Here is a 144,179-nt window from a genome sequence, read left to right as displayed (position 1 = left end):
GTGACCGGAAACGTCATCCTCCTTTTTGTCGAAACCAAGTAAACAATGATCAATTCACCGGGGCCGAGGTTATTCATGAGCAACCGAGAAAATTTATTCATATTCAGGTAAAACCCTACGCGACTCGTAATCACCAAGAGCTACGCCGATGTTAGACGTAAACATTTCAAATTCCACGTGGGAAACCGCGTCACGTTAAGAGTCGCACCTTGGAAAGGTGCAAACCGTTTCGGGAAAACGTAGGAAGCCAAATCCGCGATATTTTGATCCTTTAAATTCTTGGGGTGTTTTGGACCCGTCGCTAGCCGTTTAGACTTTTCCGACTCATTTGGGGTCTCCGTTTATCCTACATTCGATGTATCAACTCAAAGACGTGTTTTGCGAAACGAGAACTTGTTATCTCCTTTGATGAACTCACTATCGACGATAACCCTCACTTCCTAGGAGGACCGGTTGAAACCATAAATCGTGAAGCCAAACCTTAAAACAACATATGATCCCGACCGTCAAAACCCGTGGAAATACTCAAGGACGTACCTTCACTTATTCGTAGAATTTACAACGCAAGATCTCGAGTAAGATTCAACAACTACTACTTCCAACTAAATTTCGGGACGAAATTTCTTTTGAGGTGTGGATAATGTAACATCCCGCGTTTTTCCGTTAAATTTAATTTTAACACCGTCTTTTTTTTTTTTTTTTAAAACATAATCTTTCGTATTTAAATTAATAGTTTCCGTGAGTAACGTTCATTATATTTCCGCTATTTAATTTTTACATCACCCGTTTACTCGAGCGTTTTAAAAATATTCGATCGGTTAAATCCCGCACCCGCTTTGAAACTCGAGGGACCGGAGTTGCCAAATGGGCAAACTAGTTGACTAGGTCAACTAGTCAACCCATTTCACCACCATTCAATCCCTCCATCTCTCTCTCTTTCTTTCTTTTTTTCTCTCAAGGACACAAACATAATTCATCATCTAAATTCGGATCGGGAAGCAAACTTCAAAACAAATTACATATTCGTGATCCTCTCATCATCCTCTTCGATTTGGTACCAATTTCATCCATTTTGGGTAACATTTCTAAAACTCTAGATTTCTTTAAATTCGTGTTTTTGACTTGAAATTGTGTTAGTTAGTGTCTATGGCTCGTGTCTAGCATGAATATATGATTTACTTGCTCGATTCGTTGTTTTGAGTAACTAGTTTGAACATTTGAAATGGGTTAGCTTAATCCTTGATTTTGGATGAGTTAATGTTGTTAGATTGTTAAAGTGCATGTTTTAATTGTGTTACTAGTATCACTAGCTTCGTTTTGATGCGTAGGTTGATTTAGGAAACTTCAAAAACATGAATATTGATTTTTGCGGATTTTAGTTAGGGTTTGATAGACTTAAAACGAGCTTTTGATGTTTCGAATGCCATGAAATGTTATTAGTAAGTGTTTAGTTGTAATGTATGCTTCATTACCTTCAAAACGGCATATCGTAGGTGTAAATTGGATTCCCGAATCATAAAATACGTTTTACGAACTTGAAACTTTGAAAATAAACCTTTCTTGATCAATTGACGAGTTTTCGGTTATTGTAAATGATGTTTTTGATTAATGATATGTGGTTAGTTGTATTCCTTGTCGAAATAGCTTTCCGATGATATAAAATACATGTTCTAATTGTTTGCGGATCATAAAATGTGATTGTTTGTGTTTTGGTTCGTGCATACTTTGAAAACTGACCAGAATTCTCTGGCCAGGTAGTGGCGCGGCGCGCCACATCCCCGCGCGGCGCGCAGAATCGCCTGGCCAGATTCTGCTCACTTTGGCGCATTTCACGCGAAATGTTTGACTAGCTATCGACCTCCGATTCACATGAAACTTGTTCTAATATGCTTATATATGAATAAAAACCTCAGAAAAATAGTTCGGGACCGAACCCGAACGTGTTGACTTTTTCGTTGACTTTGACCAAGTTTGACTTTTAGTCAAACTTAACCAAACTTTTATACAATCATTCTAACATGCTTTTATACTTGTTTCTTGTATGAAACTTGACAACGTGATTCACATGCTATACTTAATTGAGTCGTAACGAGCCATAGGACTAATTGAACACATTTCACCCGACCTTGTGTCGTAACCGGTTAATTGATACAACTTACTTGTTTAGGTCAAGGCTAAGCAACTTTCATGCATACGTTACTTTGTGAAGTACTTTTATACTCGTGCACTCGAGGTGAGATCATAGTCCCACCTTTTCAACAACTTTTTATACTTTAAATTGTGGGCTGAGAAACATATACTTTGTTACATTTTGTACTACTTACTTTTATACTTTGAACACAAGTACAAGGAAAACAAACATTCCACAGCGAGTTAGAACAAAAATCCTCAATTCGATTATCATTAGTTACACTTGCAGGGTGTAAGCGAGAACTTATATTGTGTGGCCATACGGGTTTGACAAACCCTCATTACGGACGGTTCGCTACCGTCTACGGATGAAATATATTTTCGGGAAACAGTGTATGTTCTAACACTATTGTGATGGGGTTCTATGGAAGGAAACGTTAAGTCTTGATAATTGGGTGCTCGCGAACCAACTTTTGGAATGCAACTTTTGGATGATCAATTTATGGAAATACTAAATCTTGTGGTTCAAAATATAACTTTTACTAATACACCTATGATTTCACCAACGTTTTTGCGTTGACAGTTTTCTATATGTTTCTCAGGTTCATACTTGGCTATTTGATACATGCTTCCGCGTACACTCATACTTGCTTGGGGTCAAGCATACATGCATACACTCTGATTATTTGCTTGGAGTCAAGATACATACATACATACGCTAGTGATAGCACCTTTGGATTTAAACTTTTGTTTACATACTTACGCTAATTATAGCAACTGTGTTTTTCAACTCACATTATGTCGCAAGTTATTTCATTTATACTTTATGACTTTTGTAAACTTAGACTTGTTGTCGAACGGTTTTGTAAACTAAACTTGCAAGTCTTGTACGTTTCAAATGAATGCGACATAATTTTGGTCAAACGAGTCTCATATAGGGACTATGACCACGCAACGGGACCTAAGTAGTCGGTGCCGTCAATGACGATTTTGACGGGTCGCTACACACACCACTTTTTGATCCATCTATACTTAATTACCACTTTTACCCTTAATTATACTTGCAATAATAATATAAGTTCAACTCCCTGGATTAATCTAGGGGTATAACTGTAAGTTTATTAGATAAAAGTGTACATGGATCAAAAATTGGTATGTGAGGATCACCTCCCTAAAATTATATCCAATCTAATCTTAAACATGTTTCTCTCTATTATCTCACACACTTCTGTTGTTTGACGAACTTGCGGGCATAGCCCAACGGTTCTCTCCATGTACTTTGTGTCATGGGATAGGTAGAGGTCATGAGTTCGATCCTTAGGGATGACATGATTTTCTTTAAAACAATTGAACGCCAATAATGATGGTATATATTGACCCTATAGGAGGTTTTACCTGATTTGTTCACGGACCTCTACCCAGAAACATTGCCCGAATGGATGTGTTCCCGGGTACCGTCGATCGGATTCGGGTTTTCGCCCGAACGTGTGTTATACGTGCAAATGATTAGGGTCTTTGAAATAAATGATCTACTAATGCCAAAAAATCGCCGTTCAAAAAAAAAAAAACTTCTGTTGTTTGACAGGACCACCTGTGCTAGTCCTTTTTCCCTTGTGGCCGTTAGCTTTTGGACTGTTGGTGTTATGTTCTTAGGAGCTTGGGTGTTGCTGTCATTTCTTTGGTTCTTCAGGGTGCTTTATATAACTTTGGCTATTTAGGGTTCAAGTATAAATGGCAGGCTTTGGTTCTACACAACACATACAACATCTGCTTCTTCTCATCATCTTCTTCAAATCATATCTTCATCTACTGTTACACTCAAAACATTATTATCACTATCATCTCCATCGTATCTGGGAGATTATTGATTGTGTTCGATTATATTACATCGACTATTGTATATGCTATCAATTTTGGCACTTGGTTGTAATCTTGGTACTCGATTCTGTTTTTGATTAATAAAGTTTGGTCTGATTTATGATATTTATCACTTTTCTTTTGCGCGATCAAGAAAATGATGAAGTGTTTGAGGATTCGGGTGGTCTGGTTGGTGGCCTGCCTCCTTTGGGAGGTCAGGAGTTCGACCTCCGTTGGTTATATATTAACCCACAATTTCATCTCTGCCATGAAGTTCCACCCATGGCACCTTTCACACATTGCGTTGGGGAGGTAACGGGGAGGGGGTTTTACCGTCATGCCCCGTATGGGATTTGTGCGGGTTTTCTCGTGGGCACGCAGTTGGGAGTGGGTATAACTGTGTAGGAGATGAACGCGTGGGTGGTTAAGTCCCCCTTGGGTGATCTTAACAGCCGTCCAAAAAAAAAAAAAAAAAAAAAATGGGTGTTGGGAGATGATTTCCTTGTGAGGTACAAGACTGACTCTAGTGTAAGATGATCGCGGGATCTTCTTCTGGTTTTTTCGACTCCGTTATATATAAAGGACTTTGAGGGGCAGAAACTTTGAGGCCAAGTTGATCAATGTCAAGCCAAAAGATAAGTGGAATCGGATGAAGAAGGTTCACGGGTTGATTTGAGGGAATTCAACATCGATGACATTTTATATATTATTACTTGAGTAGAGTTTCTTATGGCGGTTAGTTTAATTTAGATCTCTTTTTCTTGTCGTGGTTATGGTTTGGGTTATTATTCTATTTTGGTCTAGTTGCATTGGTTGTTTCAGTTTTGTTTGGGTTATTCGGGCTTTAGTTAGGTCGGTTGTTTTGTTTAGGCTGAGCTTCTTCTTTTTTCCCGTTTGTTTTTAGATCTTCAAGATATGTTTCCTGATTATTATTTGGCTCTTGTTTATTTGGAAGAAAAAGAATAAGGACAAAATTTAAAGGAATTAACTTGATAATGGGGATCAATGATTAGATAAACAGATAATTATATAAATCGATGCATGACTTTTGATTGCTAATGGATAACAAAGAGTGGAATCTTTCTGCCCAAATTCAGTTTCTCCTAATTGTTTCACTCTTTTACTACTTGGATTATAACCGCAACTTACAGGAATAATCCTACTACGAGAACTACATACACACATGAAATCGCAACATAAGCATTATACCTAGCAATTCTACCCCAAAACGCCCATCGACCTTCAAGTCTCTCCAATTTAATCGCAACAATGGCGGCTACACCGCAGTAGAAAACACAAGCAATGTCAACGATCGGCACGTATGGTTTGTAGACAGGCTTGGTGTAATCTTTACGCGTTATCTTTACCACCAAGATGAACAATAAAAATAGCGTGTTTGAAGTAGTAATGAAACGCGTCATCCTTCTTAAGCGCTCACCGACCCTAAAAAAACAAATAAGTAATATATATGTAAATAAACTTAGTTTGTTAGTAACTTAGTAAAGAAAAATTTATTTTATTAATATAAATTATATTGTGACTAACGGATCGCCATCGCCTTGTGGTGGTGGCAGAGGATGGGCCGGTGTGGGTTGCGTTACATCGGTATTCTCCATTTCTTCTACCTGTATATAGATGGATGAAGAAAAATGATTTTGTGTTAATTAATGTAATTGAACTAAAAACTACAAAAATCAATATTATATGTAAACACAACATTTAATATGGCAAAGTGTATGGAACTGAGAAAAACACACACACTGACACACGCACACAACTTTGATAATCACAAAATGTTGAAAAAGATCTCTTGCTTGTATTTTAGTTTCGGTTCTTATAGTGAATAAAGTAAGTATGTGGAACCTAGAAACTAGTAAAAACGTACATGTCAATCAAAATTCACAAAGTGAAAATAAGGCAATGTTACCTATGTATAGTGGCTAATGTTAAAATACAAAATTAGACATAAAAAACTAGTGTTGCTAAATTAGCAAGAAAATGTAGATCGAGTTTGTTTAAAGAGTAATAAACTCAAAAATGCGAATAACCTATGATGTTTAAAAAAATATTAAGTCAAAAAACATTCACAATGAGAAAAAGAAAGCTAATACCGTTAAAACAGATATAGTTTTTAAGTTTACGTTTAACAAAAAATCAATAACAAACAAGATGTTGAAAAAACAGAGATAGTACCGTTGAAACAGAGATGATTGTGGTTGTGAGGGTGAAGAGTGAAGAGGGATTCAAAGTTCAAAAACTCATACGAGGAGAAAACTAAGTTTAGAGTCATGAATTATAATATCACGTAAAATAGAAATAAAGTAGTAGTCAACAGATTCTGAAAAAGGCTAACACAGGATGCTATTTTGGAAAGGTAATTAAACTTGTGAAGATTTTGCATTGATATCTACTGTATGAAAAATCATTTTTGATCTTTGTTAAAGATAGGGGAATCCGGTTACCTGGTTGAACGCAAAGGGACTATGATACGAGCCCATGTGTCTATAGAAGCCCAAGTCCAGAGGCCCATTCGTGCTTAAAAGATTTTGGCCAGCTAGAATGATTAAAGGCCCAGCTATTATTATTTCCACTCCAGCATATTAGGTTGCACAATAAAGAGTTTGATTGCACGTTTACCGACTCGAATAGGTCGTTATCATTGGAGTTAGCGGTTGACTTAAATATACAATAGATATTTATTAACGCACTTAATCCAGTGGATATAGATATGGATGAATTAACTGAAACTAAATGAATATGGATTGATGAACTGAAACTAAATGATTATGGATACTGAGAAACAAAAATTAAATGGATATGAATATAGACGCGACATCATCCGATCCACATTTGATCTATTCATATCCCTAGTTGCATGTTATTTTTCGCTTATTTATCATTTTTAAACTAAAGATAAGTCAAATGTTTCAAACATATAAAAACAGGTTATTTATTTACAAAGAAACTTTAAATATTAATAAACGTACCTTGTTAAGTTTTTGTCAAAACAAATGTTGTAACTAATAAACGTAAGATATCATAATACTCCTTTTAGACGAATTGGATTTGAAATCCTAACGGAATAACTACTTTCGAGTTTTCATGCTCTTTTTGTTAATCAAACGGATGAGTTTTTTCGGTTTTAAGTTATTTGGGGACAACAAGTCACTAGACATATGTCGTTTAAATGAGTTATCATGTTTTTTATGTCATTTTGGAATGTGTTACTAATGAGATTTTCTTTTTGTTAACTAACGTTACAATTTCAAAATCATGGAATCATTTTGATTTATTGATTTAATTTAAAAGTGATTTCCTAGGTTGTAGTATACAATCTACCACCCTAATCTACTACTCTTCCATCTTTATAGTCTAATATTTATTTTTGAGTTGTTCTAAATTAATATTTCACTTTCATAAATAGATAAAAATAATAAAGTGAATTTTCTTTATACTCTTAACTTCTGCATATAAGATTTAAAAATAGGTAAAAAGAAAGTGGTAAACTGTAATGTAAAGAAAAAGTACATGTGACTTCACGCAGATTTAAAACCCATGAAAATTTGATTATAACATTTTCATGGCGTTCACCCTTTTTTTTAACCTACTTATTGGCAGGAGGTCCATTCGGAAACAATCTCTCTATTCATATAACATTGAGAGGGAGACTTTCTCTACTTCTGGGGTGTTTCACTCTTAGTGGAAATATGACTTCTCTTTATTCTAGGATAGGGGAAAGATTGTCTACATCTCACCCCTCCCACTTGTGTGGGAATGGATTTTGTTGTTGTTGTTGAGAAAATATTAAAAGATTGATGGTACAACTTGTTTTCTTTATAGGAAATAAAATAGGTGTATAAAACACATGTTTTTGCGCTTACATATATGTATAAAGCTTATCGAGCTCAAACAATCTTACAATCAGGACAAAGCAAATATGAATATTACAAGGATGCAACATACAAACGGTGATAATTATCATCCAGATTGTGACTTGTAAAAGTTAAATTTTAGTAAACAGTTAATATGATTATAAAATTTGATTGTTACAACATACCTCTTTAGCTCTATTTGTTCTTTGTTGCAATAATCTTAAGATGATATGTTTCTACGAGTGGTTAACTCGTGAACAGTCAAAAGTCAATACAAAATGCATGTCGGTTAACATCATGGTTTGAAGTAAGCAATCTCAAGAACACCCGGTAGACCATCTTAAAGCCGGTACTAAAGAAACACTATAACAGCAGATTCAACGTGCATTAGTAAATGTGACAATTTCAACCCACTTATGAGTGGGTCAAATGAGGTTATGTTTGATCTATAACACCCAACAGGCCAAATGACCGCCTTTTTACATAGAATCTCCTAAATCATTTTACCATAATAATTAGCTTATTTTTATGAATAACTGATTCACTAACTATATGTAAAAATGTAAGAAATTAGTGTTATGGGTCAATCAACCTAATCCCGTTTCAACCTGCACCAAACAATAAACAATTTTTGACTGGAATCTATTACCCAAACAGCTCCATTTAGACACCACTACAAATTTAGGCCGTACATCTTTTCTACCTGTTTACACACCTATACCCGTCAGTAAGGAGCGTCTGTATTGCACATCAGTTAACTACCAAGTAGCTGCCTGAATATCAGTATACGAGGGCAAAGAGCTATAAGACCAAGAATAACGTCTTACTTAACTATTTCGATATCGATGGCATTCCACCTTGGATGGCAGGTAGTCAGGGGATCAAGGTTTGCTTCAACATATATGCAAATGGCATACTTAATGTCTCAGCTGAGGTGACATCGACTGGTCATAAAAAAAGTATAAGAATTGCTAGCAATGGAGATTCATTGATGGATTTATTAAAAAGGTTGCTAAAAAGGGAAAAGGAATCTTCAAATTAGGAATACTGTTAGTTTTTGCATAATATTTTTAAAACAATGGTAGTATCAGGTACTGCTTTATTATTAGTACAAGCATGTTAATATGAATCACAAGTTCATAAAAGTATGCCACATAGTAGAGATAAGAGATCAACGGTTTACAGTAACTTGATTTCATTATTTGGTTTCAACTTTAAGTATGCCAATAATATGTCAATCTTGTAACTATCTATATATGAATCACAACTTCATAGACTAGAATAACTTTGGCCCATTCGATGAAAGTGTTTAAGTTCCACCTCTGATTGCAGAGCTTCCAACTCGTTTACCACTTTGACTATATTGGCAATAAGTCTATCGGCTAGGGTACGACTGAAATCTTCACGAATCACAACTCTAAGAACCGAGATATGTTGTGCATTTGGTGGCATGGTGTATGCAGGTATGATCCATCCAAATCTTCGTATAGACTTTGATATATCGAACACACTGTATCTAGAATCGTCTTTAAGAGAAATAGCAAATAAAGGGACCCCAATCTCTTTGGAGATTATATCAAACCACCCTATCTTTTCTAACCCTTCTTTAAGCACCATTGCGTTTTTGTTACAGTTCTCCATGACTCTCTTATAGCCCTGATTAATCAATGATAGCATCAACCGAAAGTGAGGACAGGGGCGGCAACCGGGGTCAGCTGCCCCCCAAAGATCGAATTTTATCTGTTTATTTATATGTTAAAGTTTGACTTTTTGTCCATGTTTTTTTTATTTTCTTTTTTCTCAAATATTCAACGTTTTGATCCCATTGAAAGAAATTCCTAGATCGGCCACTGCCTATGTTATGATTGATAATTACGGTAATCTCATTCGGCTAATAAACACATTCACTTATAAAATACTGTAGTTTATTTTACTTGTGTATATTTTCTGGTGCAGAAATATTACCTCAAAGCCGAGCCGTATGAACTGATAGTACTGTGCAATTATCTGGCTCGACCCTGCGTTCATGTTAATGAAGCCAATAAGTGTATTTATACATTTTTAATTCAAAAAACCGCTAGTTTGAATTATATTTAGTGTATTTATACGTTTTTAGTTTTACCTTTTGAGAAGTTGAGAGTCAAGGTAGGCTGATCAGATCCCTGATAGTTTATGTGAAACGCAAGCTCATCGGGCAAGTCCTCCTTCGTCCTCCACACAACCCAACCAACCCCAGGATACACGAGCCCATATTTGTGACCACTCACATTAATGCTCTTCACGAGTGGTAAACGAAAATCCCATTCAAGATCTGGGTACAAAAAAGGGGCAACAAATCCTCCACTCGCAGCATCAACATGAATAGGAGTGTCCCATCCGGTTTGTTTGTTTTTTGCTAATAAAAGATCGTTAAGGAGCTTAACGTCTTCAAACTCTCCTGTCATCGTTGTACCAAAAATCGAAGCAACACAAATTGTGTTCTCGTCAACCATTTTTACTGCCTTCATAGGATCCATTACATAGAAGCCTTCTATCACATTTACTACTTTCAAGTCAACCTCAAAGTATCTTGCAAATTTCTTCCAACAAACCTGTGAAATGCATGTCAAATCGATCAAAATTCCGAGTCTAATGAGCCGAGATTCAAAAAACACAAAGTGTAATCAAACCTGCACATTAGATCCAGTAACAATGTTAGGTTTATCACAAGTTTTTCCTTGTGATTTTCTTTTGGCTTGCCATTTCCGTTTGAAAGCGAGGCATGCAAGCATTATAGCCTCTGATGATCCCACCGTACTCACACCAACACCATTATCATCATCTCCAATGGAAGCATGGAACAGATGTGCAATCATGTTTACGCAACGATTCTGAAGTGTTAAGCAACACAAGTATTTGAAGTATAGATTAATAGATTGCCGCATCAGGCTCCTTAATTAGCAATTTTGGATCTTATAAACAATTAATTTTCAAACAATACAAGGCCTGGACATACCCACGGCCAAACAACAAAAACACATACAACAAGTAGAAACAAATTCTCTTATAAACAATTAGAAACTACACTTTGGGTGATATGCAACATGTTCAACGTACTATTTTTTCCCACATATACTCATTTCGTCCTAAATCTATCGTCCTGTTTTGACTGTGAAGGTTTTATTCTTTCAACTTTGTCTTTTAATATTTTTAACGATATAACGTTCATCAAACATTATGTAATACATAAAAAATAATTTAAAGTTAAAGTTGAAAAAAAAATGATTACTAAAGTCAAAACATTACAATAGACTTGTGAAGGAGGAATCTAATTGGCTAATTTGACCCACTATCATAAACTAAATTGCCCAAAATGAAAAGAGTTATACCCCTAGGTAGATTGATTCCGTAATAGACATTCGGCCATCTAAATCTCCCAATCTATTGCTAAATATGTCAAAATTGTGATATCCCTCCCTTATTTTTATGAAAAGAAAAAACAAAAATAAGTTTCACAAGTACAATAAATAAATGCCCTTTAACATTTCTTGGTTGTATAAGGATCGGGCTGGCCCATTAACATTTCTATTGGGCTGGCCCATTAACATTTCTATTTCTTTATCCATTAAGAAAAAACTCAAATTCATACTCCATAAAACATATGTACACATTGCTAGTGTGTTAAACTATATATTGACTCACTAAGTATAAGATATATAGACAAGATAGATGATCGAGACCTGAAGTTCAGTAGTTACCGGATACGCATCCATTTCAACATAGTTTTTATTTATAGAGGACATGATAATCTTATCGCACTCGGGCTCCATCCATGCGGTAAGAAATGAGTTTAAATTTAATCTTGGATTACCATCGAGCATTAGCTCATCAGTGACCATCTGATATGCTGTATCCTTCGGCATAGATTGATTAGGCATCTTAAACCAAGAGTTAATATTTAATATTAATATTAATATTAATATTAATATTAATATTAATATTAATATTATATATATTATGGGATAAGAAAGGTACTATTTAGAGAATGCATTTTAAAATAACGCGTGTAAACAATTTTTTTATTTAATTTCTGTCTTGAGAAAACGAAAGTAGAGTACCTTGGAGGAGATGTGCGAACATATTTTGAGGTGAAAGTTGAATGCGAATCTTGATTGACATCAACCTTCTTACTGCTGATCATCGTTTAATTTCTCCCACCCCCAGTTGACTGTGGCTTGTCAACGTTCCATATCGTTCACATTCGACTAACAATATATATGTAAATCTTTGAACGTCCTTCGAATTAAATAGAGATTCATGTCATGTATGGCAGATTTTGATTGAAACGGAAAACCTTATAAAATAATCGAAACCATCTACCACCGAGGCATTTGCCTGAGTGGTATCGCGGTGGTGTTTAACACCCTCGCCGGGTAAGAGGTCCAGGGTTCGAACCTGGCTTCTGAATGACCAAATTAAACATGGACTGAAATAGGCTCCATTGAGGTCAGCCCAAACGGAAGGTTTTACCGACCCGATCCGGGACTAAGGTCCGGCCCGCCTGCCCCTCGGGATGGTTTAAGGGTTCGGATCCCTGTGATCGTGGTTCGGGTTTCCTGCCCGAACGCGTGTGTGTGTGCAAATGATGACTAGGCTTCGGTCCGGACTGATGCAATCTTGCCGTTCAAAAAAAAAAAAAAATAAATAAATAAAATAGAAACCATCTATTTGGGGCAAGTTGCTGCAACTAAGATTATTGGGAAAGTAAATATAACGTGAAACTCAAATTAAAATAACATATCGTTAAAATCTTGAATCTTGATAAGCTTAATATATCGCTGACAGCTTATGCCCCGTTTGTTTTTAACAAGAAAAGTTACTGAAGTTGTTTGTTTTTTAGACCTGTCTCGGTTAAAAGAATTCAAATATGTATAAATTTTCTTTCAACTTTACTATTAATTGATCTTTAATTACAGCAAATTTTGTAGTAATATCTATTATCAAACGATTATTCAATGTATAATATAAATAATATTATCATTTTTCACAGTTATCATTATCCGTTCAAATGAGTAAACTTAATATAAGATCTCTTTATTAGAAGATGGACGCAAATTTTCATATATTTTCATAAATTAAAATTCAATAACAGTAACATGTCATTGATTCTTGATACGCGCGTACCTTAATATATTAGAACACTGGGAGTGATGACTGAGGTCACTTGGCATGTCAGGCCTGACTTCCTGAGTCAGAAAAAGTGGGGAGTGGTGACATCTGTCAGTTGGACATGTCAGTTTATATTTTTATTATTATTTTTATGATTTTAAATATAACATAAATGAATATAATTATAAAAATTAACATAAATAGAAATAACTTCCATTAAAATAAAAATAAAACATTACAATTCCTAAAAAAAGATTAAAATTCCTAAATAAAAAAACATTACAATTTCTATTTATTAAGAACAAATACGAAACGATTCAATTTCCACTTCGAAGCTTGGCCCGAATCGCCGCTTTCTTCGCTTGAAGAACCAATGCATCTTCTTCATCCATTCCCGCGATAGACATTTGTAGTATTTTCAAATCAAAGTAACTAGTCATTGAATCAAAAGTGCCGCTTGCACTTTCATCAAACGAGAATCTTGCGGAAGCGGCGGAGCTCGAAGACGTCTTTTGTGATTTTGATTTTCTTGATTTTCCAGGAGGTCGTGGTGTTGCATCCTCCCCATATAGCTCCGCATTTGGATTCTCTTCCGGTTCTTCCGGTTCCTCATCAAGATCACAATCATCCAAACTAATACAATCACGTTTGGTTGTTTTAAGTGGAGTCGGGTTGTTCCACTTTTGCTTGTCTTTTAGAAATTCCCAAACTAGGTAATTGTTAAACTTCTTAAACGTCTCCACCTTGTATTGTGCATCACAACGTTCCTTGAAATTGACATCACCATCGCCACTACGTGGAACTCGTTTGAGACGACTCACGATTCCACCATACTTTCTGCAACATTCATTCATTTTTGTTCATTTGGAGGTCAACATATCCTTTGTTCTTTTGTAAGGTGGACCCCTAGAATGGTGCTCATTCATAACCACGTTCCAAAACGAAGATGACTTTTGATCAATGCCTTGGTTTGAATCTTCAGAAGCCGCAATCCACGATTGAGCTAAACGTAGCTCATCTTCAGGTTCCCACAAGTACTCAGTTCGTCTTCTAGGTTGAGACGAATCGACCGCAACTTCTTTTCCTTTAGCCTTTGCTCTCGACTTGCATTTTGGTGCTTGTGATGTTTGTTGTGTTTGTTGAACTTGTGTTTGTTGTGTTTGTGAAACTTGTGATTGTTGTTGTTGTTGTTGTTTTTGTCACACCATTGCATTTGCTCGGGAGACATTTGTGGAAATGATTGTTGTGAAATGGCAAAATTTGAAAACCCGAGATTAGCCTCACCACCACCACTAGCTGAACCTTGAGCCGATCCAGGTGAATAGGGTGAGAGTAGACTCCATTGTGGATGATAATATTGGTTATTCGACATTTTTTTTTGTTAATGAGTTTTGTGTTTGTGTTTGTGTTGTATATATATAGAAAGTAAAAAAGGAAAAAAAAAAAACACAAAAAGCCCCCAACGGCTATGTATCCGTTGTATATATATATATATATATATATATATATATATAATTTTTTTTTATTCAACGTTTACATTTTCATCCGTCGCGTAGGCGACTGTCACAAGGGGGATGCAGGAAAGTGACGGGGTGAGGGAGTGGGGTGACGTGCGACGAGGTTGAGGACGAGGTTGGGGACGGGTTCCACTCCCACTGCTCTTACTCCTACAACTTCCATCTCTAGTTGTTCGTAAGACCGCTCCTTACGGCCCGTGGTTTTGCCCTATGCCTCTGATGATGAAAAATGACGAATATGTCCCTGATGATCGAAAACTTTACGGGGCGTGATATTTGGGCAATGCGTCTAGCATGTTAACAACGGCAACAATAACGTTAGTCAAGGTGACGTGTGTGATGACCCGAGAATTTCCGACCAAATTTAAACTTAATATTTATCTGATTTCGATACGATAAGCAAAGTATGTAATGTTGAGTCTAGAAAATATTGGAACGATGTTCATATATTCAATTGACCTTCGACTGTTCTCGACGATTCACGAACAACTAATTGTAAATAGATACATATATATTTAAATATATATATATATATATATATATATAATAATTTGAAATATTATTTGAAATAATATATGATTTAATGGTGGGAAATAATTATGTAGAATAATATGCGATTTAATGAAAACTACTATTACAAAATATATATGTATATAAATATGTATATAAATAGTACTTGTAAATATATAAAATAATATTAAATCTATTTGTTTAAAAATATATATTTATGTGATAAAACTTGTTATTTAAAACTGATTATATATAGAGAGAGAGTAAATGGAAAATGGATGATTTCGAACTTAATTGGCAAACGTCAGTAACACTTGGTTGATGTTTTATTAGTTTTAATATAGATATTATACATGTTCATGAAGGATTGATATAAAAGTTAGACTGTAAATCGATTACGAAGATGTTAGATTTGTTAAAAATATTATTACCTTTTTAAGTTTAAATATTAGTACTCCGTACATATAAAATAGAACAGAAAATAAATAATTATCGAACCTTTTTGATCAGGATTCAAACAGTTAATGAGTGAAATAATTAAAAATATTTAATCTAAAAATTTGAGAATTTTAGGGACACTTTTATACGTTAACTGTTTAGCAATGTACATGATATGGTCATCCGGGATAAACTGTCGGTAGTATACAACAAAATAAATATCACGAGATTTATCCAGGATAATGTTTTTGGATTCAAACCAACTTTGAATTATATAAATAATATTATATTACTATTATTATTAATACTTTAACAAATATAATTACATGTACATATAGAAGATCACATTTACATACTCAATCATCCAACACTTCTCTTCTTTAACTAACATAATCGAGGTTCAATCACCCACAACCGGATCCACCATCACCTCGCATCACCTTGCACCATCGGGAACCTTCACCATCTTCAACCATCACCTTCTTGAACAAAACCTTCATTTACCCGCCATCATTCAACAATCACTTACACGACCACCACCATCTTTCACGGCATCATACGAGCACCATTTATTGTTTTTGTTCTCCTCTTCGTGAACTACATCACCCCCTTGAATCACCACCATAGCACGACCATCACCACATGCTATATTGTTATCCTTACTATATTTCTGTGTTCCATCGAAAAGACCAAACCGCCTGTTTTGACTATTTTGTTCTATTCTAATTACCATCCATCTACGATCATCATCAAACAACCACGCCCATCATTTTTTTTTTATTTTTCGTGAAACCCTATCAAACATCCTCACTGTTGCTACTAATTTCTATTTTTGTTCCAGGCAGTCGAAACCACCACCACTTAATCGTTACACTACTGCAAATCAATTTGTAATTCGCTGTGATGGTTGCTGTAACTATCTGTTTCTGTTTCAGTGTCCGATCATTGGACACAACCATCATGAACCACCATTAATGTACCGGTTTGCCCCACCATTATTGATGGCTAATTTTAAACCGCCATCTATTCTTTTCTATTTTAATGTATGCGTCTGTTTAAACTGTCAAGCAACACCATTATATTTTTTTTCTTCGATGTTGCTCCTTTGCTTCCCTTCTATGTTCCTGCTATAATAATTAATGATGATATACAGTGAAGTTGAGGATAAGCAACTGTATGACGATGATGATGGCTGCGACTATTAAAAAATGGGAGTCGTATATGGCTGCTACAATTTGATTAACCCTATTACGTTCCCTTTATTAACCAAACTCTTTTCACTTATATTGTTGGGCTTGATTAGTTGTTTGGGCCGTTATACACAGCTTTTCTGTTTAGTCCAAAAGCCCACATAAACTAAGAATGTTGGTGTTGAATCGTGAAAGGTGATACGCAAGTGAGATTATGATTGATGATATACTTGATAATACTGGTTAAATATTTTTGGGTTAGGAGATATGATAGAAAAGTAGAATTGGAGGAATGGTTTGGTGGTTGTTTGTATTAATGAGAGGTCGCGAGTTCAATTCCAGGCTGGGGCAAATATTTTTCTTTTTCACCTATGAGGTAGTTATTCTACTTTTATCATTATTACTATTACTGAATTATTATTATTATTAATATTATCATTTTTTTACTTATTATTATTAGTAGTAAATCGTTTATATCAAAACTATCATTTTTAAATAAATAAATATTTTGTACATAAAACATACTTATTACATATACTACAATTATATTAATATTCCATATAACTATATATATAAATCATAATAACATTTCTTATATAAAAACTTACATACAACAAATTAGATATTTTTAATATAATACTAAATATATATTAATATAGCTATATTAATCTCCTTAAATAGATATACAAAGTTAGTATATATAACATATAATTTAAAATATAAAATAAAGTATATGTTTTATGGAATCTAGAATAAATCTTATATAACTGCAATATATATATATATATATATATATATATATATATATATATATATATATATATATATATATATATATATATATATAAATAATATGCATTAATAAATGAAATTATGATATTTCTATTATATTTCTTAATAGAAACATGATTGATATAGGTTCGTGAATCCGAGGCCAAACCCTACACATGTTCAAAGTTGTCATATGTATTTTTACTACAAAATACAGTATTGTGAGTTTCATTTGCACCCTTTTACTCTTTACGTTTTTGGGCTGAGAATACATGCAAATGCTTTATTAACTGTTTTACAATATTTATATGCGTGAGTTTCATTACTCCCTTTTTAAATGCTTTTGCAATATATATTTTTGGGACTGAGAATACATGCGCTGCTTTTATAACCGTTTTACGAAATAGACACAAGTAATCGAAACTACATTCTATGGTTGAATTATTAAATCGAATATGCCCCTTTTTATTTAGTCTGGTAATCTAAGAATTAGGGAACAGACACCCTAATTGACGCGAATCCTAAAGATAGATCTATCGAGCCCAACAAGCCCCATCCAAATAACCGGATGCTTTAGTACTTCGAAATTTATATCATGTCTGAAGGAGGATCCCGGAATGATGGGGATATTCTTATATGCATATTGTGAATGTCGGTTACCAGGTGTTCAATCCATATGAATGATATTTTTGTCTCTATGCATGGGACGTATGTTTATGAGAAATGGAAATATGAAATCTTGTGGTCTATTAAAATCATGAAATGATTATTTATGTTAAACTAATGAACTCACCAACCTTTTGGTTGATACTTTAAAGCATGCTTATTCTCAGGTACGAAAGAAATCTTCCGCTGTGCATTTTCTCATCTTAGAGATATTACTTGGAGTCATTCATGACATATTTCAAAAGACGTAGCATTCGAGTCGTTGAGTTCATCAAGATTATTATTAAGTCATTTATAGTAAGATATATTATGAAATGGTATGCATGTCGTCAACTTTAGATGTAATGAAAGATTGTCTTTTCAAAACGAATGCAATGTTTGTAAAATGTATCATATAGAGGTCAAGTACCTCGCGATGTAATCAACTGTTGTGAATCGTTTATAATCGATATGGACTTTGTCCGGATGGATTAGGACGGGTCCTGACAGTGTGACGCAATGTTATCGGCTGGAGAAAAATAGTCGTTTAAGGCTAACGGCATTAAGTTTATTTTTTATTTTTAAGGCTAACGGCTTTATTTTTATTTTATTTTTATTTTCAATTTTCAATTGTTTTATAAATCTATATTAAACTATAAATATAATTATATTTTATACAATTTCACTCACAACAAAAAACACAGTCACTCAAAAACATCTTGATATTTTTATCTTTTACATCATAAAATATTATGAAAACATATGACATTCGTTTGCGTCTTATTCTGACGAAGGATAAATTCATGCACTATTACGTGAAAAGACAAGTAGTTGATCTTGAGGAGCAACGTATCTCACGACATCGTACATACCTCTGAGAGAATGAGAAGTGGTTGCGCAACAATTATGGGATGATTATTTTTCAGAGACGTCAAAGTATCCGCCGAACCTTTTAAAAAGGTGGTTTCGTATGCGTTGTCAATTATTTCCTGTGTCGCACAAGGTATATATAACAACACTATTGGATCTCTTCCCAAGTATTTTAGATTATATAAGGAAAGTATGCATGCAACGTGTGATGACCCGGAAAATTCTGATCAAATTTAAACTTAATCTTGTATGATTAACGTTTCCGACACAATAAGCAAAGTCTATGAAGTTGAATCTCAAAATTTTAAACTATTCAATTGTTCTCAACGATTCGCGAACAATTATATGTAAATAGATACATATACTATAACTTGAAAACGTAGCAAAGTGTTGAGTATATGATACTGTGCGTTAAACTTATTGGTTTGATTATCTGATTGATATATTTAACTACGGAGTTAAAAGATAATGCCAAACGATTGAATTAAAAGATATTTATTAAGTCTCTTAATGATTATGATATTGTTACGGGTCTCTGTTGTGAGGACCACACTGATTTGAGAAATTATTCCCTTTTAACGGTATTCAGAATAAATGATAAAGTGTTTGTTTAAATAACGTAATTTGGACACATACAATAATTAGAATATTAATTGTTAAGAATTAATTATATGAATAACTTGCGATATGTATTTTAAAACGTGTTTATAAATATTGAGAATAGATGTTAACTTGGTTATGAAACGTTTGATAAATATTATTATATTAATAAATAACGAGACAATGATTTATAGAAGTAAATGACCAAAACACTCGAAAGATTAAGATATACTTTGAGTGGTATAGTTTATGGATAATTTAAGGCTATATTTTGACAAAGGTACGAGTCACAAAATGTAAATTGCGAGTTTTCTAAGCTTACGAAAATGCGTTCGAGAAACCGGAACCGGGGCATAAGTCGAGTGACAACGTACGAGACATCGGAACGAAAATTACAAGTCAACTATGCACGAGAATATAATATAATATATAATTAATTAATATAAATTATATATATTATATATTAATAAATAAATATGTCGACAAACAAGAAAACAAAAAATATGTGAGCTGGATCTGACGGCCATGCGATCGCATGGGAAATAGGCATAAAACCCATGCAAGTGCATGAGCTCATGCAAGTGCATGAGATTTGCACTAAAATCCCATGCACTTGCATGGGGTACTTTTTCAGGCCAAGTCCTATAAATTGATCGATTTCAGTTCTGTTTTCCTCACACTCTTTTAATATTACTCCGTAAGTATTTATTTATATTATTATTATTATTATTATTATTATTATTATTATTATTATTATTATTATTATTATTATTATTATTATTATTATTATTATTATTATTATTATTATTAAGATTAATATTATTATTAATCTTATTATTATTAGTATTATTAATTAGTATTATACATAAAGTACTACGACGAGGTTATGAGCGTGTCACCTTCAAAATGGGTTTTCGAGCGGGATAGAGCTAGGGAAATTATGGATTATAACTATGGAGGTTTTGGGTAATATTCGCAAGTCGAACCTAGTGTTTATCATCTCTGTTGCGTCTACGTACTTTTCTGAAATATTGAATCACAATATTGATACGTAAGCATTTATATTTTATCTTTTATAAATTAATAGTGTATACATGTCTAGTGCTCGAGTATATATATTTATACATGTTTGTATGCTAAATTTCTTCGTTAAACAGTTTATAATAAATCACGAATTAAATACATATATTACTGGTAAAAGGTATATGATATACATGTTTTTGGAAAGCTGGCGAAAAATCAATAACTTTTCATTTAGATATCGAATAGTTTCGATGAACGGATTAAAAGATATGATCAACTGAATTATGATGGACGTTAATTGAAATTGCTTTTGAATCTGCAATTAATATTTAAACAACTTGTTTATAAGAATTATAAATTGGATTTTTGAATATTACCAACCGAGTAAATGAATCCTTATATAAGGTATATCTCGTCTTGTTGAACTATTGTCAAAATTGACTTTTTAAAACGACTTTGGATAACTTTTGTATGTCAATCTTGAGCATTAGGATTATGATACACGATGACCTGACCTAGCTTGATAGACATTTATTGACCAACATATGTTCTCTAGGTTGAGATCTACGATTATTTGATATTCCGAGTTTCGGTCACATTACGATGAACAACTTTATGTGCTGCTAAGGTGAGTTTCATATGATCCCTTTTTAATTGCTTTTGCAATATATTTTTGGGCTGAGAATACATGCAAATGATTTATTAACTGATTTACAATATTTATATGCGTGAGTTTCATTGATCCCTTTTTAATTGCTTTTGCAATATATTTTTGGGCTGAGAATACATGCAATTTATTTTAAACGCAATGGATACAAGTACATACTTAATTCTACGCTGAGTTTAAACCGAAAATCCCCTAGCTTTGGTAACTAGTAACTGTCAGTACATAGGATGTGGACTGGTGGGCGCGAATAACAGTATATGGATCCATAGGGCTTGACATCCCCGTCCGAGCTAGAGCACTAGCCTTTTAACGGACGTGTGTTATTTGAGTTTAGGACACGTTGGTTTGCGTGTATTAAAACGAATGGGGTATTTATCATTATAACATTAAAGTTTAGTTACCAGGGTGCTCTGTTATGTAGAATCTATTGATAAATGTTTCTAGATGAAACAACTGAAATCTTGTGATCCACTTTTATATACAGATTATGCGAAACACTAAAACTATGAACTCACCAACCTTTGTGTTGACACTTGTTAGCATGTTTTTTCTCAGGTTACTAGAAGTCTTCTGTTGTTTGCTTACATGTTATACAAGCTATGTGCATGGAGTCTTGCATGCTTTATTCAAGAAAACGTTGCATTCACAAAACCATCATCATGTATCTATTTTGACTGCATTGTCAACGGAAGTATTATTGTAAACTATTATTTACGGTGATTGTCTATATGTAGAAATCATCAGATGTCGAAAACCTTGAAATTTAATATTCATTTATGGTATGCCTTTTCAAAAGAATGCAATGTTTACAAAACGTATCATATAGAGGTCAAATACCTCGCAATGAAATCAATGAATGACGTGTTCGTCCATATGGATTTGGAGCGATCGTCATAGTTAGTATCAGAGCATTGGTCCTAGTGAACCAGTTCTTGCATTAGTGTGTCTAACTGATAGTTGTTAGGATACATTCGTAAGTCTGGACTTCGACTGTGTCTGCATGTCAAAAGTTTGCTTATCACTTCTTGTCGGAAATTACCTGTCTATCATCTTAAGTCTAAACGTGTATTATTGCATTAATTGCATAGATAGTGTATAGACGAAATTCATATCTTAGCATATCTGTTACTGTAAACTTTTCCTGACAGCTTTTGAAAGTTCCTCCGTAATTTGCGGATCCCTTGTACTATATATAAGTATTCTATGTAATTAGAATATCATCCGATATCCAAAAATCATTTCATATCAAAAATCTTTTATCTAATCGTGTAAGATGAATTCCGCATCTAGTTCAAATTCCTCAGATTCCGACAGCAATTCCGATATGGATCTCCATTCGAGCTCTGAAAGTAGTGTGACCGGAATGGATTAACCAATTAGCCATCATCTATTCTGGATGAATTGGGGATGGGTTCGTAGCCTCCTTAATCATTGGAGACAAGAAGAAGGTGATCCCTTCCATCCACCACATTGCCCTCTAGGCGATGAACCTGAAGCACTCACCGGCGAACCTGTTCGTAATACCATTTTCTCTCTCATTTCCAGAGTTTCTCGTCATGACTATATACTATCTCGAATTTCAGATCTTATTTACTCGATCGTCCGAACCACCGATCATCCCGGTATAATAGAAGAAGTCAACGAGCTTCGTGCTCGGGTAGTGGCTTTGGAGAATATGGTGCGAAGGTTACAAACACCAGCAGCAGCACCAGCAGCATAACCGGTACCACCATCATCAACACCAACAATATCATTACCACCACCAACAATCACATCCGCATTCCACACCTCAACATTACAAACTGTACTTCGGATATCAACATCATACTCACCATAGGTACCAAGGAGTACCAACAACAATAAACGATGAAGTATTGATTCATAACTTCATCGGAGAAATATTATATGGTGATTATGTAATCTCTAAAATCTTAGAGATTATTTATCCTAGTTCTAATCATAAATCAGATGAGTAGAGAGGAGAATAGAAACTCCGATAGGAATGGTGCGTAAGGTACAAGCTAGACTTGTTTTACCAACAACATCAATAGTACCCTTAGCCTCACCAGCACAGTCAGTGCTGTCGACATCGCCTCTAACATCACAAGCTCCGTCAGTTCAAGAAAGCACTGTAGACATCATTACGAGTCAACAACGAGTATATTGTATCAATGAGTTATGAAGTATTAACTCAATTCCTCTAAAGAATTTATATGTATATCTTATATATAAATTTTAAAACCATCATAAATCTTTTCGTACTAAGCTATTATGTATGAATTGAAAAAGGGTAAATACTACTCGGTTAATTCATATTACTAATATGCTATGATGTACATCCTTTGTTAACGACTTAACCATCGTTAACTACAATCTCTGTTTCAACTCAATGAATTTCATTTCATAATAAACCAGGTGTATTATTCAATTACATAATTGATTTTACATTTTCATTTTCAATGTACTCGAAACTATCCAGAAAACATCATCTATGCCTTGTAAGGTTCAGAAAAATTCCACGAGCACCAACATCCTTCACCAAGGAATATCAATAAGAATAGATAATGAAGTATTGATTTCATTAGTAAAATACTCCGCGAAGATTATGTAATCTCTAATGTTTTAGAGATTAATCATTTCTAAGTCAAGCCGAAAATCAAATGAGCTTAATCTGATATTAACTCATTAAATCTGTATTACATCTGAAGAAAAATATACATACATGTATTTTCATAATGACGGTAATAAAAATTCTTTTGTACAAAGTATTAATTGTGAAATCTTTAACGGGTAGGTAATACTCAGGAAATATATAAGTTCACAATTAATATGTTATACTGTACATTCTTCAACTTTGATTCAAAAATTATTAACAATGCTCACAATGATATACAATCGTTTTCATACAAATTCGATTACATATTCTGATATTGACGGATCAGAATCCAAGTCATAACTCTGAACCGGTAACATCATTCTTAGATCTCTACATCTTTCAAAGCTATACTTTGATTTCAAAACTGTGCAAGATCCTTTAGCGTTGTTTTTACCGAAAATAATATTGCAATCCTTTTCAAATTATCTAGTTTTACCACACTTTCAACCAGTAAACTTTTCAGATTAGCCTTATTATAACCTTGACATATACGTTCTTGTTACTGGGGAACCTTTCATGTTCCACCACATTAGCAGTAAATTTACCAACAACTTCATTGATCTTTGACCTTTCGAAAAATCCTTATACTCATTGAAACCCTATCATGTACTCATCCACGTCTTGTAACGGTAATTGCCATACCAACTACCGGAAATTAGCAATCAGTATTTCAAATTTCGCAGCAATTCTACGCCAACAGTTATATATATACATATAATGTCTATCTTCTAGACTTACATACTCAGAATGTGAAGTTTCTGAAAAACACCCCAAACTACGAAACTAGTTCTCTGAAATTGGAACAACGCTGATGAAGCAGCAAAAACTGTAAACGACCTTAACAGTCAAAAGTTTGATGATAAAGAATAGTATGGTGGTAAAGCTGAGAAAAAGAGAAGATTTGGAACTGGAAAACGGATTGAGCAAAGTATGAAGGAGGCTGTGGATAAATCACAAAGACTGAACCTGCCTTCAAAGAATCCAAATGATTCAGTGTCTGCTAAAATCCTTAGAAAATACCTTACTCCTTACTCCAAAACCTTTGCGGACAATATTCTTCATCATCATCATCATTATCTTAAATATTCTAAGATATCAACGTATCTTTCATTATAAATATCCTCAATATTTCTGAAGATATTTTGTAACTATTCTTATCTGAAATCATTCATCTCTTCATGCTATCTGTGTTATATCATAAAAGAAACTATTTTAGTTTCTAAAATCTGAAAATTCAAAAAAAATGAATATTTTGAAGTAGTGTTGGGAACTGAAGCATGAATTAGTATAATATAATGACACTTGATCAACGTGATTATATTACAGTAAGTCATGCTGAGTTTCTAATGAAACGTGATAAAGGTTCACAGATCTCACCCTCATCATGAACCATGTTACATAACTCTTTCATTCTATATACTCTCTAAATATATCAAGAAAATATATTTCTTGATGATTCGGTCTTTTCCAGATATTCTGGTAATTTAACAAATCAAGATCGTGCCATTACAATTTCTTTCTTAGAACATTAACTATGTTCATTCCAAAATCCATACCTACGAATTTTAGACCATTATTCGCTTGACTTAAGGTCGGGAAGAGAAATCGAAAGCATAGAGCTCTGAAATATAAAGGAGAATATAAGCCCAATAACAACCCTGAAAATTTACAAACCGTGTATATCAATACGTATTGCAACGTAAAGATACGGGAAAATTAATAACACTATAACCCCAAGATAAAAGTAAAAGTAAATAAAATCCTCCGGTGGTAAATGAAAGAGAAGGATGACAGATATGAAGGTTAGGAGTATATCAAGAATCAGAACTGGATGAAGCATTTCACAATCTTTTGAAAGTATGAAATAAGGGAGAAGATTATAGGAGTGGTGAAAATAAATGAAATGGAAGAGGTCAATTTATAGCGAAATATCAGACATAGCAATCGAGGCTGATTACGCATTTAATCAAAGAAAATCTTAATTTCCTTAAATTTCGAAGAATCAAATCTTATTTAGATTATGAAGATTTTCTATTCCTTAAATTCCGGAAATCAATCGTTACTACGTCAAGAGATAAGACGCATCTCTATTCTCCATTTCATTCTATTACAATAATTTCCCTCGTACGCTTCGCGTAATCAGATTGTTTTATCCATATTATTCAGCGGTGATAAAACTCTATTTATCGACTCATATTCTTCATGAAAACATTTTTATTGTTAGCCATGACGACCTCACTCAAATTTCGGGACGAAATTTCTTTAACGGGTAGGTACTGTGATGACCCGGAAAATTCTGATCAAATTTAAACTTAATCTTGTATGATTAACGTTTCCGACACGATAAGCAAAGTCTATGAAGTTGAATCTCAAAATTTTGAACTATTCAATTGTTCTCAACGATTCGCGAACAATTATATGTAAATAGATACATATACTATAACTTGAAAACGTAGCAAAGTGTTGAGTATATGATACTGTGCATTAAACTTATTGGTTTGATTATCTGATTGATATATTTAACTACGGAGTTAAAAGATAATGCCAAACGATTGAATTAAAAGATATTTATTAAGTCTCTTAATGATTATGATATTGTTACGGGTCTCTGTTGTGAGGACCACACTGATTTGAGAAATTATTCCTTTTTAACGGTATTCGGAATAAATGATAAAGTGTTTGTTTAAATAACATAATTTAGACACATACAATAATTAGAATATTAATTGTTAAGAATTAATTATATGAATAACTTGCGATATGTATTTTAAAACGTGTTTATAAATATTGAGAATAGATATTAACTTGGTTATGAAACGTTTGATAAATATTATTATATTAATAAATAACGAGACAATGATTTATAGAAGTAAATGACCAAAACACTCGAAAGATTAAGATATACTTTGAGTGGTATAGTTTATGGATAATTTAAGGCTATATTTTGACAAAGGTACGAGTCACAAAACGTAAATTGCGAGTTTTCTAAGCGTACGAAAAATGCGTTCGAGAAATCGGAACCGGGGCATAAGTCGAGTGACAACGTACGAGACATCGGAACGAAAATTACAAGTCAACTATGCACGAGAATATAATATAATATATAATTAATTAATATAAATTATATATCTTATATATTAATAAATAAATATGTCGACAAACAAGAAAACAAAAAATATGTGAGCTGGATCTGACGGCCATGCGATCGCATGGGAAATAGGCATAAAACCCATGCAAGTGCATGAGCTCATGCAAGTGCATGAGATTTGCACTAAAATCCCATTCACTCGCATGGGGTACTTTTTCAGGCCAAGTCCTATAAATTGATCGATTTCAGTTCTGTTTTCCTCACACTCTTTTAATATTACTCCGTAAGTATTTATTTATATTATTTATATTATTATTATTATTATTATTATTATTATTAAGATTAATATTATTATTAATCTTATTATTATTAGTATTATTAATTAGTATTATACATAAAGTACTACGACGAGGTTATGAGCGTGTCACCTTCAAAATGGGTTTTCGAGCGGGATAGAGCTAGGGAAATTATGGGTTATAACTATGGAGGTTTTGGGTAATATTCGCAAGTCGAACCTAGTGTTTATCATCTCTGTTGCGTCTACGTACTTTTCTGAAATATTGAATCACAATATTGATACGTAAGCATTTATATTTTATCTTTTATAAATTAATAGTGTATACATGTCTAGTGCTCGAGTATATATATTTATACATGTTTGTATGCTAAATTTCTTCGTTAAACAGTTTATAATAAATCACGAATTAAATACATATATTACTGGTAAAAGGTATATGATATACATGTTTTTGGAAAGCTGGCGAAAAATCAATAACTTTTCATTTAGATATCGAATAGTTTCGATGAACGGATTAAAAGATATGATCAACTGAATTATGATGGACGTTAATTGAAATTGCTTTTGAATCTGCAATTAATATTTAAACAACTTGTTTATAAAAATTATAAATTGGATTTTTGAATATTACCAACCGAGTAAATGAATCCTTATATAAGGTATATCTCGTCTTGTTGAACTATTGTCAAAATTGACTTTTTAAAACGACTTTGGATAACTTTTGTATGTCAATCTCGAGCATTAGGATTATGATACACGATGACCTGACCTAGCTTGATAGACATTTATTGACCAACATATGTTCTCTAGGTTGAGATCTACGATTATTTGATATTCCGAGTTTCGGTCACATTACGATGAACAACTTTATGTGCTGCTAAGGTGAGTTTCATATGATCCCTTTTTAATTGCTTTTGCAATATATTTTTGGGCTGAGAATACATGTAAATGCTTTATTAACTGATTTACAATATTTATATGCGTGAGTTTCATTGATCCCTTTTTAATTGCTTTTGCAATATATTTTTGGGCTGAGAATACATGCAATTTATTTTAAACGCAATGGATACAAGTACATACTTAATTCTACGCTGAGTTTAAACCGAAAATCCCCTAGCTTTGGTAACTAGTAACTGCCAGTACATAGGATGTGGACTGGTGGGCGCGAATAACAGTATATGGATCCATAGGGCTTGACATCTCCGTCCGAGCTAGAGCACTAGCCTTTTAACGGACGTGTGTTATTTGAGTTTAGGACACGTTGGTTTGCGTGTATTAAAACAAATGGAGTATTTATCATTATAACATTAAAGTTTAGTTACCAGGGTGCTCTGTTATGTAGAATCTATTGATAAATGTTTCTGGATGAAACAACTGAAATCTTGTGATCCACTTTTATATACAGATTATGCGAAACACTAAAACTATGAACTCACCAACCTTTGTGTTGACACTTGTTAGCATGTTTTTTCTCAGGTTACTAGAAGTCTTCCGCTGTTTGCTTACATGTTATACAAGCTATGTGCATGGAGTCTTGCATGCTTTATTCAAGAAAACGTTGCATTCACAAAACCATCATCATGTATCTATTTTGACTGCATTGTCAACGGAAGTATTATTGTAAACTATTATTTACGGTGATTGTCTATATGTAGAAATCATCAGATGTCGAAAACCTTGGAATTTAATATTCATTTATGGTATGCCTTTTCAAAAGAATGCAATGTTTACAAAACGTATCATATAGAGGTCAAATACCTCGCAATGAAATCAATGAATGCCGTGTTCGTCCATATGGATTTGGAGCGATCGTCACACAACGGGTCGACAATCTTTGACAATATTACAAACGTTTATATTCTCCCAATGCCAGTTAGCTTATGAGACATCTGCAATATTATTTATTTCCATAAAACTATACATGAATGAACCATCTTTGGTAAATTGTTTGTCATTGACCTATACTGTAGTGAGTATTTAAGAGAATAAAATTCACAAGATATTGAACGTTTATATAGTAAACATGGGAAAAAATATGATTTTAAGGGGATGTTGAAAAATATTGATTGTACGCATTGAGAGTGGAGTAATTATCTTGTTGCATTGTCAATACATTAGGGTGATCTAAAGAAACCTGTCATCATGCTTGAAGTAGTTGCTACGTAGGATATGTGTATCTGACATGCATGTATTTGTAGGAATGCCCGATTCTAATAATAATATAAATGTTTTAAATGAATCACTTGTGTTCAATTCATTTAAGAAAAGAATTGTTCCACCTACACAATTTGATGTAAATGGTTATCACTACACGAAAAGGTATTTTTGAGCGGACAGTATATACTCCAATTGGGATACGCTAATAAAAGCGTATACATCTCTTATTATGAGGCACGAGCAAAATTTACTAGATTTCAAGAGAAAGAGTACAGAAGGATATTGAAAGGACATTTAGGGTATTGCAAAGTAGAATTTTAGTTGTAATGACTGCTTCACGTTCTTTGAGTGTCAGCAAGATACGAAGAGCTTTGTACACTTACGCGATATTGCATAATATGATACAAGAAAAGTGCAGTCGTAGAAGAACTTTGGTGGTTTATCAATGAGTCTACATAGTGTAAAGGTAATCTTTTTTCACATTCACTTCATCACTTATCATGTTGAAGTTAAAAATTATCATACCAAAGTAAGCTTGAAGGAATATTGTACGCGATTTTCCTTTCACATGTTGGCCATGAGAGAGATCGGTGTGGAGTCTCCAGAGGGTCGGTTCTAACCTTTTTTTAAGGAATATTGTTCTATCACGCAAGAGATATATTCTAAGTGATGCAGACATGATTAAGTAATTTTGCGGACATAAAAATAAACAGTCTTTAGTATTCAGTATCCAATGTTGTGCCTCTGGTAGCCTTCACTCTGTGCTGGCCAAACAGTTAACCTAAAGTACACTGGGTTCATTTCGGTGCGAAGGTTTGCGACGAGTTTCCTCCTAACGTGTGTGTGAGTAGCAAATGAGAGTATTCGATTCCGAGATTGCCGTTCAGAAAAAAAACCAAAAAAGTATTAAGTAAAACTATAAAGAAAAAAAGGAAAAAATAGTAATGTGTAACGTATAATGATAGAATTCAGTTTTTTCCGTGAATCAAGCCCCCGAGCGCGAGACCTGGTACCAGGTGAATTGCGCATTATGCGCACCCTCTAGTCACACTCCCTTTTTGAACAATTTGGCATAGCCAAGGATGGAACCCGGGTGGTGTGCTTCATTGGGATACTCGGTGGTCACTCAGGCAAGCCTGCGTGGTTGCAAAATTGTTTATTAGAGAAAATTTACAATATTTGCATCAACTTAAATTGTTTATTTATTCACTACTTTTTCAAATTGATGCATAGTTTCAAAATTGAAATTTAATAATATTTCCAAACAAATTACAGCTATCGTTGTTTAAGACTTGGTTGTACCTTATACGAGCAATATATAGTAACTAGTAATTAGGCCATATTGGGCCATGGCCCAATCCTGCTAATGTTTTTACCGAAAGCACTTTTAAAAGAAAGACAACAACCAAAAAAAAAAAAAACTACAGGAAGAAATTGCTGACGCCATGCTGACGTCAGCATGACGTCAGCCGGGTACTATTCCTACCCGTCGACTGATATACTTATTTGGAAATGAATGAAGGCCCCATTTTAAATCTGTTATACTTTTCTTTTGGATTAATCATAATCATGATAAAATCATTAAACTTTTATCTTTGCGTAAACCTTTTTCGTAAATTATTATATACGACTAATTATATATAACACTTTTCACAAATTTGATTCGAGTGATTAAATTCCTTTAAAAGTTTTTACTTGGTTTTAAAATTGTTTTCACTTGTAAAATCTTCTTTAGCAAATTTTTTTTTTATTTTTTTCAACGACCGTTAGAGTTGCTAGACAGTTAGAGTTACTGATGGGCCCAAACGCGATGTCAAAACTCATTCACCTGATCATTTTCTTTGTCTAACTATTAAAGTCCTACCGCTCATCGGGAAAAAACACCACGACAGATTCATACTGTACAAAAATGAGAGAAATTGTACACATACAAGCAGACCAATGCGTCAATCAAATCAGTACAAAATTCTGAGAAGTAATCGACGAAGAACAAGGAATCGTACACATACAAGCATACCAATGTATCACGTGTAGTTTTTATGGATCTTGAACCGGATAATATGGATAGTATTAGATCCCGCCCGAATGGTTAGATTTTAAAGGATTTGATCCGTACTTTATTCATTCAATCAAATGCCTATTTATACAACCTAGTACATAATCTATACAAGGAAGTTGTCTAACCAACTTTGCACTATACTAGGAAAATATTTGACAGCTAACAATAACAATATATACACATATATACAGCCAAACTAATTGATTTGCTTGTTAGGATTGAGTTGACTTTGGTTATGTTGCCTTATATTCCCCCTCGGTCGAAGCGTTCGTGTCGTGAATGCAAAGACTGTTCCGAAACTCTTCAATTAAGATACACGGCAGTCCCTCTGTAAAAATATCAGCAATTTGAAAACGAGTATGAACATGTAATACCCGAACTTGTCCACGTGCGACTTTTTCATGTACAAAATGAATGTCTAACTCGATGTGTTTCGTACGTTGATGTTGAACCGGATTACTCGATAAGTAAATAGCGCTGACATTGTCACAAAAGACAAGTGTGGCGTGACGAATAGGGCTATGGAGTTCGAGCAATAAGTTTCTTAACCAACATGTTTCTGCCACTACATTGGCAACACCTCGGTATTCCGCTTTGGCACTAGATCTAGAAACAATAGCCTGACGTTTCGATGACCAAGATATCAAATTGTGGCCTAAATAAACACAGTAACCAGATGTAGAGCGACGAGTGTCTGGACAACCTGCCCAGTCGGCATCGGTGTAAGATATGAGAGAAGAGGATGCATTCTTTGAGATGTGTAGCCCAAGAGGGAGTGTTCCTTTAATGTAACGAATAATTCGGTTTAAGGCAAGCATGTGTGCCTCATGAGGTGAATGCATGTGTAGACAGACTTGTTGCACAGCATAGGAAATGTCAGGATGTGTAAAGGTCAAGTATTGTAAAGCGCCGGCCAAACTACGATAGTGCGTTGGTTTGGAGTAAGGTTTGTCCATCAAAGCACTTTGTTTTCCAAGAGTATCGATGGGAGTGCTTACGGGGTTGCAATGGACTAGGTCAGCTCTTTCAATTATGTCACGTGCATAAACTTGTTGATCAAGAAACAAACCCTTGGAGTTACGTGTAACGGAATTACGAAGAAACGAGCTTAGGAGACCCAAATACTTCATAGCGAATTCGTGAGCCAAGGATTTTATCAGTTTTCTGAAGAAGAGGTTGCAAGGATGATGTCATCAACATAAAGTAATAAATATGCAATATCGTTACCTTGGTGATATACGAAGAGTGAGTGATCGCATTTGCTATGAATAAAACCAAGAGTAGCAACATAATCGGCAAACCTTTGGTACCATGCGCGTGGAGCTTGTTTCAAACCATAAAGAGACTTTTTGAGTAAACATACATGATTCGGACGGGTAGTGTCACGAAAACCCATAGGCTGATACATATAAGCTGTCTCATTAAAGAACCATGTAAAAAGGCGTTCTTGACATCAAGCTGATGTATAGGCCATGCTTTAGAAATGGCAATGCTAAGAACCGTATGAATAGTAGCCGGTTTAACCACCGGACTAAAAGTCTCATGACAGTCGACACCTATTTGTTGTGCGCGACCATCCCCAACCAAATGCGCCTTATAACGTTCAAAACTGCCATCAAATTTTGTTTTATGGCGAAAAATCCACGTAGAGCGAATGACATGCATATGTGGTTGGCGAGGGACAAGAACCCATGTTTTATTATCAACTAACGCATTGTATTCGTTGGTCATAGCATGGTGTCAATTAGGGTCGGTCAATGCAAGTTTAGGATTAGAAGGGAGAGGTGAAAGTGAAGTTGAGACAGATAGATTAAATGGGATTCGTGGTTTGAATATACCTTCCATGCCTCGTGTGGTCATGGTTCTGATGGGAATTTCAGGTTAAAGGATAGGTGAGGGAGTAGGACTGGGATTGTCAGTAGGAGTATTAATGTTTAAAGAAGGAGATGTAGGCTGTGAGGGAGAGGGCCCAGAGTTAGTGGGCTGAGTATTGAGTGTAGGTGAGGTAGGAGCTGTTTTAGATGTGGGCTGAGTTGGAATGGGCTCGTTTACGAGAGGCCCAGATTGGGGAGACAGATAAAAAAGAGGATTAATAGAATCGGTGAGAAATTTATATGTATCTTTGTGATTTTCGTGGGTTTTTCTGAAAGGAAAAGAGATTTCATCGAATAGTACATGTCGAGAAATAATTATTTTTCTATTAGTTATATCATAGCATTTGTAGCCGCGATGGTTGGCGGGAAAACCGAGAAACACGCATGGGGTGGATCGAGGTTGAAGTTTGTTAATTTTTGTTGATGGAATGAGTGGATAACAGAGACATCCAAAGACGTGTAAGTGATCATAGGTGGGGTTACGAGAATATAGGAGTTGTGTTGGAGACATGTTGTTGATGACTTTGTTTGGTAGGATGTTGAGTAAGTATGTGGCGTGTTCGAGAGCGTGAGGCCAGAATTGGGGTGGAACACATGAGTGAGATAGAAGGGTACGAATAATGTTATTAATAGCGCAAATTTTGCGCTCAGCTTTTCCATTTTGAGAGGAGGTGTAAGGACAAGAGAAACGAAACACCATACCGTTGTTGGCGCAAAATTGATGAAATTGTGTGTTATTGTATTCGGTTCCGTTATCGCATTGGAAGGATTTTATTTGAATGCCAAATTGTGTTTGAACATATTTGTGAAAGTTAAGAAAGATTTGGTAAACTTGGGATTTATGAGATAACGGGAAAGTCCATAAGAAATTGGTCTTGTCATCAAGAATAAGCATATAATATCGATGATCATTAGTGCTAAGAATTGGAGAGGTCCATAAATCACTATGAACGATATCAAATGGTGCATAAGTAATATTGTGAGATGCAAAAAATGGTAAACGTACATGTTTCCCAAAAACACAAGATTGACAAATATTTGTTTTATTACTAGAATTACAAGAAATGTAATTTTTATTGCTAAGAGATTTAAGAACATTAGCGCCCGAATCTCCTAGTCGATTGTGCCATAAATCTAAATGGTTGATAAATGAACGCAGCAACGATGGATGAAAAGGATAGAGATCACCGGTGCTATTACACCGTAGTATTGGGGTCCCCTTCGGAAATTCCTTCAAAGTAAAATCAAAAGGATCAAATTCAATAGATATACGATTGTCAATAGAGAAACCACGAACAGAGATTAAATTTTTAATTAAATGATGTGAGTGTAGGACGTTATTTAAGTGTAATTGGCGGGTGGCAGGTGAGGGTAAAAGAGTATGACCATAACCCTGGATTGGCAGTCCGTGATTACCTATAATAATACGTTTAGCACATGTTGTTGGATAATAAAACAAAAATTTACCTTGATTTGGAGTCATATGAGACGTAGCGCCCGTATCAAAGTACCAATTATCGTCAAGCGGATTTAGAGTCATCGTGTGCATTGTGGACTCAATGTCAGTGGGCTGAGGTTCAACTGAATGTGCATAATTCGAGCTGGGCCGAGGGCCCAATAAACTGGGCTGACTGTTTCCTTGAGATGGGCGTGGCCATGGATTAGTGGGAAAAGGGCAAGGTGGATTGGCCCAATTATTATTTGACCAGGCCCAAGGTCCATAATACCATGGTTGTGGTGGTGTGGATCCACCTGAATAATACACGGATGAACTTGACCCAGATGAGTGTCTACCTCGTCCCCTGTTCCCAAAATTGCTTCGATTACGATTGTCATTACCCCTATAATTACCTCTACCACGTTGATTGAAGGAGCGACTGGACTGATTGTTGGTGGAAGATTGATTTGGTGAAGCGGTGGATGAAATCAGTGCTGCAGCGGCGGTAGAGGCTGCCTGAGTTGCAAGCTTTTCTTTTTGAGATTCTTCAAGGAGAAGTATCGATCGAGCTTCGTAAAAGGAGGGTAATCTTTCACGATGAGAGATGATCGATTGAAGACTGGAATAGTTATCATCGAGTCCGGTGATGAGTTGCAAAACGAGGCAGTCTTCTTCAATAGCAGGTCCCACGTTGCCTAATTGATCTGTAATGATTTTCAATTCTTGACAGTATGAAGATGCGTCTGGAAAATCATCAATTCGAGTGTTTGCGAATTGATGGGAAAGATGAACTACACGTGAGTTTTTATTATCGTGAAACATACCCTTTAGTCGTTCCCAAGCTTGTTGTGCAGTCGATTGAGGCTTGAAAACGGTGTGAAGGAGATCATGTGATATTGTACCATAGATCCATTGGAGAACAATGGCATCAAGTCGGTCCCAATTGGCAGGACGTGTGGCTGGAGGTGTATCAGGAGACATATTGATGATAGAGGAAGAAGAATCATTAGCATTTGGGATGATATGATCAAGAACTTCGTAAGCACGACAATGAATTTCAAAGAGTCCAGCCCAGAATTCGTATTGGCTTTTCTCCATGGTTAAGGTAATAGGTATGAAGTTCTTGATATTGTTAACTGTTATTGCAGGATGTATTTTTGATGTATCAGACATCTTTGGTATTTTGTTTTGAGAGAATAGAATTGCAGAAAGAGGGATGTTTGTAGGTTGATAGGAGAAGGTTAAGCTGCTGATACCATAAAGGATTTGATCCGTGCTTTATTCATTCAATCAAATGCCTATTTATACAACCTAGTACGTAATCTATACAAGGAAGTTGCCTAACCAACTTTGCACTATAGTAGGAAAATATTTGACAGCTAACAATAACAATATATACACGTATATACAGCCAAACTAATTGATTTGCTTGTTAGGATTGAGTTGACTTTGGTTGTGTTGCCTTATAGATTTTTAGACCCGATAACTTTGTGTTTGGTTAATCAGGGGCTGGTAATAACTGGGTTAAAGGTCATTACACGGAAGGTGCTGAGTTAATTGATCATGTTCTTGATGTTGTTCGTAAAAAAGCCGAGAATTCAGATTCACTTCGTACTTGCTAATTTTTTTAATTTATATTTTCAATTTATATAATCTTTTTGTGAATTTTGGTTATGGTTGTGATCTAGATCTCATGGTACCTAAATTTGTTTTGTAAAAAGTTTCCGGCTTTAACAATCTTTTCAACTGTCTATGTGATATGGGTTTACACGTTTAGAATACCACGTGGCTCATTTTAAGCATATGGAAACTGAATACTTTAAATTATACTCCGTAGTGTATATATATACACTATATATGAAATTACATAATTGTCCATAATTCTCCAAATTTAACAACTTGTTATGATAAAGACATAAAGTGGATGACAAACTATGTTCATGATCACGGGTGTATTATTATTTCACCTAACTGCACAGTAAAATTTATAGTATAAATATAGGATCGAATGTAATGAGTTTTTGCACCATTCACTTCAATAAGATTTATTACTCTCTCCTTTCTCTTTAATATCAGTAGTCCATAACCAAGAGTCAGATCACTAAAGGTAGTTATAAACTTTTTAAATTATAACACGTTATCAGCATGAATATCTCAACATTTATACTAAATATGGTTGGCCCTGCCACCTAACTAATATATGGTAGGTTATACCACCTAAATGATATATGGTCGACACTGTTGCCTAATTTACATTTATGTTATCTAACATTTATTTATGTATACTAACATTTACAGTTATGTTCACTAACATTTATATTTATGTTATATATGGTCGGTTATACCGCCTGAATTATATTTCTGTAATCTAACTCTTATTAACTTCACTAACATTTATATTTATGTTATCTAACATTTATGATTACTTATGCAATTAATCATTATTTATTTCATGCATACTAATGTTTATTTTTATTTGAGCCTTCGGGGTCACACACATATACACCGAGACGTCAAATAAAATATATATATGATGTATATATATTACTCAAGTAACAAAATAGTAAATCGAAATTAATTCATTTACTATTCATATGAATAGTAAATGAAACTAAATTAATTAATTTACTATTCACATGAAAGTGACATGATAGAAATTATTAATTATAAGTTACATAACATACCCCTAAAGTATTTGAAAAATACGACTTTTTAAATACATAAGATTTTCAAAATCAACAAGTTGATAAATTGATCTCATATATATACTCCGTATTTTTTTGAAAGATTTTGTCTTTTGTTTTTTTTTTCTTTACGTATGATATAAAAAAAAAAAATCTTGTCCTTTATATTACTCATACGCGTTTTGATATAGTGACTTTATTCGTTAACGTCAACTAACGACGTTACAACAGTCATATATACATAACGATTGTTAACGTCAACTGACGACGTTACAACAACTATATTTTTCAAATATAAATTAAACATCCCCGTTTTCATATTTTCACAAATCAATCTTCATTTTCTCAAATTACTACTCTCAAATTTTTTTTTAAAAAAAAGATGATTAGCTCAAGGATGATTTTTCCTACTGTATTGGTCATAATAGCTATCATCCTTGTTGCTTGTACACCACTAGATGAACCTATATTTTATCCTTCCCTTATGGTTTTATTATTTGTAATCATACCATTATTCCTTTGTTTGCTACTTATGAATCTAAACTAATTCTAATTTCATGTTGTTATTTGTCTATGAAAAAAATTGATTATGATTATGATTTATGTTGTTCATCTTTCTGAAAATAGAAAATGTCAAACTTATCAAAGCTTGAGTTTGATGCCTTAGACGTATCGGGAACAAACTACACATCATGGGTTATGGACGTAGAAATAAATCTTGGATCATTGGGTATTCTAGAAACTTTAAAAGAAAACAATACTTGTTCCGATCAAGATAAATTAAAATCAATTGCTTTTATTCGCAAACATATTGATACCACCTTAAAACATATGTTTCTCACTATCAAAGATCCACATGTTTTATGGGAAAGTATCAAGAGTAGATTCGATAATCAAAAGGAAATATTACTCCCAGCTGCGAGGGAAGAATGGAGAAATCTAAGGTTCCAAGATTTCAAAAAGGTAAGTGAATACAGCTCGGCCATGTTCAAGATCCATTCAAAGCTTCAATTCTGTGGTCAAGAAATAAGTGATGCTGATATGATGGAGAAAACTTTCTCCACAATGCATTCTGCAAACATAACTGTGCAAGAAAATTTAAGATTGCAGAATTATAAAACTTTTTCCAAACTTCAAACTTATCTCTTAGTTGCAGAAGTTAATAAAGAATTACTGATGAAAAATCAAGAATCTCGTCCTACCGGTGCGCTAGCATTTCCTGAAGCTAATGCTATTAATAATAATAATAATAAAAGAAGAAATGCACATGGACGAAGGCGTGGACAAGGTCGTAGCCATATTGGCCAAAACCATCATCATGGAAATTACCATAACAATAATAAAAATCATAACTATGTTCGAAATCACCCTTACGGTAATGGTCGTGGTGGTGGTCGTGGTCGTGGTGGTCGTGGACAAAGAAATAATAATCCACAAAATTATAAAATTCAAACACCATACAATCCCACAAATCACAATGTTGAAGAAGGCTCTTCAAAGAATGTTGAAGATTCTTGTTACCGATGTGGTAAAATTGGCCACTGGTCTAAAAACTGCCGAACAAATCAACATTCTGTTAATCGGTATCAAGAATCCCTAAAGGGAAAAGGAAAAGAAGCAAATCTTGTGGATGACCTTGATACAAAAATCACTGAGCCAACTTGTGACTACTTTAATGAATAAATTTCTAATATCTATATATATAGATATCCTATTATATGTTCTCGTTAAATAAATGGTTGTAGATTTTCAATCTACACCATATCTAGTTTACTACATATTTCCTTATTATGTGCTATTGTTTGTAACATGTTTTGAATGTAATATATTGATGAATTATGTACTCATTATTTGTTTCTCATATTTTTTTTGAAGTTCACGATGTATACTGCTGGAGTAAGAAATCAGTCAAATGGTGGAGATATTTATATTGCAGACAGTGGTGCTACTCACACCATACTCAAATCTAAAAAATATTTCACAGACTTGAAAGCAACAGAAGGAACTATACATACTATATCAGGTCCTGTGGACTTAATAAAAGGAATGGGAAAGGCAAAATTCATGTTACCAAATGGTACGAATTTTATGATAAATAATGCCTTATTTTCTCCCATGTCAAAGAGAAATTTGTTAAGTTTCTCTGACATATACCAAAATGGATATGATTATCAGTCAGTGACAACAGAAAATGAAAAATATTTAAGTATCACTGATAAGAATCGTGTAATTGAAAAACTACCAAGACTTCATTCTGGTTTACATTATACACATATAAATGTACCTGAAGTAAATGTGGTAGTTAAAGAAAAATCATGTGATCCTATAATGATCAGTTTGTGGCATGAGAGATTAGGCCACCCAGGATCAACAATGATGAAAAGAATAATACAAAATACACATGGACATCCATTGGCGGATCAAAGGATCCCTCACGATGCACTTATCCCATGTACATCATGCTCACTTGGAAAGTTGATAATAAGACCATCACCTCTTAAGGTTGAAAAAGAATCACCAATGTTTCTTGAAAGAATTCAAGGTGATATATGTGGACCAATTCATCCACCATGTGGACCATTTAGATATTTTATGGTTCTAATAGACGTATCTAGTAGATGGTCTCATGTTTGTCTATTATCAAGTCGAAATATGGCATTTGCAAAATTTCTTGCTCAAATTATTAAATTGAGAGCACATTTCCCTGATTATACTATTAAAAGGGTGAGACTAGATAATGCCGGTGAGTTTACGTCTCAAGCATTTAATAATTTTTGCATGTCTATTGGGATTATTGTTGAACATCCCGTTGCCCATGTGCATACACAAAATGGTTTAGCTGAATCATTAATTAAACTATTGCAGCTAATAGCTAGACCATTGATAATGCGAACAAAACTCCCAATATATGTATGGGGCCATGCAATTTTGCATGCTGCATCATTGATTCGCATTAGACCAAGCGCAAGTCATACATATTCTCCCTTGCAACTTGCTTTTGGCCATCAGCCAAATATTTTCCACCTTAGAACATTTGGTTGTGCGGTTTATGTCCCTATCGCACCACCACAACGTACTAAAATGGGTCCTCAAAGAAGGATGGGAATATATGTTGGATATGAAACATCTTCAATAATAAGATATATTGAACCCATGACGGGTGATGTTTTTACAGCACGTTTTGCTAATTGTCAATTTAATGAAACATTATTCCCTAGATTAGGGGGAGAAATAAAAAATAAAGAAAATGATGTTTCATGGTGTGAACCTCAATTAATGTATCTTGATCCTCGCACAAAAGAATACGAGACCGAAGTTCAAAAAATAATGCATATGCAAGAACTTGCGAATAAATTGCCCGATGCATTTACAGATACAAAAAGGGTGACTAAATCATATATACCAGCAGCAAATGCTCCAGCTCGAATTGAAATTCCAAAAACTGGCAACAACGTCATTCTTGAGTCTTTGCCACGCCAGAAACGTGGGAGATCAATTGGTTCCAAAGACAAAAATCCTCGAAAAAGAAAATCAGCTGATAATGAGGTAAAAGAAAGTGTTCAAGAAGAACTACAAATCAATACTCCTTCTGCAGAGGAGATTGATGATGTCAATACGGAATTTTCAATCAATTATGCACATTCAAAAATATTATGGAACCGAAATGAAATGAAAAATCTTGATGAGATATTTTCATATAATGTTGCATATGACATCATGAATGATGATGATGATCCAGAACCAAAATCTGTCATGGAATGTCAAAATAGACATGATTGGGATCATTGAAAAGGAGCAATACGAGCTGAATTTGAATCGCTCAATAAAAGAAAATTTTTCGGATCTATCATTCTCACACCTAAAGATGTGTGCGAAAAAGAAATGAGAAAAATGAAGTTACAAGGTATAAAGCTAGACTTGTAGCTCAAGGTTTTTCTCAAAGACCAGGAATTGATTATGAGGAAACTTATTCTCCTGTTATGGATGCAATTACTTTTAGATACTTAATCAGCCTGGCAGTTTCTAAAAATTTAGAAATGCATCTCATGGATGTTGTGACTGCTTATCTTTATGGATCACTTGATAGTGATATATATATGAAGATACCTGAAGGATTTAAGGTATCAGAAGCAACCAATGCAAAACCCAAAGAAATGTACTCAATCAAGTTACAAAGGTCTTTATATGGGTTGAATCAATCGGGTCGCATGTGGTATAAACGATTAAGTGATTACTTGATAAGCAAATGGTATACTAATAATCTTATTTGCCCATGTGTTTTCATTAAGAAAACAACATCCGGATATGTGATCATAGCTGTTTATGTTGATGATCTTAATATCATAGGTACAAATAAAGAGATCCATGAAGCCATTCAACTTCTAAAGAAAGAATTTGAAATGAAAGATCTCGGAAAAACCAAATATTGCCTTGGTTTACAAATTGAACATATGCCTAATGGTTTACTTGTACATCAAACAACATATACTGAAAAGATTTTAAAACTTTTTAATATGGACAAGGCAAAACCATTAAGTACTCCTATGGTTGTTAGATCACTTAATGTTGACACTGATCCATTTCGTCCCTGTGAAGATCATGAAGATATCCTGGGACCAGAAGTACCATATCTTAGTGCAATTGGAGCTCTTATGTATCTTACAAATTGTACAAGACCTGACATTTCTTTTGCAGTTAATTTGCTGGCAAGATTCAGCTCAGCTCCTACCAAAAGACACTGGAATGGGATCAAACACATATTTCGATACCTTCGATGAACTACTGATTTAGGATTATTTTATTCTAACAATTCAAAACAAAATTTAGTTGGTTATGCAGATGCGGGTTATTTATCTGATCCACATAAAGCCAAATCTCAAACTGGATATGTATTCCTAAATGGCGGTACCACAATATCATGGCGTTCTTAAAAACAAACACTTGTTGCAACATCATCAAATCATGCTGAAGTGATTGCATTACATGAAGCTACTCGGGAATGTTTTTGGTTGAGATCAATGACACAACTCATTACTGATTCTTGTGGACTAGAACGCGATAAAAGCCCAACAACTATCTATGAAGATAATGCAGCTTGCATAGCACAGATGAAAGAAGTGTATATCAAAAGTGACCGAACGAAACACATACCTCCTAGATTCTTCTCTTACACTCAAGATCTCATCAAAGACAACCAGATTGAAATGAGACATGTTCAATCTAGCAAAAACTCTGCTGATCTTTTCACCAAAGCACTTCCAACTGCTATTTTCAGAACGCATGTTCACAATATTGGCATGAGGCATGTTCAAAACATGTGACGACTCAACGATGTCTACTTGAGGGGGAGTCAACTCTATGCTGCACTCTTTTTCCCTTGGCTAAAGTTTTTATCCCACTGGGTTTTTCTTTAGCAAGATTTTTAACGAGGCAGTACTAAGTTGCTCTTTAATAATTTGTCATCCAAGGGGGAGTGTTATGATAAAAACATAAAGTGGATGACAAACTATGTTCATGATCACGGGTGTATTATTATTTCACCTAACTGCACAGTAAAATTTATAGTATAAATATAGGATCGAATGTAATGAGTTTTTGCACCATTCACTTCAATAAGATTTATTACTCTCTCCTTTCTCTTTAATATCAGTAGTCCATAACCAAGAGTCAGACCACAGAGACTACCGGTAAAACTTTTAGAAGATAGGAACAACAATATAATCTTAAATAAATCACGTGAATAAACGATATAATTAACTCTAAATAAAACAATAGAAACCCAACAATAACTAAATTAAAAAGTACATATACTTGCATTAATTCTTAGAACCTAGAAAAAGCTTACAATAATTCTACATTTGAAGAAAAACTTTAAACTTCATGAGTGTTATCACAATCATAAGACTTGGTGTTACTTTCAACACTATAGACGCCCACATGGTAGTCTTTAGCTAGCCTCTTGATGTATGTTACGGACAAAAGATAGGAACCAACTGGTGCAAGTTTCACATTTCACAATAACATGTGACGACAGCGTACGTGGTCGTGCAGTTGTCAATAATAGGAGATAACGTCACCGTGCAATTGTAAATAATATGTGACTGAATGACCATTTCATTTTTTGCCAGAGGCATACTCGGAGCACAGGTTATCCTCTCACCTACATAAAAAGTTCATCGACAATCGACAATCAAGTTAATTTGTTGCGATATATAAAAAAATGATTAAGTATACCTTTGCAAATATAATATTATACAGTAATTATCATATACAGTACATTAATATGAAAATTTAAAATGAATATTAGAATGTAATAAATCATATAATATATTCTTTGTCAACAAGTGAGAATGCTCGCTCAATTGGCCTTAGACCCTTTGCACCCTGGCACCCTGCACACCCTATACACCCAGAAGCTTTGTAAACTCGGGGATCCAGCTGGACCTCAATCACCTACGGAGTATTTGACTTTGGAGTACGTCCCTTTAAGTTTAGGCCTTTCTAATTTTGTTTTGCAAAAAGAACTAACCAATAAAATAAGCAGCAATGTCAGGTTGAGTTTGTTCATGATTTTATTGATCATTTATTTACAGTACAAAACAAAATGCATGTGACAGGGGGAGCTCCGTGTTTCCAGGGAGGGTACCGGGTGTGTAGGTTGTGAAAGGTGTCCGAGGGCAACAAGGGGTACAAAGCCAATTAGGAGAGCACTTCCACATGACAAAGGGCGGGTGGCGCATGCAGTTTGGCGATGGCGTTCGGTAATGGTACTAATGATGGTGGCATTTTAGTGGATGGTAGTGGAAGAGATTATTAAGAAAGAAAATGAGAAACAAGTCGACTACTTACTGGAAAAGATGGAAGTTATTCACCAATCACCATTCTAGTCTAGTGGGGTATTTAAAAGAAAAAGATTACTAGCTGTATGTATTTTTCCATTTCTTTTACAGTAGCTCCTACAGCTACGTATAGTAAAAAAATTTATTTCTAGTCGAGTCCTTCAAGAATCAAGATGGTGACTAGACATTGAATTACAGTATGCATGTACACCCTCTTAGTCACATGTGACATGAAGATTTGACGTTTCACTTTTATTTTTTCGATTTATTACTGTAACACGGAGTACTACTAGTTTTTTTGTTTTGTTTTATACTCCTTTTAACTTCTACTCTTAATACGTTAACAAATTTATTTAATAAATAATTTTATCTAAATAATACGGAGTACGTATACAACAAACAATTCTGATGTGATTAAAGTTGGAAGACCAAAGTGATAAAGTCGTCGTATTTTCTAAATTTCTAAAACTAACGAAATGCATTCTAACTTGATATAATTAGAAAATAATTTTTTTTTTCAAACATAGTTCTTACGAATATGTTTAATTAATTAATACTTGAAAAAGTAATTGTACATTGGTTATAAATATAATATTTATTATAATTTATTATTCTTATTTATTTATGAAAATAAATAATTAAGTTGAGACAATTAAAATAGTGGATAATAAATATATAAAAGAATTTAGTACATGAAAATGTTTTTTTTTTTTTTTTTTAAACGGCGAAGAAGATGTATATAAATAATCAATAACTTCATCAAAACGATGAAAGTTATCTACCAAAAAGTACAATGGAACAAAAGGAAAAAACGAAATACAACATAAGTGCAATACTAGAAACAAAAGAACTATTGACAAAGTAGATACGGGTTTTGCTCCCAAACGTGTGCTTGAAGTCCATATACGAGCTTAAGATTAGAAGCCCAAAGAAACGCTTTAAGTTTAATATTCCGAACCACGATTGAACGACAAGTGAATTTCTTGTTGACAACAATATCGTTCCTTGATATCCAAATGGCCCATATAGTCGTCGGCCCGATCAATTTCCAAAATCTCGAAGCCTTTATGCCCATTCCATAGAACCAATCGAAAGAAAAATCTACAATGGAGCCCGGAATGACCAAACGAATGTTCCACCATCTAAATAAATCCATCCATATAGCCGACGACCATTTGCAATGAAGAAGTAAATGATCAACACCTTCAACATTGTTCATACACCAAATACATAAAATGGATTGATTAGGAGGCAAAATGTGTCTTCTTGATAATACCTCTTTGACGAGAATGCACTTTTTAATCGCAAGCCAATGGAAAATCATAACTTTGGAAGGAACATTATTACCCCAAACAACCTTAGGCCACACGGGATACGAAACATTGCTCGATTGAATCATAATGCGAACGGAATCCGCAACAGAGAAAGAGTCTGAGCATGCAGCAGCCCACTTAACCGAGTCAGGAACAGAAACAGTCAGCTTGAAACGCGATAAAAGAGCAGACAATTGACGAACTTTTAAAACGTTGAAAGATGATAAAGGTAGGGATAAGTTGAAGTCCCACCCCACCTGTTGTTCACGCATATCCAGGGGGTAACGAAATGATTTAACACATGCGGTTTTTTGGACACAAACAAAGAACAAAGATGGGAATTCATCTTTTATAATAAGCCCATCGACCCAAGTGTCGTACCAAAATAAAAAGCTTGACCCATCACCTAATACCCAATTCCAAACATTAGGGCCAACAATGCAATGAGCGGAATCAATACCTTGGAGGTTTATCAAGTCTTTCCAAATGGGAGAAATTTGAGAAGTGCTCAAAGACGAGACATTATTCATTAATTTACCACGAAAGGAAGGACCGAAAGAAGAAGCAGCGATGGCCTTCCATAAACAATGCTTATTTGAATTCAAACGAACCCACCATTTAGCTAGCATAGCTAAGTTTTTAATCCGAAGGGGAGTTATGCCTAATCCTCCCAAATCTTTAGGTAAACACACCGCTTCCCATTTTCACTAAACATGTTTTCTTTTTGAGACAATCGCCACCCCAAAGAAAGTTTCTTCTATACCTTTCAAGTTGTTTTAACACGGAAGAAGGAGCTTTGTAAATGGACATGTAATGAAGAGGTGTGACGACCCGAAAATTTTTGACCAAATTTAAACTTAATCTTTATATGTTTCCGACACGATAAGCAAAGTCTGTAATATTGATTCTCAAAATTTTTGAACTAATGTTATATATTCAGTTAACCTTTGACTATTGACCGACGATTCACGAACATCTATTTGTAAATAGATATATATATATATATATATACACACACACACACACACACCACACACACAATAAGTTGGAATATTAAGTATTCATAAATAACTTGCAATGCGTATTTGAAAACTGATTTATGTATATTAAATAAAGATATATACATATATATAATTTCAAGTTATTTAGTAAACGATAGTAACATTCGTTTATTGATTCGATTGATATTTAGATAAGTTAACTAAAACGTTTAAGATGAACAAGTAAAACACTATTTGTTACAGTAAAACACACTTTGCTACAGTAAAACACTATTTGCTACAGTAAAAAACGACTTTGCTACAGTAAAACACTATTTGCTACAGTAAAACACTATTTGCTACAGTACCCCCGATTTCCCTACAATAAAACACTATTTGCTACAGTAAACACTAATTGCTACAGTAAACACTATTTGCTACAGTAAATAAATATGTCGACAAACAAGAAAACAAAAACATATTGGGTGCGTACCAGCTGGTCATGCGATCGCATGGTAAATGGGCATGAAACCCATGCGATCGCATGGGGATCAATCTCAGCAAACATCTATAAAGCTCGCACATTTCTGCTTCGACACACACACACACATAAATTACTCTGTATTATATTTATATATTTATATTATTATTATTATTATTATTATTATAATTATAATTATTATTAAGATTAATATTATTATTAATCTTATTATTATTATCAGTAGTATTAATATTATTATTATTAGTATTATACATAAAATACTACGACGAAATACTGCTCAAATGATTTTAAACCGAGTTTTCAAATGAGTCAAAGCTAAGGAAACTATGGGTTATAGCTATGGAGGTTATGGGTAATGTTCATGGGTATTGTTCGCAAGTCAAACCTAGTGTTTATCATCTCCGTTGCGTCTACCTACTTTCCTACAATATTGAATCATAATATTGATACGTGAGCATTCATATCTTATCTTTTATACATTAATAGTGTATCCAGATCTAGTGCTCGAGTATATATGTTTATACATGCTTGTATGCTTTAATTTTGTCGTTAGATAGTTTATGATGAATCACGAATTTGATACATATGCTACTGATATAAAGTATATGATATGCATGTCGTTGGAAAGCTATCGAAAAATTAATAACTTTTCATTTATAAATCGCGTGATTTCGATGAACAGGTTAAAAGATATGGTCAACTGAATTATGTTTGACGTTAATTGAAATTGTGCTTGAAACTGTAAATTAATATTTAAACAACTTGTCTATGAGATTGATAAATTGGATTTTTAGATATTACTAATCGAATAAATGAATTTCTATATAAGGCACGTCTTGTAGCGACCCGACAAAATCGTCATTGACGGCGCCGTCTACTTAGGTCCCGTTACGTGGTCATAAGTCTTTAAAATGATGTTTGACCAAAAATATGTCGCATTCATTTCAAATGTAAAGATGTTTCAAGTTTACAAAAGTAGTTCAACGACTAGTTACATTACAACGTTTAACGTACAAATGAAACCTATGCGACACAATTTAAAAGTAAGTCAAAAGACGCTCCATGTATGCATGTATACTCGACATCCAAGCAAGTATCAAAATAGTGAGCGGAAGCATGTAACACGTATTGTTCAAGGACTTGAGAAAAACATAGAAAATCTGTCAACGAAAACGTTGGTGAAATCATAGGTTTAGTAAGTGAGTACGTAAGTAAGTAAGTTGAACCACAAGTTTAGTATAAGCCGATTATTCCAATCGTTTGAATTCCATAAATTTTGTTGTTTACCGAGCACCCAATTATCAAAGGTTAACTGTATCATTTACCTCAGCATAAAAGTGTTAGAACATACACCGCAACAGAATATATTTCATTCGCTTAACGGTAGCGACCCGTCCGAATGAGGGTTAGTCAAACCCGTATGGATCCACACAACATAGTCTCGCTTACCCCATGTGATGACCCGGAAAATTTTGACTTATTTAAACCAAATCTCTATATGATTTAATATTTTCGACATGATAGGCAATGAATTTTGACAAGTTTTAAAACTTTTAAAAATGATTTTTTTTATATATAACGGTTGACCACCCTGTTTGTCCAACGATTCACGAATGTCATAACATGTATTATATACATATTTTAATAAATATAAGAGTTTTCGATATATACGGAATCATGCGAATAATATTTATATACGAAATGATTAAAAATTTACTATTAAACGATGCTATTTCAAATTAAAATTTTTACGTATTAAGTCATTTTATTTTTATGATATAATTTTTGTAATTTTTTTTAAGAAACGAAGTTAAATTAATAATGTACAATTTGTAAAGCACAACGTACAATGTGTAGCTTAAATATTTGAATTTAAATTAATTCATTTACTATTCACATGAAAACGACATGATAGAAATTATTAATTATAAGTTACATAGAATACCCCTGAAGTATTTAATAAATACGACTTTTTAAAATTTTAATATTCGATTTACGTAATATTTAATATGTCGACGAGGTAACAAACAAATGCATGTGGGCTGGAAAAAGGAGCCATGCGATCGCATGGCCTCCCCTCACAATAACCATGCGATCGCATGGGATAAAAATCCTGGCCACATCTATATATTTCGACAGTCTTGGCTCGAGGGAAACACACACATAAAATTTATATTACTCCCTCTGTTATTTATTTTATTATCATATATTATTATTATTATTATTATTATTATTATTATCATATATTATCATATATTATTATTATTATTATTATTATTATTATTATTATTATTATTATTATTATTATTATTAAAGATTAATATTATTGTTAATCTTATTATCATTATTAGTATTATTACCATTTATACATAAAATACTACGACGAGGTTATGAGCATGTCACTTTCAAAATGGTTTTCAAGCGGGATAGAGCTAAGGAAATTATGGGTTATTGCCAAGGAGGTTATGGGTAATGTTTGGGGGTATATTTGTGAATCAAACCTAGTGTTTATCATCTCCGTTACATCTACATACTTTCCTACAATATTGAATCTCAATACTGATACGTTGAGATCTACGATTATTTGGTAATCCGAGTTTCGGTCACATTTTGGTGAACAACTTTATATGCTGCTAAGGTGAGTTTCATTTGCTCCCTTTTACTCTTTACATTTTTGGGCTGAGAATACATGCAAATGCTTTATTAATTGTTTTACAACATTTATATGCGTGAGTTTCATTTGCTCCCTTTTACTCTTTACATTTTTGGGCTGAGAATACATGCAAATGCTTTATTAATTGTTTTACAACATTTATATGCGTGAGTTTCATTTGCTCCCTTTTTAATTGCTTTTGCAATCTATATTTTTGGGCTGAGAATACATGCACTTTATTTTAAACGCAATGGATACAAGTACATACTAAATTCTACACTGAGTTTGAACCGAAAATCCCTTAGCTTTGGTAACTGTTAACTGCCAGTTATAAGAACTGGTGGGCGCGAGTAGTAGTATATGGATCCATAGGGCTTGATATCCCCGTCCGAGCTAGAGCACTAGCCTTTTAACGGACGTATGCTATTTGAGAAGCGTAGACGTTGGTTTGCGTGTATTATTAAGATGATTATACAAAGGGTACAAATTATATATACGTTAAGTTTAGTTACCAGGGTGCTCAATTTCGTAGAATATTTTGATAAACGTTTCTGGATTGAACAACTGAAATCTTGTGATCCACCTTTATTATGCGCAACATTAAAACTATGAACTCACCAACTTTTGTGTTGACACTTGTTAGCATGTTTATTCTCAGGTTCCCTAGAAGTCTTCCGCTGTTTGCTTATATGTTAGACAAGCTATGTGCATGGAGTCATACATGGCATATTTTTCAAGGAAACGTTGCATTCACCAAATCATCACCATGTATCTTATTTTGACTGCATTGTCAACGGAAGTATTATTGTAAATTATTATATTACGGTGATTGTCTATATGTAGAAATCATCAGATGTCGAAAACCTTTGATTTAAATATTCATTTATGGTGTGCCTTTTCAAAAGAATGCAATGTTTACAAAACGTATCATATAGAGGTCAAATACCTCGCAATGAAATCGATGAATGACGTGTTCGTCCAAGTGGATTTAGAGCGATCGTCACAGTTGGTATCAGAGCGTTGGTCCTAGTGAACCAGGTCTTGCATGAGTGTGTCTAACTGATACTTGTTAGGATGCATCAGTAAGTCTGGACTTCGACCGTGTCTGCATGTTAAAAGTTTTGCTTATCATTTCTTGTCGGAAATTACATGCTTATCATTCGTAAGTCTAGACACGTTTTACTGCATTGATTGCTAATGTGCGGAAAGTGGTATATGAATTTATCGTATGGAAAGTACCGGTTTTAAAGATTACACACACTAACGGGCAGTGTACCCGATCGTGTAGTAGTATAGATAATGGTAAAATCCGTGTATCGTTCCAAGGACAGTTATATGTGCAAATTAAGATTGTATGAACTAAATTGTGATTAAGCTAAAATAAAAGGAATCACACAAGTACAAGATATTGGGTTGCCCTTTAACGATGGGCAAATCAATAAAGGAATAAGTTTAAAGACAATAATTTTTGGTATTTTAGGTTTATGAAGATGAAAGATAGTTTTTATAACAAATAAAAGGAATATGCTCATCTAGACTTTTTACCCTCGATATTGAATGTAAGTTTTGATATTAAGGCCTGATTGAATAATTATGTGTGTAAGTTATCTAATAGGTTTACTAAGAGTTCTCTCGGAAAAACACGCAAACACAATAACAAGATCAAGGGTTCCCTTTTCACTATGGTTCTTGTATTTGTAATCAAACAACTATTATAAGCATGCTAATCGCCTAAATCGACCCGCCAAGAGTTCTCTTTAGCGAGTACTCAAACTAGAATTACTAAGCGAGGGTTCCCTATTACTTAGACCTTTTCGTTTGTGACTAGTTGATCAACAAGATCAAAGACTTGAATAACAATTGTCTTTGCGTTCGCTCTACACAATTCATTCCTATTTTGTTTAACCGTTTTAATCTAGTTTACCCCCTTGGTCCGGTTTAGCAAACAATCAATCTAAGACAAGTTGATTGTAAATCAATATGATACATCAATAAGCATGGTTCTTAATTCAAGCTTTAATCTATCACGCATAATACATTCAATCAATAAGATTACATTCAATACCTTGGTTATTAATCTAGACAAGCATAAAAGAGCTAGCTAACAATCATATTTAAAGACAATAACAAACTGGAAATAAAGATAGAATTCATTGAACTGAAAGAATCGACCTCTTGAAGCAATCTTGGATGATGATCCTGATGATTCTTGAATTTGGATTGGAATGATGGATTAGGTGATCCTAGATTACTCCAAGGATCACCTTGAATCGTCACCTAAGCTTCTGAAAATTCTGTTTCTGTACTCCCTGGTTCGTCCCCCTTTTAACTGATCTTCAATAATGAGGTTTTAAAGTGGAGAAAGTAGGTAAAAAGCACAAAAGTCGGCTGAAACCTACTACGGGACGGCGTCCTAAAAGGATGGACGGCGTCCCGTTTCATGGAGCAAGACGGCGTCCCATTTTCCCAGACGGCGTCCCAGTTTAAAGTTCAGGACGACGTCCCAAAACTCTAGACGGCGTCCCGGTTAAAAGGGCTGGACGGCGTCCCGAAGCCCTGAACGGTGTCCCATTGTGCTGGAAGTTACTGTTTCGATTTCTCTTGCAAATATCTTCCATACTTCTTCCATATTTCTTAATATCTTCCATATTTCTTCAGTTACACAATGATTCTAAAGTTAACTACAATACAATGAATTATACAAGGAGACTATACAAATACAAATGGAAAAACAATGAAAAAGACTTGATATTGCGACTAATGATATATCTATTTTGAGCAATATCAAAATCCCCCACACTTATCTCTTGCTTGTCCTCAAGCAAGTCTTGTTTTAAACACTCGAATACAAAACAAAAATATGAAACACACACACATTTATTGGATCACACATTTATTGGAATCACACTCACACAATATAGTACACAAGTCCACACTAATCACACGAAACACACACGTTCTTTTGGAACACAAAACTCACGCTATATGTTACACAATTGGAACACACACTCATTGAGTTACACACACAATATATGAAACACACGCACACATTTGGATTAATCGGGAGAGGTGAACTTCGTTGCAAGTATTGAAAATTTTGGATCCTTAGGGAAAAATGGATCTTAAGAAAACGTTTTATGATTTTGAAAATGTCATGCTAGTTTTTACACTAGACACGTTTTCCGGTTTTAACCTCAAATTCCGGTTGAGGGTAACTGAAAACCGAAGTCTCGGTCGGCGATTAGCAAGCTATCCGCCCCCATGATTGTAGTATCATGGAACTCTTAACCGGGCGCCCCCTGACGCGATATAAATATCGGTCTTTCATGACAATTTTGTACATTTAATATCAAGGGTTAAAACTGCGAAGACTAAGCTATCGCGCGGGACAGATCCTGCTCCAGCTTATACACCGTAATCGGTATTGCACTGGATAGCGACTTGGATTTACCCTACCAAGTTTATTTTCGGGTTTGAAAGTTCAAGACTTACCCTTCCCACTGTACCGTATATCGTGATATGATATTGGTATGAAATGACATAGTTTAGGAAGTATGCTATATCAAGTAAGACAAGAATTCAGAAGACTTTACTTCCTTCAAGGATGGACTAGATACATCCTTTAGGTTTAGTGACATTATTCTTTTTCCTTTCAAGCCAAAAGTACTTTAAACATTTTTCTTAATAAAATTTGGTGATAGTAATTCGAAAAGATTGGTAAAATCCCCCACACTTGGCTCTTTCGTTAAGACTTTTAGTTCAAAAATTTTAAAATTTCCCATTAAATTACGAAAATAAGCCAAGTTGAATACCCGCGAGAATTTATACCATCCCCCCACACTTAAGATTAAGTAATGCCCTCATTACTTAAAATCAGTAAAATTTAAATTTGAGAGGACAATAGTGTGAAAAGGAAGTTCGAAAAACCTATGTTCAAAAACCGGAGATCGTGGGATATAGGTGAGCGATGGCGCATCCTTCAGTCCTTGATCTTCATCACACAATTTCAAAGTTGATAGGTACCTTGCTGAATTTTAATGCTTGTGTCACTAAAACCTTGAAAAACCTCGTGCACTTTTATTAACGCGTCATGCACTCGACTCGACCCCAGAATTTAATGCCTAGTGGGGTTAAAGTCCCCCACACTTTATCGGACGAGACGTGAAGTCGGTGGAAAAAGTTCCACGAATCAAAATAGTGAGCCAATCATTTACACCTCGGGTGGTGTATATTATATGTGATAAATCCTTTTTCAGTTTCCCGAAAAAGGATGACCTAACCCGAGGGTTAACACATGACTCCCCTCCAAGTGCGGTTTTCAGTAACACTTTTATTCTTATTGGTGGATCTTGGTCAAATGGGTCTTTAAATATTGTATTCCCCAACTTGACATCCTCTGGAATAAGCATGGACCCGCTGTGAATCTCAACTATTGAGCGGGGCTCAATTTCCAGCTTCACTTCCTTTAATTCTTCAGTTGTAGGTTCATAACCATTAGCCATGAGAACGAGTAGCAAACCGTTTTCCTCCTTTAACACAATCTCATCTATATAACTAGAAGAGTAAGAATGTAACTCCGGGAAATCCTGCAAAAGCTCAGAAAGTGGATCTAAACGAGTACATTTTTCAACAACCAGTTCGTCTTGCAAAATAGATTGTGAAGTTACAAGTTGTGGAGCTAGACTGGATTCTGTCACATTTGAATTTTCCGGAAACAGAATCAACGGTGAATAATGATCGGTAGCATGTTGCATAGTGGGTAGGGGACTCGAATGTTTAACGTTCGGATTCATGCAACATTGCCAAGACCCATAAAAACACGGGCAGAAACCTTCGGCTATCATCCTTTCTTTCATAGACATGTTTTTAATGTTAACCACAACTTCATCTTCTTCTTTCTTTTGATACCCCTCGTTGGTAACACTAGGAGATAAATATAATTCGATTAGTTTTCTCCGTTCTACTCTCTTTCTCTCACCCATTGTCATATTCCTATGGTCAACCATTTTCCTGCAACTGACAAAAACAAGAAAAGAATAAAAGCACCGACACTAAACAGTGAAAGAAAAATAATAACAAAAAATTCTACAAAAAATGATAAAATCTAAGAAAATAATAATCACAACTTAGTCAACAATTCTTATCTTGACACAACTGTCCCCGGCAGCGGCGCCAAAAACTTGATGTGCGAAAAGTGGTATATGAATTTATCGTATGGAAAGTACCGGTTTTAAAGATTACACACACTAACGGGCAGTGTACCCGATCGTGTAGTAGTATAGATAATGGTAAAATCCGTGTATCGTTCCAAGGACAGTTATATGTGCAAATTAAGATTGTATGAACTAAATTGTGATTAAGCTAAAATAAAAGGAATCACACAAGTACAAGATATTGGGTTGCCCTTTAACGATGGGCAAATCAATAAAGGAATAAGTTTAAAGACAATAATTTTTGGTATTTTAGGTTTATGAAGATGAAAGATAGTTTTTATAACAAATAAAAGGAATATGCTCATCTAGACTTTTTACCCTCGATATTGAATGTAAGTTTTGATATTAAGGCCTGATTGAATAATTATGTGTGTAAGTTATCTAATAGGTTTACTAAGAGTTCTCTCGGAAAAACACGCAAACACAATAACAAGATCAAGGGTTCCCTTTTCACTATGGTTCTTGTATTTGTAATCAAACAACTATTATAAGCATGCTAATCGCCTAAATCGACCCGCCAAGAGTTCTCTTTAGCGAGTACTCAAACTAGAATTACTAAGCGAGGGTTCCCTATTACTTAGACCTTTTCGTTTGTGACTAGTTGATCAACAAGATCAAAGACTTGAATAACAATTGTCTTTGCGTTCGCTCTACACAATTCATTCCTATTTTGTTTAACCGTTTTAATCTAGTTTACCCCCTTGGTCCGGTTTAGCAAACAATCAATCTAAGACAAGTTGATTGTAAATCAATATGATACATCAACAAGAGTTCTCTTTATCAACAACATATCAATTAACTAGATACAAATGATTTTTAACATCAATAAGCATGGTTCTTAATTCAAGCTTTAATCTATCATGCATAATACATTCAATCAATAAGATTACATTTAACACCTTGGTTATTAATCTAGACAAGCATAAAAGAGCTAGCTAACAATCATATTTAAAGACAATAACAAACTGGAAATAAAGATAGAATTCATTGAACTGAAAGAATCGACCTCTTGAAGCAATCTTGGATGATGATCCTGATGATTCTTGAATTTGGATTGGAATGATGGATTAGGTGATCCTAGATTACTCCAAGGATCACCTTGAATCGTCACCTAAGCTTCTGAAAATTCTGTTTCTGTACTCCCTGGTTCGTCCCCCTTTTAACTGATCTTCAATAATGAGGTTTTAAAGTGGAGAAAGTAGGTAAAAAGCACAAAAGTCGGCTGAAACCTACTACGGGACGGCGTCCTAAAAGGATGGACGGCGTCCCATTTCATGGAGCAAGACGGCGTCCCATTTTCCCAGACGGCGTCCCAGTTTAAAGTTCAGGACGACGTCCCAAAACTCTAGACGGCGTCCTGGTTAAAAGGGCTGGACGGCGTCCCGAAGCCCTGAACGGCGTCCCATTGTGCTGGAAGTTACTGTTTCGATTTCTCTTGCAAATATCTTCCATACTTCTTCCATATTTCTTAATATCTTCCATATTTCTTCAGTTACACAATGATTCTAAAGTTAACTACAATACAATGAATTATACAAGGAGACTATACAAATACAAATGGAAAAACAATGAAAAAGACTTGATATTGCGACTAATGATATATCTATTTTGAGCAATATCAAAATCCCCCACACTTATCTCTTGCTTGTCCTCAAGCAAGTCTTGTTTTAAACACTCGAATACAAAACAAAAATATGAAACACACACACATTTATTGGATCACACATTTATTGGAATCACACTCACACAATATATGTAACATCCCGCGTTTTTCCGTTAAATTTTTTTTTTTTATATAATAATATCTTTCGTATTTAAATTCGTCGACTCCGTTGACGAACGTTCATAATATTCTCGTTATTTAATTATAACATCTCTCGTTAACTTGCGTTTTAAAAATATTCGATCGGTTAAATCCCGCACCCGCTTCTAAACTCGAGGGACTAAAATTGACACGGGGCAAACTAGTTGACTAGGTCAACTAGTCCACCCCAATCACCACCATTCAATCACCTCCATCTCTCTCTCTTTCTCTCTAGCAAGAACACACACACAAACACCCAATTCAATCATTCATCATCTAAATTCGATCTAGGAGGCTTACAACAAAACAAATTACATATTTGGAATCCTCTCTTCATCCTCTACAATTTGATACCAACTTCATCTCGTTTGGGTAATATTTCTAAAACTCTAGATTTCTCTAAATTCGTGTTTTTGACTTGAAATGGTGTTAGTTAGTGTCTATGGCTCGTGTCTAGCATGAATATATGAATTACTTGCTCGATTTGTTGTTTTGAGTAACTAGTTTGAACATTCGAAATGGGTTTGCTTAATCTTGCATTTTAGAAGATTAAATGTTGTTTGATTGTTAAAGTTCATGTTTTAATTGTGTTACTAGTATCACTAGCTTCGTTTTGATGTGTAGGTTGATTTGTAAAACTTCATAAACTTGATTAGTGATTTTGGTGATTTTGGATTAGGGTTTGATAAGCTTTATATGAACTTTTGGTGCATCAAATGCTATGAATTGTTGTTGATAAGTGTTTAGTTGCAATGTGTGTTTGATTACCTTCGAAACGACATATCATACATGTAAATTGGTTGCCCGAATCATGAAATGCGTTTTTAGAACTTGAAACTTTGATTATGAACGTTTAATGCGGTTTGGGTTGTTGTAAGTGTTGAATTGCTTGATGAAATGTGTCTAGGTGTTTTCCTCGTCGAATTACCTTTCTAATGATATAGGTTATACGTTTTAAGTGTTTTCGGTGCATGAAATGTGTTATATTGTATTTTGGTTCGTGACTTGGACCATTTTTCTGCAAACTGCATGATTCCCATGTATTGCGCGCCGCGCATTTACCCGCGCGCCGCGCAGAATCAGAGATCCCAGATGTTTGCCTTCTTGGTTGAGTTCTGACCAGAAATTGCACTTGGGTGCGCGCCGCGCAACCCAGTGCGCGCCGCGCAAAAGCCCCAGGCCACTCTCTTTTGTTTTTAAATGTCACAAAAATGTTTCCGCTTAACTAAAACTCCGTTTAACATGAAACTTGACTATTAGGCTCTTATATGACTTCTCGTCTTGGGAAAATTGTCGGATACCCGACCCGACCCCGTTGACTTTGACTTTGACCGAGTTTGACTTTTAGTCAAACTTAACCAAACTTTTATGCAAATGTTCTAACATGCTTTTATACGTGATTCTTGCATGAAACTTGACAACATGATTCACATGCTATACTAATCGAGTCGTAACGAGCCATAGGACTAATTGAACACATTTCGCTCGACCTTGTGTCGTAACCGGTTAATTGATACAACTTACTTGTTTAGGTCAAGGCTAAGCGACTTTCATGCACACGTTTACTTTGTGAAGTACCTTTATACTCGTGCACTCGAGGTGAGATCATAGTCCAACCTTTTCAACAACTTTTTATACTTTTAAATTGTGGGCTGAGAAACATATACTTTGTTACATTTTGTACTACTTACTTTTATACTTTGAACACAAGTACAAGGAAAACAAACATTCCGCAGCGAGTTAGAACAAAAATCCTCAATTCGATTATCATTAGTTACACTTGCAGGGTGTAAGCGAGAACTTATATTGTGTGGCCATACGGGTTTGACAAACCCTCATTACGGACGGTTCGCTACCGTCTACGGATGAAATATATTTTCGAGAAACAGTGTATGTTCTAACACTATTGTGATGGGGTTCTATGGAAGAAAACGTTAAGTCTTGATAATTGGGTGCTCGCGAACAATACTTTTGGAATGCAAACGATTATGATAATCAACGTTATGGGAATACTAAATCTTGTGGTTCAAAAACAACGTTTATTACAAACACCTATGATTTCACCAACGTTTTTCGTTGACAGTTTTCTATATGTTTCTCAGGTTCATACTTGGCTTTTTGATATATGCTTCCGCGTTCACTCATACTTGCTTGGGGTCAAGCATACATGCATACACTCTGATTATTTGCTTGGAGTCAAGATACATACATACATACGCTAGTGATAGCACCTTTGGATTCAAACATATTGTTTACATACTTACGCTATTTATAGCAACTGTGTTTTTAAACTAATTATGTCGCAAGTTATTTCATTTATACTTTATGACTTTTGTAAACTTAGACTTGTTGTCGAACGGTTTTGTAAACTAAACTTGCAAGTCTTGTACCTTTCAAATGAATGCGACATAATTTTGGTCAAACGAGTCTCATATAGGGACTACGACCACGCAACGGGACCTAAGTTAACGGCGCCGTCAATAACGGTTTTGGTCGGGTCGTTACAGATGGTATCAGAGCGTTGGTTGTAGGGAACTAGGATGTGCATTAGTGTGTCTGACAGAGTCGTTAGGACGCATTAGTGAATCTAGACTACAACCGGATAGTTAATCATTGCATTCTGACATACATTTGCTATAGATAGCACTTACTTGACTACTTGTGCATTATACTTGAATCATTCTTAGGCAAACTTCTTAATGGTACCAAGTTTTCATCATACGAACTCGTATTCTGCAACTTTCTGGTAACACGCGTAAATTCAAGATTCATACCCGTAAGGATGACGACGACTTCATTAGTCACACTTGTTCGGGAACTCTGTCTCCCAGATTGTTATTCGCCACCGTTTCAACTTACTATCGGTGTCACACCGGTGTACCTTACTATCTACCACTTCTTGTTACTACCATCACTACTCTAGGTGAGTATCGTCATCGCTAATTATCACTACGGTTGCGTACTTTTTGTTATCATGATTCGTTACTCTTTTCGTGCCTAAGGGCATTATCGCTTGACTTGAACCGCAATGACGTGAACAATCATTTATACACTTCCCTCGGGGAATGCTTCTTTATAGTTGCACTAATTCTTTCGATTCAATACGAGTCACGTTAGAGACGTCGTTACACTTTGTTTATTTTAAACTTCACGATTACACGAACTTGAATCTATAGAGTGATGTGGGAATGGAGGTATGAGTTAGCGTAATATAACGACACTCGATCAACGTGGTTATATTACGGTAAGTCATACCAAAGTTCTAATGACACATGATGGTGGTTGGACTCGATCAACCTAATCACCACCATGTGCCATGTACATGACTTCATTTTTCTTGTTTGAACATCCGACAACTCCGAGAATATTGATAACAACCATACCGGGGACACACCTTCGATTTTTGTCGAACTATACTTATGCTTCCAAATGAATTACCGATTCCTTTCGACTTCAACCGTATGTTACACGTGTATACTATCTCGTCCTCGCACAGTCTTATTGATTAACTACAATATGCTTGTTATGCTCACATCGAGGCGGAAACTTCTCTCGCCTTACACTCGTACTTCCGTTTAAGGAAATCCTTTTATCTAAATTCTTAATGGAGAGAGAGACTCTTCACATTATACTAGTATTCGCCTCGAGGGTGAATAGTCATAACGAACGTTTTCGGAAACCGATAAATCTTTCGCGGCGCGAAATTCTTGAGAAACAAAAACTTGTTCAAAATATATCTTGTGGAGATATACTTCGTTTCGGATCGAGATCCTCGTTTCACTTCTAGATTTTGGAGTGCCTCACAAAAAGTCTCGGGACCCCGTTTAGACATGAGTACAACACATCAACCACAACCCGACGGACCGAACAAACATACGATTTAAGTCTTGAAAACCATAATACGAATTTGTATTACCAACTTCAAATTTACTTGAGAAAAGTATTTTCCTTTAACCGAATCCTCGTACTACAATGATTTTCATTCGAGTTTTAACGTCACTCCTTTTGAAACCACATGTGACCGGAAACGTCATTCTCCTTTGTCGAACCAAGTAAACGATGATCAATTCACCGGGGCCGAGGTTATTCATGAGCAACCGAGAAAATTTATTCATATTCAGGTAAAACCCTACGCGACTCGTAATCACCAAGAGCTACGCCGATGTTAGACGTAAACATTTCAAATTCCACGTGGGTAACCGCGTCACGTTAAGAGTCGCACCTTGGAAAGGTGCAATCCGTTTCGGGAAACGTAGGAAGCTAAATCCGCTATATTTCGATCCTTTAAATTCTTGGGGCGTTTTGGACCCGTCGCTAGCCGTTTAGACTTTTCCGACTCATTTTGGGTCTCCGTTTATCCTACATTCGATGTACCAACTCAAAGATGTGTTTTGCGAAACGAGAACTTGTTATCTCCTTTGATGAACTCGCTATCGACGATAACCCTCACTTCCTAGGAGGACCGGTTGAAACCATAAATCGTAAAAACCAAACCTTAATACAACGTAAAATCCCGACTATCCGAAATCGTGAAAATGTCCAAGGACGTATCCTCACTTACTTATAGCATTGACAACGAAAGGTCTCGAGCAAGAGACATCGACTATTACTTCCAACTAAATTTCGGGACGAAATTTCTTTTGAGGTGTGGATAATGTAACATCCCGCGTTTTTCCGTTAAATTTTTTTTTTTTTATATAATAATATCTTTCGTATTTAAATTCGTCGACTCCGTTGACGAACGTTCATAATATTCTCGTTATTTAATTATAACATCTCTCGTTAACTTGCGTTTTAAAAATATTCGATCGGTTAAATCCCGCACCCGCTTCTAAACTCGAGGGACTAAAATTGACACGGGGCAAACTAGTTGACTAGGTCAACTAGTCCACCCCAATCACCACCATTCAATCACCTCCATCTCTCTCTCTTTCTCTCTAGCAAGAACACACACACAAACACCCAATTCAATCATTCATCATCTAAATTCGATCTAGGAGGCTTACAACAAAACAAATTACATATTTGGAATCCTCTCTTCATCCTCTACAATTTGATACCAACTTCATCTCGTTTGGGTAATATTTCTAAAACTCTAGATTTCTCTAAATTCGTGTTTTTGACTTGAAATGGTGTTAGTTAGTGTCTATGGCTCGTGTCTAGCATGGATATATGAATTACTTGCTCGATTTGTTGTTTTGAGTAACTAGTTTGAACATTCGAAATGGGTTTGCTTAATCTTGCATTTTGGAAGATTAAATGTTGTTTGATTGTTAAAGTTCATGTTTTAATTGTGTTACTAGTATCACTAGCTTCGTTTTGATGTGTAGGTTGATTTGTAAAACTTCATAAACTTGATTAGTGATTTTGGTGATTTTGGATTAGGGTTTGATAAGCTTTATATGAACTTTTGGTGCATCAAATGCTATGAATTGTTGTTGATAAGTGTTTAGTTGCAATGTGTGTTTGATTACCTTCGAAACGGCATATCATACATGTAAATTGGTTGCCCGAATCATGAAATGCGTTTTTAGAACTTGAAACTTTGATTATGAACGTTTAATGCGGTTTGGGTTGTTGTAAGTGTTGAATTGCTTGATGAAATGTGTCTAGGTGTTTTCCTCGTCGAATTACCTTTCTAATGATATAGGTTATACGTTTTAAGTGTTTTCGGTGCATGAAATGTGTTATATTGTATTTTGGTTCGTGACTTGGACCATTTTTCTGCAAACTGCATGATTCCCAGGTATTGCGCGCCGCGCATTTACCCGCGCGCCGCGCAGAATCAGAGATCCCAGATGTTTGCCTTCTTGGTTGAGTTCTGACCAGAAATTGCACTTGGGTGCGCGCCGCGCAACCCAGTGCGCGCCGCGCAAAAGCCCCAGGCCACTCTCTTTTGTTTTTAAATGTCACAAAAATGTTTCCGCTTAACTAAAACTCCGTTTAACATGAAACTTGACTATTGGGCTCTTATATGACTTCTCGTCTTGGGAAAATTGTCGGATACCCGACCCGACCCCGTTGACTTTGACTTTGACCGAGTTTGACTTTTAGTCAAACTTAACCAAACTTTTATGCAAATGTTCTAACATGCTTTTATACGTGATTCTTGCATGAAACTTGACAACATGATTCACATGCTATACTAATCGAGTCGTAACGAGCCATAGGACTAATTGAACACATTTCGCTCGACCTTGTGTCGTAACCGGTTAATTGATACAACTTACTTGTTTAGGTCAAGGCTAAGCGACTTTCATGCACACGTTTACTTTGTGAAGTACCTTTATACTCGTGCACTCGAGGTGAGATCATAGTCCCACCTTTTCAACAACTTTTTATACTTTTAAATTGTGGGCTGAGAAACATATACTTTGTTACATTTTGTACTACTTACTTTTATACTTTGAACACAAGTACAAGGAAAACAAACATTCCACAGCGAGTTAGAACAAAAATCCTCAATTCGATTATCATTAGTTACACTTGCAGGGTGTAAGCGAGAACTTATATTGTGTGGCCATACGGGTTTGACAAACCCTCATTACGGACGGTTCGCTACCGTCTACGGATGAAATATATTTTCGAGAAACAGTGTATGTTCTAACACTATTGTGATGGGGTTCTATGGAAGGAAACGTTAAGTCTTGATAATTGGGTGCTCGCGAACAATACTTTTGGAATGCAAATGATTATGATAATCAACGTTATGGGAATACTAAATCTTGTGGTTCAAAAACAACGTTTATTACAAACACCTATGATTTCACCAACGTTTTTCGTTGACAGTTTTCTATATGTTTCTCAGGTTCATACTTGGCTTTTTGATATATGCTTCCGCGTTCACTCATACTTGCTTGGGGTCAAGCATACATGCATACACTCTGATTATTTGCTTGGAGTCAAGATACATACATACATACGCTAGTGATAGCACCTTTGGATTCAAACATATTGTTTACATACTTACGCTATTTATAGCAACTGTGTTTTTAAACTAATTATGTCGCAAGTTATTTCATTTATACTTTATGACTTTTGTAAACTTAGACTTGTTGTCGAACGGTTTTGTAAACTAAACTTGCAAGTCTTGTACCTTTCAAATGAATGCGACATAATTTTGGTCAAACGAGTCTCATATAGGGACTACGACCACGCAACGGGACCTAAGTTAACGGCGCCGTCAATAACGGTTTTGGTCGGGTCGTTACAATATAGTACACAAGTCCACACTAATCACACGAAACACACACGTTCTTTTGGAACACAAAACTCACGCTATATGTTACACAATTGGAACACACACTCATTGAGTTACACACACAATATATGAAACACACGCACACATTTGGATTAATCGGGAGAGGTGAACTTCGTTGCAAGTATTGAAAATTTTGGATCCTTAGGGAAAAATGGATCTTAAGAAAACGTTTTATGATTTTGAAAATGTCATGCTAGTTTTTACACTAGACACGTTTTCCGGTTTTAACCTCAAATTCCGGTTGAGGGTAACTGAAAACCGAAGTCTCGGTCGGCGATTAGCAAGCTATCCGCCCCCATGATTGTAGTATCATGGAACTCTTAACCGGGCGCCCCCTGACGCGATATAAATATCGGTCTTTCATGACAATTTTGTACATTTAATATCAAGGGTTAAAACTGCGAAGACTAAGCTATCGCGCGGGACAGATCCTGCTCCAGCTTATACACCGTAATCGGTCTTGCACTGGATAGCGACTTGGATTTACCCTACCAAGTTTATTTTCGGGTTTGAAAGTTCAAGACTTACCCTTCCCACTGTACCGTATATCGTGATATGATATTGGTATGAAATGACATAGTTTAGGAAGTATGCTATATCAAGTAAGACAAGAATTCGGAAGACTTTACTTCCTTCAAGGATGGACTAGATACATCCTTTAGGTTTAGTGACATTATTCTTTTTCCTTTCAAGCCAAAAGTACTTTAAACATTTTTCTTAATAAAATTTGGTGATAGTAATTCGAAAAGATTGGTAAAATCCCCCACACTTGGCTCTTTCGTTAAGACTTTTAGTTCAAAAATTTTAAAATTTCCCATTAAATTACGAAAATAAGCCAAGTTGAATACCCGCGAGAATTTATACCATCCCCCCACACTTAAGATTAAGTAATGCCCTCATTACTTAAAATCAGTAAAATTTAAATTTGAGAGGACAATAGTGTGAAAAGGAAGTTCGAAAAACCTATGTTCAAAAACCGGAGATCGTGGGATATAGGTGAGCGATGGCGCATCCTTCAGTCCTTGATCTTCATCACACAATTTCAAAGTTGATAGGTACCTTGCTGAATTTTAATGCTTGTGTCACTAAAACCTTGAAAAACCTCGTGCACTTTTATTAACGCGTCATGCACTCGACTCGACCCCAGAATTTAATGCCTAGTGGGGTTAAAGTCCCCCACACTTTATCGGACGAGACGTGAAGTCGGTGGAAAAAGTTCCACGAATCAAAATAGTGAGCCAATCATTTACACCTCGGGTGGTGTATATTATATGTGATAAATCCTTTTTCAGTTTCCCGAAAAAGGATGACCTAACCCGAGGGTTAACACATGACTCCCCTCCAAGTGCGGTTTTCAGTAACACTTTTATTCTTATTGGTGGATCTTGGTCAAATGGGTCTTTAAATATTGTATTCCCCAACTTGACATCCTCTGGAATAAGCATGGACCCGCTGTGAATCTCAACTATTGAGCGGGGCTCAATTTCCAGCTTCACTTCCTTTAATTCTTCAGTTGTAGGTTCATAACCATTAGCCATGAGAACGAGTAGCAAACCGTTTTCCTCCTTTAACACAATCTCATCTATATAACTAGAAGAGTAAGAATGTAACTCCGGGAAATCCTGCAAAAGCTCAGAAAGTGGATCTAAACGAGTACATTTTTCAACAACCAGTTCGTCTTGCAAAATAGATTGTGAAGTTACAAGTTGTGAAGCTAGACTGGATTCTGTCACATTTGAATTTTCCGGAAACAGAATCAACGGTGAATAATGATCGGTAGCATGTTGCATAGTGGGTAGGGGACTCGAATGTTTAACGTTCGGATTCATGCAACATTGCCAAGACCCATAAAAACACGGGCAGAAACCTTCGGCTATCATCCTTTCTTTCATAGACATGTTTTTAATGTTAACCACAACTTCATCTTCTTCTTTCTTTTGGTACCCCTCGTTGGTAACACTAGGAGATAAATATAATTCGATTAGTTTCCTCCATTCTACTCTCATTCTCTCACCCATTGTCATATTCCTATGGTCAACCATTTTCCTGCAACTGACAAAAACAAGAAAAGAATAAAAGCACCGACACTAAACAGTGAAAGAAAAATAATAACAAAAAATTCTACAAAAAATGATAAAATCTAAGAAAATAATAATCACAACTTAGTCAACAATTCTTATCTTGACACAACTGTCCCCGGCAGCGGCGCCAAAAACTTGATGTGCGGAAAGTGGTATATGAATTTATCGTATGGAAAGTACCGGTTTTAAAGATTACACACACTAACGGGCAGTGTACCCGATCGTGTAGTAGTATAGATAATGGTAAAATCCGTGTATCGTTCCAAGGACAGTTATATGTGCAAATTAAGATTGTATGAACTAAATTGTGATTAAGCTAAAATAAAAGGAATCACACAAGTACAAGATATTGGGTTGCCCTTTAACGATGGGCAAATCAATAAAGGAATAAGTTTAAAGACAATAATTTTTGGTATTTTAGGTTTATGAAGATGAAAGATAGTTTTTATAACAAATAAAAGGAATATGCTCATCTAGACTTTTTACCCTCGATATTGAATGTAAGTTTTGATATTAAGGCCTGATTGAATAATTATGTGTGTAAGTTATCTAATAGGTTTACTAAGAGTTCTCTCGGAAAAACACGCAAACACAATAACAAGATCAAGGGTTCCCTTTTCACTATGGTTCTTGTATTTGTAATCAAACAACTATTATAAGCATGCTAATCGCCTAAATCGACCCGCCAAGAGTTCTCTTTAGCGAGTACTCAAACTAGAATTACTAAGCGAGGGTTCCCTATTACTTAGACCTTTTCGTTTGTGACTAGTTGATCAACAAGATCAAAGACTTGAATAACAATTGTCTTTGCGTTCGCTCTACACAATTCATTCCTATTTTGTTTAACCGTTTTAATCTAGTTTACCCCCTTGGTCCGGTTTAGCAAACAATCAATCTAAGACAAGTTGATTGTAAATCAATATGATACATCAACAAGAGTTCTCTTTATCAACAACATATCAATTAACTAGATACAAATGATTTTTAACAGCAATAAGCATGGTTCTTAATTCAAGCTTTAATCTATCACGCATAATACATTCAATCAATAAGATTACATTCAACACCTTGGTTATTAATCTAGACAAGCATAAAAGAGCTAGCTAACAATCATATTTAAAGACAATAACAAACTGGAAATAAAGATAGAATTCATTGAACTGAAAGTATCGACCTCTTGAAGCAATCTTGGATGATGATCCTGATGATTCTTGAATTTGGATTGGAATGATGGATTAGGTGATCCTGGATTACTCCAAGGATCACCTTGAATCGTCACCTAAGCTTCTGAAAATTCTGTTTCTGTACTCCCTGGTTCGTCCCCCTTTTAACTGATCTTCAATAATGAGGTTTTAAAGTGGAGAAAGTAGGTAAAAAGCACAAAAGTCGGCTGAAACCTACTACGGGACGGCGTCTTAAAAGGATGGACGGCGTCCCGTTTCATGGAGCAAGACGGCGTCCCATTTTCCCAGACGGCGTCCCAGTTTAAAGTTCAGGACGACGTCCCAAAACTCTAGACGGCGTCCCGGTTAAAAGGGCTGGACGGCGTCCCGAAGCCCTGAACGGCGTCCCATTGTGCTGGAAGTTACTGTTTCGATTTCTCTTGCAAATATCTTCCATACTTCTTCCATATTTCTTAATATCTTCCATATTTCTTCAGTTACACAATGATTCTAAAGTTAACTACAATACAATGAATTATACAAGGAGACTATACAAATACAAATGGAAAAACAATGAAAAAGACTTGATATTGCGACTAATGATATATCTATTTTGAGCAATATCAATTGCATGAATAGTGTATAGACAAAATTCATATCTTAGCGTATCTGTTACTATAAACTTTGAGTGCCATCTTCCGAAAATTTCTCCATAATTTACGGAATTTTGGTATTATATATACATATGTAAATTATGTATGGAAGAGTACCAAACTAAATTCTATAATCTAATTCATATCAAAAATTATCTCCCTAATTATACAAGATGGATCCCGTATCTAGTTCAAATTCCTTAAACTCTGACAGCTATTCCGATATGGATATTCACCTGAATTCCGAAGACATTGTAACCGGAATGGATCAACCAATTAGCCATCATCTATTCTGGATGAATTGGGGATGGGTTCGTAGTCTACTTAATTATTGGAGACAAGAAAAAGGCGATCCCTTCCATCCACCACATTGCCCTCTTGGCGAAGAACCTGAAGCACTTACCGGCGAACCTGTTCGTAATACCATTTTCTCTCTCATCTCCAGAATATCTCGTCATGATCATATACTCTCTCAAATTCTGGATCTTATTCATCCGCTCGTCCGAACCGCCAATCATCCCGGTGTAGTAGAAGAAGTCAACGAGCTTCGCGCTCGGGTAGTGGCTTTGGAGAATACGGTGCAAAGGTTACAAGCACCAGCATCATCACCGGCATCAACAGTACCATCGACAACAACACCAACAGTACTATTACCACCACCAACAACATCCACATCGCAAACCTCAACTTCACAATCTGTTCCACGAGCATCAACGTCATACGCACAGTAGTTACTAAGAAATACCAGCAACAATAACCGATGAAGTATTAACTCATTTTCCCTGAAGAAATTTTAAGTATATTTAGTATATATGAATTTTGAAATCAAAATAAATCTTTTTGTACTAAGCTATTACGTGTGAAACTTAACTGGTAGGTACTACTCGGTTAGTTCATATTACTAATATGCAATGATGTACATCCTTCCTTAACAACTTAACCATTGTTAACTACAATCTCTGTTTCAACCCAATGAATTCCATTTCATAATAAACCAAGTGTATTATTCAATTACATAATTGATTTTACATTTTCATTTTCGATATACTCGAAACTTTCCAGAAAATATCATTTGTTCCTTGCGAAGTTAGCAAGAGTTCCATAAGCACCAACATGATTTACTGAGGAAATATCAATAAAACTGAATAACGAAGTATTGATTACATTAGTAAAATACTCCACGAAGATTATGAAATCTTTAATGTTTTAGAGATTATTCATTTCTAATCCAGCCAAAAATTAAATGATCTTAATATGATATTAACTCATTAAATCTGTGTTACATCTGAAGAAAATATACATACATATATTTTCATAAAGACGGTAATAAAAATTCTTTTGTACAAAATATTACTTGTGAAATCTTTAACGGGTAGGTAATACTCGGGAAATATATAAGTTCACAATTAATATGTTACACTGTACATTCTTTAACTTTGATTCAAAAATTATTAACAATGCTCACAACGATATACAATCATTTTCATACAAATTCAATTACATATTCTGATATTGATAGATCAGAATCCAAGTCATAACTCTGAACCGGTGAAATCATTCTTAGATCTCTACATCTTTCAAAGCTATACTTTGACTTCAAAAATGTGAAAGATCCTTTAGCATTGTTATTACTGAAAATAATATTGCAATCCATTTTCAAAGTATCCAGTTTTACCACACTTTCAACCAGTCAACTTCGACTTTTTAGATTAACCTTATTATAACCTTGACATATACGTTCTTGTTACTGGGGAACCTTTCATGTTCCACCACATTAGCAGTAAATTTACCAACAACTTCATTGATCTGTGACCTTCCGAAAAATCATTATACTCATTGAAACCCCATCATGTACTCACCTACATCTTGTAACAATAATTGCTATACCAACTACCGAGAATTAGCAATCAGTATTTCGAATTTTGCAGCAATTCTACGCCAACAGTTATATATATACATATAATGTATATCTTATAAACTTACATACTTCGAATGTGAAGTTTCTGAAAAACACCCCAAACTACGAAACTAGTTCTCCGAATTTTGGAAAAATGCTGATGAAATAGCAAAAACTGTAAACGACCTTAACAGTCAAAAGTTTGATGATAAAGAATAGTATGGTGGTAAAGCTGAGAAAAAGAGAAGGTTTGGAACTGGAAAACGGATTGAGCAGACCATGAAGGAGGCTGTGGACAAATCACAAAAACGAAATCTACCTTCAAAGAATACAAATGATTCAGTGTCTGCTGAAATCCTTAGCAAATACCTTGCTCCTTACTCTAAAACCTTTACGGACAATATTCTTCATCATCATCTTATCTTGAATATTCTATGATATCATCGTATCTTCCATTATAAATATCCTCCATATTTCTGAAGATATTTTTTATAACCATTCTTATCTAAAATCATTCATCTCTTCGCGCTATCAGTGTTACATCATAAAAGAAACTATTTTAGTTTCTAAAATCTGAAAAATTCGAAAAATAGACGTTTTGAAGTAATGTTGGGAATTGAAGCATGAGTTAGTATAATATAATGACACTTGATCAACGTGATTATATTACAGTAAGTCATGCTGAGTTTCTAATGGAACGTGATAAAGGTTCACAGATCCCACCCTCATCATGAACCATGTTACATAACTCTTTCATTCTATATAATCTCTAAATATATCAAGAAAATATATTTTTTGATGATTCGGTCTTTTCCGGATATTCTGGTAATTTGACAAATCAAAATCGTGCCATTACGATTACCTTCTCAGAACATTAACTATGTTCATCCAAAACTCCATACCTACGAATTCTGGACCATTATTCGCTTGACTTAAGGTCGGGAAGAGAAAACAAAAGCATGAAGCTCCGAAATATAATGGAGAATATAAAGCCCGATAACAACCTCGAAATTACAAACCGTATATATCAATGCGTATAGCAATATAAAGACAAGGGAGAATGAAAAACACTATAACCCCAAGGTAATGGTAGAAGAAAATAACTTCCTCTGGTGGTAGATGAAAAAGAAGAATGACAGATATAAAAGTTAGGAGTATATCAAGAATCAGAACAGGATTAAGCATTTCACAATCTTTTGGAAGTATGAAATAAGGAAGAAGATGTAGGAGTGGTGAAAATAATGAAACGGAAGTGGTTAATTTATAGCGAAATATCAGACATAGCAATCGAGGCAGATTACGCATTTAATCAAAGGAAATCCTAATTTCCGAAATTACCGAAGAATCAAATCTTATTTAGATTATGAAGATTTTCTATTCTTTAAATTCCGAAAATCAATCGTTACTACGTCAAGAGATAAGACGCATCTCTATTCTCCATTTCACTATTTTACGATAAATTCCCTCATAAGCTTCGAGTAATTGGATTGTTTTATCCATATTATTCAACGGTGATAGAAATTCTATTTATCAACTCATATTCATCATAAAAACATTTTTATTGTTAACCATGACGACCTCACTCAAATTTCGGGACGAAATTTCTTTAACGGGGAGGTACTGTGATGACCCGGAAAATTTTGACTTATTTAAACCAATTCTCTATATGATTTAATATTTTCGACATGATAGGCAATGAATTTTGACAAGTTTTAAAACTTTTAAAAATGATTTTTTTTATATATAACGGTTGACCACCCTGTTTGTCCAACGATTCACGAATGTCATAACATGTATTATATACATATTTTAATAAATATAAGAGTTTTCGATATATACGGAATCATGCGAATAATATTTATATACGAAATGATTAAAAATTTACTATTAAACGATGCTATTTCAAATTAAAAATTTTACGTATTAAGTCATTTTATTTTTATGATATAATTTTTGTAATTTTTTTTAAGAAACGAAGTTAAATTAATAATGTACAATTTGTAAAGCACAACGTACAATGTGTAGCTTAAATATTTGAATTTAAATTAATTCATTTACTATTCACATGAAAACGACATGATAGAAATTATTAATTATAAGTTACATAGAATACCCCTGAAGTATTTAATAAATACGACTTTTTAAAATTTTAATATTCGATTTACGTAATATTTAATATGTCGACGAGGTAACAAACAAATGCATGTGGGCTGGAAAAAGGAGCCATGCGATCGCATGGCCTCCCCTCACAATAACCATGCGATCGCATGGGATAAAAATCCTGGCCACATCTATATATTTCGACAGTCTTGGCTCGAGGGAAACACACACATAAAATTTATATTACTCCCTCTGTTATTTATTTTATTATCATATATTATCATATATTATTATTATTATTATTATTATTATTATTATTATTATTATTATTATTATTATTATTATTATTATTATTATTAAAGATTAATATTATTGTTAATCTTATTATCATTATTAGTATTATTACCATTTATACATAAAATACTACGACGAGGTTATGAGCATGTCACTTTCAAAATGGTTTTCAAGCGGGATAGAGCTAAGGAAATTATGGGTTATTGCCAAGGAGGTTATGGGTAATGTTCGGGGGTATATTTGTGAATCAAACCTAGTGTTTATCATCTCCGTTACATCTACATACTTTCCTACAATATTGAATCTCAATACTGATACGTTGAGATCTACGATTATTTGGTAATCCGAGTTTCGGTCACATTTTGGTGAACAACTTTATATGCTGCTAAGGTGAGTTTCATTTGCTCCCTTTTACTCTTTACATTTTTGGGCTGAGAATACATGCAAATGCTTTATTAATTGTTTTACAACATTTATATGCGTGAGTTTCATTTGCTCCCTTTTACTCTTTACATTTTTGGGCTGAGAATACATGCAAATGCTTTATTAATTGTTTTACAACATTTATATGCGTGAGTTTCATTTGCTCCCTTTTTAATTGCTTTTGCAATCTATATTTTTGGGCTGAGAATACATGCACTTTATTTTAAACGCAATGGATACAAGTACATACTAAATTCTACACTGAGTTTGAACCGAAAATCCCTTAGCTTTGGTAACTGTTAACTGCCAGTTATAAGAACTGGTGGGCGCGAGTAGTAGTATATGGATCCATAGGGCTTGATATCCCCATCCGAGCTAGAGCACTAGCCTTTTAACGGACGTATGATATTTGAGAAGCGTAGACGTTGGTTTGCGTGTATTATTAAGATGATTATACAAAGGGTACAAATTATATATACGTTAAGTTTAGTTACCAGGGTGCTCAATTTCGTAGAATATTTTGATAAACGTTTCTGGATTGAACAACTGAAATCTTGTGATCCACCTTTATTATGCGCAACATTAAAACTATGAACTCACCAACTTTTGTGTTGACACTTGTTAGCATGTTTATTCTCAGGTTCCCTAGAAGTCTTCCGCTGTTTGCTTATATGTTAGACAAGCTATGTGCATGGAGTCATACATGGCATATTTTTCAAGGAAACGTTGCATTCACCAAATCATCACCATGTATCTTATTTTGACTGCATTGTCAACGGAAGTATTATTGTAAATTATTATATTACGGTGATTGTCTATATGTAGAAATCATCAGATGTCGAAAACCTTTGATTTAAATATTCATTTATGGTGTGCCTTTTCAAAAGAATGCAATGTTTACAAAACGTATCATATAGAGGTCAAATACCTCGCAATGAAATCGATGAATGACGTGTTCGTCCAAGTGGATTTAGAGCGATCGTCACACCCCATCAGGTGTAACTAATGATAACTGAATTGAGGGTTTTCGTTCAAACTCGTCTGTATCTTTGTATTCGTATTTGTGTTCAAAGAATAAAAGTATGAAAAGTATATATACATATGAAATGTATATAAGTATGTAATGCATATGTTTCTCAGCCCACGATTTAAAAGTATAAAAGTTGTTGAAAAGGTGGGACTATGATCTCACCTCGAGTACAAGAGTATAAAAGTACTTCACAAGTAAACGTGTGCAAGAACGAATGCTAGTCTTGACCTAAACAATAGGTTGTATCAATAACGGTAAACACGATTGGTCAAAGTTGTTCAATTAGTCCTATGGCTCGTTACGGCTCGATTAATATAGCATGTGAATCAAATTGTCAAGTTTCATGAAAAAATCAAATATACAAGAAGATTAGAACGGTTTAAACAAGTATTGGTTAAGTTTGGACAAAAGTCAACTTTGGTCAAGTCAAAGTCAACGAAAAAGTCAACACGTTCGGGTCGGGTCCCGAACTATTTTTCTGAGGTTTTTAATCATATATAAGCATGTTGGCCAAGTTTCATGTTAATCGGAGGTGCGTAGCATATTTAGAATTAAACGAAAAAGTGAAAATTTGGACAGCCGGGTTTGGAGCGCCGCTCCATGTGTCTGTTCAGCAATTCTGGCAGTTTTAACACTTAATGCACGAATCCAACTTCAAACAATCATAATTAATGAACCGTAAACATTCAAAATATGTATCTTATATCGTTGGAAAGGTAATTTAACGAGGAATACAACTAAACATATTTCATCAATCAAATCCATCATTAACAACAATGAAAATCTCAATAAATGATCATTATTTAACGTTTTAAGCTCAAAAATGCAAACGGTGATTCAGGAATCCAATTTACGCATACGATACGCCATTTCAAAGGTAATTAAACATACATTGCAACTAAACACTTACTAACAACATGTTATAGCATTTAATGTATCAAAAGTTTATTTCAAAGTTCATCAAGCCCTAACCAAAATCAAGAATTCAATCATTTTGTAAATGGAGCTTTTCTAAATCAACCTACACATCAAAATGAAGCTAATGATGCTAGTAACACATTTAACACATGAACTTTAACATTTAAACAATATTTAATCATCCAAAATTCAAGATTAAGCACACCCATTTTTCATATTCAAGCTAGTTACTCAAAACAACAAATCGAGCAAACCGAACACATATTCATGTTAGACTTGAGCCATAGACACTAATTAACACTTTTATAAGTCAAAAACATCAAGAACAAGAAATCTAGTGTTTTTAGAAAGTTACCCAAACGAGATGAAGTCGGTATGAAATCGAAGAGGAAGATGCAAGGATCCCGAATATGTAATTTGTTTTGATGTTTGTTTGCTAGATTTGAAATGGATGATGAATTAGTGGAATGGGTGTTTGAGAGTAAAAATAGTAGTAGTGAAAGAGGAGGTGATGAAATGAATGAGTGGTGGTGGTGGTGGTGGGTGACTAGTCAACCAAGTTTGGCCAAGTGCCAAGATTAGTCCCTCAAGTTTGTAGTCGGGTGCGGGAATTAACCAACGAGTTATTTTGAAATACACGAGAGTAAACGGGAGATGTTAAAATTAAATAACACGAATATTAGGAATGCTAATTAATGGAAGATACGAATCCAGATACGAATGCATTATAAAAATAAAAAGACGGGCGTTAAAATAATTTAACGGAAAAATGCGGGATGTTACATTACCCACACCTTAAAAGAAATTTCGTCCCGAAATTTAGTTGGAAGTAATAGTCGATGTCTCTTCCTCGAGACCTTGCGTTGTAAATTCTACAGATGAGTGAAGGTACATTTTTGGTCACTCCCACGAACTTTGACAGCCGAGATTTTACGTTGTCTTAAGGTTTAGTTTTACGATCCATAATTTCAACAGGTTCTCCCATGAAGTGGAGTTTGTCATCAATAGTTTGCTCATCTAAAAGGAATAACAAGCTCCTGTTCCGCAGGACACTTCTCAAAGTTTGATACATGGAATGTAGGATAGACGGGAACCTAACTGAGTCGGAGGATCTAAACGGTATGTAGCGGGTCCATTACGCCCCAAGACTTCAAAAGGATCAATATTCCCGAAACGGATTACACCTTCCCATGGTGCGGTTTCTCATTATTACGCGGTCGTCCTTTTCAGACTTGAACGATCTTAATGGTTATTTCTTGAGTGAGTTCGGATCCGGCGATTTGCTTGTCACCTACTTCGGTCTAACGAAAAGGAGAATGACATTGCGGTCATATAAAGCTTCGAAAAGTGCAGCGTTAATACACGAGTTGTAACTACTGTGATAAGAGGGAAATAACTAAAGGCAACAATACATGTTTGTAACAAGTCTTTCTAAGATTTGAATCGTACGTTTGCTTGGTCCGTCGGTGTATGGATGATACGCGGTACTCATGTTTAAACGTGTTCCTAAGGCTTCTTGTAATACTAGGAGTGAAACGAGTATTGTGATCCGAGATAATTAACAATGGTACACCGTGTTGGAATAGAATTCTTTAAGATGTGTCTGAACAAGTTAGTTAGGGCTCGAAAACATTTGTTGAAACAAGTTTCTTATCGGCTACTGAAAACGTTCGTCAGGGCTATTCACCCTCGTGGTGAATACTAGTAATGCGTGAAGATTCTCTCTCTCCACTGAGAATTTAGATAAAAGGTTTTCTTACTCGGAAGTACGAGCACAAAAAGATAGGAGTGAAATGAGAATTTAGAATAGGATGAGTTTACATCTTGATGTAGCCATATCGCACATCTTGTGACCAAATGTTGAGACTTGGTGGGAACGAGATAGTACACGTAGTTGTATAGTTCGGAGTTGAGTAGTAGTTTGCCGTAAATCAGAAGCATAAGGACGATAAGTCGAAGAAGAAAGGGGTATCCTTGGATTGTGTGTTATCTTGGGTCCCAGTAATATCAGACGGAAATAGTGAAATAACAGAGTTATGTATCGTGGTACGTGGTGATGAGAAGATTGATCGGATCCATAATTAAGTATTCAAATTCTTCGTGTAAAGTAACGAATTTCAGTTTCCTTGATTTCGAGTCGAGAGAGTATGCGTTTCAGGCATTCACGTAGAAATATCTCCATATTTGAGTTCCATCTTGCGCTACACGAATTTAGCTAGTAAGGTTGGTGTGGATAATTACGTTCGAGGTTCGGATACAGAGAGATTTAAGGACGAGCGATACGAAAAAAGTCAGAAATGAGTCTCCGGTAACAACCGGCGAGATCCAAAATTTTACGAATACAAGTCGGAGTCGTGAGGGTTTCTCGATTACGTCGGGCTTTTATCTTTGCGGGATTTGTTTTAATACTTTGACCACTAACAATATGGTTTAGGAATTGGACTTCGTTTAACCAAAATTCTCACTTGGAGGATTCGGCATAGAGTTGCTCTTTTCTCAAGAGTTCGAGCGTAGGACGGAGATGTTGTTTGTTTTCTTCTTCGTTTGATTTGAATAGGTTAAGACATCACCTATGAATACGATAACGGGTTTGTCTAGATGAGTTTGCATACGTGGTTCAGGAGGTCCATGAATACAGACGGAGCCTTAGATAAACTGAATGGTCACTAAAAGAAATTCATAACTATCGTAACGAGTTCGGAAAATGGTTTTGGAGACATATTATGCCTTAACCCTCGATTGATGATAACCGGAATGGAGGTTGATTTGGAATACCCACGAGATCCTTGTAATTGATCAGGAGGTCATCGATACGGGGAAGAGGATATCGGTTCTTAACCGGAAATTATTTAGTTCACGATAATCTATGCATAATTGTATGGAAACATTTCTTCTTAACGAATAGGTTTTGGGCTCCCTAGTTCTATAGGTATCAAGTCAGTTTCAAATTCCTTACTCCAAAAGTTTAACGTACACCCTCCGATATGGTTCAGCCTGAAGGTTTTGTCGATCCGAAACATCCTAACAAAGTATGTAAGTTAAAGAAGTCAATCTACGGATTGAAACAAGCATCTAGAATGTGGAATCATCGTTTTAATGAGGAAGCCAAGAAATTTGGCTTCATTAAAAATGGTGATGAAGCTTGTGTATATAAGAAAGCTAGTGGGAGCACTATCATGTTCCTTGTATTATATGTGGATGATATATTGTTATTTGGAAACGATATTTCGACAATGCAAGGTGTTAAGACTTGGCTAAAAAGCTGCTTCTCCATTAAGGACCTTGAAGAAGCACAATACATTTTGGGGATTAGGATCTACAGGGATAGATCTAAGAAACTGATAGGTTTGAATCAAAGTGCATACATTGAAAAGATCTTGAAAAGGTTTAAGATGGAGAACTCTAAGAAAGGTTTGGTACCTATTCAAAGAGGAACGCTCCTTAGTTCATCTCAGTGCCCCACCACGAAAGATGAACAAGAGAGAATGAAGAAAGTCCCGTACGCATCTGCTATTGGGTCAATCATGTATGCAATGATATGCACTAGACCGGATGTGTCATGCGCTCTTAGCTTGACAAGTAGATACCAGAATAACCCAGGAAACAGTCATTGGATTGCTGTTAAAAGTATATTGAAATACCTTAGGAGGACTAAGGATATGTTTCTTATATACGGGTCTGGTGAGGAGGAACTCGCTGTAAAAGGTTACGTGGACGCGAGTTTCTAAACTGATCGTGATGATTCTCGATCACAATCCGGTTATGTCTTCACATTAAATGGATGTGCGGTCTCTTGGAAGAGTTCAAAACAGGATGTTGTTGCATTATCCACTACAGAGTCGGAGTACATTGCCGCCTCATTGGCAGCTCAGGAAGCTGCATGGATGAAGAAATTCATCGACGACTTAGGAGTAGTCCCTTCCATTCAGGACCCTCTTGAGATCTTTTGTGACAATGAGGGTGCGATTGCTCAAATCAAGGAACCTCGTGCTCACCAAAAGACCCGTCACATTGAGCGGAGATTCAACTACATAAGGGATGAAGTTGAAAAGGGAAAGATATGTATTCGCAAAGTTCACACAGATCTTAATATAGCGGATCCACTCACGAAGCTCTTACATGGTGCAAAACATCAAGGGCATGTTAGTGCATTAGGGCTTCGATATTCTAGTGATTGGTCATGATCTGTTTTAAGTATTGTAACGGAACAAAATTGTTCAAACTCATTAATATAATTATGGTATTAATTTATTTTGAGTTATGTTCCTATTTTGCATATTTTATCCATGAATAAGTAATTATTCTAAATTTCGTAGTCGATCACATTTGTGGGAGCAAATGTGAGGTTTAGACTATTATGAACTTGGATTGGTATACATTCACGGACTGAATGTGGGGCAAGGTTGCTACCAAGGTTCATAGATATTTGTGGGATACAAATATTGGAAGACCCGCTCTCAAGATTCACTAAATGGAACCTTTGTGGTTGATCACATGTAATCTTGAGTAGAGGCGAATATCATTGTATCCTCTGACCTGAGATACATATTGGGTTCAGATATTTGCCAAGTATTGTGCCTTGATTCTTTCCTTCGCTATTCTGAAATATGGTAGTTCATAAGGAGGAGCTCAGGTATAATGCAAGGTATATATTTAGGACATATGTAGTCAAGATGGAATTTGTCCCTCTTATTCGTTAAGAGTCGGATGTCTAAGGCCTGATAAAGTTGAATCTAGAAGAGAGTGATCACTCTGTGTCTCTTGGATTTAACATGACATCTAGGACGAAAGGATATAATGAAAAGATTCACCTAATCATATTCGAGATAGGAACTCGAAAGGGATGATGTTATTGAATGGCACAATGTCATAACATATTGGGGGTGATGGACGGTCGTTAGGTGGTATCCATCACTTGCATTAATTTCTTATGTTTCTCGTGCAAGTGGGAGATTGATGGTATTTCATATGCCCGAGAGTCATATTAAATTAATGTGGCCAACATGTTATGATCTAAGTCGGGTCATACCCAATAACAAGCTTACCAACACCTTATACGTATTTGATCTTGACGATTGGATCATTAAACAAATACGCGACACTTGGATTTTAGAAAATCGGGTTACTAAAATATTATCACTTGAGATAAATTATTTGGATAATTTATATATAATTGTTTATAGGTTTAAATGATTATATTGTGTTATATTTTATAAAAGGTTTTATAAAATGTATAAGTAACAAAATAATACATAAGTTTATAATAAGTTTATAAACTTTTATAAACTTACAAGTATTATTATATAAGATCATGTGTGTGCAGAATTTTGTGTCTCCAAGAATGATAAACACATGCTCTTTTGTTGCTTTCCATGTACACACTCCTTAAGGACATGCAAGGTTCCTTTTAACCAAGGTTTGACTCATGCTTACAAGTGATAAGGGCTCATAAAAACTGCAATATTCAGCTCCCAATTACCTATTCTGGCCGAACTGTTTATAGCACAAAAGGGAGTAGATTTTGCTTGTATAAACAAGTGATTAAGTGTCCTAAATCCTAACAAAATCAAAGGTGGTGTTGGTGCATCAAAAGCTTGGGGTATTACACACTTGAGGCTTCAAGTTAGAGGCTTTATTCCATCATCTTCTTCATCAACATTGCTGTCCAAATTCAGCTTTCCACTCATCTTAGAGGAGGTACAATTTACTTCCTTTGTTGTTATATGTAAGCATTATTTCATGACTTGATAACTATATGGAATTCATCTAATATGGTTAAACTCGTTTTCTCAAATGTTATGCTTCCGCTTGCTTTAAATCTTACTAAATCGGTTTAGTAATTATGTAAACAATAAGAACTTATTGCTTTAATGAATTCCATCACATTATTACGTTTAGTAATCAAAGCGTATAGTAGTAGACCATGGTTCAGATCAAAGGAATTCTTCATTTCGTAAAACTTAAAAAAAAAAAAAAATTCAGAATGGAGGGAGAAGACTAGTTCTTTAGGGTCTGCTAGGGAAAGACCATTCGGATTCCATTCTCGAGAACTACATGAAAACAGAATATCTAACTCTAACAGAAATATATATATTTCTTAAAATACTTGATTCTCCCCACACTTAGTTAGCCGTGGTGTCGAAATTGTGATTAACTTCGTTGTCGACTTCAATCGGACCTTGTATGTAATGTTTAACTCTGTGACCATTAACTTTAAATTCAATTTCATTTGAATTTATTAACTCTACTGTTCCATATGGGAAAACTCTTTTGACTATGAATGGTCCAGACCATCTTGATTTCAATTTTTCAGGAAATGGCTTGAATCTTGAATTGAAAAGAAGAACTCTGTCTCCTTCTTTAAATTCTTTTGAACTTCTGATTCTTTTATCATGCCATTTCTTCTTTCTTTCTTTATAGATTAATGAATTTTCGTATGCTTCATGTCTTAATTCTTCTAATTCGTTTAGTTGGCTTAACCGTAGACGTTCGGCTTCATGTAAATCAAGATTACATGTCTTCAAAGCCCAAAATGCTTTGTGCTCAATTTCTACTGGAAGGTGACATGCTTTTCCGTAAACGAGTCTAAAAGGTGTGGTTCCAATTGAAGTTTTGTAGGCTGTTCTAAAAGCCCAGAGTGCATCCTCCAAATTCATGGACCATTCCTTCGGATTTGATCCTACGGTTTTCTCTAGAATACGTTTTAAAGCTCGGTTGGTATTTTCAACTTGTCTACTTGTTTGTGGATGATAAGCGATTGAGATTTTATGAGTTACTCCATATCTTTTGAGAACTTTCTCAAGTTGATTGTTACAAAAATGAGTACCCCGATCACTTATTAAAGCTTTCGGTGTTCCGAACCTTGCAAAAAGACGTTTTAAGAAGTTGACTACAACTTGTGCATCGTTAGTTGGGAGAGCTTGTGATTCCGCCCATTTAGATACATAATCAATGGAAACGAGAATGTAGAGATTATTATGAGATTTTGGAAATGGACCCATAAAGTCAATACCCCAAATGTCAAATACTTCACATACTTGAATGACATTTTGTGGCATTTCATCACGTTGACTTATTTTTCGGCCCTTTGACAAGCATCGCAGGATTTACAAAGAAGGTGTGCGTCTTTAAAAATTGTAGGCCAATAGAATCCAGCATCGTAAACTTTTCTTGCTGTAAGTTGAGGCCCATAATGTCCTCCTTTTGGTCCTGTGTGACAATGATTTAAGATTTGACTAGCTTCATCTCTGAATACACATCGGCGTATCATTCCATCGGGATAACTTTTAAACAAATGTGGATCTTCCCAGAAATAGTGTTTTATATCACTAAAGAATTTCTTTCATTTTTGGTACGACAACCCTTTTTCAAGGAATCCACATACTAAGTAATTTGCATAGTCTGCAAACCATGGAATTTCACTATAATCTATCTTCAATAGATATTCATCAGGAAAGTTATCTTGTATGGCCATCAGCGGCGAGATTTTCTGCTCCCTTTTTGTCTCGAATTTCAATATCGAACTCTTGTAGGAGTATGATCCAACGGATTAATCATGGTTTGGCATCTTGTTTTGAAAATAGGTATCTAAGAGCAGAATGGTCAGTATAGACCACCGTTTTTACTAGAACGAGATATGAACGAAATTTGTCAAAAGCAAAGATAATAGCAAGGAGTTCTTTTTTAGTAGTCGTGTAATTTGTTTGTGCTCATTGTAACGTCTTACTAGCGTAATAAATAGGTTGAAATCATTTTTCAATCCTTTGTCCTAAAACGGCTCCCATTGCAAAATCACTTGCATCGCACATGAGTTCAAATGGTAAATTCCAATTTGGAGTTATCATGATCGGCGCATTAGTGAGTTTTTCTTTAAGAATATTAAAAGATTTGATGCATTCATCTGAAAAGATGAATGGAGCATCCTTTTCAAGGAGTTTATTCATAGGAGTGACAATTTTAGAAAAATCTTTTATGAAACGTCGGTAAAAACCGGCATGCCCTAGAAAACTCCTAACTCCTCTAACATTGGTGGGATGTGGAAGTTTAGCAATTATATCTACTTTAGCTCTATCCACTTCAATTCCTTCTTTTGAAATTTTATGACCAAGAACGATACCTTCTCTAACCATGAAATGGCATTTCTCCCAATTAAGTACTAGATTTGATTGTTCGCATCTAATAAGCATTCGTTCAAGATTAACTAGACATGATTCAAAAGTATCACCGAAGACTGAAAAGTCATCCATGAAAACTTCCATGCATTCTTCTATCATGTCATGAAAAATCGCCATCATGCACCTTTGAAAGGTTGCAGGGGCGTTGCAAAGTCCAAATGGCATGCGTTTGTAAGCAAAAGTACCATAAGGGCACGTGAACGTGGTTTTCTCTTGGTCCTCGGGTGCTATTGGAATTTGAAAATATCCGGAAAAACCGTCAAGAAAATAATAGTAACTATTCCCGGCTAATCTTTCCAACATTTGATCAATGAAAGGTAAGGGAAAGTGATCTTTTCTGGTGGCGTCATTTAATTTTCTATAATCAATACAAACACGCCATCCTGTTACAGTCCTAGTAGGAATAAACTCATTTTTTTCATTTGTGATGACATTCATGCCACCCTTCTTAGGTACACATTGAACTGGGCTTACCCATGGACTATCAGAGATTGGATAAATTAAACCTGCATCTAGCAGTTTAATAATTTCTTTCTTAACAACATCTTGCATATTAGGATTTAGTCTTCGTTGGCGTTGCACATACATTTTATGACCTTCTTCCATAAGGATTTTATGTGTGCAATACGAAGGACTTACGCCTTTAATGTCATGAATCTTCCATGCAATAGTTGGTTTATGAGCTTTTAGCACAGAAATGAGTTGAGATTTTTCATTTTCAGTAAGAGAAGACGATATTATTACAGGTAATTCAGATTCACCATGTAAATAAGCATATTCCAAATGGTTTAGAAGTAGCTTTAACTCTAATGTCGGTGGTTCTTCTATCGATGATTTGTATCGATATCTGTCTTCCTCTTTTAACATTTGAATTTCTTCTGTTGTTGGTTCATATCCATTAGCCATGAGTGTAGCTAACATTTCAGCTTCATTAATTGGTTCAGTTCCTTCTCCTAAAGAACATTCTCCTGTTCCTTGTAATTCTGGAAATTCTTCTAACAATTCTGCATGTGAATCTATAGTTCGAATATAATAACATGTATCATCTACAGATTGCGGTTGTTGCATGGCTTTATCAACAGAAAAGGTAGCACTCTCGTCCTCTATATTTAGGGTCAATTTCTTACCGAACACGTCTATTATTGCTTTAGCCGTGTTTAAGAATGGTCTTCCTAATATGAGAGAAACTCGAGAATCTTCTTCCATGTCCAGAATAACAAAATCTACTGGAAATACTAAAGTACCAACTTTAAATAGCATGTTCTCCATTATCCCACTAGGATATTTTACTGATCGATCGGCTAGTTGTATGCTTATTCGTGTTGGTTTCAATTCTCCGAGGTCTAGTTTAGCGTATAGTGAATATGGCATTAAATTTATACTAGCACCTAAATCTGCCAATGCTTCTATTGAACTAAGACTACCCAGAAAACATGGAATTGTAAAACTTCCTGGATCTGATAATTTTTCTGGTATCTTATTCAACAGCACTGCAGAACAATTAGCATTCATAGTAACAGCCGAAAGTTCTTCCATTTTCTTTCTATTTGTGATTAGATCTTTCAGAAATTTAGCATATCTTGGCATTCTTGAAATCACATCAATGAAAGGAAGATTTACATTTATTTGTTTAAACATATCCAAGAATTTGGATTGCTCGACTTCAAGTCTTTTTTTTCTCATTTTACTCGGGTAAGGAAGTGGTGGTTGGTATGGTTTAACATAAGGTTTAGCCTTAACTGTGTTATCTTCATTAACCTTTTCAACTACGGGTTCTGTTTCCTTATCTTGCTCAGGTTGTGGTTCTTGCGGAGTGGGAATAGAGTCATCAGAAATTACAGGCATTTCAGGTGGTTTAAGTGTAATACCGCTTCTTGTGGTAATGGATTTAGCTGTTTCATTCCGGGGGTTAGCATTTGTATCACTAGGTAGACTTCCCGGTTTTCTTTCACCTATCAACCTTGCTAGGTTGCTTATTTCTTGTTCCAGATTTTGAATAGAAGCTTGTTGATTTCTAAATACTTGTGCATTTTGTTCATTTGTTTGTTTCTGAGATGTGAAAAATTGAGTTTGAGATTCAACTAGCTTCGACATCATATCTTCTAAATTTGGCTTTTTATCATCGGTTTGTGGTGGTTTGTTTTGAAAAATAGGTCTTTGCTGATTGTAAGTATTGTTGGATACTTGTTGATTGCTAGGACCTTGTTGGTTGTTGTAGGGAATATTTCGGTTATAATTCTGATTTTGATTGTAGATTGGTCTTGGTGGTTGATAATTATTTCCAGGCCTTTGGTTTATATATGAAACATTCTCTCTTTGTTCCATTGGTTGTTCAATACTGAGACAACCTTTTGTCAAATGTGGTCCTCCACACTGCTCACAACTAATTCGTATTGAGTGAATATCTTTAGTCATCTTTTCCATTCGTCTCTCGACATCATCTATCTTTGCAGAAATGGAATCAAAGTCATGGCTAGAATCGGCTCTAGCCGCTTTAGATGATCTAACGATATCTTTTTCTTGATGCCACTCATGTGAGTGGGAAGCAGTGTTATCAATAATTTTGTAAGCTTCAGTTGCGGTTTTCTTCATAATGGAACCACCAGCTGCTATATCGATGTCTTTTCGTGTAGTGATGTCGCATCCTTGATAGAATATTTGTACTATTTGATAAGTGTCTAAACCATGTTGCGGACATCCTCTTAATAACTTTCCAAATCTTGTCCACGCCTCATATAGAGTTTCATTTGGCTTTTACGTGAACGTAACAATTTCTCCTTGAAGTCTCACGGCTTTAGATGCCGGAAAGAATTGTTTAAGAAATTTTTCAACTAAAACATCCCATGTATCAATCGCTCCTTCAGGTAACGATTCTAACCAATCTTTGGCTTCTCCCTTTAAAGTCCAGGGAAATAACATGAGATAGACCTGTTCATCCTCCACTTCTCGAATTTTAAATAGAGTACATATCCTATTAAAAGTTCGAAGATGTTCATTTGGATCTTCCTTCGGCGCACCACTAAATTGGCATTGATTAGTTACCATGTGAACGATTTGTCCTTTGATTTCATAATCTGGCGCATTAATGTCTGGTTGAGTAATTGCGTGACCTTGGCCAGTGCGTTTAGCTCTCATTCGGTCTTCCATACTTAGAGGTTCCAGATTTTCCATTATTGAATTTTTTGAATCTGAATCACTAAGGGATTCTGATTTTATGGTTTCTTCCTTGACAATCTCTGGATGAGTGATTTGTGGTTCAGGAGGAATGATTAATGGTTCAGGATCTCTGAATTGTCCCTGAATATCCTCCGGATTCTCAATTGTGAGGTCGGGTTCAAAAAATGGATTATCAGAAATTTGAATTGGAGTACTTGGTCGAATGGATGACGATTCTAAAGAAAAATCAACGGCGACAATATTGGCTAGATGTCTTGATCGAGTTACAGGTGGTGAACGTATGAAAGGTGGTGAACGTTTTGCTCGGTGCATTCACTGAATATCCTATTAGTTATAAAAGAAAAAAATTATATAAGTTATCAAATTAATAGACTTTTCTGATTTTGCCCACGTTTCGAATAGTCAATAGATGCAGCAGGTAGCCAGGACCCTTTAAATCGGAAGCCCACAACTCGCCACTAACAAATCCAACTATTACTACGAACCAGAAAATTTTGGATGTCTATCAATTTAACCACTTAAAATAATTTTTCGTTTTGAAATTTTAGAGAAGAAATAGAAAATTCTATGTCCTAAAAACTAGAGCGTCGAGAAATAAGAAAGAAAAAGAGTGCGTCGAAAAACGTCGAAAATAAAAGGTCGAAAAATAAGCGTCGAAAAACAAACCGTCGAAAAATAAAAATAAGAAAGAAAAGCGTCGAAACTTAGAATTCTAAAAACTAAAAATTAAAACTTACGTCTAAAGGTATTAAAGCTTAAAAGGAATTCTATATTCAAAACGGTAATAACTTAAAAAGTACTAAAATTTTAAAACGGTGTCGCAAAATTCTAAAGCATCTAAATCTTAGTCTAAAGAAAATGCACTTAGGGGATTTTACGGCAAAGTCTAAAAATCTAGAAATAAAAATAACTACGGCAAAATACTAAGTTACTAACTAATTTCGAACGATAAATATATACAAATTACGAAATAAACGATTAAAATATACAATTTATAAAAAGATATAAAAAATGATAAAATTACTTATTTTTATAAAAATATTATTTTTATATTATTATTTTATAAAACAAATTTAATTAAAACTTAAAAACTAAAAGAATAAACTAATTAAAACTAATAATAATAATAATAATTAAATCTAAACCTAATTGATTTAATAATAATAAAATAAATTACCCTAATTCCGTAATTAATACTAGGGTTTGGCCTGTCAGAGCAGCTCATGCGACCGCATGATTTGTAGTGCTTCTATCCATGCGATCGCATGGATCCAAAAACCAGGCCAGAATGTTGGGCTTCGACGGTTTCGGCCCAATTACACTTTTAATTATTTTTTCTTCTGTTTTTAATAAAATACAAATAAAATAACTTAAATAAAACTTATAAATAAAAAATAATTTACTTATTAGTTTTTATAACTTTTAAAAATATAAACTTTTTAATTTAAACACTTAAAAATATAGAAATGTAATTTTATTTTTCTTTTTATATTTTGTATTTTTAAAACGTATTTTTACAATAACTTAATTAAAACTTTAATAAAAATCTTTTTTTATAGCGTTTCGCTTCGGTGTTTAAGAGATTTCCCCGCAGCGGTGCCAAAAATACTTGATGTGTGCAGGGTAGTATACGAAATAATTATATTTTTACTACGAAATACTATTAAATACGATACAATTTTACACAAGTTATTTATTTATTTATTTATTTATAGAGTGGATATACCTAAACCTTGCTACAACACTTATAGGCAGTGTACCTAATCGTACAGTAGTGTAGTTTTTAGTAAGTCCAGTTCATTCCACAGGGATCTAGCCAAGTTTAACGCTATATTTTTTAACCTATAATTGTAAAAATATAAATATATATATATAAGTAGTATTATTATTATTATTATTATAAAAGGGGATTTTTACCATTTAATGACCGGTTTGTCGATTTTAAAACTTTAATCGCAATTAAAACCTAATGTAAAATATTAAAAATAAATATAACTTAATTTAAAGCGTAAAGTAAATAACAATAATTAAAGTGCGATAAATAAAATTGTGATAATTAAAAAGTACGATAATTAAAAATGCAATAAATAAAATGACAGTAAATAAAAGTGCGATGAAATATGAAATAAAGAAATTATGCTTATTTAAACTTCCGTAATCATGATGTTTGACGTGTTGATTTTAGTTTATTACCATGAGTTAATTGTCTTTTATCCTGGAATGTTTGATATGTTCATACGGTTTTGTCCATAATAGTCCATCAGTCATAAATATAATGTGCGAGAGTCTTCGTCAAATTATCCTTATACCCGAAGTCAAATATTCCAACTAATTGGGGATTCGAATTGTAACAAGGTCTTAATACTTTGGTTAATGAATACACCAGGTTATCGACTGCGTGTAGTCCAAGGTTTTACTACTTTGTTAACAATTACACCAATTACCCTTGAATGTAATCCACCCCTGTTTTAATGAGTCCATTAACTATTAATCCATTTCCGTGTCCGGTCAAATGAACGATAATTCGTATTTATAGATATCCCGCCCACCGTACCCGATTAAGCGTATGTGGTTATAAATAGATACATCAAATTGTAATCTTTATATTAAATTAACGAGGTATCGTTTAGTTAATATAAAGCCCATTAATAGCCCATAGTCCAATTTCCACAAGTGTCGTTCTTTTATCCAAACCCCAATTATGGTTCAAAGCCCAATTATCCCGTCTTTAATATTTAGCCCAACATCACGATTATTTCGGCTTAAATAAGCATAATAATAACTTAGCTACGAGACATTAATTTAAAAAGGTTGAACATAACTTACAATGATTAATAATAGCGTAGCTTTACACGGACAGAATTTCGACTTACACACTTACAACATTCGCTAACATACCTTTATTATTATTAATCTTAAATTAAAATTAAAATTATAAATTATATATATATATATATATATATATATATCGTAAGAGATAGAGAGGATAGAAAAAGATGTGTTATTTTCGGCCAAAACACGCGAACTTTATAGGCCACTGAGCTGATACAATGCACCATGCGATCGCATGGTTTTTGGTCTTCCTGGCCATGCGATCGCATGGCCTTCTTTTACAGCTCACATACTTTTGTTTTTTATTTGCCGATGGTTTTAATAAATAAATATAATATATATATATATAATTTTAATAATTATTTATATATTATATTATATTTATGTGCATAGTTGACTTGTAATTTTTATTCCGTTGCGTCGCGCGTTGAGAGTTGACTCTGGTCCCGGTTCCGGATTTTCGAACGTCCTTGCGTACAATTTAATATCTTGTACTTTGCGTTTTGCGGCTCGTACTCTTGTAATTTTTAGACGTTTCTCATCAATAATTTGAACCACTTTGATTGTACTTTGTACTTTTTAGCTTTTTGGTCGTTTGCGTCTTCAAATCGTCGAATCTTTCTTTTGTCTTCACCTTTTATTATTTAAACGAATAGCACTTGTAAATAGAACAATTGCAACTAAAAGCTTGTCTTTCTTGAGGGATAATGCTATGAAATATATGTTCATTTTTAGCATTATCAAACGCAATAGACACAAGTACATACTAAATTCTACACTGAGTTTGAACCAAAAATCCCTTAGCTTTGATAACTAGTAACTGCCAGTTATAAGAACTGGTGGGCTGTAACAACCCAAACCAAACCACGTTCGAACCCGCTTAAAGTATCACACAAAAAAAAATTTATTTTTGTTGCACAGCTATTGGCGCGGCGCGCAAAAAGGCCTGGACAGGCTGCTGTCCCAAAAAGTCAAAAACATGAAAATGTTTGACCACTTCCCGACGTATTTAGACAAAACGCTTTTCACAACATATTCATATATGAAAAACTAACACGTTCCATTCATAAAAAAAGTTTTATGAGACCAGGCCCACATCGGCCGTTTTACGACTTTCGTACAAAATACAAGTTTTCAACCACATGATTTTTAATACAAAATAAAGCCGAGCATAGCGATTGGGGATACGCTACCCAATCCTAATCGAATCCAAAAACATGCCTCTAAAGCAACTACGCAAGTCCACTAGTCCCCGCACTTACCCGAGCCGCCGCGTCCATGCAATCTATAAAAATGTCAACAACGAGAGGGTAAGCTAACGCTTAGTGAGTGAGAATATACTACATACATATATATGCATAAAATGGACACACCACATAAATATATAAATACCGCATACCGAAGCATCCAAGTATAAAGGCAAGCTAATCTAAGCATACCGTACGATCACTAAGCAACAAGCTAACAACATCAACAATGAGTAAGTTCACCAACGACAATGTGAACAAATGCCAATAAGCTACACCTGGAGGGTTAGCTACATCACGACAATACAACATTATACGTATACAATATTTAACATGCTAAACAATCACAAACACAATATGGTTAACCATAACGCTATGGTGCTACCGGCTCGTGGTTCACACCATACGTATTTGAGTCATACTCTTTTATAGTGCTACCGGCTCGTGGTTCACACTTCGACGCTACTGGCTCGTGGTTCACGCCTCGTTTTATAGTGCTACCGGCTCGTGGTTCACACTCGATGCTACCGGCTCGTGGTTCACATCTATTTTTATAGTGCTACCGGCTCGTGGTTCACACTCGATGCTACCGTAACATCCACAAACAAATACGCCATAAACATGAACGCATAATTATTCCACTCACAATATTAACCCTTCGCCATTGGGGTTATATAATCCACATCACCCGCCCATGTGATAACGTACACACAAAGTGTGCACCTCGTCAAAGGTGGTCAACCAAAATGCACAACCGTGCCAATTGGACCTATACACAAGTTCATCAATCCACCTATATGTGAAGTGAGCTCTATGACCGAGAACCACTTCACCCGACCCGCACCCATCCTACACATACATATGCACATAGGATATTAACACTCACCTTGTCGCCTTGAAGAATGCTACCGAATAATCCGCAATCGCCGATGGAATGTACCTATTCCATTTATCACATAACAAGTAACACAATTAGGGTGGATATGCAAATCAACCCAAATTGACAACTAGTGCAATTTCGACCCAAATACACTTCCAAGCACCAATCGAGCCCAAATTAACCAATAATCACTAACACAAGTGAGAATGGTCCTAATACGCCAATTAAACCCAATCATAGGTGTTAAACACCTATCTTGCCCATAATGACACTTAAACCCTAATTTTGACCCAAAGGAGTCAACATCGCGCCGTTAGCGAGTTTTGACACCAAAACATATTTAACTCGGTTTTATACTTCAACTTAATCCATTTTAAGTTTATAAACCTTATTAGATCGACAATTGGGTCATAATCATCACCAAACCCTAATGTCAAAATTAGTCAACCCAAATTCACCTAAAGTGGTTCCAACACTTCCATAATCACTAACCCTAGTGATTAAACTCAAGATTAAAGCCTAATCAAGGCCAAATCATCAACCAACCCAAAACCCGCCAAGTGATAAGAATAACTAGTCACCATATACCCATTTTATCATCTAAGAGGGTTTCACAACAAATCAAACTCAAACCCTAACTTGAATATCAAATCTAACAAATGTAATTCGGAGTTTGAACTTACCAATACCACCAAAATGATGCCGTTGACGAGTAGAACAACTTTAAAACCCGAGCTTTGGTGAGAATCCAACTCCTTCTTCTCCAATTCAAGCTCTCTCACTCTAGAACCCTTCCTCTCTCTCTAGATATGGATGAGAGTGTTTGTGTGGGTGAGAAATGAGCTCCAATGGAGTTCTAGATCAGTTTTGGTGACCCTAAACCGACCCTAAATGAAAAGACCAAAGTACCCCTCATTTAAACCTTTTAAAAAAGCTGAAAATTGCATCAGACGGGATCGGAGCGCCGCTCCATAAGGTGGAGCGCCGTTCCAACCTTCAGGTCAGTTTTCAGTTTCTTGTTTTGGCCATAACTTTTTGACCGTAGCTCCGTTTTCGATGAATCAAATATCGTTGGAAACGTAATAAGATTTTCTTTCCAATGGTAAGGCTTTGAAACATCAACTCAAACTTTATTAAGGGTTGAAAAGATACGTACACACCTTGTCACTTCAGACAACGTCCAGTTTCCTTCGACGTTCGAGCAAGCAACACGTACGTGCTTCGTACACTTCATACACGCATCGTACACTATAAATACATTATGTACAATAAATATTTGGGTCTTACAACTCTCCCCTACTTAAACTCGATCACGTCCTCGTGATCTTCTCCACTTAACCAATCCAGAACTACTCAACGGTCCTCAATCCTAAGTTCCAATCTGAACTTTCCTAGACAATTCTTCCCAATGAATCACCTTTAACAACTAAAATCGTCACCCGCGATTTATCAAAACCACTATTCGAGCACTAAAACGTGCTCTTTTCCCATTATCGGGAAAAACTCAACCAATCTCGTACCGAGATATCAATTCCTTAGCGTACCTTTACCAAGGACAACGCTAAAAGCGACCATGTCTCAACCTAAAGTCAACAATCCGAACGTTGAGGATCGAACCACATGAATCCTTACGGATTACACTTACCACTAAACATCCTTTGTAGTGCGAAATACAACCTATACGCCACTATCCTAACATCATAAGCAACGGCTAAAACTAAAAGCGCCCAAAACGACTATGGCAACGCTAATCCTAAGGTGTACAAAATCAACTATTGTCACACCCGTAACAACATGTGAGCGAAACACGGCTATTGCATCACTAATCACACAACACGGTCCTCACGATCCCACTATCGGTGTATAAAACAACCGATAGATCACACCACATGGTCCTTACGACCACACCATCGGTGTATAAAACAACCGATAGATCACTCAACACCGGATGAAGTCAGCGGACCCCATCAACGATCATGCTTCACCGATATATCACTACTCCCTTGATGAAGTCAGCGGACCCCGAACGGTCATGCTTCACCAATCACATACTCCCATGATGAAGTCAGCGGACCCCGAAGGTCATGCTTCACCAATCAACGATCTCATGATGAAGTCAGCGGACCCCAAAAGTCATGCTTCACCAATCAACGATCTCATGATGAAGTCAGCGGACCCCGAAGGTCATGCTTCATCAATCACATACGCACTTTTGGCCTCAAACAACGAGTAGTGCAACATCGCGCTCTGCTACACTATAGTGAACCCTACGGATACCACTAACCATCCACACAATCGAGCAAGAACCACCTATATCGAACATAGGCACAAAACAATAATTCTCTATAAGAGAATCCACCACGCACATCCCTTAACCGAGGGATTCCACCTTGCTTACCATACCCGTCCATTATCTCTCAACGAGATTTACCACATTACCACCTTGGTGATAATTCAAATCCAAAATCATAGGTACAATTTTACCGAAATTGTACTCCACCACAAATAGACCAAATCTAGGTCCCGACATAAATTTCGGATCTACCATAAGCATTGTCCGAAATCTCACACTAAAACCTCCTCGTGCGGGAGTGTAACTCCCCCACTTGGAATTACGTTCCATAACCGCATCTCGTACACCCGTACAATGCTACCAAAGGTAGACTTTACCAACAATTTGTAGTGACCCGAACTTTTCCATGTTTATATATATTAATTGAGATTGATATTTACATGATTAAATGTTTCCAACATGTTAAGCAATCAAACTTGTTAAGACTTGATTAATTGAAATATGTTTCATATAGACAATTGACCACCCAAGTTGATCGGTGATTCACGAACGTTAAAACTTGTAAAAACTATATGATGACATATATATGGATATATATATATATAGTTAACATGATACTATGATAAGAAAACATATCATAAAGTATATTAACAATGAACTACATATGTAAAAACAAGACTACTAACTTAATGATTTTTAAACGAGACATATATGTAACGATTATCGTTGTAAAGACATTTAATGTATATATATCATATTAAGAGATATTCATACATGATAATATCATGATAATATAATAATTTAAAATCTCATTTGATATTATAAACATTGGGTTAACAACATTTAACAAGATCGTTAACCTAAAGGTTTCAAAACAACACTTACATGTAACGACTAACGATGACTTAACGACTCAGTTAAAATGTATATACATGTAGTGTTTTAATATGTATTTATACACTTTTGAAAGACTTCAATACACTTATCAAAATACTTCTACTTAACAAAAATGCTTACAATTACATCCTCCTTCAGTTTCATCAACAATTCTACTCGTATGCACCCGTATTCGTACTCGTACAATACACAGCTTTTAGATGTATGTACTATTGGTATATACACTCCAATGATCAGCTCTTAGCAGCCCATGTGAGTCACCTAACACATGTGGGAACCATCATTTGGCAACTAGCATGAAATATCTCATAAAATTACAAAAATATGAGTAATCATTCATGACTTATTTACATGAAAACAAAATTACATATCCTTTATATCTAATCCATACACCAACGACCAAAAACACCTACAAACACTTTCATTCTTCAATTTTCTTCATCTAATTGATCTCTCTCAAGTTCTATCTTCAAGTTCTAAGTGTTCTTCATAAATTCCAAAAGTTCTAGTTTCATAAAATCAAGAATACTTTCAAGTTTGCTAGCTCACTTCCAATCTTGTAAGGTGATCATCCAACCTCAAGAAATCTTTGTTTCTTACAGTAGGTTATCATTCTAATACAAGGTAATAATCATATTCAAACTTTGGTTCAATTTCTATAACTATAACAATCTTATTTCAAGTGATGATCTTACTTGAACTTGTTTTCGTGTCATGATTCTGCTTCAAGAACTTCGAGCCATCCAAGGATCCATTGAAGCTAGATCCATTTTTTTCTTTTCCAGTAGGTTTATCCAAGGAAATTAAGGTAGTAATGATGTTCATAACATCATTCGATTCATACATATAAAGCTATCTTATTCGAAGGTTTAAACTTGTAATCACTAGAACATAGTTTAGTTAATTCTAAACTTGTTCGCAAACAAAAGTTAATCCTTCTAACTTGACTTTTAAAATCAACTAAACACATGTTATATATCTATATGATATGCTAACTTAATGATTTAAAACCTGGAAACACGAAAAACACCGTAAAACCGGATTTACGCCGTCGTAGTAACACCGCGGGCTGTTTTGGGTTAGTTAATTAAAAACTATGATAAACTTTGATTTAAAAGTTGTTATTCTGAGAAAATGATTTTTATTATGAACATGAAACTATATCCAAAAATTATGGTTAAACTCAAAGTGGAAGTATGTTTTCTAAAATGGTCATCTAGACGTCGTTCTTTCGACTGAAATGACTACCTTTACAAAAACGACTTGTAACTTATTTTTCCGACTATAAACCTATACTTTTTCTGTTTAGATTCATAAAATAGAGTTCAATATGAAATCATAGCAATTTGATTCACTCAAAACGGATTTAAAATGAAGAAGTTATGGGTAAAACAAGATTGGATAATTTTTCTCATTTTAGCTACGTGAAAATTGGTAACAAATCTATTCCAACCATAACTTAATCAACTTGTATTGTATATTGTGTAATCTTGAGATACCATAGACACGTATACAATGTTTCGACCTATCATGTCGACACATCTATATATATTTCGGAACAACCATAGACACTCTATATGTGAATGTTGGAGTTAGCTATACAGGGTTGAGGTTGATTCCAAAATATATATAGTTTGAGTTGTGATCAATACTGAGATACGTATACACTGGGTCGTGGATTGATTCAAGATAATATTTATCGATTTATTTCTGTACATCTAACTGTGGACAACTAGTTGTAGGTTACTAACGAGGACAGCTGACTTAATAAACTTAAAACATCAAAATATATTAAAAGTGTTGTAAATATATTTTTGAACATACTTTGATATATATGTATATATTGTTATAGGTTCGTGAATCAACCAGTGGCCAAGTCTTACTTCCCGACGAAGTAAAAATCTGTGAAAGTGAGTTATAGTCCCACTTTTAAAATCTAATATTTTTGGGATGAGAATACATGCAGGTTTTATAAATGATTTACAAAATAGACACAAGTACGTGAAACTACATTCTATGGTTGAATTATCGAAATCGAATATGCCCCTTTTTATTAAGTCTGGTAATCTAAGAATTAGGGAACAGACACCCTAATTGACGCGAATCCTAAAGATAGATCTATTGGGCCTAACAAACCCCATCCAAAGTACCGGATGCTTTAGTACTTCGAAATTTATATCATATCCGAAGGGTGTCCCGGAATGATGGGGATATTCTTATATATGCATCTTGTTAATGTCGGTTACCAGGTGTTCACCATATGAATGATTTTTATCTCTATGTATGGGATGTGTATTGAAATATGAAATCTTGTGGTCTATTGTTACGATTTGATATATATAGGTTAAACCTATAACTCACCAACATTTTTGTTGACGTTTAAAGCATGTTTATTCTCAGGTGAATATTAAGAGCTTCCGCTGTTGCATACTAAAATAAGGACAAGATTTGGAGTCCATGTTTGTATGATATTGTGTAAAAACTGCATTCAAGAAACTGATTTCGATGTAACATATTTGTATTGTAAACCATTATGTAATGGTCGTGTGTAAACAGGATATTTTAGATTATCATTATTTGATAATCTACGTAAAGCTTTTTAAACCTTTATTTATGAAATAAAGGTTATGGTTTGTTTTAAAAATGAATGCAGTCTTTGAAAAACGTCTCATATAGAGATCAAAACCTCGCAACGAAATCAATTAATATGGAACGTTTTTAATCAATAAGAACGGGACATTGTTGGGATTTAACAAGTTCATAATATACTTAAACCATTTTAAGAATTAAGAAAGCGGAAGCATGTTAATTACCAATTTTAGACTTGTTAAACTTTAACCAATTAAAGTTAAATCCCAATTAGGATCAAGTTGTGAAACACACTTACAAACTACAAGATAGATAAGAGATTATACCTTCTCCAAGCTATGTAGTTGATGATGAAGATGATGATGAAGAATAGAGCTTCAAATGGATGAAACCTCAAGTAGTTATACCCCAAACTTGTGCACCAACACCTTAGCTTTGGTTAGGATTTGTTTACACTTGAAAAATAAGCTTGCAAAAAGAAAATTGAACCTTCAAACCCCTTGAAAGTTTCGGCCAGCTCAAGGAGTGTGAGCAGAATTTTTTTGCTTTTGATGTGTGTTTTTGCAAGTGTGTGTCTTGAATAAGTCAAGCCTTGAATACATATGGAAATGGACTTGTAATTGACCAAGAAAGAATCTTTAGCACTCTTGCTCACAACTCCAAGGCCACTAGTCCATTTGTTTAATAAAATAAGTTTTATAAAACTTGTATTTTATAAAACTAATTTTTATAAAACTTCCATATAATTATTATGTACATTTTATTTATAAAACCAATTTTATGTAAAATGTATCATAATAAAATTAATTATTTAGCCTATAAATAATTAAATTCATATTATATAAATTATTCCATAATTTATATACACATCAAATAATATTTAAGAAAACCATTTTTCTTAAAGTTCAAGCGTCGCGTATTTAATCAACGAACCAATCGTCAAGATCAAATACGAATCAGGTGTCGGTAAGTTTGTTATTGGGTATGACCCGACTTGGATCATAACACATTAGCCACATTAATTTAATACGTCTCTCGGGCATACGAAATACCTTCAATCTCCCACTTGCACGAGAAACATAAGAAATTAATGCAAGTGATGGATACAGCCTAACACACCGTCCATCACCCCTAATATGTTATGACTTTGTGCCATTCAATAACATCATCCCTTTCGAGTTCCCATCTCGAATTTGATTAGGTGAATCTTTCATTATTTCCTTTCGTCCTAGATGTCATGTTAAATCCAAGAGATACAGAGTGATCACTCTCTTATAGATTTAACTTTTCAGGCCTTAGACATCTGACTCTCAACGAATAAGAGGGACAAATTCCATCTTGACTACATACGTCCTAGATATACACTTTGTAATATACCTGAGTTCTTCCTTATGTACTACCATGTTTCAGAATAGCGAAGGAAAGAATCAAGGCACAGTACTTGGTGAATATCCGAACCCAATATGTATCTCAGGTCAGAGGATACAATGATATTCGCCTTTACTCAAGATTACATGTGATCAACCACAAAGGCTCTATACAGTAATTCTTGAGAGCGGGTCTTCCAATATTTGTTTCCCACAAATATCTATGAACCTTGGTTGCAACCTTGCCCCACATTCAACCTATGAATGTATACCAATCCAAGTTCATAATAGTCTAAACCTCACACTTGTTCCCACAAATGTGATCGACTACGGAATTTAGAATAGTTGCTTATTCACGGATGAAATATGCAAAATAGGAACATGACTCATAATTAAATTAATACCATAATTATATTAATGAGTTTGAACTAATTCGTTCCGTTACAATACATAAAGTAGATCAATTCCAATCACTAGAATATCGAAGCCCTAACGCACAAACATGTCCCTCATGTTTTGGCCCATGTAAAAGCTTCGTGAGTGGATCCGCAACATTATGATCTGTGTGAACTTTGTGAATACATATCTTTCCCTTTTCAACCTCATCCCTGATGTAGTTGAATCTCCGCTCAATGTGACGAGTCTTTTGATGAGCACGAGGTTCCTTGATTTGAGCAATCGCACCCTCGTTGTCACAAAAGATCTCAAGAGGGTCCTGAATGGAAGGGACCACTCCTAAGTCGTCGATGAATTTCTTCATCCATGCAGCTTCCTGAGCTGCCAGTGAGGCGGCAATGTACTCCGACTCTGTAGTGGATAACGCAACAACCTCCTGTTTCGAACTCTTCCAAGAGACCGCACCACCATTTAACATGAAGACATAACCGGATTGTGATCGAGAGTCATCTCGATCAGTTTGGAAACTCGCGTCCACGTAACCTTTTACGGCGAGTTCCTCCTCACCAGACCCATATATTAGAAACATATCCTTAGTTCTCCTAAGGTATTTCAATATACTTTTAACAGCAATCCAATGACTGTTTCCTGGGTTATTCTGGTATCTACTTGTCAAGCTTAGAGCGCATGACACATCCGGTCTAGTACATATCATCGCATACATGATAGACCCAATAGCAGATGCGTATGGGACTTTCTTCATTCTCTCTTGTTCATCTTTCGTGATAGGACACTGAGATGAATTGAGAACGGTTCCTCTTTGAATAGGTACCAAACCTTTCTTAGAGTTTTCCATCTTGAACCTTTTCAAGATTTTATCAATGTATGTACTTTGACTTAAACCTATTAATCTCTTGGATCTATTCCTATAGATCCCTATCCCCAATATGTATTGTGCGTCTCCAAGATCCTTAATGGAGAAGCAACTCTTTAGCCAAGTTTTGACCCCTTGCATTGTGGTAATATCATTCCCAAATAATAATATATCATCCACATATATCACAAGGAACATTATAGAGCTCCCACTAGCCTTCTTGTACACACAAGCTTCATCACCATTTTTAATGAAGCCAAATTTCTTTGCCTCTTCATTAAAGCGATGATTCCACATTCTAGATGCTTGTTTCAATCCGTAGATTGATTTCTTCAACTTGCATACCTTTTTAGGATTTTTCGGATCAACAAAACCTTCGGGCTGTACCATATAGACATCTTCCTCAAGATATCCATTTAGGAAAGCGGTTTTGACATCCATTTGCCATATTTCATAGTCATAGTGAGCAGCAATGGCAAATAATATCCTAATAGACTTTAGCATTGCCACTGGCGAGAAAGTTTCATCATAATCAACCCCTTGAGTTTGAGTGAAACCTTTTGCTACAAGTCTAGCTTTGTATGTATCCAAGTTTCCATGTATGTCGGTTTTCTTCTTGAAAAGCCATTTGCAATCAACTAGCTTGGAGCTAGGAGGTTGCACAACAAGTTCCCAAACTTGGTTTTCATACATGGATTGCATCTCGGCGTTCATGGCTTCCTGCCATTTATCTTTATCAATTCTTGATAAAGCATCTTTGTAGTTTGTCGGTTCATCCAAATCAACCGTATAGCAACCTTCCACGAGAAACCCATATCTCTCGGGAGGATTACTAATTCTACTAGATCTTCGAACGTCTTGTGTACCTTGATCATCCACTTGATCATTTTCAACATCCTCATGTTGAGTACTAGTGCCAACCAATTGTGTATCATCGGCTTGATCTCGTACCTCTACAAGATCTATCTTCCTTTCACCATCACCTTCCATAAGGAACTTGGTTTCAAGGAATTCCGCTTTCCGAGCAACAAATACGGTTTGCTCGGATGGATCATAGAAGTAATATCCCATGTCATCTTTGGGATATCCTATGAAGATACACTTTGTGGATCGAGCATGTAGCTTATTTGCTACATAACGCTTAGGATAAGCTTCACATCCCCATACTTTCAAGTATGAAAGAGAAGGAGGTTTTCCAAACCACATCTCATGAGGAGTTCGTTCCACCTTCTTGGTTGGGGCCATATTTAAAATACGAGCCGCGGAGCTTAGACAATAACCCCAAAATGATAGAGGCAACGAGCTTCTTGCCATCATAGATCGAACCATATCCATCAGGGTTCGGTTCCTCCTTTCGGAAACTCCATTAAGTTGGGGTGTTCCGGGTGGAGTAAGTTGTGAGATAATCCCACAACTCCTAAGATGATCTTGGAAGGCATCGCTTAGGTATTCACCTCCTCTATCGGTACGTAGTACCTTAATTGTCTTATTGAGTTGATTTTGTACTTCGTTTTTGATATTCTTTGAATGCTTCAAACGTTTCGTCCTTGTGTCTTAGTAAGTAGACATATCCGAAACGACTAAAGTCATCAATGAAAGTAACAAAGTATCTTTCACCTTTCCTAGTCATGGGTTTAAAGGGTCCACATACATCCGAATGTATTAATCCCAATAAATCTTTAGCCCTTTCATAGGTCCCTTTGAAAGGTGCTTTAGTCATCTTGCCTTGTAAACAAGATTCACATACTTCAAACGAATCCATTTCATTTGATTTCAAAAGTCCATTCTTTTGAAGTGTATGTATTCGGTTCTTGTTTATGTGACCAAGGCGACAATGCCATAAGTAGGAATCACTCAAATCCTTTTTGAGTTTCTTGGTGTTTGTATGGTACATTGAGCTACTAGATGATGTGTCATCATGAACCAATTCATAAATTCCATTTGAAGGCGAAGCCTTGAAATAGAATACATTATCTTTAGAAACATGAATATCATCATCAATAAAATTAACAACGTAACCACATTGTTTTAAGCGAGAAATAGAAATAATGTTTCTACACAAATCCGGAGCATACAAAACATTTTCTAAAATAAGTTCCAATCCGCTTGGAAGCTTCAAAATAAAATCTCCTTGAGCTTTAACATGCACCTTTGCACCATTGCCCATATAGAGACTTGATGTTCCCGCCTTATGATCACTTCTTTTGAACCCCTGCAAAGAATTGCAAATATGAGTTCCACATCCAGTGTCTAATACCCATGTATTAGAAGAAGTAATACTAAGCTCTATATATACCATATATATATTACCTGAGGTTTGCCCTGCATCCCTCTTGTCCTTCAACTCCTTAAGGTAGACCGGACAGTTTCGTTTCCAATGACCCATCTCACCGCAACCGAAACATGGGTCTTCCTTGGGGTTTGCCTTCTCGGCTACCTTTTGCTTCTTAGCCTTGTTGATGGTTGGGGTAACCATCTTCCCCTTCCCTTTGCCTTGATGGGCGGGTCCTTTTCTCTTAGCCACCTTAGGCTTAGAGGTGTTACCTTTGGATCCACCTTGATCGATTGCTAACACATGTAAAGCCCTTTTACCCATGCTAGTTTCCGCCGTTCTAAGCATACCGTGGAGCTCACCTATGCTCTTATCCATCCCATTCATATTGTAATTAATTACAAATTGATCAAACCTTTTTGATAGGGAGTTAAGGATAAGATCGGTGGCTAACTCATTAGATATGTTTAGGTTAAGACGGTTAGCACGATCGATAAGGCTTTTCATCTTAAGTACATAAGATGAAACCGATTGGGTATCGTCCATACGACAAGCATGTAGCGCCCGAACCGTTTCGAAGCGCTCGACACGCGCTTGTTGAAGGAACATCTCCTTCAATTGCGTTATCATGTCGTATGCACTATGGTGCTCGAAATCCTTTTGGAGTTCGGGTATCATAGTCCCAAGCATTAAGCATGAGACTTGAAGGGAGTCGTGGCAATACTTATCGTAAGAGGCCATTGCCTCCACATCATTCTCATCCGGTTGATCGGGAATGGGGTCCTCAAGTACATACGCTTTATCCTCTTGTTTGAGGACAATCCGAAGATTGCGGAACCAATCCATAAAGTTGGTATGGTTGAGTTTGTCTTTCTCGAGGAGAGACCGTAACGATAGGTTGTTCATGTTAAGTGGTGCGTTTGGAATGTTGTTGTTGTTATTGGCGGCCATCTACAAAATTAACAAAGTTCGTTTAAGTATTGATTTTAATTTAACATTCAATACCCTTTAAATCAAATTGAATTATTAAATTCTAGAATCCAACGGTAAACCAAATTTCGGTTAGGTGACCTTTATCCCGCAATTTGATTTAGCTAGGTAGTCAATAAATGACAATTGCAATCCATTTGCAACTTCTAGAGTATGGGATCATGCAATCCTTTTGCATGGCATATTTATCCCATCAACGCCTATTTGTTCCTCATGCTTCGGTGACCCTAAGTTCATGATTCCTAAATCAAGTCGTCCTACTTGTGTAAACATGTAGACTTAACATACAAGTGGTTAGGTGACCTTTATCCCACATGTATGCGAAGTGTACCTTATTCATATTAGTTCACTCATGACGGTTAGGTGACCTTTATCCCATCAAGAGATTCCTAATATGTCTAAGTGTTTCCACAAAAGGATGGCGTTTAACTTGTTTACCTTGTTTAAGGGATTTTAAGTTTTCATAAATTCTAGTTTAAGAAAACATTTGCCATACACCAACATGCATTTGGTGTATAGTTCATTATGAAAAGCCAATTTCATGTCTATAAACCATTTTATATATATGATCCTAATCATGATCTTAATAACCGTTTATTAATGTCCTTTTAGCCATTTTTAATTTAACCATTTAAATTGACGTTTTGCATGTCGTTAATTAATGTATAATTTAACCAATTAAATTGCCATTTTGCTTGTTGTTAACTTGTGTGATTAACTTGTAGCATACAACCATACAATCCACAATCATACAATAAACAACCATGCATGCAAAACAAATATGTTCACAATCAAGCCATTTTGGTAGACATTTGTTTAGCCGAAAACAAATGCCACCGGATAAGGGGTAATTACACAAAGTAGGAGATTTCAAATCTCCCACTTAACCTTGCATCCAAATGCTTCTTCATGTGTTCTTCAAGTCTTCATCATTCTTCATCATTTTACAAAATATATCCTAATACATTTTGTCTAAAAATGAAATTACAACCTAATCTATTTTACATACCAAATATAAAATAAATTACATAACCAAATGAATTATTACATGCCAAATGAATAAATATTATTACAAACCAATTGAATAAATATCAATCAACCATGCATGCAACCAAACACAAGGTCAAGGCTTAGATTGTGAACATCATCAACATAAGTGATAGGCAATACTGAATCACAAGTGATTGGAAACACAGAATCACAAGTGATCTGCAACACAGAATCACAAGTGATTTGCAATACAGAATCACAAGTAATCGGCAACACAGAATCACAAGTGATTGGCAGTACAGAATCACAAGTGATTTGCAGTACGGAATCACAAGTGATTGGCAGTACAGAATGCAGAATCACAAGTGATTTTGGCCAAAATGACAACCACCCAAAACCGGAAATTTTACATTCTACTTCATGCATGTCCATAGAATGCAAAATTATAGTGGGTTTAATAACCATCTCGAAGCATATTTCAACAACTTCGGCTCTAGATACCATTGTTGGGATTTAACAAGTTCATAATATACTTAAACCATTTTAAGAATTAAGAAAGCGGAAGCATGTTAATTACCAATTTTAGACTTGTTAAACTTTAACCAATTAAAGTTAAATCCCAATTAGGATCAAGTTGTGAAACACACTTACAAACTACAAGATAGATAAGAGATTATACCTTCTCCAAGCTATGTAGTTGATGATGAAGATGATGATGAAGAATAGAGCTTCAAATGGATGAAACCTCAAGTAGTTATACCCCAAACTTGTGCACCAACACCTTAGCTTTGGTTAGGATTTGTTTACACTTGAAAAATAAGCTTGCAAAAAGAAAATTGAACCTTCAAACCCCTTGAAAGTTTCGGCCAGCTCAAGGAGTGTGAGCAGAATTTTTTTGCTTTTGATGTGTGTTTTTGCAAGTGTGTGTCTTGAATAAGTCAAGCCTTGAATACATATGGAAATGGACTTGTAATTGACCAAGAAAGAATCTTTAGCACTCTTGCTCACAACTCCAAGGCCACTAGTCCATTTGTTTAATAAAATAAGTTTTATAAAACTTGTATTTTATAAAACTAATTTTTATAAAACTTCCATATAATTATTATGTACATTTTATTTATAAAACCAATTTTATGTAAAATGTATCATAATAAAATTAATTATTTAGCCTATAAATAATTAAATTCATATTATATAAATTATTCCATAATTTATATACACATCAAATAATATTTAAGAAAACCATTTTTCTTAAAGTTCAAGCGTCGCGTATTTAATCAACGAACCAATCGTCAAGATCAAATACGAATCAGGTGTCGGTAAGTTTGTTATTGGGTATGACCCGACTTGGATCATAACACATTAGCCACATTAATTTAATACGTCTCTCGGGCATACGAAATACCTTCAGACATTTCAGTTGGTATCCGAGCGTTGGTCTTAGAGAACCAGAAAATTTGCATTAGTGTGTCTTATCGAGTTTGTTAGGATGCATTAGTGAGTCTGGACTTCGACCGTGTTTTCTTTAAAAATGATTGCTTAACATTTTTGTTGGAAACTATATATTTTTATCATATGAATATTATGTGATATATTAATCTCTTAACGTGTTTGATATTATGTGATAGATGTCTACCTCTAGAACAAGTCCCATTGACTCACCTAATAATAATGAAGAGTCAAATGTAAATTGGAATGATTTGTGGACTGATTCACAAGTTCCCGAAGAGGAACCGGAAGAAGAGTCGGAACCGGAAGAAGAATCGGAACCGGAAGAAGAATCGGAACCGGATGAAGAAATAGAACCGGTGGGGGAAATAATAAAACGGTTAAGTAAAAGAAAATCCTCAACCAACCGACCAAAGTTAATTATGGTCAATGGTGTTTCCGCCAAGGAAGCAAAATATTGGGAGGATTACCAATTCTCCGATGAATCGGATTCCGACGAGAATTCCGATGATGTTATAGAAATTACCCCAACTGAATTTAAAAAGGCAAAAGAAAATAATAAGGGAATGGGCATAAAAATTGAGAAATCTAATTCCAACCCCGATGAACTTTATATGTATCGTTGATGTCAAAGCAGAGGGGTATAAAATACTATTAAATTTTAGCAGAAAATACTATTAAATACGATACAATTTTACACAAGATATTTATTTATTTATAGAATGGATATACTTAAACCTTGCTACAACACTTATAGGCAGTGTACCTAATCGTACAGTAGTGTAGTTTTTAGTAAGTCCGGTTCGTTCCACAGGGAAATCTTTAAACAAAGCTCAACGCTATATTAGTTTACTTTTATAAAAATACAAATATATATATAAGTGATATTATTATTATAAAGGGGGGTTTTTACCGTTTAATGACCGGTTTGTCGATTTTAAAACTTTAGTCGCAGTTAAAACCTAATGTAAAATATAAAATAAATACAAGACTTTAAATTAAAGCGTAAAGTAAATAACGATAATGAAATTGCGAATAATAAAAATGCGATAAAATTAAATTGCGATAATTAAAAGTACGATAATTAAAAGTGCGATTAAATAAAATAACAATAAATAAAAGTGCGATAATTAGAAGTGCAATTAAATATAAAATAAAGGAAATTAAATATGAAATAAAAGAATTATGCTTATTTAAACTTCCGTAATCATGATGTTTGGCGTGTTGATTTTAGTTTTATGCCCATGGGTTAATTGTCCTTTGTCCTGGATTATTCAATATGTCCGTCTGGTTTTTGTCCATAACAGTCCATCAGTCATAAATATAAATTGCAAGTGTCCTTGTCAAATTATTATTATACCCGAAGATAAATATTCCAACTAATTGGGGATTCGAATTGTAACAAGGTTTTAATACTTTGTTTAATGAATACACCAGGTTATCGACTGCGTGTAAACCAAGGTTTTACTACTTTGTTAACAATTACACCAATTACCCTTGAATGTAATTTCACCCCTGTTTTAATTATTCTAGTGGCTATTAATCCATTCCCGTGTCCGGTTAAATGAACGATTATTCGTACATATAAATACCCCGCCCATCGTGTCCGATCGAGTGTATATGGTAATTTATAGGGACGCCCAATTGTAAATCTTTATATTAACATTAACAAACTTTCATTTAGTTAAACAAATATAAAGCCCATTAACAGCCCATAGTCTAATTTCCACAAGTGTCGTTCTTTTGTCCAAACCCCAATTATGGTACAAAGCCCAATTACCCAATTTTAGTAATTAGCCCAACATCATGATTACTTCGTTTTAAATAAGCATAATAATAACTTAGCTACGAGACATTAATGTAAAAAGGTTGAACATAACTTACAATGATAAAAAATAGCGTAGCGTTACACGGACAGAATTTCGACTTACACCCTTACAACATTCGCTAACATACCCTTATTATTAGAATTATAATTAAAATTAAAATATAAATTATAAATATAAATATATTTACGTATGAAGAGGAAGAGAAAAAGATGTTTTTTTTGATCAGAATTCGGGTTGCTTTATAGCCAGGGTTGAAAATTGGGGCTCCGCGACTCGCGGCAAAATGCCCTTCAAACTCCGCGAGTCGCGGAGAGATATTTACAGCTCACACCCTTGGAGTTTCCTGCTGCCGACGGTTTTTAATATATATATATATAATATATATATAATTAATATAATTAATTATATATTATATTATATTTATATACATAGTTAACTTGTAATTTTTAGTCCGTTGCGTCGAGCGTTAAGAGTTGACTCTAGTCCCGGTTCCGGATTTTCGAACGTCCTCGCGTACAATTTAATATCTTGTACTTTGCGTTTTGAATCTTGTACTCTTGTGATTTCGAGACGTTTCTTATCAATAATTGGAACCTTTTTGATTGTCTTTTGTACTTTTGAGCTTTTTGGTCGTTTGCGTCTTCAATTCGTCAAATCTGTCTTTTGTCTTCACCTTTTATTATTTAAACGAATATCTCTTGTAAATAGAACAATTGCAACTAAAAGCTTGTCTTTCTTGAGGAATAATGCTATGAAATATATGTTCGTTTTTAGCATTATCAAATATTCCCACACTTGAGCGTTGCTTGTCCTCAAGCAATATCGTCTTGAAATACTAGAATCACTTCTTTATTCTTCACACTTTGTACATCAGTGATTTCTATACGGCGGTATAAACAATGGTAGTAACGATATGGTTTACAGTCCCACATGACTATAAAAATTTAGATCCATTAAGGAAATTGGATCTTTATGAAAACATTTGATCTTTTGAAATCTAGTTTTTACCCTAGATAAGTTTTCCGGAATAACCCTTTACCGGTGTTTGCAAAATATTTTTGTAGGTTTGGTGGGTTTTAGATTTGAAAATTTTAGCTCAAAACTTGCTGTTTTGTGTCACCCACTTGCTATCCTTGTATTTGGAAAGCAACACGTCCAGTTTACTTGTTCCGTATATTACCTTTCGGCAAACTACCGTCCGGTTGTAAAGGAAAGCGTTGAACAAGCAACTGTTAAGGCAATGTCCCGTGACATGCTTTTGATTATGGTCTATAACGTGTCGGACGCAATTACTATCCTTGGTAGGAGCAATAGTAAAGCTCACCCTTATAATTTTTCGGTCTGGCACAAGGTCCTGTCTTTGACCATGCTATGCAACCACCGTTCTTACGGTTGACACCCGATTTAGTTCAGGTGACCTAATGAATTCCAGGTGAATTCCTAGGATTTTACGTTCAATGGTAATGAACGCATTGAAAATAGGGTTTTCAGAAAACAAATCGGTTTATAATTTTGATCAAAATATTTTCTCGTTTAAGCTCGAGTTTAGATATCATCGAATTCCATGAGTTTGTAATTCTCAATCTTTAAGGTCAATCTCTAGGATTGAGTAATATCAGTCTTAAAAGCTGATTTTTAATCTTTAAGGAGATTATCCTTTCTGGGGATCTGATTCATTAGTCTTATCCAGCTAATTTGCATGGTGCCCCCCCATTGTACGAGATAAATCCTTCTCATGGTTAGGATAAATCTGACCACTTGGCGACCCTGTTTGATGCTGAAGTCCGTGGATTTCCTGCTGATTTTAGTGATGACTTTTCTAGATTTTTCGTCAACCTACAGCTGGTCTGGACGACAACTTCATGACCTAAATCAAGAAGCGCGTTTCTTTTTCGGAAGACTTTACTTCCTTTTAATGATGGAATTGATTCATCGTGTAGATCCATCTCTTCTTTTCTTTCATCGGGTAAAACAGTTTAGTTTAGTCCAAAGCAAAAGTATTTTCAGTTATTTGTTACAGATATATGTGACATATGTTTAAAATAACTTGGTAAATTTTCCCACACTTGGCTTTTATTTTCCTTTTTATCGTCCTCTATTCCATTTTAAATGAATTTTAACATTTTAGTTTGTTTCTCAATTTATGTCCTTTCCGAGGTAACAATAATTTCGGTGTTAAAACCTAGTTTTATCGTTCATAAATATGTATAAACATGATTTGAATTCATTTAATTGAAAATTTTTTTAAAATTTTACTAGAATTGGGTAGTCAGTATATAAGACTAGTGCTGTTCTTTTTTATCAGAGAGCACTAGATTCTAATACAACTACTGCTTTACTAGTATTTTTAATGGTAACCAAGTGTATAAAGTAAAAATTTTTAAAATCCGAAAGAATTTAACCCCTTCCCACACTTAAGATCTTGCAATGCCCTCATTTGCAAGAAATCAGTAACAATTTAAATTATTGAGGGTGATTTGTGTGAAAATGATTAAATTTTTACCAAAGTTTCCAAATATATTGGCGTTTGTTTGCTGAATGATAAATGGTGCACATCATTTGTTCATCCCGTCTTGTTGTTATTTCACATATATTTTGCATCTTGTCGTCAAAATTAGTTGCTTTTGCTGAACTTAATGCCAGTCTTTGAAAATGCGTTGTTTTACCCTGTTGTGTACATAAGATAAACTGCAAACATATATACATATTTTTGAAGTTTGGTTTATTACCCCACATTCAAAAATTATTAAAATCTAAGAATAAAAGTTAGATAATTATAAAAATGATTACAATATTAACAAAAGTATTAAACATATCAATAATTACAAATTACAAAATAATAAAAAAAATAATAAGTAAACTAAGGATGATATTGGTACCAATAGGGGTTCCAGGCATACCCATACGTGCTATAGAATGCTTCGGCAGGATCATACGTAGGATATGGTGGCTGCATCTCTATCGACCAAGGAGGGAAGACGGGTTTTGGTGTAGGAATATAGTTTCTACCTATATGTTGGCAATGCGCTATGATCTGGTTCTGATGAACTTGCCAATCTTCAAATGCTCTTTGTCTAGCATTTTCGTATTCCTGAGAAGCTATAAACCTATGCATTTCTTGCATCTCATTCCCCCCTCCTACATTACCTTGTTCCTGGTTTCTCTCTACCTGTGGATGTCTACCATTGTATCGTACTGCGGCGTTATTTCGCCGCTTCAAAACTTTCGCACCATGGTATACATTTAAACCTATAGTGTCGCGGGGTTCCGACTCTTCTACTAATAATCCCCCCCGACTTATATCCACACCGAGATATTCACCAATCAAAGTAATAAAAATACCACCTCCTATTATGCTATGTGGACGCATCCCCCGAACCATAGCTGATAAATAATAACCCACACAATATGGTATACTTACAGCGCTGTGTGGGTCTCGAATACACATATGGTAAAACAAATCTTGTTCATTTACCTTTTCTTTGTTTTTACCCCTTTGTGTAATCGAATTAGCTAAAAACCTATGTATTACTCTTAATTCGGCTCTATCTATATCCAAATAAGAGTAGTTTCCCCCCTTGAAACGGTGATGGCTTGTCATTTGACTCCACACACCGTGTGTATCAAAATTCTCGTCTATCTTTCTACCGTTTAGTATCAATCCTCTACAATCGGCAGACGCTAACTCCTCAGGCGTATATATACGTAAAGCCTGAGCCATGTCCAGTAAAGACATGTGGCGCATCGAACCGCCTAACAAAAATCTAATAAAAGAACGATCGGTTAAACTAGCTACCCGATCATTCAACTCTATACTACATAACAACTCTTCACACCATACTTTATATACAGGTCTGCGTATGGTGAATAAACATATCCAGTCATTAAAAGAAGAATTACCATACCTCTGTACCAGTAATTCCCTAATTGGCCCGGCCAATTCTACAGCTTCCAAGGGTCCCCATTCTATGACCCTCGGTACCTCAACAACCTTAGAGTGAAGAGTATGCAAACCCCGTTGATATTTTGGATAATCTATCCAAAGTCTGTCAAATCTCAGGTTCGGGTGCAGCTGTTCCAAGTGCATATCTGAAAAGGTCATGACTGGATGAGGTACATCCTGCTTGTAGTAGTTATCTACCTCCTGTTGTTCCAAGTTCTCAGCAGGAGCATGGCGGGCTTGGGATGAAGATTCACCCCTTTCATTCTGCAAAACACATCAAACACAAATTTTGTGCATCCAAATATGCATTAGTGTCAGCAAAATCATCAATCAAAATAATTACAATGACATTATTAATTTATATCAAACTTAAGCTTATTTTCACATTTTTATCAAATCTACACTTTTTCAAATAAGCATATACGAAAATTTTCGCCAAGTTCATAAGCATTCAACTTAAATAACATGTCAAAATAATCATTACTAGTAAATAAACAAGTCTCAAATGGCATTATCTTTCAAAAATCAAGTTCATGAATTTTGGACTTGAAAAAGTCCACTTTAATTCTCAAAATCATGTTTAGGCTCAAAGTTTGGATCATTTAACTACCTAGACATGTTACACTACTCAATTTAGCAACAATTCATGACAAAAATCGGCCATAACCTGTTTATATCAAAAAGCCCCAAATTGCTCAAGAACACAAACCCTAGATTATTCAAAATTTGAAGTTTAAGGCTTCTAATCATGTTAAACAGCATCAATCTAGGTTATACAAGCATACTACATAAACAATTTAAGTCTAATTACACTAAAAAGCATCAAAATCAAATTGGGGAAAAATAGCTCAAGAACACTAAAATTCGAATTAAATGGTGTTTAGGTGTAGAAATTTACCGTTTTTCTTGAGTAGTTCTTAGATATCATCCTTCTCAACATGATTTTAGCAAAAAATTTGGTGATTAACGGTTAAAAATTGAGATTTTTGGAGTGTTTTTGGGTGTATTTTCGGGTTCTTTTTCGCAGTTTGTTCGCAGTGTTTTTGTGTTTTGTGTGTACAGATCGTTCAGCTCTTTTTATTTTTTTTTCTGTAATTTGGTCCCTCCGCGAGTCGCGGAGGTTTGCACTGCAAACTCCGCGAGTCGCGGAGTTTACCCTTTTTTTTTTTTTTTTTTTTTTTTATATAATCTTTAACTTATAAAACAATTAAGAAATTAATTTTAAAATTTTGTTTCCCTTGTTATTTAGGACGAGGTCGTTTCGGATCGATGTCCTAGTCCGTCCTTCGACAAAATTTTAAAATTTGTCTTTTTGTAGCGATTGTTTTAAAAGCTAAGATTTTTGGGTTTTTTCAATGTTTTTGGCATACTTTAAATCAATAAGATTAAAAATAATGATAATAAAAGTTCTCGTCCCTCCCTCGGGTAAAGCAATTTCGGTTCAAAGACCTAGTCTTCAACTTACGACGAATTTTAAAAATCATATTTTTAACTTAATGAGATAAAGTAAATTTTTGTTTTTAAATTCACACAACATAAATATAAAATTCAAAATTAATATTAAAAATTCACACCAAACTTAATTTAAAAATTCATATTATAAATTCACATCAAACTTATATTAATTTTTCAAATATTTATAATTTTAAAAATATTGTTTATATAAAGTTTACAATATTAATTTAAGGTTTAAATATTAATTTTAAAAACATGGTAAAATAAAATTAAAAATCTTTTTGTCTTTTTATCCCACTTTAATCAATCAAATATTATCAAAAATATGCGCCCCTCTTTTCGGTAAAGTAATTTCGGTTCCAAGACCTAATTTAACTCATGACGAATTTTTGAAATATTTTGGGTTGATTGATTAAAGATATTTATACCTTAAGAATAAACGTTAAATTTCGCAGTGATGTAATAAATTTTTGAACGATATCAATAATTTCGGTCGCCAAATCTAATTTTATTTAATACCAATTTAATACTTTTTAGCGAACAAATTAGCGTTTATTATCAAAAGGTTAAAAATAAAAATAAAAATAAAAACTGTACAGACATACCTGTGAAATAGATTTCTTAGTTATATGATCTATTATATTCATAAGATAGTCGGTTTAATTGATTTTCCATGGCTGCATAGGCGTAACCTCGAGCATTCATTGTCTTTTCTTCTAAACATATGAACGGTCCGTCTCTGCATAAAGTAACAAATTCGGTATTTGAATAGGTTTGATTATTTGAACATTTACCTCCATGTGACCATTTCCCGCATTTGTGACATCGTTCTAGGTGTCGTGCTCTTCTTTTCGCTGCGGATTTTGATTTTCCTTTACCAAATTGTAACTTATTATCTTCGCATCTGGATCCTTTTCTAACTCCGTCCATTCTTTCTCTGATTACTGATACTATTTCACTCGGTAGTATGTCATTATTTCTTTTAGTGATCAAAGCGTGTAGCATTAGACCATGGTTTAATTCACAAGCAGTCTTCATTTCGTAAAAACCTAAAAAAAATAAAAATTCAGAATGGGGGGAGAAGACTAGTTCTTTAGGGTCTGCTAGGGAAAGACCATACGTGTTCCATTTTCGAGAACTACACGAAAACAGACAATCTAACTCTAACAGAAATACATATTATCCTTTAAAGATTTGATTCTCCCCACACTTAGTTAGCTGTGGTGTCGAAATTGTGATTAACTTCGTTGTCGACTTCCATCGGACCCTGTATGTAATGTTTAACTCTGTGACCATTAACTTTAAATTCAATCCCATTTGAATTTATTAATTCTATCGTTCCGTATGGGAAAACTCTTTTGACTATAAATGGTCCAGACCATCTTGATTTCAATTTTCCAGGAAATAGCTTGAATCGTGAATTGAAAAGAAGAACTCTGTCTCCTTCTTTGAATTCTTTTGAACTTCTGATTCTTTTATCATGCCATTTCTTCGTTCTTTCTTTATAGATTAACGAATTTTCGTATGCTTCATGTCTTAATTCTTCTAATTCGTTTAGTTGACTTAATCGTAGACGTCCGGCTTCATGTAAATCAAGATTACATGTCTTCAAAGCCCAAAATGCTTTGTGTTCAATTTCTACTGGAAGGTGACATGCTTTTCCATACACAAGTCTAAAAGGTGTGGTTCCAATTGGAGTTTTGTAGGCTGTTCTAAAAGCCCAGAGTGCATCCTCCAATTTAATGGACCATTCCTTTGGATTTGATCCTACGGTTTTCTCAAGAATACGTTTTAAAGCTCGGTTTGTATTTTCAACTTGTCCACTTGTTTGTGGATGATATGCGGTGGAGATTTTATGAGTTACTCCATATCTTTTAAGGACTTTCTCAAGTTGATTATTACAGAAATGAGTACCCCGATCACTTATTAAAGCTTTCGGTGTTCCAAACCTTGCAAAAAGACGTTTTAAAAAGTTGACTACAACTCGTGCATCGTTAGTTGGGAGAGCTTGTGCTTCCGCCCATTTAGATACATAATCAATGGCTACGAGTATATATAGATTATTATGAGATTTTGGAAATGGACCCATAAAGTCAATACCCCAAATGTCAAATACTTCACATACTTGGATGACATTTTGTGGCATTTCATCACGTTGACTTATTTTTCCGGTCCTTTGACATGCATCACAGGATTTGTAAAGAAGGTGTGCGTCTTTGTAAATTGTAGGCCAATAGAATCCAGCTTCATAAACTTTTCTTGCTGTTAGTTGAGGCCCATAATGCCCTCCTGTTGGTCCTGTGTGACAATGGTTTAAAATTTTACTAGCTTCATCTCCAAATACACATCGGCGTATTATTCCATCGGGACAACTTTTAAACAGATGTGGATCTTCCCAGAAATAGTGTTTTATATCACTGAAGAATTTCTTTCGTCTTTGGTACGATAATCCTTTTTCAAGGAATCCACAAACTAAGTAGTTTGCATAGTCTGCAAACCATGGGATTTCTTTATAATCTATCTTCAATAGATATTCATCAGGAAAGTTGTCTTGTATGGCCGATTCATTCAGAACTTCTAATTCGGGATTTTCGAGACGAGAAAGATGATCAGCGGCGAGATTTTCTGCTCCCTTTTTATCTCGGATTTCAATATCAAACTCTTGTAAGAGTAAGATCCAACGGATTAATCTTGGTTTAGCATCTTGTTTTGAAAATAGGTATCTAAGAGCAGAATGGTCGGTATAGACCACCGTTTTTGCTAGAACGATATATGATCGAAATTTGTCAAAAGCAAAGACAATAGCAAGGAGTTCTTTTTCAGTAGTTGTATAGTTCGTTTGTGCTCCTTGTAATGTCTTACTAGCATAATATATAGGTTGAAATCGTTTTTCAATCCTTTGTCCTAAAACGGCTCCCATTGCAAAATCACTTGCATCGCACATTAGTTCAAATGGTAGATTCCAATTTGGTGTTATCATGATCGGTGCATTAGTGAGTTTTTCTTTAAGAATATTAAAAGATTTGATACATTCATCTGAAAAGATGAATGGCGCATCCTTTTCTAGGAGTTTATTCATAGGAGTGGCAATTTTAGAAAAATCTTTTATGAAACGTCGGTAAAAACCGGCATGCCCTAGAAAACTCCTAACTCCTTTAACATTTGTGGGATGTGGAAGTTTAGCAATTACATCTACTTTAGCTCTATCCACTTCAATTCCTTCTTTTGAAATTTTATGTCCAAGAACGATGCCTTCTTTAACCATGAAATGGCATTTCTCCCAATTAAGTACTAGATTTGATTTTTCGCATCTAATTAGCATTCGTTCCAGATTAACTAGACATGATTTAAATGTATCACCGAAGACTGAAAAGTCATCCATGAATACTTCCATGCATTCTTCTATCATGTCATGAAAAATCGCCATCATACACCTTTGAAAGGTTGCAGGGGCGTTACAAAGTCCAAATGGCATGCGTTTGTAAGCAAAAGTACCATAAGGGCACGTGAATGTGGTTTTCTCTTGATCTTCGGGTGCTATTGGAATTTGAAAATATCCGGAAAATCCATCTAGAAAACAATAGTAACTATTTCCGGCTAATCTTTCCAACATTTGATCTATGAAAGGTAAGGGAAAGTGATCTTTTCTGGTGGCGTCATTTAATTTTCTATAATCAATACATACATGCCATCCTGTTACAGTCCTAGTAGGAATAAGCTCATTTTTCTCATTTGTAATGACAGTCATGCCACCCTTCTTAGGCACGCATTGAACTGGGCTTACCCATGGACTATCAGAGATTGGATATATTAAACCTGCATCTAGCAGTTTAATAATCTCTTTCTTAACTACATCTTGCATATTAGGATTTAGTCTTCGTTGGCGTTGCACATATGTTTTATGACCTTCTTCCATAAGGATTTTATGTGTGCAATACGAAGGACTTATTCCTTTAATATCATGAATCTTCCATGCAATGGCTGGTTTATGAGCTTTCAACACAGAAATGAGTTGTGATTTCTCATTTTCAGTAAGAGAAGACGATATTATTACAGGTAATTCAGATTCACCATGTAAATAAGCGTATTCCAAATGATTTGGAAGTGGCTTTAACTCTAATTTCGGAGGTTCTTCTATCGATGATTTATATCGATATCTGTCTTCTTCTTTTAGCATTTGAATTTCTTCTGTTGTTGGTTCATATCCATTAGCTATAAGTGTAGCTAACATTTCAGCTTCATCAATTGGTTCATTACCTTCTCCTAAAGAACATTCTCCTGTTCCTTGTAATTCTGGAAATTCTTCTAATAATTCTGCATGTGCATCTATAGTTTGAATATAATAACATGTATCATCTGCAGATTGTGGTTGTTGCATTGCTCTATCAACTGAAAAGGTAACACTCTCATCCTCTATACTTAGGGTCAGTTTCTTACCGAACACGTCCATCATTGCTTTAGCCGTGTTTAAGAATGGTCTTCCTAATATGAGAGGAACTTGAGAATCTTCTTCCATGTCCAAAACAACAAAATCTACTGGAAATACTAAAGTACCAACTTTAACTAGCATGTTCTCCATTATCCCTCTAGGATATTTTATTGATCTATCGGCTAGTTGTATGCTTATTCTTGTTGGTTTTAATTCTCCAAGGTCTAGTTTAGCGTATAGTGAATACGGCATTAGATTTATACTAGCACCTAAGTCTGCCAATGCTTCTATTGAACTAAGACTACCCAGAAAACATGGAATTGTGAAACTTCCTGGATCAGATAGTTTTTCTGGTATCTTATTCAACAGCACTGCTGAACAATTAGCATTCATAGTAACAGCCGAGAGTTCTTCCATTTTCTTTCTATTCGTGATTAGATCTTTCAAGAATTTAGCATACCTTGGCATTCCTGAAATCACGTCAATGAAAGGAAGATTTACATTTATCTGTTTAAACATATCCAAGAATTTGGATTGCTCGGCTTCAAGTTTTTCTTTCTTCATTTTACTCGGGTAAGGAAGGGGTGGTTGGTATGGTTTAACATAAGGTTTATCCTTAACTGTGTTATCTTCATTAACCTTCTCAACTACCGGTTCTTTTTCCTTTTCTTTATCAGGTTGTGGTTCTTGTGGAGTAGGAATAGTTTCATCAGAAGTTACAGGTATTTCAGGTGGTTTAAGTGTTGTACCACTTCTTGTGGTGATAGCTTTAGCTGTTTCATTCCGGGGGTTTGCATTTGTATCACTAGGTAAACTTCCCGGTTTTCTTTCACCTATTAACCTTGCTAGGTTACTCACTTCTTGTTCCAGATTTTGAATAGAAGCTTGTTGATTTCTAAATGCTTGAGCATTTTGTTCATTTGTTTGTTTTTGAGATGTGAAAAACTGCGTTTGAGTTTCAACTAGCTTCGTCATCATATCTTCTAAATTCGGCTTTTTATCATCGGTTTGTTGTGGTGGTTTGTTTTGAAAATTCGGTCTTTGCTGATTGTAAGTATTATTGGATACTTGTTGATTGCTAGGACCTTGTTGGTTGTTGTATGGAATATTTCGGTTATAATTCTGGTTTTGATTGTAAATCGGTCTTGGCGGTTGATAATTATTCTGATAATTATTTCCAGGCCTTTGGTTTATGTATGAAATATTCTCTCTTTGTTCCATTGTTAATTCAATACTGAGACAATCTTTTGTCAAATGTGGTCCTCCACACTGCTCACAACTAATTCGTATTGAGTGAATATCCTTAGTCATCTTTTCCATTCGTCTCTCCACAGCATCTATCTTTGCGGAAATGGAATCTAAGTCATGGCTAGAATCGGCTCTAGCTGCTTTAGATGATCTAATGATATCTTTTTCTTGGTGCCACTCATGTGAGTGGGAAGCAGTATTATCAATAATTTTGTAAGCATCAGTTTCGGTTTTCTTCATAATAGAACCACCAGCTGCTATATCTATGTCTTTCCTTGTAGTGATGTCGCATCCTTGGTAGAATATTTGTACTATTTGACAGGTGTCTAAACCATGTTGCGGACATCCTCTTAACAATTTTCCATATCTTGTCCACGCCTCATATAGAGTTTCATTTGGCTTTTGTGTGAACGTAACAATTTCTGCTTGAAGTCTTACGGCTTTTGATGCAGGAAAGAATTGTTTAAGAAATTTGTCAATTAAAACATCCCATGTATCAATCGCCCCTTCAGGTAACGATTCCAACCAATCTTTGGCTTCTCCCTTTAAAGTCCAGGGAAATAACATGAGATATATCTGTTCATCCTCCACTTCTCGTATTTTAAATAGTGTGCAGATTCTATTAAAGGTACGTAGATGTTCATTTGGATCTTCCTTCGGCGCACCACTAAATTGGCATTGATTAGTCACCATGTGTAAAATTTGTCCTTTGATTTCATAATCTGGCGCATTAATGTCTGGATGAGTAATTGCGTGACCTTGGCCAGTGCGTTTAGCTCTCATTCGGTCTTCCATACTTAAAGGTTCCAGATTCTCCATAATTGAATTTGTTGAATCGGTATCACTAGATGATTCTGATTTAATGGTTCGTTCCTCAACAATCTCTGTTTGAATGATTGGTGGTTCCGGAGGAAAGTTTAATGGTTCAGGATCTATGAACCGTTCCTGAATATTTTCTGGATTCTCAATTGTGAGGTTTGTTTCAAAAACTGGATTATCGGAAATTTGAACTGAAGTACTTGGTCGACTGGATGACGATTCTAAAGAAAAATCAACGGCGGTTATATTTGTTAAACGATGTCTTGATCGAGTTACAGGTGGTGAACGTACAAAAGGTGATGAACGTCTTGCTCGGTGCATTCACAGAATATCCTATTAGTTTTTAAAAGGAAAGAAAAATTATAATAAGTTATCCAATCAATAGACTTTTCTGATTTTGCCCACGTTTCGAATAGCCAAAAGATGCAGCAGAGGGGCAGGATTCGTTTGGTCTCAATATTATTGAGGACTGTTTGGCTCCAATAACCCGGTCCACGTACAAATCCAACTATTACTACGAACCAGAAAATTTTGATGTCTATTAATTTAACCACTTAAAATAAATTTTCGTAATTTTAAGAAATTTAGATAAGAAGTAGAATAAAATTCTAAGTCCTAAAACTAGAATGGCGAGAAATAAGAAAGACAAAGAGTTCGTCGCAAAAGGTCGAAAAAGAAAAAATGGTTGAAAAATAAAAGGTGACGGAAAAATAAAAGAAACTTATAAAAACTTAAAAATACTTAACTAATTTAACCTTATTACTATAACTAACTTAAAATTATAATCGCAAATTGAAATTACTAATTGGAATGATAATTGATACATAGTAAAAGGTGTCTAAAAATATTAAAGCTTACAGGAAAAACTAAATCCCAAATGGAAATAACTTAAAAAGAAACTAAAACTTAAAAAGGCGTCGCAAAATTCTAAAGCACCTAAATCTTAGTCTAAAGAAAAAGCACTTAAGGAATTCTACGGCAAAGCCTAAAAATCTAGGAGTAAAAATAACTATAGCAAAAACTAAGTTTAAAATTAAATATGAGCTAAAAATACAAATATTACGCTACAACGATTAAAAAAAGACAAAATATAAAAATATACAAAAAGTTGTAAAAAGTACAATTTTTTATAAAAATATTATTTTTATATTATTTATTTAATAAAACTATTAATTTTACAATTTAATAAAACTAATTTAACTAAAATATATAAATAAAAAGTAAAATTAGAATTAAAACTAATAATAATAATAATAATAATTAGGTTTTAATAATAATAATAATTAATTAAAACCCGTAATCAATGCTTGATTAGGGTTTTGTCCGTGTGTCAGAAGCCCTCCGCGAGTCGCGGCAAAAAGAGAAGAAAACCCCGCGAGTCGCGGGGATCCAGAATTCAGTTGACAGGTTTTACTTTTTACGCGTTTTTCTTTATTATTTTTTTTTTTTTATTTTATGTTTTCTGTTTTTAATTTAAATAAACGATTTTAAAATAAAACTTATATTTTTATAAACTAAAATAGAAATAAAGAAACTTATAAAACTTAAATATTTAACAAAATCTTAAAAATACTAATATTTTTGTTTTTCTTTTTATATTTTTGAGTAATTAAAACGTATTTTTACAAAAGCGAATTTTTAATAAAAGTAACTAAAAATCTTTTTTTTTTTTTATATATTAGCGTTGCGCTTCCGGTTTTTAAGATAGTTCCCCGGCAGCGGCGCCAAAAATACTTGATGTCAAAGCAGAGGGGTATAAAATACTATTAAATTTTAGCAGAAAATACTATTAAATATGATACAATTTTACACAAGATATTTATTTATTTATAGAATGGATATACTTAAACCTTGCTACAACACTTATAGGCAGTGTACCTAATCGTACAGTAGTGTAGTTTTTAGTAAGTCCGGTTCGTTCCACAGGGAAATCTTTAAACAAAGCTCAACGCTATATTAGTTTACTTTTATAAAAATACAAATATATATATAAGTGATATTATTATTATAAAGGGGGGTTTTTACCGTTTAATGACCGGTTTGTCGATTTTAAAACTTTAGTCGCAGTTAAAACCTAATGTAAAATATAAAATAAATACAAGACTTTAAATTAAAGCGTAAAGTAAATAACGATAATGAAATTGCGAATAATAAAAATGCGATAAAATTAAATTGCGATAATTAAAAGTACGATAATTAAAAGTGCGATTAAATAAAATAACAATAAATAAAAGTGCGATAATTAGAAGTGCAATTAAATATAAAATAAAGGAAATTAAATATGAAATAAAAGAATTATGCTTATTTAAACTTCCGTAATCATGATGTTTGGCGTGTTGATTTTAGTTTTATGCCCATGGGTTAATTGTCCTTTGTCCTGGATTATTCAATATGTCCGTCTGGTTTTTGTCCATAACAGTCCATCAGTCATAAATATAAATTGCAAGTGTCCTTGTCAAATTATTATTATACCCGAAGATAAATATTCCAACTAATTGGGGATTCGAATTGTAACAAGGTTTTAATACTTTGTTTAATGAATACACCAGGTTATCGACTGCGTGTAAACCAAGGTTTTACTACTTTGTTAACAATTACACCAATTACCCTTGAATGTAATTTCACCCCTGTTTTAATTATTCTAGTGGCTATTAATCCATTCCCGTGTCCGGTTAAATGAACGATTATTCGTACATATAAATACCCCGCCCATCGTGTCCGATCGAGTGTATATGGTAATTTATAGGGACGCCCAATTGTAAATCTTTATATTAACATTAACAAACTTTCATTTAGTTAAACAAATATAAAGCCCATTAACAGCCCATAGTCTAATTTCCACAAGTGTCGTTCTTTTGTCCAAACCCCAATTATGGTACAAAGCCCAATTACCCAATTTTAGTAATTAGCCCAACATCATGATTACTTCGTTTTAAATAAGCATAATAATAACTTAGCTACGAGACATTAATGTAAAAAGGTTGAACATAACTTACAATGATAAAAAATAGCGTAGCGTTACACGGACAGAATTTCGACTTACACCCTTACAACATTCGCTAACATACCCTTATTATTAGAATTATAATTAAAATTAAAATATAAATTATAAATATAAATATATTTACGTATGAAGAGGAAGAGAAAAAGATGTTTTTTTTTATCAGAATTCGGGTTGCTTTATAGCCAGGGTTGAAAATTGGGGCTCCGCGACTCGCGGCAAAATGCCCTTCAAACTCCGCGAGTCGCGGAGAGATATTTACAGCTCACACCCTTGGAGTTTCCTGCTGCCGACGATTTTTAATATATATATATAATATATATATAATTAATATAATTAATTATATATTATATTATATTTATATACATAGTTAACTTGTAATTTTTAGTCCGTTGCGTCGAGCGTTAAGAGTTGACTCTAGTCCCGGTTCCGGATTTTCGAACGTCCTCGCGTACAATTTAATATCTTGTACTTTGCGTTTTGAATCTTGTACTCTTGTGATTTCGAGACGTTTCTTATCAATAATTGGAACCTTTTTGATTGTCTTTTGTACTTTTGAGCTTTTTGGTCGTTTGCGTCTTCAATTCGTCAAATCTGTCTTTTGTCTTCACCTTTTATTATTTAAACGAATATCTCTTGTAAATAGAACAATTGCAACTAAAAGCTTGTCTTTCTTGAGGAATAATGCTATGAAATATATGTTCGTTTTTAGCATTATCAATCGTCAACCCCCGAAGTCCTTAAGTTGTAACAATGACCCGGGAACCTCTAAACCACCAGGTTTTTCTAAACCAATGTGGACAACGACGGCTCGTATTAGGGGAACATCATATATCCCTAGAAACTTGGCAAAACGAACCAAAACCGAAGAAGAAGAAACGAGCGAGTCGGAATAAGATAGTTGTATTCGTGTGGTGTAATATATGTAATATAGTGTTCTTATGCTTTATGATATATGTAAAAATTGCTTGTATTAATAAGTATTTTTTTTATGAAACTAACTCTTGTCTATTTTACAGTTTAAAAACACAAAATGGATAGACAACCCAATATTTTAAGAGACCTACCCGGAGACATGATTGATGAAATCTTGTCTAGAGTCGGCCAGAATTCTTCGGCACAACTATTTAAGGCGAGATCAGTTTGTAAGACATTCGAAGAACGTTCCAAGAATGTCTTGGTTTATAAGAGACTTTCATTTGAAAGATGGGGGATATCACATTGGGAAACCCATAAGTTACGATGTGTTTACTTTGACGCATATATTGCGGGGAACCCAAATGCTATTTTACGCAACGGGTTAAGAAATTATTTTGACTCAATATATCCGAATATTGGACTTCGTGATTTAGAAAAAGCGGCTAACATGCAACATAAAGAAGCATGTTATGCTTACGGATTAGTAATGTTCGCTTCTCACCAAAGTGAGAACAAGAACATCGGGCTACAACTATTAAACAAAACGTTTCCACAAGTGACGGAGTCGGTAATTGGGGTAAGAAATGAGGTTTTTAGATTATTACGGGACTGTTGGACATTACGTAACCCTCGTCCCTTTGATGACGTTACAACACGCTGTCTTATCAACGGCCATAACGGTTATGTTGCACAAGACCAAGGATGGGAAGTAGTCCTAGTAAAACCAGAATGCATGACTTGTTTCTGGACGTATGAATTACGTGTCTTTATTGCCTTTGCCGAACGACTTGTGTACTAGCTAGAATTGTCTTCACAACTATCTTGTATCAAAGTTATTGTGTGCTATATTTCATGCTTTATGTAAAATAAGCGGTATTGTAAGTTTGTAAAATATTGTATAAAAGTTTGAACGCGAAATATTATTACAATCAGTTTTTCATATAGAATTGTAGTAGTTGAATTGTATATTAGCTACTAAGTATGAACTTAACGGGTAGGTACTACCCGAATTTAAACTTATAAAACGCTAATATGAAGAAAAAGCTTTTATAAATGAGTTCATATTATGCTACGAAATACTATTAACTACTCTTAATATTCTGTATGATTAACTTGTTCCATTTAACTATTTTGAAGGAAATGGCACCGACTACTCGACACACCGTGAATATGAATGAAGAGGAATTCCGTACTTTTCTAGCTTCAAACATAGCCGCAGTACAGGCTGCGCTACATACCAACAATAGCCTTGGATCTAGCAGTACAGGAAATCGTGTAGGATGCACCTACAAAGAATTCACTGCCTGCAAACCTTTGGAATTTGATGGAACTGAAGGACCGATCGGATTGAAACGGTGGACCGAGAAGGTTGAATCGGTGTTTGCCATAAGTAAGTGTACTGAAGAGGACAAAGTAAAGTACGCTACGCATACCTTCACAGGTTCTGCGTTAACATGGTGGAATACCTATCTAGAGCAAGTGGGACAAGACGATGCGTACGCACTACCGTGGTCAGCATTCAAGCACTTGATGAACGAGAAGTACCGTCCCAGAACCGAGGTCAATAAGCTCAAGACAGAACTTAGAGGGTTACGAACCCAAGGATTTGATATTACCACGTACGAAAGACGATTCACAGAATTGTGCCTATTGTGTCCGGGAGCATTCGAAGATGAGGAAGAGAAGATCGACGCGTTTGTGAAAGGATTACCGGAAAGAATCCAAGAAGATATAAGTTCACACGAGCCCGCCTCCATACAACAGGCATGTAGAATGGCTCACAAACTCGTGAACCAAATTGAAGAAAGAATTAAAGAACAGACTGCTGAAGAGGCCAATGTGAAGCAAGTCAAAAGAAAGTGGGAGGAAAACGGTGATAAGAATCACCAATACAACAACAACAACAATTACAACAATAATCGCAACAATTATCCCAACAATCGCAACATCAATCGCAACTACAACAAACGGCCCAACAACAACAACAACAACAACAGCAACTACAACAATCATCCCAACAACAATAATAACCGCAACAACAACAACAATCAGAAGCAGCTATGCCAAAGGTGTGAAAAGAATCACTCGGGGTTCTGCACCAAATTTTGCAACAAGTGTAAAAGAAATGGTCATAGCGCGGTGAAGTGTGAGGTCTACGGACCAGGGGTTAATAGAACGAAAGGAACAAATGGTGTCGGAACGAGTAATGGCGGAGCAAGTAGTGTCGGAGCAAGTTATGCCAATGTAGTTTGTTATAAATGTGGAAAACCGGGCCACATTATTAGAAATTGCCCGAACCAGGAGAACACGAATGGACAAGGCCGTGGAAGAGTTTTCAATATTAATGCGGCAGAGGCACAGGAAGACCCGGAGCTTGTTACGGGTACGTTTCTTATTGACAATAAATCTGCTTACGTTTTATTTGATTCGGGTGCGGATAGAAGCTATATGAGTAGAGATTTTTGTGCTAAATTAAGTTGTCCATTGACGCCTTTGGATAGTAAATTTTTACTCGAATTAGTAAATGGTAAATTAATTTTAGCAGATAATATATGTCGGAATCGAGAAATTAAACTGGTTAGCGAAACATTTAAGATTGATTTGATACCAGTAGAGTTAGGGAGTTTTGATGTGATAATCGGTATGGACTGGTTGAAAGAAGTGAAAGCGGAGATCGTTTGTTACAAAAATGCAATTCGCATTATACGAGAAAAAGGAAAACCCTTAATGGTGTACGGAGAAAAGGGCAACACGAAGCTACATCTTATTAGTAATTTGAAGGCACAAAAACTAATAAGAAAAGGTTGCTATGCTGTTCTAGCACACGTCGAGAAAGTACAAACTGAAGAAAAGAGCATCAATGATGTTCCCGTCGCAAAAGAATTTCCTGATGTATTTCCGAAAGAATTACCGGGATTACCCCCACATCGATCCGTTGAATTTCAAATAGATCTTGTACCAGGAGCTGCACCAATAGCTCGTGCTCCTTACAGACTCGCACCCAGCGAGATGAAAGAACTACAAAGCCAATTACAAGAACTTTTAGAGCGTGGTTTCATTCGACCAAGCACATCACCGTGGGGAGCTCCTGTTTTGTTTGTCAAGAAGAAAGATGGTACATTCAGGTTGTGTATCGACTACCGAGAGTTGAACAAACTTACCATCAAGAACCGCTACCCACTACCGAGAATCGATGACTTATTTGATCAACTACAAGGCTCGTCTGTTTATTCAAAGATTGACTTACGTTCCGGGTATCATCAAATGCGGGTGAAAGAAGATGATATTCCAAAGACTGCTTTCAGAACACGTTACGGTCATTACGAGTTTATGGTCATGCCGTTTGGTTTAACTAATGCACCAGCTGTGTTCATGGACCTTATGAACCGAGTGTGTGGACCATACCTTGACAAGTTTGACATTGTTTTCATTGATGACATACTTATTTACTCAAAGAATGACCAAGAACACGGTGAACATTTGAGAAAGGTGTTAGAAGTATTGAGGAAGGAAGAATTGTACGCTAAGTTTTCAAAGTGTGCATTTTGGTTGGAAGAAGTTCAATTCCTCGGTCACATAGTGAACAAAGAAGGTATTAAGGTGGATCCGGCAAAGATAGAAACTGTTGAAAAGTGGGAAACCCCGAAAACTCCGAAACACATACGCCAGTTTTTAGGACTAGCTGGTTACTACAGAAGGTTCATCCAAGACTTTTCCAGAATAGCAAAACCCTTGACTGCATTAACGCATAAAGGGAAGAAATTTGAATGGAATGATGAACAAGAGAAAGCGTTTCAGTTATTGAAGAAAAAGCTAACTACGACACCTATATTGTCATTGCCTGAAGGGAATGATGATTTTGTGATTTATTGTGATGCATCAAAGCAAGGTCTCGGTTGTGTATTAATGCAACGAACGAAGGTGATTGCTTATGCGTCTAGACAATTGAAGATTCACGAACAAAATTATACGACGCATGATTTGGAATTAGGCGCGGTTGTTTTTGCATTAAAGACTTGGAGGCACTACTTATATGGGGTCAAAAGTATTATATATACCGACCACAAAAGTCTTCAACACATATTTAATCAGAAACAACTGAATATGAGGCAGCGTAGGTGGATTGAATTATTGAATGATTACGACTTTGAGATTCGTTACCACCCGGGGAAGGCAAATGTGGTAGCCGATGCCTTGAGCAGGAAGGACAGAGAACCCATTCGAGTAAAATCTATGAATATAATGATTCATAATAACATTACTACTCAAATAAAGGAGGCGCAACAAGGAGTTTTAAAAGAGGGAAATTTAAAGGATGAAATACCCAAAGGATCGGAGAAGCATCTTAATATTCGGGAAGACGGAACCCGGTATAGGGCTGAAAGGATTTGGGTACCAAAATTTGGAGATATGAGAGAAATGGTACTTAGAGAAGCTCATAAAACCAGATACTCAATACATCCTGGAACGGGAAAGATGTACAAGGATCTCAAGAAACATTTTTGGTGGCCGGGTATGAAAGCCGATGTTGCTAAATACGTAGGAGAATGTTTGACGTGTTCTAAGGTCAAAGCTGAGCATCAGAAACCATCAGGTCTACTTCAACAACCCGAAATCCCGGAATGGAAATGGGAAAACATTACCATGGATTTCATCACTAAATTGCCAAGGACTGCAAGTGGTTTTGATACTATTTGGGTAATAGTTGATCGTCTCACCAAATCAGCACACTTCCTGCCAATAAGAGAAGATGACAAGATGGAGAAGTTAGCACGACTGTATTTGAAGGAAGTCATCTCCAGACATGGAATACCAATCTCTATTATCTCTGATAGGGATGGCAGATTTATTTCAAGATTCTGGCAGACATTACAGCAAGCATTAGGAACTCGTCTAGACATGAGTACTGCCTATCATCCACAAACTGATGGGCAGAGTGAAAGGACGATACAAATGCTTGAAGACATGCTACGAGCATGTGTTATTGATTTCGGAAACAGTTGGGATCGACATCTACCGTTAGCAGAATTTTCCTACAACAACAGCTACCATTCAAGCATTGAGATGGCGCCGTTTGAAGCACTTTATGGTAGAAAGTGCAGGTCTCCAATTTGTTGGAGTGAAGTGGGGGATATACAGATTACGGGTCCGGAGATTATACAAGAAACTACCGAGAAGATCATCCAAATTCAACAACGGTTGAAAACCGCCCAAAGTCGACAAAAGAGCTACGCTGACATTAAAAGAAAAGATATAGAATTTGAAATTGGAGGGATGGTCATGCTTAAAGTTGCACCTTGGAAAGGCGTTGTTCGATTTGGTAAACGAGGGAAATTAAATCCAAGGTATATTGGACCATTCAAGATTATTGATCGTATCGGACCAGTAGCTTACCGACTAGAGTTACCTCAACAACTCGCGGCTGTACATAACACTTTCCACGTCTCGAATTTAAAGAAATGTTTTGCTAAAGAAGATCTCACTATTCCGTTAGATGAAATCCAAATCAACGAAAAACTTCAATTCATCGAAGAACCCGTCGAAATAATGGATCGTGAGGTTAAAAGACTTAAGCAAAACAAGATACCAATTGTTAAGGTTCGATGGAATGCTCGTAGAGGACCCGAGTTCACCTGGGAGCGTGAAGATCAGATGAAGAAGAAATACCCGCATCTATTTCCAGAAGATTCGTCAACACCTTCAACAGCTTAAAATTTCGGGACGAAATTTATTTAACGGGTAGGTACTGTAGTGACCCGAACTTTTCCATGTTTATATATATTAATTGAGATTGATATTTACATGATTAAATGTTTCCAACATGTTAAGCAATCAAACTTGTTAAGACTTGATTAATTGAAATATGTTTCATATAGACAATTGACCACCCAAGTTGATCGGTGATTCACGAACGTTAAAACTTGTAAAAACTATATGATGACATATATATGGATATATATATATATAGTTAACATGATACTATGATAAGAAAACATATCATAAAGTATATTAACAATGAACTACATATGTAAAAACAAGACTACTAACTTAATGATTTTTAAACGAGACATATATGTAACGATTATCGTTGTAAAGACATTTAATGTATATATATCATATTAAGAGATATTCATACATGATAATATCATGATAATATAATAATTTAAAATCTCATTTTATATTATAAACATTGGGTTAACAACATTTAACAAGATCGTTAACCTAAAGGTTTCAAAACAACACTTACATGTAACGACTAACGATGACTTAACGACTCAGTTAAAATGTATATACATGTAGTGTTTTAATATGTATTTATACACTTTTGAAAGACTTCAATACACTTATCAAAATACTTCTACTTAACAAAAATGCTTACAATTACATCCTCGTTCAGTTTCATCAACAATTCTACTCGTATGCACCCGTATTCGTACTCGTACAATACACAGCTTTTAGATGTATGTACTATTGGTATATACACTCCAATGATCAGCTCTTAGCAGCCCATGTGAGTCACCTAACACATGTGGGAACCATCATTTGGCAACTAGCATGAAATATCTCATAAAATTACAAAAATATGAGTAATCATTCATGACTTATTTACATGAAAACAAAATTACATATCCTTTATATCTAATCCATACACCAACGACCAAAAACACCTACAAACACTTTCATTCTTCAATTTTCTTCATCTAATTGATCTCTCTCAAGTTCTATCTTCAAGTTCTAAGTGTTCTTCATAAATTCCAAAAGTTCTAGTTTCATAAAATCAAGAATACTTTCAAGTTTGCTAGCTCACTTCCAATCTTGTAAGGTGATCATCCAACCTCAAGAAATCTTTGTTTCTTACAGTAGGTTATCATTATAATACAAGGTAATAATCATATTCAAACTTTGGTTCAATTTCTATAACTATAACAATCTTATTTCAAGTGATGATCTTACTTGAACTTGTTTTCGTGTCATGATTCTGCTTCAAGAACTTCGAGCCATCCAAGGATCCATTGAAGCTAGATCCATTTTTTTCTTTTCCAGTAGGTTTATCCAAGGAAATTAAGGTAGTAATGATGTTCATAACATCATTCGATTCATACATATAAAGCTATCTTATTCGAAGGTTTAAACTTGTAATCACTAGAACATAGTTTAGTTAATTCTAAACTTGTTCGCAAACAAAAGTTAATCCTTCTAACTTGACTTTTAAAATCAACTAAACACATGTTATATATCTATATGATATGCTAACTTAATGATTTAAAACCTGGAAACACGAAAAACACCGTAAAACCGGATTTACGCCGTCGTAGTAACACCGCGGGCTGTTTTGGGTTAGTTAATTAAAAACTATGATAAACTTTGATTTAAAAGTTGTTATTCTGAGAAAATGATTTTTATTATGAACATGAAACTATATCCAAAAATTATGGTTAAACTCAAAGTGGAAGTATGTTTTCTAAAATGGTCATCTAGACGTCGTTCTTTCGACTGAAATGACTACCTTTACAAAAACGACTTGTAACTTATTTTTCCGACTATAAACCTATACTTTTTCTGTTTAGATTCATAAAATAGAGTTCAATATGAAATCATAGCAATTTGATTCACTCAAAACGGATTTAAAATGAAGAAGTTATGGGTAAAACAAGATTGGATAATTTTTCTCATTTTAGCTACGTGAAAATTGGTAACAAATCTATTCCAACCATAACTTAATCAACTTGTATTGTATATTGTGTAATCTTGAGATACCATAGACACGTATACAATGTTTCGACCTATCATGTCGACACATCTATATATATTTCGGAACAACCATAGACACTCTATATGTGAATGTTGGAGTTAGCTATACAGGGTTGAGGTTGATTCCAAAATATATATAGTTTGAGTTGTGATCAATACTGAGATACGTATACACTGGGTCGTGGATTGATTCAAGATAATATTTATCGATTTATTTCTGTACATCTAACTGTGGACAACTAGTTGTAGGTTACTAACGAGGACAACTGACTTAATAAACTTAAAACATCAAAATATATTAAAAGTGTTGTAAATATATTTTTGAACATACTTTGATATATATGTATATATTGTTATAGGTTCGTGAATTAACCAGTGGCCAAGTCTTACTTCCCGACGAAGTAAAAATCTGTGAAAGTGAGTTATAGTCCCACTTTTAAAATCTAATATTTTTGGGATGAGAATACATGCAGGTTTTATAAATGATTTACAAAATAGACACAAGTACGTGAAACTACATTCTATGGTTGAATTATTGAAATCGAATATGCCCCTTTTTATTAAGTCTGGTAATCTAAGAATTAGGGAACAGACACCCTAATTGACGCGAATCCTAAAGATAGATCTATTGGGCCTAACAAACCCCATCCAAAGTACCGGATGCTTTAGTACTTCGAAATTTATATCATATCCGAAGGGTGTCCTGGAATGATGGGGATATTCTTATATATGCATCTTGTTAATGTCGGTTACCAGGTGTTCACCATATGAATGATTTTTATCTCTATGTATGGGATGTGTATTGAAATATGAAATCTTGTGGTCTATTGTTACGATTTGATATATATAGGTTAAACCTATAACTCACCAACATTTTTGTTGACGTTTAAAGCATGTTTATTCTCAGGTGAATATTAAGAGCTTCCGCTGTTGCATACTAAAATAAGGACAAGATTTGGAGTCCATGTTTGTATGATATTGTGTAAAAACTGCATTCAAGAAACTGATTTCGATGTAACATATTTGTATTGTAAACCATTATGTAATGGTCGTGTGTAAACAGGATATTTTAGATTATCATTATTTGATAATCTACGTAAAGCTTTTTAAACCTTTATTTATGAAATAAAGGTTATGGTTTGTTTTAAAAATGAATGCAGTCTTTGAAAAACGTCTCATATAGAGATCAAAACCTCGCAACGAAATCAATTAATATGGAACGTTTTTAATCAATAAGAACGGGACATTTCACAATTGGGTTCACATGAATCATCACTACATCTCGCTCCAATCTTCGACACACGAAGGATTTCAACCAATCCTTAACACTTCGAATGAAAAGTGTACCGCAAATTACACAGCTCTACTCTCGCAATCATCCAATTGCTATAGCTTGTCAAACTTCACCCAGTTACTCATGTAACTAAGGGTTTCACTTCGGTACCCTAAGTACAATGTAACCGCAACATAATCGGAGTCGAACACCACGCTAGTAGGTATAAAAGAGGCACCTAATGTCGCGTCACGTAGACTCCTTTACTAACATACATCGAGATCCAAAACACTCGATTTCTTGGGTTTCATCCCACCCGTCGAACCTCATGGTTCATCAACTTCAACACGAGAGCGAACACGCTCTAACATCCGAACACCAAAACTCATTTCCATGGCTTGGTAGAAATATTTCCCAAATACTAAGGAATGCTTGGTTACGCCAAGTCTTACGCCCTTCGCCCAGCAATCAAAACGTCACCATAAGGTACTTCCATTAGGAACATCACCCATATCAATAACATGCACAACACCATGCATTTAACCAAGTCAAACTCAACGGCACATAATAAATAATCAAAGGACATATTTATTAAAATGAAACGTACCTTAACATCTCCTTGTCGCACCCGTCCCCGCTAACTCGGGACATTCCGACTTACGATGTCCTTCCTCTTGGCAAATGAAGCACACCATGCCATAACCCTTTGGCACCGAACATTCCCAAGACTTGTGAACCCTCACGCCACAATTGTAACACTTAGGCTCACTCGAGTCCGATATACCCGTCCGTGTACCACCCGTGCTCGCACTCGGACCCTTAGTCCTCTTACTTGGAGCACCATAAGAAACAACCCTTCTCTTACTTGAAGGTTCACCAACCTTCGATGGCGAATACGACTCGAAACCTCTAGCCGAGTTGAATAACTCCGCAAACGATTTCGCCTGAACTCTGCTAATCTTACTCTTCAAGTCATCATTCAAGGTTCGATAGAAATCTTGCATCAACAAATGATCATTCCCCAAATACTCCGGGCAAAAACGAGCCTTCGCCATAAAGGTCGTCTTGAGAGTATTCAAGTCCATAGAACCTTGTTGCAAATTTTGCAACTCATTACACATTTCTGACGAATCGGCTGAAGTTCGGAACTCCTCAAAGAATTCCTTCTTAAACTCATCCCACGATAACACCATAAACGTTTCACCACCGACAAGGTTAATCTTACCATCCAACCAATCCTTCGCCCTACCCCGCAACAAACTAGTAGCGAGTCTCGTCTTCTTCTCGGGAGGGCATTCAATAGTGCGAAAACACCCTTCGACAGCCGAGATCCAAGTTGTGCTCACTAAAAGATCCGGTTTCCCATCATACATCGGGGGTTTAGTCCTCATGAAGCTCTTAAGACAACGCTCCATTTCACCACTACTCCGAGATTCGGAATACTTCCTATCCATTTCATCCCGAAACGTTCTCATTTGCTCCGCAACGGCGGCCGCAACTCTAGCGTTAAACTTTGCGTCATTCGTCTCGATCCCGTTTCCCCTCGCCATTCTAAGGAATGCAAAAGCGATTAGATCACGAACGTATAAAGCACACACACAACACCGCCCCATCTTGCTAAACACTCATTGTACATCACTTGCTAGACACGATTTGCACCCGTAATAAGGTTTGCAAGTCCTTATTACGCATACACGCCGTATTGGCTCATTAGTACAACGACTGCCTCGCTCGATGATATATGCAAACGCAAACATAAACAAAACACAACGCAATCACATATTAATAATATCCACATATTAATATAAACGTTAGTCCTCCTACAAACAAGGCACTAACTATAACCCGTTCCGACCCGTAATCCTACAAGTCCCGCAACAAATTAAGCACACACAAAAGTCTAAGTCTAGGCACCTATCTCAAGTCACCTAAATCCCTTAGACCATGCTCTGATTGTAAGACCCGAATATTCGTAGTGTACATATGTGTATATGAGTTACTCAAGTTTGGGGTTTTTGTTGCACATAATTAAAAAGACAAAAGATGCTGAACTGGGAGGTCGCGCGCCGCGCGGCTAGGTGGCGCGCCACACCATCTGTCTGCGACAGATTCCTTTCTTCTTTTTAAAATAGATATTTTGAGGGCGATTGTGTAATTTCACTTTGGGGCCGAATTTAATACCCTAGATCAGTTTTGAGGAGCTCATTTACTACTCCCACAACAACCTCATCTTCTCCAATTAAACTCTAGAGAGAGAGTGCAATCCTTGAGAGAGAAAGCTCCATTAAAGGGTAAAAGAGGTTGAATCGGGTCTCGGTGCAAGTTATAAAGTCGTTCATCTAGTCGATAGCTGCGTGGTGATTGTGTTGGTAAGTTATAAAACCCAATTTCTTACTTTAATTGCTTTAAGGGTTAGGGTTTGGGCTAGTGATGAACCAAAGACCCATTTTGTTAGTATTTTGGGGATTTTGGGTGAGTATGGGTTATGAAGGCTCATTGATGACTAACCTAGGGTTTGAATGTGTTAATTGGACTTTTGAGTCTTAAATTTAGTTAGTTAGTGCTAGAACACTTTAATAATATGTAAATGGGTGTTATTGGGTATGGATGACCCAAATGGGTGTGTTGACCTTGAAATGGGTCAAATGAGTCTTTAATGACCAAAGTGGTCTAGCAATTATGAAAACGAGTTAGCCTTGTGACCTAAATGTGTTTTAAACCCATCTTGACGAATGATTAGGGTTTTGGTGTGTGTTGACCCAATTTAGGGTTAAGGGTGCAAATGGGTTGAAATTGCACCATTGGGTCAAAATGGCTTAGAATGGTGAAAGGGTTTGGTTGACCGACTTGAGTTTGCGTTTGATGATGTGTATAATATGATAGGTACGTTACTTTGAGGTCTTGCAAGCTCGGGTATCTTTTCACAAGACTTTGAGGTGAGTGGAATAATTATATGCGTATGTATATAATGTATCTATTTGTTGTAGCGTGAAAGGTGTAGTGTCGAGGTGTTAAGACACCACGTTTCACGTGAAGAGTGTAGCATCGAGGTGTTAAGATGCCACTCGGGTGTAGCATCGAGGTGTTAAGATGCCACCTAGGAGTGTAGTGTCGAGGTGTTAAGACACCACTCCGTAAAAATAATGAGTGATGCATCGAGGTGTTAAGATGCCACTCGGGGTGATGTGCCGAGGTGTTAAGGTGCCACCCTAGGGGTTAGTGGTGCGAGGTGTTAAGTGCCCTAACGGATGTTATGAACACCGATGGCGTTTTCGCGAGCGCCGTTCCCTTGTACTATTGGTCGACCATGGTTATTTGTGTTGTAAGCATATTATATTATTCGAGTTATATTCATATGCGGTTATTATGCTAGCTTGTAGTATTGGTGATTTATAGCTCGTTATTGTGACGGTAAGCTAAGTGTGTATGCTAGCGTGTTTGCGGTTTGGTGTGTAAGTGTATGCAAGTAGGTATAATTATATATGTATTCGTATAATTATTGCATTCACTAAGCTTTGCTTACCCTCTCGTTGTTTACCATTTTATAGGTTCGGTTTTGGACAAGGGTAAGGGCATCGTTTTGGACAAGAGATTCCGCTTGATGCTAGGGGACGCTTTTGGCTTTAGTAGCTCTTGGAGTTTGACCGATAGTTGGGTAGTTTAATCCCAAACGCCATGCTCATTGTGTAGTTTGGAACTTAAACTTTTTGGTGGTCGAAACTCGTAGATTGTATTAAACTCGTAAAACGGCCGATGTGGGCCCCACTTGTAAAACATCATTTTTATGTTTGAATCGTGATAGTTTTACATATTTGAATGTGTGGTTAAAAGCGTGTCATCTAAAAATGTCGGGAACTAGCCGATCTTTTTCGCATTTTAAAACTTTCCGGACAGACCACTTTGGCGCGCCGCGCCCCAACATGGCGCGCCGCGCGGGTATGCTGCACAGGAAATTTTTTATTTTTGTATTTTCGCGTGGTTTGGTCGAGGGTTGGTTTGGGTTGTTACACTGATACCACTTGTAACAACCAAAACCAAACCACGTTCGAACCCGCTTAAAGTATCACAAAAAAAAAAATTATTTTTGTTGCACAGCTATTGGCGCGGCGCGCAAAAAGGCCTGGACAGGCTGCTGTCCCAAAAAGTCAAAAACATGAAAATGTTTGACCACTTTCCGACGTATTTAGACAAAACGCTTTTCACAACATATTCATATATGAAAAACTAACACGTTCCATTCATAAAAAAAGTTTTACGAGACCGGGCCCACATCGGCCGTTTTACGACTTTCGTACAAAATACAAGTTTTCAACCACATGATTTTTAATACAAAATAAAGCCGAGCATGGCGATTGTGGATACGCTACCCAATCCTAATCGAATCCAAAAGCATGCCTCTAAAGTAACTACACAAGTCCACTAGTCCCCACACTTACCCGAGCCGCCGCGTCCATGCAATCTATCAAAATGTCAACAACGAGAGGGTAAGCTAACGCTTAGTGAGTGAGAATATACTACATACATATATATGCATAAAATGGACATGACACATAAATAAACAAATACCGCATACCGAAGCATCCAAGCATAAAGGCAAGCTAATCTAAGCATACCGTACGATCACTAAGCAACAAGCTAACAACATCAACAATGAGTAAGTTCACCAACGACAATGTGAACAAATGCTAATAAGCTACACCCGGAGGGTTAGCTACATAACGACAATACAACATTATACGTATACAATATTTAACATGCTAAACAATCACAAACACAATATGGTTAACCATAACGCTATGGTGCTACCGGCTCGTGGTTCACACCATACGTATTTGAGTCATACTCTTTTATAGTGCTACCGGCTCGTGGTTCACACTTTGATGCTACCGGCTCGTGGTTCACGCCTCGTTTTATAGTGCTACCGGCTCGTGGTTCACACTCGATGCTACCGGCTCGTGGTTCACATCTATTTTTATAGTGCTACCGGCTCGTGGTTCACACTCGATGCTACCGGCTCGTGGTTCACATCTATTTTTATAGTGCTACCGGCTCGTGGTTCACACTCGATGCTACCGTAACATCCACAAACAAATACGCCATAAACATGAACGCATAATTATTCCACTCACAATATTAACCCTTCGCCATTGGGGTTATATAATCCACATCACCCGCCCATGTGATAACGTACACACAAAATGTGCACCTCGTCAAAGGTGGTCAACCAAAACGCACAACCGTGGCAATTGGACCTATACACAAGTTCATCAATCCACCTATATGTGAAGTGAGCTCTATGACCGAGAACTACTTCACCCGACCCACACCCATCCTACACATACATATGCACATAGGATATTAACACTCACCTTGTCGCCTTGAAGAATGCCACCGAATAATCCGCAATCGCCGATGGAATGTACCTATTCCATTTATCACATAACAAGTAACACAATTAGGGTGGATATACAAATCAACCCAAATTGACAACTAGTGCAATTTCGACCCAAATACACTTCCAAGCACCAATCGCGCCCAAATTAACCAATAATCACTAACACAAGTGAGAATGGTCCTAATAGGCCAATTAAACTCAATCATAGGTGTTAAACACCTATCTTGCCCATAATGACACTTAAACCCTAATTTTGACCCAAAGGAGTCAACATCACGCCGTTAGCGAGTTTTGACACCAAAACATATTTAACTCGGTTTTATGCTTCAACTTAATCCATTTTAAGTTTATAAACCTTATTAGATTGACAATTGGGTCATAATCATCACCAAACCCTAATTTTGACTCTAGTCAAAATTAGTCAACCCAAATTCACCTAAAGTGGTTCCAACACTTCCATAATCACTAAACCTAGTGATTAAACTCAAGATTAAAGCCTAATCAAGGCCAAATCATCAACCAACCCAAAACCCGCCAAGTGACAAGAATAACTAGTCACCATAAACCCATTTCATCATCTAAGAGGGTTTCACAACAAATCAAACTCAAACCCTAACTTGAATATCAAATCTAACAAATGTAATTCGGAGTTTGAACTTACCAATACCACCAAAATGATGCCGTTAACGAGTAGAACAACTTTAAAACCTGAGCTTTGGTGAGAATCCAACTCCTTCTTCTCCAATTCAAGCTCTCTCACTCTAGAACCCTTCCTCTCTCTCTAGATATGGATGAGAGTGTTTGTGTGGGTGAGAAATGAGCTCCAATGGAGTTCTAGATCAGTTTTGGTGACCCTAAACTGACCCTAAATGAAAAGACCAAAGTACCCCTCATTTAAACCTTTTAAAAAATTTGAAAATTGCATCAGATGGGATCGGAGTGCCGCTCCATAAGGTGGAGCGCCGGTCCAACCTTCAGGTCAGTTTTCAGTTTCTTGTTTTGGCCCTAACTTTTTGACCGTAGCTCCGTTTTCGATGAATTAAATATCGTTGGAAACGTAATAAGATTTTCTTTCCAATGGTAAGGCTTTGAAACATCAACTCAAACTTTATTTAGAGTTGAAAAGATATGTACACACCTTTTCACTTCAAACAACGTCCAGTTTCCTTCGACGTTCGAGCAAGCAACACGTACGTGCTTCGTACACTTCATACACGCATCGTACACCATAAATACATTATGTACAATAAATATTTGGGTCTTACATGGGCGCGATTAGTTGTATATGGATCCATAGGGCTTGACATCCCCGTCTGTTCCAGGTATAAAAACCCTAGCCTGAACTATAAAACATATGCATGCTATTTGAGGTTAGTACACATTGGATTGCGTGTATTATACATGTTAGTTGCATGTATGTTAAAACAGAGGTACTTATTATAAAGTTAAAGTTTAGTTACCAGGGTGCTCTGTTACGTAGAATCTTTTGATAAATGTTTCGGATGAAACAACTGAAATCTTGTGATCCACCTTTATATACAGATTATGCACAACATTAAAACTATGAACTCACCAACCTTTGTGTTGACACTTTTAAGCATGTTTATTCTCAAGTTCTTAGAAGTCTTCTGCTGTTTGCTTATACGTTATACAAGCTATGTGCATGGAGTCATACATACTTTATTCGAGAAAACTTTGTGTTCACAAAATCATCACCATGTATCTTATTTTGACTGCATTGTCAACAGATGTAGTATTGTAAACTATTATTTACGATGATTGTCTATATGTAGAAATCATCAGATATCAAAGACCTTGGAATTAGATATTCATTTATGGTGTGCCTTTTCAAAAGAATGCAATGTTTATAAAACTTATCATATAGAGGGCAAAACCTCACTATGAAATCAATGAATGATGTATTCGTCCAATTGGATTTTGATGGGTCATCACAAAAGGTAAACTTGAAATAACCGCATTGATCATCACTAAGCGACCCCCAAAAGAAAGACACCTTCCTTTCCACCCGGCTAGTTTTTGTTTGAACTTGTTGATAATCGGGTTCCACATTGAGATTCTATCCCTACCAAAACCGATCGGGATGCCGAGATAGTCGAGAGGGAAAGTGCCAACTTTGCAATCAAAGATAGTCGAAAAAGCTATCAAATCCGCTCTAGAAACATGAATGCCATACAATGTTGTTTTAATAGCATTCATTTGAAGCCCGGCAAGATGGGAGAACAAATCCATGATGTGTTTTATCCGTAAAAGTTTGATCGAATTTGGTTGAGCAAATATGATGGTATCATCGGCGAATTGAGAGTGGTTAATTTTCAAGTTAGGTCCAATACGACAACCTTGTAAATCGCCTTTGATAAGGTCTCTAGATAAAAGTTTACTTAAAACCTCCGCAACAATGATGAACAAAAAAGACGATAAAGGATCACCTTGTCTTAATCCGCGTTTCATAATCCCTTCGCGGGAAGGAGAGCCATTAAGTAGGACCGAAAAATGTATGTTAGAAATACAAACTTTGATCCATGAGATGAACTTTTGTCCGAACCCCATCCTATGGAAGACCGAAAGTAAGAACTCGTGTGAAACACAATCATAAGCTTTTGAGAAGTCAATCTTCAAGAGAAGGAGAGGCTTTTTCTTCTTTTTTGCCATGTGGACAACTTCGCTAACAACCATAACCCCGTCCATTAATAAACGTGATGGAACAAACCCGTTTTGGTTTTCACTAATGATATGGGGAATAGCTTTCTTTAATCTATTAGCCAAAGTTCTAGCGATGATTTTGTATGGAGCGTTAATAAGACTAATAGGGCGCAATTGATCAATGGTTTTATCCGAGTTGCATTTGGGGATTAAAAAAATAAAAGAAGAATTAAAACCAATCGGAAACGACGGGTTAGCATGGAAATCTTCAAACATTCGGACAATAATATCCTCAAGATAATACCATGATTTTTTGAAGAATTGAAGGGAAAAATCATCCGGGCCCGGGGTTTTGTTTCCATCAAAATTGTTTATAACCTCAAAAATCTCTTGAGAAGAAAAGGGTTGTTCCATGATGGGTATTAAATGGGTAGGTAGCAGGCCAAAATTCAAATCGGCCCACGCAGAATGTACATTAACCTGAGAGAAAGCAGTAACAGGAGATTGAACAGGGGAGTTAATGAAATGACCCGTTCTTATTGATTAAAAATGTTCCATATTAATTGATTTCGTTGCGAGGTTTTGACCTCTATATGAGACGTTTTTCAAAGACTGCATTCATTTTAAAACAAACCTTAACCTTTATTTCATCAATAAAGGTTTAAAAAGCTTTACGTAGATTATCAAATAATGATAATCTAAAATATCCTGTTTACACACGACCATTACATAATGGTTTACAATACAAATATGTTACAACAAAATAAGTTTCTTGAATGCAGTTTTTACACAATATCATACAAGCATGGACTCCAAATCTCGTCTTTATTTAAGTATGCGATAGCGGAAGCTCTTAATAATCACCTGAGAATAAACATGCTTAAAACGTCAACAAAAATGTTGGTGAGTTATAGGTTTAACCTATATATATCAAATCATAATAATAGACCACAAGATTTCATATTTCAATACACATCCCATACATAGAGATAAAAATCATTCATATGGTGAACACCTGGTAACCGACATTAACAAGATGCATATATAAGAATATCCCCATCATTCCGGGACACCCTTCGGATATGATATAAATTTCGAAGTACTAAAGCATCCGGTACTTTGGATGGGGTTTGTTAGGCCCAATAGATCTATCTTTAGGATTCGCGTCAATTAGGGTGTCTGTTCCCTAATTCTTAGATTACCAGACTTGATAAAAAGGGGCATATTCGATTTCGATAATTCAACCATAGAATGTAGTTTCACGTACTTGTGTCTATTTTGTAAATCATTTATAAAACCTGCATGTATTCTCATCCCAAAAATATTAGATTTTAAAAGTGGGACTATAACTCACTTTCACAGATTTTTACTTCGTCGGGAAGTAAGACTTGGCCACTGGTTGATTCACGAACCTATAACAATATATACATATATATCAAAGTATGTTCAAAATATATTTACAACACTTTTAATATATTTTGATGTTTTAAGTTTATTAAGTCAGCTGTCCTCGTTAGTAACCTACAACTAGTTGTCCACAGTTAGATGTACAGAAATAAATCGATAAATATTATCTTGAATCAATCCACGACCCAGTGTATACGTATCTCAGTATTGATCACGACTCAAACTATTTATATTTTGGAATCAACCTCAACTCTGTATAGCTAACTCCAACATTCACATATAGAGTGTCTATGGTTGTTCCGAAATATATATAGATGTGTCGACATGATAGGTCGAAACATTGTATACGTATCTATGGTATCTCAAGATTACATAATATACAATACAAGTTGATTAAGTTATGGTTGGAATAGATTTGTTACCAATTTTCACGTAGCTAAACTGAGAAAAATTATCCAATCTTATTTTACCCATAACTTCTTCATTTTAAATCCGTTTTGAGTGAATCAAATTGCTATGGTTTCATATTGAACTCTATTTTATGAATCTAAACAGAAAAAGTATAGGTTTATAGTCGGAAAAATAAGTTACAAGTCATTTTTGTAAAGGTAGTCATTTCAGTCGAAAGAACGACGTCTAGATGACCATTTTAGAAAACATACTTCCACTTTGAGTTTAACCATAATTTTTGGATATAGTTTCATGTTCATAATAAAAATCATTTTCTCAGAATAACAACTTTTAAATCAAATTTTATCATAGTTTTTAATTAACTAACCCAAAACAGCCCGCGGTGTTACTACGACGGCGTAAATCCGGTTTTACGGTGTTTTTCGTGTTTCCAGGTTTTAAATCATTAAGTTAGCATATCATATAGATATAGAACATGTGTTTAGTTGATTTTAAAAGTCAAGTTAGAAGGATTAACTTTTGTTTGCGAACAAGTTTAGAATTAACTAAACTATGTTCTAGTGATTACAAGTTTAAATCTTCGAATAAGATAGCTTTATTTATATGAATCGAATGATGTTATGAACATCATTACTACCTTAAGTTCCTTGGATAAACCTACTGGAAAAGTGAAAAATGGATCTAGCTTCAATGGATCCTTGGATGGCTCGAAGTTCTTGAAGCAGAATCATGACACGAAAACAAGTTCAAGTAAGATCATCACTTGAAATAAGATTGTTATAGTTATAGAAATTGAACCAAAGTTTGAATATGATTATTACCTTGTATTAGAATGATAACCTACTATAAGAAACAAAGATTTCTTGAGGTTGGATGATCACCTTACAAGATTAGAAGTGAGCTAGCAAACTTGAAAGTATTCTTGATTTTATGTAACTAGAACTTGTAGAATATATGAAGAACACTTAGAACTTGAAGATAGAACTTGAGAGAGATCAATTAGATGAAGAAAATTGAAGAATGAAAGTGTTTGTAGATGTTTTTGGTCGTTGGTGTATGGATTAGATATAAAGGATATGTAATTTTGTTTTCATGTAAATAAGTCATGAATGATTACTCATATTTTTGTAATTTTATGAGATATTTCATGCTAGTTGCCAAATGATGGTTCCCACATGTGTTATGTGACTCACATGGGCTGCTAAGAGCTGATCATTGGAGTGTATATACCAATAGTACATACATCTAAAAGCTGTGTATTGTACGAGTACGAATACGGGTGCATACGAGTAGAATTGTTGATGAAACTGAACGAGGATGTAATTGTAAGCATTTTTGTTAAGTAGAAGTATTTTGATAAGTGTATTGAAGTCTTTCAAAAGTGTATAAATACATATTAAAACACTACATGTATATATATTTTAACTGAGTCGTTAAGTCATCGTTAGTCGTTACATGTAAGTGTTGTTTTGAAACCTTTAGGTTAACGATCTTGTTAAATGTTGTTAACCCAATGTTTATAATATCAAATGAGATTTTAAATTATTATATTATCATGATATTATCATTTATGAATATCTCTTAATATGATATATATACATTAAATGTCTTTACAACGATAATCGTTACATATATGTCTCGTTTAAAAATCATTAAGTTAGTAGTCTTGTTTTTACATATGTAGTTCATTGTTAATATACTTAATGATATGTTTACTTATCATAGTATCATGTTAACTATATATATATCCACATATATGTCATCATATAGTTTTTACAAGTTTTAACGTTCGTGAATCACCGGTCAACTTGGGTGGTCAATTGTCTATATGAAACATATTTCAATTAATCAAGCCTTAACAAGTTTGATTGCTTAACATGTTAGAAACATTTAATCATGTAAATATCAATCTCAATTAATATATATAAACATGGAAAAGTTCGGGTCACTACAGTACCTACCCGTTAAATAAATTTCGTCCCGAAATTTTAAGCTGTTGAAGGTGTTGACGAATCTTCTGTAAATAGATGCGGGTATTTCTTCTTCATCTGATCTTCATGCTCCCAGGTGAACTCGGGTCCTCTACGAGCATTCCATCGAACCTTAACAATTGGTATCTTGTTTTGCTTAAGTCTTTTAACCTCACGATCCATTATTTCGACGGGTTCTTCGATGAATTGGAGTTTTTCGTTGATTTGAATTTCATCTAACGGAATAGTGAGATCTTCTTTAGTAAAACATTTCTTCAAATTCGAGACGTGGAAAGTGTTATGTACAGCCGCGAGTTGTTGAGGTAACTCAAGTCGGTAAGCTACTGGTTCGACAAGATCAATAATCTTGAATGGTCCAATATACCTTGGATTTAATTTCCCTCGTTTACCAAATCGAACAACGCCTTTCCAAGGTGCAACTTTAAGCATGACCATCTCTCCAATTTTAAATTCTATATCTTTTCTTTTAATGTCAGCGTAGCTCTTTTGTCGACTTTGGGCGGTTTTCAACCGTTGTTGAATTTGGATGATCTTCTCGGTAGTTTCTTGCATAATCTCCGGACCCGTAATCTGTCTATCCCCCACTTCACTCCAACAAATCGGA

At 35.1% G+C, this 144,179-nt stretch overlaps 3 protein-coding genes across 3 annotated transcripts; all 3 read right to left on the bottom strand.

Annotated features, from left to right (window-relative positions):
- Positions 1–9,128: 9,128 nt before the first annotated feature.
- LOC139848067 (glutamate decarboxylase-like) lies at positions 9,129–12,039 on the bottom strand. The gene is made up of 6 exons (XM_071837828.1): positions 11,944–12,039; positions 11,579–11,776; positions 10,529–10,729; positions 9,982–10,450; positions 9,825–9,877; positions 9,129–9,515 (listed from the first exon to the last, which is right to left on the bottom strand). The coding sequence occupies exons 1-6, from the start codon at positions 12,037–12,039 to the stop codon at positions 9,129–9,131; spliced, it is 1,404 nt and encodes a 467-aa protein (XP_071693929.1).
- Positions 12,040–31,729: 19,690 nt separating this feature from the next.
- On the bottom strand, positions 31,730–32,626 carry LOC139847982 (uncharacterized mitochondrial protein AtMg00810-like). Its single transcript, XM_071837748.1, has one exon. The coding sequence runs from the start codon at positions 32,624–32,626 to the stop codon at positions 31,730–31,732; it is 897 nt and encodes a 298-aa protein (XP_071693849.1).
- Positions 32,627–45,181: 12,555 nt separating this feature from the next.
- Positions 45,182–140,180, bottom strand: LOC139847900 (uncharacterized). Its single transcript, XM_071837663.1, has 3 exons — positions 139,120–140,180; positions 54,657–54,795; positions 45,182–46,219 (listed from the first exon to the last, which is right to left on the bottom strand). Exons 1-3 carry the CDS (start codon positions 140,178–140,180, stop codon positions 45,182–45,184), a joined length of 2,238 nt encoding a protein of 745 aa, XP_071693764.1.
- Positions 140,181–144,179: the final 3,999 nt, after the last annotated feature.

This window comes from Rutidosis leptorrhynchoides, chromosome 1 (genome assembly GCF_046630445.1).
Source record: "Rutidosis leptorrhynchoides isolate AG116_Rl617_1_P2 chromosome 1, CSIRO_AGI_Rlap_v1, whole genome shotgun sequence".
In the NCBI taxonomy this organism is placed as follows: domain Eukaryota; kingdom Viridiplantae; phylum Streptophyta; class Magnoliopsida; order Asterales; family Asteraceae; genus Rutidosis; species Rutidosis leptorrhynchoides.
This window is presented reverse-complemented; position numbering and strand designations above follow the sequence as displayed.

Coding starts and splice junctions, on each gene's coding strand:
- LOC139847900 (XM_071837663.1), bottom strand. CDS start 140,180: ATGGAACAACCCTTTTCTTCTCAAGAGATTTTTGAGGTTATAAACAAT. Junction 54,796..139,119: donor CTAGCCGGGTGGAAAGGAAG/GTGTCTTTCTTT, acceptor TGTTTTTGTCAG/TTGCAGGAAAATGGTTGACC. Junction 46,220..54,656: donor AAGAAGAAGATGAAGTTGTG/GTTAACATTAAA, acceptor TGTTTATGGAAG/GCCATCGCTGCTTCTTCTTT.
- LOC139848067 (XM_071837828.1), bottom strand. CDS start 12,039: ATGATCAGCAGTAAGAAGGTTGATGTCAATCAAGATTCGCATTCAACT. Junction 9,878..9,981: donor GACTCTCAACTTCTCAAAAG/GTAAAACTAAAA, acceptor ACATGAACGCAG/GGTCGAGCCAGATAATTGCA. Junction 9,516..9,824: donor TCATACGGCTCGGCTTTGAG/GTAATATTTCTG, acceptor TTGATTAATCAG/GGCTATAAGAGAGTCATGGA.
- LOC139847982 (XM_071837748.1), bottom strand. CDS start 32,626: ATGAAGTATTTGGGTCTCCTAAGCTCGTTTCTTCGTAATTCCGTTACA.